The following is a 144,179-nucleotide window of genomic DNA, read 5'->3' as shown; positions in this document are numbered from 1 at the left end:
TGGGTTCTCTCTTTATTATATTAGTATAGATAGATGAGAGAGTTGATGATTTTGGTGTCCCCCTAACATAGGGGGAGGACCAAGCAGGTGCCTTCCACACAAAGAGCATATCATGCTCCATTATTGTGGTGGTCCCATCCTCCTAGGACCGCCCCAAGCAAAGTTATGGGCAAAAACACAATGCCAACTAGAGGCCCAGCAAAGCATTATGGGGGAATAGTCTAGAGTTTAGTGAATATTATAGTATTAGGTCTCAGCTGAGCCAGAGAGCCTGACCCTTGAGGAATGTTTTGATATTGGATACTATAATATTCATTGCGGCCTAAAATATTGTCCCATAATGCATTGCAGGGCCATTGGGTGGGATTGTATTTTTTTGCCTATAACTGTCCTTGGGGTGGTCCTAGGAAGATGGGACCACCACCAATCGTTCAGCATGATGTGCTCTTTGTGTTCAAGGCATCTGCTTGGTCCTCTCCCTAGGTTAGTGAGGACATTAACATATCACCTCTCTCACTGCTTGCTATATTTTAATGTTCCCTTTTATGAGATGATTATATGCATTTTAGCAGGAAATATTTGAGTTTCTTGTGGGGTGAGCTAAACGTCTTGATACATTAAGAATACAAGCCACAATGTTGTATATTGTTTCAAATAACTAATCAAAGCTCTGAGGTGAACCCAAAAGACGAGAGAGGTTTGAAACGTATGTATCTCACTTGATTTGGGAGTTTGTGTTAAAAAGATAACCTAGCATAGGCAACCCTACAATGAACATCAGAGGCTTACATATAGAGTGTGCTCTAATAATCCCCAGTAGTAGCTTTAAATAAGTTTCATCCTCTTTTTCAAGAGGAAGAGACTAAGAAAAGAAACTCAAGCACTTTACAACAATAATGTTTGCCCTTCTGTGATTTAAAAATGTTGTGCATCAGTTTCAAAAGGGCTAAAAATAATGTGAATTTTAATTGAATGTTGTTTGAGGAAGATGTTTAGTTCATTAGTTTAATGTTTCAAAGTATTAATAACACTTTAAATCAAAAACAAGGTTAAGATAATTAAATACTCAATCTCTTTGGAAAGCAGTGTTAATTAAATGATTATCAGTGTTGGTACTCTGTTGAAAACAACTTTCTAAATGTAGCATTTTCAAAGTTGTAATTTAAAATCCAACTTCACCATGAGTTAGGATTTTAAATTAGGATTCCAGAGACACAATACCTAGGGGTTTAATCTCTACCCGATTAGAAATGACACATAAAATGCAATAAAATAATCCCACTGTTATTCTTTGGAACAGGAAGGCCTTGCAGTAGTGAAAACGCTTTGGGGAGTTTTTCATCGTCAACACATGAAAAAAAACGTATAAGTACATGTCCTGGCTTTTTAAATACACTGCACCCTGACCTCTGGGTTATCCAGGACCTACTTTATGGGTGAATATATGTTTTAAAAGCAAAGGTTTGGGCATGGTAAAAAGATTATTTTGCCAAGGTCGACATCGCAGTGTAAACTGCACAAACAGGCTCATCAGTGGCAGGCCTGAGACATGGTTAAAGGGGCTACTTAAGTGGGTGGCACAATCAGTGCTGCAGGCCCACTAATAGCATTTAATTTACAGGCCTAAGGTACAGAGGGTGCCATTTTCCTGGGGACTGTACCCTGAGGCTGAACAGGAAACATGAGTAAGTTCTGCCTCACCGTGCCCCTCCATCTGGGGCCCTGTACCCTCCACTTGGGAGTTGTAGCTCTAGAAGACTGAACTGTCAGGGCACCCTTGGTGGTCGCCCCTCTCAGTTCTCCTGACACCAGGGGAACTCATTCCCCAGAATGCAGTCTATGGGCATCTGAAAACTAGCTATGAGCCTCCTTTGGGTCATCTGCCCACCTCACTCTGGGGATACCATGGCTATAGTGCAGAAGAAGGCCTGCTCATGGGCCTCAGTTACCCCACACATCAGGCCAGTGGGGTGACTAGCCTTTCCTCTACCATGTTCTGGCTAGTCCCGTTGTCCCTCAGAGCAGTGACTGGGACCCCAAAACTGTCACCTGGTGAACTGATGGCTCTGACCCTCAGAGATCACCAGCTCACCCTCTAAGTCTATCTCCCAACTAAGGGAGACCCTGGCATGGTCTACGATCTACCCCTCAGGATTACTTACCCATAAGGCCATATTGGCCACCCCATAGAGATCCCACAATTGAGTGGTATCTTTGGACAGAGAGAGTCTCCCTGCTTGTGTCCAAACTGAGAGCACTCAAAGCAGCGGGGTTAGAAAAGTGGTGCCCTGGGCCACTCTCTAGAACCATCCCCTGTTTCTCAGGTGGAGCATGGGAACACTCCCCTCCCCCATACTATGGGACTTGTCTGGGTCATCTTTAACCTCTCCCTCTTGTTGCTGGAGGGAACCTGAGTCACATTTCTTGGAGTCACTACCAGGTACCTTCTTGGACACCCTGATGCTAGCCCAGAAGTCAATCTCTTCAACAGGCTTCTTGGGGTCAGTCAGCTTACTGTCATCCAGGTGCTTGTGCAACTTTGTACAACAGATACCGAGCATGTGCACTCTCACGATTAAATAGTGCAACTGAGTTCCAGTTCTTTGAAGCTCCTCTCATGGGCGAACCTCTCCAAAGTAAGTTTCTCCTTAATTTTATATATAGCCATCTGCAGCTAAAATTTCCTCTCCTCCCCCTCTCTGCCATTTACGAGGGGGGAGAGGCCACAGGAAGATACATGTCTCCCAGCTCTGACAGGGAACTCCAATTTAGAGGTCGCCCCTTCTCGTTGGATGCAGGTGGTTCCTCAGTGGGGCCTTTTGCAGCTCCACCTTGTTAGTAATGCTTTAAGTAGGATGCCCAGCAGATATTTTTGAGCTGGGCCACAGTGTACACTTCCAGAATGCCCAGCTCACATTCCATGCTTGTGGTTGTGGATTCAGCAGCCAGAGACATGATTTTGAGGATAAATATACCAATTAGGAATAAGATAACATTTGAATTTGTCTTGGATGTGGAATAGTAGTGTACCCCCGCCACTTTATGGTTCTGCACGCGGAAACAGATGCGCTTACACTTTTAAATATAAGTAAAGGATAATCATTCCTGCTAATTTTTTACTTTAAAAAAAAACTATCACGGGGTTGATTGCTGCTCTGGATACTTGCTCCTATTGTAACTAGGGAGCATCTTACCGCTTCCAGTTTCTGGTCTGCCCCGGGTTCGCCTGATTGCACAGACAGAGTTGCTTTTGCTGTTTTCTTTGCTCCATTGCAGGCCACCATTTTGGGTGGGTGACAGTCCACCATTTATCTATTTCCTGAGCTGGGAGCCTCTAAAGCAGATGCCGGACCGGGCACACAGTGAACACTCCATTGACGCGCGCAAACAGCAAGCCCTTCTGCGCACGTCCTCACTCAGACCGCACTCAGCGCCAGCCCCCCTTTTTGTTTGGCCTCAGAAATTAAGGTACCAATGACTTATTCGCAGGATACCCTGTTTTTAATCAATGCCTCTGGTAAGCCTTGTCTGGCTCCTCAGTTAGACCCTCACTGCTGCAATGATGGGTCAAAATTATTGATCTGTGATTTCCTCTTTACTAACTCTCATTGTACCTCTTTGACTGCTACTAAATTGCTAGAAGCACCCCCAAAGGAATGAAAACAAGTTGTAGTTGTACCCTTATCAATGCCAGATCGCTTGTTAAGCTTGCACTAGATTTTGTTGTCTTTATGGAGAGGATCGATCTGGCCTTTATTATCGAAACCTGGGCAGATTCATCATCTGACCCAGACCTATTATCGGCATTTCCCATAGGGTTCAGGATATTTAGACATGATCGCCCACTAAAAAAGGGCGGAGGGCTTCATATTCAGAGATTATCTGAAAACTGTTTTTAATATCCTTCCTAACAGGCCACTTGGTGAATCTATACATTTCAAAATTGAACTTAACCGTGGAGGTTGATGGAGTTAAGGTTGAAGTAAGGTCTGATTTGTCAATGGTAACTGCTAATAGGCAATGGGAGTTGGGGAAAAGGATTGAGCAGTTAAGGAAAGTGGGTGCACATTATCAAGATGTGCGTTAAAAAACGCACATTGCGAGGAGCCAAGATGGCTACCGCGACGGCTGCTTAGACGCCCGGCTCCGGGGACCTACTCGCCCTGCTCCTGAATCCTGATGCCCATCTTGAGCTAGGACCGTACTTTTATTAACGCGACGCTCTCTGGTCGCTGGCGGTGGTGTCCGGGACTTCCCAAGTGCCCGAAGACTGAAGAACTCTCCTCCCGCAACACATGGCCTTATAAGTGCCGAGACAGGGGCGTTTCGTGCGGAGCGCAGCCGGACAACACCGTGTCCATATCGGCTGCTGGAGTCGGAAATTGACGGCCTGCTGGAAACTACGTGGTGATCGATCAGCGCCTAACTCCGCCCGGCCAGACTTAACTCCGGTATGCTCCAGGATTGATTTGAGCGCCGCAAGCCTGTCTGTTGTCCTTTGGCGTGTGGTTTGGCCAGGCTACTGTCCCATTTTCATCGTGAGAAGCCGCTCCCCTAGGAATTCAATGGACCTTGTCGCCATTTTGGGAGACCTCGGACAGTGGTGTTTTTGCACGTCGCACTGACCCAAGACGAGTACCCGGGGGTTTGGCGCTTCCCTGAGTGAGGTGTTACAATACGGGACTCGGAAACTGACCCTGACACACACTATGGAACCCACGCTCCGAGACCTCCTTGCTGCTCTCGGCTCTCTACATGCCGCCATAAGGGGTGGAGTCAGGGACCCCGAACAAAAGCTGGATGCCGTAACTGTCCCATCAGTTATTGGGAACCCCGATGGCCATCAGACGAGGGAGGCCATGTACTGCCCTATTCCAGCAACAAGGGTCGTTGCTGCACACCTACAACTGGCTACGCGGGGGGCCCCAGAGAGTATGAGCAACGGGCGCCACTTTGCCGACCATACGAGTACTGTGTGGGGGCTTGGAACTACGATACAGGCTGACCATTCCCAAGGGACAGTGCCTGTGTTCAACCGCTTGGTACCGCCTCTGTGTTCTGTAGCTGTGGCTCTTTATCCTTTACGGCCCTGTTTGTGTAGTGACTTGCTTGGAACTTTGTCACTAGACCTGGACATTCCCGAACTATGTTCTGTGGACTCCTTATGGCTGGAACTTTTTGGAGTATTGGATCTGCTTCGTTCGTCTGTTGCTTCGGGTCACATGGGTTTGTACTGTTTGGCGACTGATCAATTGACACACACCACTGGACGGGTTAGAGCGGGTCAGGGGTGAATTTCCCCCGGCTATTACGGGACGGATACCTAGCCAGCGACTAAGAGGGGTTTTGCTTTATTGTTCTTTTTATTCATGCTGCTATAACTGATTAACATTCCCCGGGTTTACTTACGATCGGTCCTGGGTTACTCAGTGCGAGCGGGGCGGGGATTGACCGGGTTCCAGTTTTTGATGGCTCCTCCCCGTTTTTTCCCTCTCTTGGCGGTTTCCTTTTGGGTGGGGCGATGGGCACTCTGGCAGGGGGGTAGGCCGTAGCCTCTTCAGATGTGCAGGGTGGGGGGCTGGGATAGGGGGGGTCTTTAGTTTCGTGTATTCTTTATTTCTATGGCCTTTCTCCCTTTTGTTGTGTTCTCTCTCTGTCCTTGCCCTTTGTGGGTTATCCCTTTCTTTAATCTACTAGCTCTCTTCTATATTTCGGGTACTCGTTTTATGGGCGACAGGCACGCTGCTGGGAGGGGGGGGTAGGCCGTGGCCTCTGCAGAGGTGCAGGGTGGGGGTTGGGAGAAGGGTTTTTTGTTTTGTCCTCTTTAGTTACCATGGGCCTTTTTTCTTTCCGTTTCTTTCTTTCTTATTTCCCTTTTCTGCTCTTTCTTCTTTTGGGTCAGTATGGTGGGTCAGTGTGGTGCCCCCTTGCGTTGTTAGCTCACAATTGTGTAGTAGGTGATACTTGTGTTCTTCTGCGTGCCTGGGGTGGGCGATTACCGGTGCGATGTGTGCTTATATCTCCCATTATCTCCCATTGTCCCTCCAATCACGCTCCCGCCTCCCAGCTGAGCCTGCCTCGCCCCTCCCCTTCAACTATCCACTTATGACAGTGGCTTCTGCGCGCAGCGTTCACGCGCAGCGATCGCGCCCCATTCGCGCCGAAGGTGCGCCAAAGGTAAGCCCGTCTACGCCCGTCCGCGCCTGGACCGCGCCCAGCGCCAGACCCCCTGGTCCCCGTAATGCCCACCCCTCCCGCATTACTTACGATGCCACCACCCTCCTAGCCCTTAACCCTGGCCGCTCCCCCATCTGCGTCCAAGCCGCTCCTGGACACACCCATGGACCCTTTTCCTGCTACTCCTGCAAGTTCGACGGCACCAAGAACAACTCCTCATCTACGAACACACAACAGATATCCGATCCCAACCACCTACAATGCTTCCTGCTCAACACCCGCTCGGTCCACAGACACGCCATTGACCTCTGGAATCTACTCGACACCATCTCTCCGGACGTCGCCTTCCTAACAGAAACATGGATGAATGCCTCTTCAGCCCCAGACATCACCATCGCCATCCCGGAAGGCTATAAGATCATTCGCAAGGACCGTACCGGCCACACAGGAGGAGGCATCGCTATTGTCCATAAGAAATCCATCCGCATCTCAACCAGCTCAGACGTCAATCTCGCCAACTCTGAACACCTTCACTTCCAGATCCACATCGACCCCAAGACCACACTCAGAGGCACCCTCCTTTACAGGCCACCAGGACCCCGCGCACAATTTAGTGAAGACATCACGGACTTCATCACTCCACACGCGCTCCCCTCCGAGGACTACATCCTTTTGGGAGACCTCAACTTTCACCTTGAAAAGAACAACGACCGCAACACCACCACCCTTTTGGACAACCTCGCAAACCTCGGACTTAAACAACTTGTCACTACCCCCACCCACATCGCAGGTCACACACTCGACCCTATCTTCACCTCCAGCAAGCATGTTTCCTTCAGCCACACCACAGCTCTCCTTTGGACTGACCACAGCTGCGTTCACTTCACCTACAACAAGCCCACATCCAACAACCACCCCCAACCCACTCTGCAAAGAAACTGGAACAAAATCACCATCGACCAGATCTCCTCATCGCTTCTTCAAAAGCCCCCCGCCCACTCCTCAAACCCAGACCAAGCAGCCACCAACCTCACCCAATGGTTATCCAACAGCGCCGACATCCTAGCACCACTGAAAAAACGACAAATCAAACTAGGCAGCAAGAAGGCCTCCTGGTTCAACGATGATCTTAAGAAATCCAAGAAACTCTGTCGCTCCCTCGAGAAGGCCTGGAAAAAAGACCCAACCACCAGCACCAAGGACGCCTTCAAAAACGCCACCCGCATACACCACCAACTAATCCGAAATGCCAAGAAAGCAGCCTTCAAGGACCGTCTAGATAACAACGCCCACAACAGCAAGGAATTATTCAACATCGTCAAGGAATTTACCAACCCCTCAGCCAACTCCAACGACATCACCCCCTCTCAAGCCCTCTGCGACTCCCTAGCCTCATTCTTCCACAACAAAATTGCAGACATCCACAACAGCTTCGACAACCAACCCGAAGACCAACCCACCCAATCCCCTGCAGGACCCCCACCCCCACTGAACATCCTCAATGACTGGAAGCCAATCTCCACTGAGGACACCATCCGTCTGATGAACTCTATCCACTCAGGATCCCCCACAGACCCTTGCCCTCACCACATCTTTAACAAAGCAGACTCCATTATTGCACCGCACCTCCGAGACGTCATCAACTGCTCCCTCAACTCCGCAACCTTCCCGGAAAGCTGGAAACATGCCGAACTCAGCGCCCTCCTGAAGAAACCCACAGCTGACCCCACCGAACTCAAAAACTATCGCCCTATCTCACTCCTTCCATTCCCGGCCAAAGTCATCGAGAAAGCTGTCAACAACCAGCTCGCCGCATTCCTCGAAACCAACAAATCCCTCGACTCCTCACAGTCCGGCTTCCGAGCCAAGCACAGCACCGAAACCGCCCTCATCGCAGCAACAGACGACATTCGAACTCTACTGGACAATGGAGACACAGTCGCCCTCATCCTCCTCGACCTCTCCACAGCCTTCGACACAGTCTGCCATAGCACCCTTCTACAGCGCCTCAAAAACATCGGAATCCAAGGAAAAGCACTGGAATGGATCACCTCGTTCCTCTCCGGAAGAACCCAGAGAGTCCGCCTTCCACCATTCAAGTCAGAGGCCACTGAAGTCATCTGCGGCGTACCTCAAGGGTCCTCACTCAGTCCCACCCTCTTCAACGTTTACATGAGCCCCCTCGCGGCCATCGCACGCCAACATAACCTCAACATCATCTCCTACGCCGACGACACTCAACTGATCCTATCACTCACCAGAGACCCTAACACGGCCAAAACCAACCTACACGAAGGAATGAAAGAAGTAGCCGAATGGATGAAGCACAGCCGTCTGAAACTGAACTCAGACAAAACAGAAGTCCTCATCTTAGGTACCTCCCCCTCCGCCTGGGAAGACTCTTGGTGGCCAGAGGCCCTTGGAAAAGCACCCATCCCGACGGACCACGCACGGAACCTGGGCGTCATCCTGGATTCCTCACTCTCGATGAACAGACAAGTCAACGCCGTTTCTTCATCTTGCTTCAACATTCTTCGCATGCTCAAAAAAACATTTCGCTGGATCCCTACCGAAACTAGAAAAACAGTCACCCACGCTCTGGTCACGAGCCGACTGGACTACGGAAACACCCTCTACGCCGGCACCACCGCAAAACTCCAGAAAAAACTACAATGCATCCAGAACGCCTCAGCCAGGCTCATATTAGACATCCCGCGTAAAGAACACATCTCTGATCACCTGAAAAACCTCCACTGGCTCCCCGTCAATAAGAGGATCACTTTCCGGCTCCTAACCCACGCACACAAAGCACTCTACGAAATCGGACCCGAATGCCTCAACACACGACTATCCTTCTACACTCCCTCCCGCCAGCTACGATCCTCCAACCAAGCCCTTGCCACTGTACCTCGCATCAACAAAACCACCATGGGAGGTAGATCCTTCTCCTACCTAGCAGCTAAAACTTGGAACTCACTTCCCACTCACCTTCGCCTTACTCAGAACCACCTAGCATTCAGAAAGCAACTCAAAACGTGGATATTCGACAAGTAACTCCCCACCCTTCTACAAGCGCCTTGAGACCCTCTGGGTATGTAGCGCGCTATATAAATCTTTTGACTTGACTTGACTTGACAACTTTCTTTTGGCACCGGTATCTGCCAGGACACCCCTTGGCTGGGGCATCTGTGCCCTATAAAAATATAATTAACATAACATAACATAACATGCCTCATGCTATCCTGATGTGATTTGCCCACTCGATTTCCTTGCTTGATTGAATTGCAGCTGATCCTTCATACCTTTAACTTTAAAAATGAACCTTCTTTACTCCTGCGTCTCAGTGGTCACGTCCACCTTATGTGCTATGAAAGATGATTGCTATCTTTGTATTGGTGGACTGTTGAGCGGTAATGTACTTTGCGTAAGTGCCGCAAATTGATGTCGAGGCCGGCCGGTAGGGTTGTAGGCCCGTAACTGTACGATAACATTGCACAATAAAGGTTTTCAAAAAATAAAAAAAATAAAAAAAAACGCACATTGCACATTTCCCTATCGCCGGCTATCGCCGGATTTTATCGCCGTGATAGCGTGTTATTATCAACGCGCAACATGTAGGCAATATTAAATCCGGAGATAGTCGGCAATAGGGAACATTAGCGCGTGAAAACAAGCATTGTTGTCATGCGCTAATGTGTGCCTTGATAATATGGGGGCGTGGATTCAGCTTTATAATCCACGCCCCCATGTTATCAATGCCTAGCACCTGATCAAAGCAGGCGTTGGGAGACCTGAGATAAACGAGTTTATCGCAGGTCTCCTTCTCCAAATGCCTGCCTTGATAATAGGGTGTTACCACCTCCAACCACATTCTACATGTGGTTGGACTGGGAACGCCCACCCTGCATCCCATTCACGTTATCTATTGCCCCCAGCGCGAGGGCAATAGATGAAGTCAAGAATGCGTCTCTAACTCCGGTTACAGACGTATTGAGAGTAGTGCGATAAAAAAGTGCGTTAGTGACTTTAAAAGTGATGTGGAACAATAAGATGTACTCCTTTCGTTTTGTGGAGGATGTGGACAAGTTTCTTGAACAGCAGCAGCCTGGTAATATATGAAGATTGTTGTCGCTTAAACTACCTCTGTGAGTTATTAAGGTAGTTAAGGTTGTTTTTGGGATATACTGCTTGTTTTACACTAGCGTGTTTAGGATGCTGCACTGCTCGTGGAGGGGTCACTCATAGTGCTCTTTGCCATGGGTAGTTGGGCAGGGTTTTCCAGGGAAAGCTGGGCGGGTTGTGGGTTTTTTGGGAAGGGGAAGGGGGTGGTAGGGGAAAAATGTAGAAAAATTCCTCAGATGTATTGTTGCTATGGTTGGAATGTCTGTTGCGCAGGATTTTCTATAGGACATGAGTGGGGTTTTATTGAATGAATTGAAAGTTCTGTCATGGAATGTAAATGGCCTCCGTGTGAAGAGAAGAAGAGATATGATAATGGAATATTTGAAGGATTCCCCGGCACAAGTTATTATGCTACAGGAGACTCATTTGATGGAGGAAGAGAGTAGGAAGCTGTTTTCAGCACAAAGATGGGTGGCTCATGCAGTCTATACACGGCAGACTGCAGCAACTAAAGGTGTTGCACTGCTGGTTAAGCAAGGGTTGAACATTTCAATGGAAGGTAAGGCTTCAAGTGTATCAGGGAGGTGGTTGATAGTTAAATTAAAAGTGTTTGGGCAGGTTCTTATTTTTGTGGGATATTATGGTCCTAACCAGGATGACATTGGCCCACTAGATGAATTAGCTAAAGAGATTTCGAGTTTTCTGGGTCAGATTATCATGGCAGGGGATTGCAACACAGTTCTGGACCATACATTAGATAGGTCTGAGAACAGCAGAGCGGTTGTGAACACCAAGATGTCAAATAGAGTTAGATTGCTGATGAATCAGTGGGGTCTGTGTGATATATGGAGATTTAAGTTTGGTCAGAAGATAGGTTTTACATTTTATAATAAAAAATAAAAGCACAAATCACGGATTGATTATTTTTTGGTGGACCGGAGGGTGAAGGATTCAGTATCACAGGTTGAACGTATTGGAGTGCACTTATCGGATCATTCAGCTATCTTTCTTCGATTGATAATAGCAGACAGCACAATGGGTATAATCTGGAGGTTGGATCGCACAATATTATTAGAAGAAGAGTCAGTGGAGGTATTAAAGGATGAAACAAGGGAATTTTTTGAAAGAAACCAGGGTTCAGCTAAGACTGGGATTGTCTGTGAAGTGGCAAGCCAGCCAGTTGGCGCAATTTGAAAATGGTGAAGGCTGCAGCAAACTAATAGCCTGGAAGGCTAAGAGTGACCAGTCTGGAATTTGATTAAAGAAATAAAAAGTGAAGAGACGGATATGGTGCTTACTGATAGCAAGGGTATCTCTGAAGCATATCATGATCATTTCGGGAAGGTCTATAAAGAAGATTTGGTCCTTAAAGAACAGGATGTGTTGAAATGGATGGAATATATGGACCCTTTATCTGATTATCTAAAGGATATTTTGAATCAAGAGATATCTACTGAGGAGGTTGAAGAGGCTATAAGAGTGGGAAAAAGGCAAAGCGCCAGGGCCAGATGGCCTCCCGGTTGAGGTTTATAAAACTCTACTCGAACTTATAACATCTATTTTGAGTCAGTTATTTAATGAGATCTTTTTGTCAGGTATTCCTTTGCCATCCTCTTGGAATGAGGCCAATATAACCTTGATACTCAAGCCAGGGAAGACACCAAAGAGTGTGGATTTGTACAGGCCTATCTCTTTATCAAATGCTAACTACAAGCTCTTAGCTAAAAGTATAGCAGTGAGGTTGAATAGTGTTATGTCACATTTGGTTCACGAGGACCAGAAGGGTTTTATTAAGGGTAGATTATTGAAAGAGCTGACTTTTTCCCTCGTTGCTTCCATAGATATGGCTACATCATACGATCTCCCCATGGCGGTTATCCCATTAGATGCTACCAAGGCGCTTGACCGTGTTAACTGGGTATACCTGCAGACGATGGCTAAATATCTCAATTTGGGCTTAAATGTTTGTAAAAAGTTGACAGCTATATAACTGGCACCCATAGCTAGGGTGCTGGTTAACGGGGTGTTGTCCCAACCAGTTCTGATCATGCAGGGTACTAGGCAAGGGTGCCCTCTGACTCCACTTCTTTTCGATTTATATATAGAGCCATTGGCGCGGAAAATAAGGATTGTTGAGGATATCGTACCTTTTGAATTTGAAGACTGGAGCAAAAAGATTGGCCTCTATGCAGATGATATTATAATTTATACACCCAGATTACAGCAAACCATGATTTGTCTCCTAGATATAACTAGTGAGTTTGGAAGTATTTCAGGCTATGAAATCAACAAGCAGAAGACAGAAGTTATGGCTTGGAATATGAGTACTGAGGGTATTCCCTGTAAAAATGATATGCGGTATCTTGGATTTAGGATTACCCAAAGTCTAGCCGATTTTACCAAGATTAATTTCGACAGGCTTAAAAAGGAGATTATTGCCAGTCTATGGGGTTGGATGCACTTACAGCTCACACTATTTGGCCGGGTAAACCTGGTGAAAATGATGATCCTTCCAAAGCTAACATTTTTATTTAAATCAATCCTCTTGACTTTCAAGAAGGAGTGGTTCACAAGATTGCAGGGTGAGATTAGTTTATTTCTCTGGGCATCAAAGGGCCACGTCTTTCTTGGAAGAAGCTTAGGAGGAAGCTAGTGAAGGAGGGACTAACGTTGCCAGATTTGCAGCTTTACTCTTGGGCATTTCTGTTAAAAAATGGCAGGATGCTTCTGGGCACACCTACTGAAACAGAAATAGGTAGAATGTTTAGGGAGATGCTGAAGAAGCAGAAACATGCTGAAAATGGGGTTATGTACAAATTTGCTGATACGAAATATTTTAATAAGGTTAGGCTAAAGGTTTTAAGGGTTATTGCGGAAATGTGGTATAGAATTAGAAGGGCTTTAAAAATTCCATATTTTAGCCAGATGGCTTTGATATGGGACGCAGCAGGGTCCCCACTTTGGACTAAAGATTTATTGGCTCGACCTTTAAAGGAGATGGGTCTTTTGATTTGGAAACAGTTATTTACGGACGGACAGCTAATTTCGTGGGGCCAGTGTGAGGAAGAGTGGGGCACCAGTTTTTCTAGATTTAAATTCCTCGAGATTCAAAGTTGGTTTGCGGTATCGGGCGATTTAATAGGGACCTCTTCTGTAGGGACCGCTAATGAACTGGAAGAGAACCGCTTTTTTCTAATTGCTTTTAAAAAAAAGAAATATCCTTATGTATTGGCTGATGCGCGAGATGGAGGATGGTCCTTTCATGTTACCTAAGAGCCTGTGGGGACCTTGCTTGCCAGAGATCGCGACGGAAGACCAATGGCAAGTAACAGTGTCTATGCTTTATAGAATAGTAAAACCTGCATATTTAAGGAGAAATCATTTATTTACAGGGCCTATTGGACTCCACAAAGACTTTCTAAATTCGGCTCAGGTGGAGTGGTGGTGTGCCCCAAGTGTGTAAGCCCGAACAAAGATGACTTGCACATGTTTCTGCAGTACCCGAAGATTCAGACTTTCTGGGAGGCCGTGAGTAGCTGCTTGTCAAGTGTCCTAGGTGTGCAAGTCAAGGTAAGCGCTGAGCTGGTCATATCTGGAAGATCCGATTTGCAAGGTAGGAGCACGAGGGACAATGCAAAGCTTGTATTTTATGCTGTGCTTTTGGCTCAAAGAAAGCTGTGTAAGGTCTGGGTCTCCCCGGTTACCCCTACAGAGGGTAGCTGGCTACATTCAATGAGATTTGTTGCTAAGTTGAATATTTCGGATCAGATGAGAAAAAGATACCATTTCTGGAAGCCTTTTTTAGTGCGATATGGGTGAAGGTAGGGGTTTTGGGTTTTGTGATAACAGTCCAATGATTAAGCCTTTAACTGCCTTGGCTGGTAGAAATCTTCTCTGTGTGCAGAAAGATAAGGGAAGGGTTTGTTTGAGTGGCTGGGGGAGGAGGTCTTCCAGTGTTTTTTCCCAGGGTGCCTGGTAGTGGGGGGCCTCTGTTTCCCTAAGCTTTTATCTACCCCCCCCTGCATCCAGTAAATGAGATTGTACACCCAGGGCGGTTTCGTTAGAAGAAGGGTGGCACCAAGGCAAATGAGGATTAAAAGAAAACAAAAAATAAACACTCATTATTCTTTTAATAGACTTCTCATTTATCGACTGCCTGTTTCGGGAACAGCTTTTACCCAATATATTGGTAGTCTCATAGAACTAAAAGCTGACATCATATATTTTACTATTTTAGGTGATTTTAAACTCCATTTGGAAAAGTTGCTTGAACCAGAGTCTATGAATTTTATGTATTGTATTGACAGCGAAGGTCTTACACAAATTATCCAGCGCTCCTCACACAAAGCTGGTCCTCTTCTTGGTGGCAATTTTACGGACAATCCACAGTTTATCTGGACATCCTCGCTTCCCTTGACATAGTCAGACCATAAGGCGATCATGTTTGAGATAAATGGCCTATCCGAGGCAAAGAAATAATTCCCACACATTGAAAGCACAACTTGACGCCAATGGAGCACTATTGATGCCGGTCAGTTTAGTACATCTCCTATTCATTCAACTCCATTGACCTGCCCCGATTTGGACACAGCTGCTCATAACTACCATCAATGGTTGGACATATCTCTAACTCAGTTAGTTCCAGCAAAAAACGTTTGCAGCTATGAGACTAATCCCTCTGAACCCTGGATTAATGATTATCTTAGACGTAAAAGCAGAAATGTACATGATCAGAATGTACATGGAGACTTGAGTATAAGCCAGAAGAAAAAGAGGCTTAGAAAATCAATTTACAGTCTTTTAAAAAATTCTAATTGAGAAAAATAAATACTTTGTGCTAAAAATTGAAGGCGCTGCAAACTTCTCCAAGGAATTGTTCGCAACAGTTACAAACTGTCAAAACTTCCAGACCCAAAGATTCCCAATATTAATCAACAATTCTCAAACAAACTAGCACTTCACCTCCAAGATAAAGTTAAATCAGTCTATGAAACGTTTCTAGATCGTAGGCAAACAGTCGACTTATACAACAGATCGGCGAAGGAAATGCATAACTTCCGTACTCTATCCCATTTTGGGCCTTTGACGGTGGATCAGACGCAAAAGACACTGATGCAGATTAAATCGTGCTCACCCATGTGGGTCCAGAAAAACTCACTTGGCCCCAGAGGTGATAGCCACACAACTTACCGCCATATTCAATAATCTATTTGAAGAAGGATATTTTCCATTAGACTAGAAGATAGGGTCTATTCTTCCATTATTACAGAAAACAACTTAGATACGGCCGATCCCAACAATTATTGGCCAATTACTCGATTACCATATCCTGCCAATTTAGTTTAACAAATCGTTCACCAGGAATTAAATACCTTTTTAGATAAAACAAAGTGTCTTGATTCCACACAGTTCTGATTTCGTAGCCATCATAGTACCGAACTAGTGTTGATCACAGCTACAGAAGAAATCAGGCATATGATAGATAGTGGAGGAAATGTGGCTTCGATCATTTTTGATCTTTCGGCCGCATTAGATATGGTTAATCACGCTCTTTTAATTGATCGCCTTGAATCAATTGGGATCAAATACAATGCACTCAAGTTTATCACCTCTTTTCTGGCTGATCGTATCTAGACAGTCTCTCTTGAAATGTTACCTCACCAGCCTTTTCTTTGCCCTGCGGGGTCCCTCAGGGCTGATCCCTGAGCCCCACTTTATTTAATATTTATTTTACCCCACTTGTGGCTTAGATCAGATCATTTGGCTTCTCTCTGGTTTATATGCGGATGGCACGCAGATTGTTGCATCTTTCACTGATAATCCTGAAGCCATGGCAGCACAGTTTCAGGACTGTATGCATCATATTGGGAAGTGGAGGAGCAGCAACTGTTTAAAACTAAGGGGCATATTATCAAGGACCAGTGTTAAAATTATCGCCGTATTATCGGCAGGAAGCTGCCGATAAAACAGCGATAATGGGCTTGATAATATGCCCTTGTTAATTCCCGTAGAAGCCCATGCTCACACCAGAACCTGGGCTTCTATGGGAATTAACAAGGGCGTATTATCAAGCCCATTATCGCCGTTTTATTGGCAGATTCCTGCCGATAAAATGGTGATAATTTTAACACCGGTCCTTGATAATATGCCCCTAAATTCCTCAAAGACTTGGATCCTGTTGTTTGGCAATAACCCCTCTTTATGGTCGAACAACTGGTGGCCCCAGAAACTGGGGACTCTACTGATCCCTAGAGAGAAAGAAAAAAACCTTGGAGAAATTATTGATACCAAGCTATCTTTTGAGCGACTTATAAATCACATCACCTCCTCGTGTTTTTTCATTTTGAAAACTCTACAGAAAGTGTTGCTTTTTATCCCATTGAGCCTGCAGAAGATGGTAGTTACGACTCTCATTTCATCGAAAGGATGTAACACACTTTGTATTATTATTCAAAAGGGTTTTCTACACAAGTTACAAATGCTGCAGAATGCCACAGTATGGTTACTGCTAGGCATCCTGAAATATAAATCCATATCTCAGCCTTTGATTCGACTACACTGGCTTCCCATAGGTAAACGCATCCACTTTAAGGCACTCTTTATTGCCTTAAGGGCAAAACAAGGTATTGGACCTGAATATTTGATACAGCATTTTCAAAGCTATATCCCAGCTCGCTCCCTGCAATCATCCGCCAGTAGATACCTTGCAATCTCCAGATTTAAAAAAAGCCAATTGGGGTGGTATGGTAGAGGATTCATCTCATGCACAACAAGACTGTAGAACTTACTCTTGACAGTTCTAAAACTTAAGACAGATCTTCTGGAATTCAGGATGAATTTAAAAACTTGGCTATTTAGTAAATAATAACTTGATATCTTCTAGATTCTCAGCTTGTCTGTTAGCGTATAGATACCCCGGGTGATTGTCACACTTTATAAATTCATTTTTCATTTAATTTCATGCACAAACAGAAGTAGTATCCTCATGGCTGATTACCAATGTTAGATGTTGGGGTCCTGGTCGACTGGGGTATAATTCCTGGCCAAGAGGTAGCCTCCCTCCTAGTTAGTGTAAGGCGCAAGCAACCCCTAAATTAACCTGTTGTCACTCTCTGGTAGTTTGGCACAGAGCAGTCGGGCTTAACATTTGAGGCAATATAAAAATATTTTGTGCAAAACTTCAAACAGTAAAGCTCTGAAAAATGAACACAAAAAGATTCCACTCCAGCTTACAAAAGACCCAAATGACAAAAATCCGATCAGTAGAACAGGAGTTATGATTTTTTAAAGAATAAACTGTAAAATAGTGCCTAGAAGCATAAAGCACCAACCGGGGATATCTGGGTGCTCTGGAACGGGTCAAATCCAAACGTCCAGGCTGACTGCGGGTTTGGATACATAACCAAATTGTCCCACTGAAGTTTTGTGCAAAGACTCCTGTTTCCAGGAGAGAAGGTCACTGGAAACAAGGAGAGCTTCACCAGCGATGGTTGGCAGAGGGCAAAGAGCAGGCTGGGCTTCGCATACGGATGGAGAGGCTGGTGAACCGAGATATTCATGTCGTGACTGATTGAATACTGAAGACGCATGGTTCCGGAACCCTTCTTGAGACCGAATCCACGGCTTGGTTTATATTGCTAAATATACATTCTGAATCTTCCCTCACCACACTGGCACAAGAATCTAACTTGATAAGATGGGGGGTGATGTGTCTAGGGGTCGGGGTGGTGAGAGGGAAGGGTTCACGGATTGTGTGAGGGATTGGGATATGGAGCTAAAGTGGTGTTCAAAGATATAGAGGTGTTTCTCAGACGCTTGGATGAGAATGTTTCCAGATTTGAAGATGGAGATGTCTACTTCTCTCGGAAAGGAAGGAGATGGTGTGGTGGAGAGTTTGAGACCGTATGGTATATTGCGTGAATTAGAGATAGGGAGGTGACGTAGAAATAGGCTTTTCCATTTAGATGTGCATTTGGTGAAGAATATGAAGTTGGTGATAAGTGAGGAGTTAAGGCTGTTATGGTGATCCGCAAATAAGGTTTCTGGGTGGAGACAGAGAAGTTTGTGTTAGAAGTTTTTCTTCCCATGTTTGGTGAGATGGGAGGGGTAGTGGATGGATCAGGAGTTAGGGCCGAGTTTCATGATTTGGGATGTTGAGATCGAGGGGGGAAGAGTGAGGGGTGGCATGATTCGGAGAATAGGGAGAGAAAGAAGATGAAGTTAAGATGTACTGGTCTTAGCAAACACAAGGAGATGATGGACAGAGCACTGAAGCTTTTCAGACACAAAGTAATAGCCAACACTTACAGAGCAATTCTTCATCTCCCAAACTATCTTTCAACCAACCCAAATACGCTTAGAATTTGGGCTTCAAAAACAATCAGTGTAAAGGAGGGGCGTATATGTCAAAAGCTGGCACACGATCTGAAGAGCCGAGCCAGGATCCCTAAACTCACACCTCTGGACCTCTTGCCATGAAAAAAAGACCTGCTAGGGAGTACTTGTTTGACTTCCTAAAGCTACAGGGACTGTCTGATCTTTGGGGAACCTCCACAGACCACCTGAACTTCAAGAAGACTGTGACAAAGGTAAGAAAAAGTGTATCCGTTTTAGAAGACAAGGACACAGGGCTCGATTCACAGAACTAACTTAAGACAAAATCCTAGCTTCTGTGAATACCAAAAGTAGTAAGTTTAGGATTTTATCTTAAGTTAGTTCTGTGAATCAGCCCCACACTGGCTAAAGGGGCTCATGGTTGGACAGTGCTCAGTGACTGCGAAGCCCTCAAACCACAATCTTACCTGATAGTGGGAGTCAAAACGAGGATAAAAGAAAAATTCCTAAAGTTGAGGCTGGGTATTCTACTGATCCTCCCACACCTTCCACCATGGGAAAGGAGATCAGGACCGCAGTCCTGCCGTCTATGCGAAAGCGTAAAGAGGATCTTGTGCACGTCGTCTGCTTCTACCCAAACCTAAAGGACATAGGACAAAGGACACCCTACTTCACTTCGATCAATATTAAAGCAGAACGGCACTAGGGGCCCGATTCACAGAACTAACTTAAGACAAAAATTTCTACTTTTGGTATTCACCGAAGTTAGGTTTTTGTCTTAAGACAAACTTAAGACAGACTTAAGTTAGGATTCTGTCTTAAGTTTGTCTTAAGACAAAATCCTAACTTCTGTGAATACCAAAAGTAGTAAGTTTAGGATTTTGTCCTCAGTTAGTTCTGTGAATCGGGCCCTAGGACTTGTAGGCAGGCAGAAAAACTGTGCTTCATTCCGGTCGAAACAGAGCTAAACTGCCGGCTTATAATTTTTTTGACATAGTAACTGAGAGACTCAAACATGCATCGCAAGTGCACATTATATAAATAAAAATAGCCGGGCCAGGCTGCTATTGTTGCTTGACTTGGCAAACTTTCACTATTGCACCTTATCGACGCACAAGCACTTTAGATTCGACAAAGACTGTAAGTGCTGAAACACGCATCTTAATAGGATGTATAATGATGGCTGCTTACCTTGGCAAATCGCTCACTAGCTCAGCTTTCCTTGACGTACATGCACTTTAGAACTGGTGAAGCACGCAATGCCTAAATGTGAATTTTTACACAATGCACAATGATGGCTTTTAACTCTGTTTTTATCCACTGAATTACGTATATGGAATGTTACTGTCATGCGTATGCAACAGTTTTAATTAATCTTGCATAATAAAACTTACCTTACCTTACCTGTTTTGTGTGGGAGAGGGCTGCAGTTCTGTGTCTTGCGTTGTACCTGTTTTGTGTGGGAGAGGCCTGCAGTCCCTTTTCTTGTGCTGTACCTGTTTTGTGTGGGGGAGGCCTGTAGTCCTGTGTTTTGTGTTGTCCTGTGTGAGAGAGGTTCTCAGTCCTGTGTCTTATGTTGTCCCGGGTTTGTGTGGGAGAGGCCTACAGTCCTGTGTCTTATGCTGTCCCTGTTTTGTGTGGGAGAGGCCTGCAGTCTTGTGTCTTGTGCTGTACCTGTTTTGTGTGGGAGAGGTCTGCAGGCCCTTGTATTGTGCTGTACCCTTTTTGTGTGGGAGACGCAAGGAGTCTTGTGTTTTGTGCTGTACCTGTTTTGTGTGGGAGAGGCCTGCAGACCTGTGTCTTGTGCTGTACCTGCTTTGTGTTTGTTTGGGGGAGGCCTGCAGTCCTGTGTCTTGTGATGTTCCTGTTTAGTGTGGGAGAGGCCTGTAGTCCTGTGTATTGGGTTGTTCCGGTTTTGTGTGGGAGAGGCTTAGAGTCCTGTGTCTTGTGCAGTCCCTGTTTTGAGTGGGAGAGGCCTGCAGTCCTGTGTCTTGGGTTGTTCCGGTTTTGAGTGGGAGAGGCTTAGAGTCCTGTGTATTGTGCTGTCCCTGTTTTGAGTGGGAGAGGCCTGCAGTCCTGTGTCTTGGGTTGTTCCGGTTTTGTGTGGGAGAGGTTTAGAGTACTTTGTCTTGCGCTGTCCCTGTTTTGTATGGGAGAGGCCTGCAGTCCTGTGTTTTGTGCTCTTCCTGTTTTGAGTGGGAGAGGCTCAGGGCCCGATTCACTGAATGAATTTAAGACTCAATCCTAATCTTACTACTATTTTGGTATTCACAGAATGCACTTACTACTTTTGGCATTCACAGAATGAACTTACTACTATTGGTATTCACAGAAGTTAGGATTTTGTCTTAAGTCTGTCTTAAGTCTGTCTTAAGTTAGACTTAAGACAAAATCCTAACTTCTGTGAATACCAAAATAGTAGTAAGTTTAGGATTGAGTCTTAAGTTCATTCTGTGAATCGGGCCCTCGAGTCCTGTGTCTTGTGCTGTACCTGTTTTGTGTGGGAGAGGCCTGCAGTCCTGTGTCTTGGGTTGTTCCGGTTTTGTGTGGGAGAGGCTTAGAGTCCTGTGTCTTGTGCTGTCCCTGTTTTTTTTGGGAGAGGCCTGTTATCCTGTGTCTTGGGTTGTTCCTGTTTAGTGTGGAAGAAGCCTGCAGTCCTGTGTCTTGTGATGTTCCTGTTTAGTGTGGGAGAGGCCTGCAGTCCTGTGTCTTTTGCTGTACCTGTTTTGTGAGGAAGACTCTGCTGTGGTCTATTCTGTACCTGCATTGTGCATGGATTTTAACTATGCCGACGACTTACAGATTATCTTTCCCCTCAACTCCCCCGATGCTGTCAACAGCTTTCAAGCAGCAATGCTCCACATACAGCAGTGGATGAACCACAACCAACTAAAGCTAAACCCAGGAAAAACGGAGCTTATCCTACCTGGAAACAGCCCTGCACACTGGGGCACCCAGTTCTGGCCAAGGGAGCTGGGCCATCCCCCTGCCCCAGCAAGCACGGTGAAGAGCCTCAGGTGGTCATCGATGCGGAGCTCTCTCTCAAGGCTCATGTGGGGGCCATTATTTAATCCAGCATGTTTCAGCTGCGCAAAATCCGCAAAATTGCCCATCTACTCTTGCACGCGGCGTTGGTACAGGTCGTGATCTCCCTGGTACTATCCCGCCTAGACTTTTCGAACTCCCTTCACTATGGACTACCACAGTTACTGCTCCACCGTCTTCAAATCGTACAAAATCAGGCTGCCAGACTTATCTATAAAACCCCGAAATGGCAATCTGCCAAACCCTTGCTGCGCAAACTGCACTGGTTGCCAATCGAACAAAGGGCAGCCTTTAAGATCGGCTGTCTGACCTTCAAAGCTCTCCACTGCACCAGTCCCTACTTCCTCAAAACCTTGATCGCGCAGCACCGTCCGGTGCGTAATCTCCGGTCGGCTCACCTTCACCTGCTGGTCGCCCCCACCATTAAACTCAAAAAGCTAGGCGGTCGCAGGTTTGCCCATCTGGCCCCTAAACTGTGGAACTCCCTCCCCCTGTCAGTCAAGTCTAGCTGCTCCCTACTGAACTTCAGGAAGCTCCTAAAAACCCATCTTTTTACTCAAACCAGTTAGCCCGACTCTCTGCAATCTCCACACCTCTCAGCGCCAGGAAACTTATGGTGTCAGTGCGCTATAGAAATCTCGCTTAACATAACATAAGATAACATAACATAACATGGAATGCCTGCACTGCTGCTTGATGCAGTACCTGTTTTAGGAGGTTAGGCCTGCTTTGATGTATCTACTACTTCTGCTCTTTATGCTGTGCCTGGTTTGTGATGTAGATCTACTCAGCTACTACACATACTGCACCTGTATTATTAGAGGGAGACCTCCAATTCAGTTTTCCATGATGTACCTTTCTGTGAGATAGAGGCCGGCAATGATGCTTTCGAAGATGTTCCAGTTTTATGTAAAATAACATTTATAGTTTTGGTCCAAACTGTATCTTTCCTGCATGCATCAGGAAAGCTATCAGTGCAGCTTTCTGTGCCTTTGTCAAAAATGTACCCAAGCCTAAAACCTGTCTGCTTGCAAAACATCCTATGACTGCCCTCTGCCCCGGACAAGCCCACCCACCCACCAACGAAAATAGTCATTCCAAGTGTATCCTACCAGTACCACAGCTCTGCTGTGTTGGTAACATGTGCAGAGACAGCCTGTACAGTGCCCACTTCTGCCTGGAAAGTTTACAATGTGGGTTTGTGTTCTATGTGAATGAAACCTGCAAAACTGCTCCAGAAATACTGTGTGTGGGGAACTATTGTACTGGTGCATTCTGTGCTGTATGCACTGTGTCGATGAGAGAAGTTAGAACCACTTATATGGATGGGTGACCTGCTGTCTGTGTGAGCCAACCCTTTACACGTGGCTATGCTGTAACTGCACCGTGTCTATGAGAGAAGCTTGCACCACTGATGCAGATGGGTGACCTGCTGTCTGTGTGAGCCAACCCTTTACACGTGGCTGTCCCTGCACCGTCTCTGTGAGAGAAGCTTGCACCACTGATGCAGATGGGTGACCTGCTGTCTGTGTGAGCCAACCCTTTACACGTGGCTGTCCCTGCACCGTCTCTGTGAGAGAAGCTTGCACCACTGATGCAGATGGGTGACCTGCTGTCTGTGTGAGACAACCCTTTACACATGGCTGTCCCTGCACTTCGTCTATGAGAGAAGCTTGCACCACTGATGCAGATGAGTGACCTGCTGTCTGTGTGACACAAACCTTTACACGTGGCCGTGCCTGCAACGTCTCTGTGAGAGAAGCTTGCATCACTGATGCAGACGGGTGACCTGCTGTCTGTGTGACACAACCCTTTACATGGTGCTGTGCCTGCACCGTGTCTATGAGAGAAGCTTGCGCTAGTGATCCGGATGGGTGACCTGCATGAGCCAACCCTATACACGTTGCTGTGCTGTACCTGCACTGTGTCTTTCAGAGAAGCTTGCACCATTGATTCAGATGTGTGATTTGCTGTCTGTGTGGGACAACTCTTCACACCTGGCTTTGTTGTACCTGCACCATGTATATTAGAGAAGTTTGCACCACTGATGCAGATGGATGACCTGGTGTCTGTGTGACACAAACCTTTACACGTGGCTGTGCTGTAACTGTACATGACTGTGAGGGAAGCTTGCACCACTGATGCAAATGCGTGACCTGCTTTCTGTGTGAGCCAACCCTTTACACAAGGCTGTGCTGTACCTGCACTGTGTCAGATGGGTGACCACTTGTCTGTGTGAGACAACCCTTTAAACCTGGCTGTCCCTGCACTGTCTCTATGAGAGAAGCTTGTGCCACTGATAGGGATGGGTGACTTGCTATCTGTGTGAGACAACCCTTTACACATGGCTGTGCTGTAACTTCGCTGTGTCTACGAGAGAAGCTTGCACCACTGATGCAGATGGGTGACCTGCTGTCTGTGTGAAAAAACCCTTTACAAGTGGCTGTCCCTGCACCGTCTCTGTGAGAGAAGCTTGCACCACTGATGCAGATGGGTGACCTGCTGTCTGTGTGACACAACCCTTTACACATGGCTGTGCTCTAACTGGAGAGTGTCTGTGAGAGAAGCTTGCACCACTGATGCAGATGGGTGACCTGCTTTCTGTGTGAGCCAACCCTTTACATGTGGCTATGTTGTACCTGCACAATGTATATTAGAGAAGCTAGCACCACAGATGCAGATGGGTGACCTGCTGTCTGTGTGAGCCAACCCTTTACACGTGGCTGTGCTGTAACTGCAGCGTGTCTATGAGAGAAGCTTGCACCACTGATGCAGATGGGTGACCTGCTGTCTGTGTGACACAACCCTTTACATGGGGCTGTCACTGTACCGTTTCTGTGAGAGAAGCTTGCACCACTGATTCAGATGGGTGACCTGCTATCTGTGTGACACAACCCTTTACACGTGGCTGTCCCTGCACTTCGTCTATAAGAGAAGCTTACCTGACTGATACAGATGGGTGACCAGCTGTCTGTGTGACATAACCCTTTACTATGACTGTGCTGTACCTGCACTGTGTCTATGAGAGAAACTTGCACCATTGATGCAGATGTGTGCCTTGCTATCTGTGTGACACAACCCTTCACATGTGGCTGTGCTGTAACTGCACCGTGTCAATGAGAGAAACTTGCATCACTGATGCTGATGGGTGCCCTACTGCCTTTGTGAGACAACCCTTTTCTAATGGCTGTCTCTGCACTGTGTGTACTAGAGAAGCTTGCACCATTGATGCAGATGGGAGACTTGCTATCTGTGTGAGACAACCCTTTCCACATGACTGTGCTGCACCTGCATTGTGTCTATGAAAATAGCTTGCACTATTGATGCAGATGGGTGACCTGCTGCTTGTGTCGGCAGCCCTTTACATGTGGCGGTGGTATACCTGCACCGTGTCTATTAGAGAAGCTTGCACCACTGATGGAGATGGGTGACCTGCTATCTCTGTGAGACAACCTTTTACACGTGGCTGTGCTGTACCTGCACTGTGTCTATGAGAGAAGCTTGCACCACTGATGCCGATGGGTGACCTGTTGTCTGTGTGACACAACCCTTTACACGTGGCTGCCCCCACACTTCGTCTATGATAGAAGCTTGTCCGACTGATGCAGAAGGGTGACCTGCTGTCTGTTTGACATATCCCTTTGCACGTGACTGTGCTGTACCTGCACTGTGTCTATGAGAGAAGTTTGCACCACTGATGACGATGGGTGACTTGTTGTCTGTGTGACACAACCCTTTACACGTGGCTGTCCCCACACTTTGTCTATGAGAGAAGCTTGTCCGACTGATGCAGATGGGTGACCTGCTGTCTGTTTGACATATCCCTTTACACGTGACTGTGCTGTACCTGCACTGTGTCTATGAGAGAAGCTTGCACCATTGATGCAGATGTGTGCCTTGCTGTCTGTGTGACACAACCCTTTACACGTGGATGTGCTGTACCTGCACCATGTCTATGAGAGAAGCTTGCAACAAACCTTTACACGTGGCTGTGCCTGCACCATCTCTATGAAAGAATATTACACCCCTGATGCGGATAGGTGACCCGCTGTCTGTGTGAGACAACTCTTTACATATGGCTGTGCTGTACCTGCACTGTGCCTATGAGAGAAGCTTGCACCACTGATGCAGATGTGTGACCGGTGTGAGACAACCCTTTACATGTGGCGGTGCTGTGCCTGCACTGTGCGTATGAGAGAAGCTTGCACCACTGATGGGGATGGGTGACCTGCTGTCTGTGTGAGACAACCTTTTACACATGGCTGTACCTGCCTGGTGTCTAGGAGAGAAGCTTGCACATGTGACAACTCTTTACATGTGGCAGTGCCTGCACCATATCTAGGAGAGAAGCTTGCACCACTGATGCAGATGGGTGACCCGTTGTCTCTGTGAGACAACCCTTCACATGTGGCTGTGCTGTAACTGCACTGTGTGAATGAGAGGAACTTGCATTACTGATGCAGATGTGTGTCCTGCTGCCTTTGTGAGACAACCCTTTTCTAATGGCTGTGCCTGCACTGTTTGTACGAGAAAAGCTTGCACCACTGATGCGGATAGGTGACCTGCGTGAGCCAACACTTTACACGTGGCTTTGCTGTGCTTGCACTGTGTCTATTAGAGATGCTTGCACCACTGATGAGGATGGGTGACCTGCGTGAGACACCAATTTACACTAAGGGTGGGCGTAGTTGGCGGAGTACTACGAAGTGGAATTCCACAAAATTGATCAAAAATTCTGTGAATTCCACAACTTGGTTCCGTCTCACAGCCGGCGTAAGACTGAAGCAAGCCGTTTCACATGGGGCTTGTCCCATGTGAAAGGACACATTGCTGGAGTTGCGTCACTTTTGTGACACACTCCAGCAATGCGTCACTTTTGCGCCTACAGATACATCAGAAATACTGACGTATCTGTAACTTCTTGCGACATGATGCGTCATACTGTAAATATGACGCATCATTGGTGTCGCAAGGAGGGCGCAATGAAAAGTGACACATCGCTGTTTTCACGCAGCGATGCGTCACTTTTCATAAATGAGGCCCGATGGATTTAGGCCCAGATCTCTGTACTGGGGTGAATGTATGATATTGTTCTGCATTCTGTCCAGCAACCGTTGTTTTTGCATTTGTCACCCCGAGTGGGAAGGGTATGCTCAGACGTGAGTCCCGTGCTCTCCACACCAATGGAGTCAAGCTATCCTGGCTGATGACGGCTGATAGCCAGAAACCGGTCCTAGGATGCTTGATTCCAGTCCAGGGAAGACATGGCTTGGCAGTTCGGGCTGGACTGTTCCCATGAGGCACAGGGTCAAGGCTGTTTTGCATATGGCCATGTCTGAACTGGGTTGGTGTGGTGCCCAGATCTCTGTACTGGGGTGAATGTATGACATTGTTCTGCATTCTGACCATCAACTGTTGTTTTTGCATGTGCAGCATACCAGCACAGTTTTACACATGTTTAAAAGCATTACCAAGGAACACTCTTCCCTTGATTACACAGATCTTGTGGCAAACACACAATACAGCATGCTTACATTGGGGCTGTCTGATGTACAGGACACTGGTGGGGTTGCTGAGTATTCTGTTCTAGATTATTTTGTTGCGATGATTCCTCTTGTGTTGCTTCCTGTGTTGCCTCTTGTATGCTTCATATAGCGTTGTGTCATTGTTGTCTGTGCTAGTGAGACTTGGGACTCCTTCTCACCCTCTGGACTCATTAAAGATGTCATCTTCTGCTTGCTTGACCAGTTGTGGAACTCAATAGGCAAGTGGAAAAGTCCCCAACTCTGGGTTGGTTTTGGTTTATGGGTACGATTCCCATTAACAGTTGTTCGTTAGGTAACCCTTATGCAGGGTATGTTTTGGGGATTTCTCCAATCAATATTATATGTAACCCTTATACTGGGTTGGTTTTGGTTTATGGGTATGGTTCCCCTTAACTGTGTGTTTTTTCAAGGTTTAAGGTCCCATATATATGGTTAAAGTCTTAGACCCTTACAGGAGGGTGGACTTTATGGGTCGCAATCACAAATGTTGTACCTCATATGAGGGGTGAAAGATTGTTTTTTAGCTCCATCTTCACAACAGGCCCAATAGACAGACCTAACTTAAGACAAAATCCTAAACTTACTACTTTTGGTATTCACAGAAGTTAGGATTTTGTCCTAAGTTTGTCTTAAGACAGACTTAAGACAGACTTAAGACAAAATCCTAACTTAAGTCTGTCTTAAGACAAACTTAAGACAAAATCCTAACTTCTGTGAATACCAAAAGTAGTAAGTTTAGGACTTTGTCTTAAGTTTGTTCTGTGAATCGGGCCCAACGTACGTAGGTTGTCTTACCTGTGGAATCTTGTCCACTCATTTGTTCCCTTTTAGTAGGGATCGGAGTTGCAGGGTGTTCTGTTGCCCTTTGCAATTCGCAACAAAGTTCTCTGATTATATTTATTGGGAGAGGATCGGTTGTTTTATGCTATTTATTGGTTGTAAGCTATCCATTCTTTCTGTTTCTAATGGCTATGACCCTCTCCTGATGTTTACATAATTGCACATCCCTGGGTTTTGAACTGTTTATTGCATTTGTAATTTTTCTTTTGTATAGTTTTTCTCTTAATTTGTACCTGTATTTGCAACTTTAGTGTTTCATTTTAAAAGGAGGGGATGTGTTATGCCCTGCATAATTTACTTATATCTTGTAATTCATCAATCTTCCTGCTGCTCAGCCAGTGTGTAGGTTTACGGCAGAATGTTTGGAATTCAGTGATGCACGGAATGTTGGGTGTCTGTGTTAGTGAGGAATGGCAGTTAGAGATGGGCTGAGCAGCAGGCAGGCTGCTCCTGGTGGGGTTTGCTACTACATGGAACTAAGGGCTTGACTACTGGCTCACCTACATCACCATCACCTGTCTACCTGGACTACCTGTCAGATGGACTTGTATACCTATTTGATGTACTTGGACCAGCTACTGAATAAAGGTACATATAAACTCTACTTGGCTACCAGCGTCTACTTGTGTCACAGTGCACAACACCTTCGGTTATGTATATAGCTCTGGGAGTATGTTCAAAGGTACTAAAGACGTTCTTCTGTTCTCTTATAGCTTTGTAGGCACACACAAAACTACTACAGTAGTCCTTCTGTTTTGGGTATAGTTCTGGGTATATTTTCAAAAGTACGAGAGTAGTCCTTATGTTATGTTTATAGCTCTGTGTGTATGTTCACAGTACCGCAGTAGTCTTTCTGTTATGTTTATAGTTCTGTTGGTATACATATCAGTACTGCAGTAGTCCTATTCCTTTGTCTGTTGGGCTACAAACCTGGCTTTATAGTGCTCCAGACTTAACAGAAAAGATTTTGACTATGAAGTGGGACTGTAGAAATGTGTGGGGCAAACTTAATCCAAAAGCATTTGAAGGCCACACTGATTTGTGGGTGGTCATCCACAATGTTTCCAAGCTTAGTATCTATATGCTGAGAATGAGGTTAAATTAATCAAGACAGATGTATTGAATACAAAATGCTGATTGAGAATATGTTTGATAGGAATTCACTGAAGTTAGAAGATTATTAGTAACTCAGAGCCTGCAAAGTGTCTGTGCATAGCATAGCAGCTAAATCAACAACATACTCAAATATTACCAATTCACAAAAGTGAACTTTTCCTATGAAAACTTTAGGCAATGAGAGAGCTGATGATTTTGGGGTCCCCCCTAACCTATGGGGAGGACCAAGCAGATGCATTGAACACAAAGAGCATAAACAAAAAGCACATCCTCTTAGGACCACCCCAAGCACAGTTATTGCAAAAAAACAATCCCAACCAAAGGCCCGCAAAGCATTATGGGACGAGATTAGCAGTGGACAGTGAATATTATAGTATCCAATATCAAAACAATTCTACATAGAGCTGCAGTTCACCCAGTCGTTACTAGATGTCCCTCACAAGTCAAATGCAAAACCATTGAAAACCCTTTCATAAAGCATTTGCATTTGACTTGTGAGGGACATCTAGGGGCAGATTTACAATTACTGGCGCATCCCTGCATATCAGCAAGGATGCACCAGTAATTGTCCGCAGCAGCTCCGCCACCCACGATGCGCCGCATTTACAATGCGGCGCACCATGGGGCAAAAACGGCACAGATGCGTCATGCATCTGTGCTGTAAAAGCGGTGCATTGCTGGAGTTGTGTCGCAAGCGCGACGCAGATCCAGCAATGATCAGGGAGGCCCTATGGGTACAATGCTGCATCAATCCTTACACCTGCTTCAAGCAGGCGCAGGGTTTTGACGCAGCATGGGCCCAAAAGTGAGTGAGTGAAATCTTGTAGATTTCACTCAGCCACTTTTGGGAGGCGTTCCTGCGCATGAACGCCTCCCCCTGCGATGGTACGCCTCTTCTGGCGCAGGGCTTTACAACGTGACGCATCTGGGAGATGCGCCACGTTGTAAATACCCCGCACTATGATGCATCTTTTGCGCCGCCGCTGCGTCACAAAAGTGACACAACGGCGGCGTAAAAGTGACACAAGGGGCTTGTAAATCTGCCTCCTAGTACCCACCAGTTGAACTGCAGCTCTTTGTAGAATTATTTTGATATTGGATACTATATAATATTCACTGCCCACTGCTAATCTCATCCCATAATGCTTTGCAGGGCCTTTGGTTGGGAATGTTTTTTTATCAATAACTGTGTTTGGGGTGGTCCTAAGAGGATGGGACCACCACCAAATCGTTCAATAAGATGTGATTTTTTTGTTTTCAAGGCATCTGTTTGGTACTCCCCCTAGGTTAGGAAGGATCCCAAAATCATCACCTCTCTCACTGCTTGCTAATTTTTCAGTTTCACTATTGTGGAAGTTTATATGCACTTTAGCATTTAAAGATAGAGATACTTATTTTATCATAAATGGTAAAGTTCAGGATGTTATTTGCAATTAGTTTGCAATTTTTCCCCAGTGCAGACAAGTACAGAGTGTTATCAGCTATACTATGCAGACTATGTCTACTATGTGAAGTTCAAAGTATACTATGTGAAGGTACATGCAGTACTGCTACATAAACTACTCCCAGGCCTACTTATGAGGAGGATATCATGGTGTGGTTGTGCACAGTTCTTATCAATTGAACTTAGCACACATCCAACCATCTGATGGTATGCCTTACTAGGTCTGAAGGTCTCAGTTGTTGGTCTTATAATTGTCTGAACTGCTATGTTCTCCACAATTGCTTGAAGATGACGTTTTTTTCCCATGATGGGAAGGAGAACCTTCTACAGATTTTGACCCTTCACTCTTAAGGATCTGCTTTGTATTTTAGGACAACATTTACATTTTGGCAGATTGGGAGAAGCAACACAATCAGCGGTGATCTGCTCTGTTTAGAGTTGAAAGAAGCTCTAGGTTCACATTGGCAAATCCTCACTGGATCTGCAGGTATAAATGTCTTCCTTGGCTGCCTGTCCACCAAAGGCGACCTCAAGTCACAAGAGCTCGCTGGGGAGAAAGAGCCCTAGGATTATAGCTGACTTGACGATGAAGCCTGCCACACACATATGGATGAAAGTGCACTGCCCTCTCAATATAGGACTTACTTAAAAAGGAAAAGGGTCTACTGATTATTGGCATCATTAATAACAATCCAAATAAAATGTAATCTGATTAAAGATTATTTAGACTAAAATGTCCTTGGTATATTAAATTTACATATAGTGTCCATTTGGAAAATCTTCAGATGTTTCTGTAATGGCCTTTGTCCCACTGGCAGACTGACAGACTATCCACTTTGGTCTTTATGAGGCCCTAGTTTCTTGAACTTTGGTTAACGGACCCCATTGCAATGGTCCCACCTTAAATAATGACCTAAAAATGAACTTGTCTCTACACTGTTGTTGCTGGAGCGACACTGCCTTCTGGAAAATGGCTCCTTCTTTCAAACATGTGTTTAGCCAGGAGCTACAATGCAGCTGCTGCATATTATACATGCTCTGCCAGAGGTTGTAACCTTGCAACACGGGTAGATGGATTTCAGGATTGGCTGCATTGGAGACATATAGTAGATTGCAGTGTGTGTGGGCCGTAAGTGTTGTTCAGCTCTTCGATGCAGCGTGAGCAGTTAGTGAAGCACAACTCTTGAATGCAGTGTGGGTAATCCGTGGAGTTCAGCTCTTGAATGCAATGTGGCCAGTTAGTGAAGCTCAGCTCTTGAATGAAGCATGAGCAGACAGTGGAATTCAGCTCTTGCATGCAGCGTGAGCAGTCAGTGGAGTTCAGCTCTTGCGTGCAGCGTGAGCAGTCAGTGGAGCTCAGCTCTTGCGTGCAGCGTGAGCAGTCAGTGGAGCTCAGCTCTTGAATGCAGCCTGGGCAGTCAGTGAAGTTAAGCTTTTGAATGCAGTTTGTGTAGTTAGTAGTGTTCAGCTCTTAAATGAAGCATGAGCAGTCAGTGGAGGTCAGTTCTTGAATGCAGAGTGAGCAGTCAGTGGAGTTCAGCTTTTGAAAGCAGCGTTTGCAGTCAGTGGAGTTCAGCTTTTGAAAGCAGCGTTTGCAGTCAGTGGAGTTCAGCTTTTGAAAGCAGCGTTTGCAGTCAGTGGAGTTCAGCTCTTGAAAGCAGCGTGCGCAGTCAGTGAAGTTAAGCTTTTGAATGCATTGTGTGTAGTCAGTGGTGTTCAGCTCTTGAATGCAGTGTAGGCTGCAGGGCCGGACTGGAAACCAAAACCGGCCCTGGCAAAGTGCTCGACCACCGATCTTTTTGCGGGCCGTTTTTCGGCCGATTTGGTTACAGGGCCGATTTTGCAGCTATGCTGCCAAAACGGCCCTCGAACAAAAACGGCCCCAAGGGGCTCCAAACCGGCCCCCACCTGTGCGCCGCACCCTGGGATTGCCCGGTGCCTGCTATGGCCAGTCCGGCCCTGGTAGGCCGTCAGCGAAGTTCAGTTCATAAATGCAGTGTGGGTAGTCAGTAGAGTTCAACTCTTCAATGCAGCATGGGTAGCCAGCGGAGTTCAGCTCTTGAGTGCAGCGTGAGCAGTCAGTGGAGCTCAGCTCCTGATTGCAGCGTGAGCAGTCAGTGGAGCTCAGCTCTTGAATGCAGCGTAGGCAGTCAGTGGAGCTCAGCTCCTGATTGCAGCGTGGGCAGTCAGTGGAGCTCAGCTCCTGATTGCAGCGTGGGCAGTCAGTGGAGCTCAGCTGCTGATTGCAGCATGGGCAGTCAGTGGCGCTCAGCTCCTGATTGCAGCGTGGGCAGTCAGTGGAGCTCAGCTCCTGATTGCAGCGTGAGCAGTCAGTGGAGCTCAGCTCTTGAATGCAGCGTGGGCAGTCAGTGGAGCTCAGCTCCTGATTGCAGCGTGAGCAGTCAGTGGAGCTCAGCTCCTGATTGCAGCGTGAGCAGTCAGTGGAGTTCAGCTCTTGAATGCAGCGTGAGCAGTCAGTGGAGTTCAGCTCTTGAATGCAGCTTGAGCAGTCAGTGGAGCTCAGCTGTTGAATGCAGCGTGAGCAGTCAGTGGAGTTCAGCTCCTGATTGCAGCGTGAGCAGTCAGTGGAGCTCAGCTCTTGAATGCAGCGTGGGCAGTCAGTGGAGCTCAGCTCTTGATTGCTGCTTGGGCAGTCAGTGGAGCTCAGCTCCGGATTGCAGCGTGGGCAGTCAGTGGAGCTCAGCTCCTGATTGCAGTGTGGGCAGTCAGTGGAGCTCAGCTCCTGATTGCAGCTTGGGCAGTCAGTGGAGCTCAGCTCCTGATAGCAGCGTGGGCAGTCAGTGGAGCTCAGCTCCTGAATGCAGAGTGGGCAGTCAGTGGAGCCCAGCTCCTGAATGCAGAGTGGGCAGTCAGTGGAGCCCAGCTCCTGAATGCAGCGTGGGCAGTCTGTGGAGCTCAGCTCCTGAATGCAGCATGGGCAGTCAGTGGAGCTCAGCTCCTGATTGCAGCGTGGGCAGTCAGTGGAGCTCAGCTCCTGATTGCAGTGTGGGCAGTCAGTGGAGCTCAGCTCCTGATTGCAGCTTGGGCAGTCAGTGGAGCTCAGCAACTGACTGCAGCGTGGGCAGTCAGTGGAGCTCAGATGCTGATTGCAGCATGGGCAGTCAGTGGAGCTCAGATCCTGAATGCAGCGTCTGCAGTCATTTGAGCTCAGCTCCTGAATGCAGAGTGGGCAGTCAGTGGAGCCCAGCTCCTGAATGCAGCGTGGGCAGTCAGTGGAGCTCAGCTCTTGAATGCAGCATGAGCAGTCTGTGGAGCTCAGCTCCTGAATGCAGAATGGGCAGTCAGTGGAGCTCAGCTCTTGAATGCAGCATGAGCAGTCTGTGGAGCTCAGCTCCTGAATGCAGCATGGGCAGTCTGTGGAGCTCAGCTCCTGAATGCAGCTTAGGCCGTCAGTGGAGCTCAGATCCTGAATGCAGCGTGGGCAGTCGGTGGAGCTCAGCTCTTGAATGTAGCATCGGCAGTCAGTGGAGCTCAGCTCCTGATTGCAGCTTGGGCAGTCAGTGGAGCTCAGCTCCTAATTGCAGCGTGGGCAGTCAGTGGAGCTCAGCTGCTGATTACAGCATGGGCAGTCCGTGGAGCTCAGCTCCTGATTGCAGCGTGGGCAGTCAGTGGAGCTCAGCTCCTGAATGCAGCTTAGGCCATCAGTGGAGCTCAGATCCTGAATGCAGCCTGGGCAGTCAGTGGAGCTTAGCTTCTGATTGCAGCGTGGGCAGTCAGTGGAGCTCAGCTCCTGAATGCAGCGTGGGCAGTCAGCAGAGCTCTGCTCTTGAATGCAGCGTCGGCAGTCAGTGGAGTCCAGCTCTTCAAATACAGTGTGGAATATCAGTGGCCCTCAGCTCATTAATACAGTGTGGGCAGTCAGTGGAGCTCAGCTCCAGATTGCAGCGTGGGCAGTCAGTGGAGCTCAGCTCTTGATTGCTGCTTGGGCAGTCAGTGGAGCTCAGCTCCTGATTGCAGCGTGGGCAGTCAGTGGATCTCAGCTCCTGATTGCAGTGTGGGCAGTCAGTGGAGCTCAGCTCCTGATTGCAGCGTGGGCAGTCAGTGGAGCTCAGATGCTGATTGCAGCATGGGCAGTCAGTGGAGCTCAGATCCTGAATGCAGTCTGGGCAGTCAGTGGAGCTCAGCTTCTGAATGCAGCGAGGGCAGTCAGTGGAGCTCAGCTCCTGAATGCAGCGTGGGCAGTCAGTGGAGCGCAGCTCTTGAATGCAGCGTCGGCAGTCAGTGGAGCTCAGCTCCTGAATGCAGCGTCGGCAGTCATTTGAGCTCAGATCCTGAATGCAGCGTGGGAAGTCAGTGGAGCCCAGCTCCTGAATGCAGCGTGAGCAGTCAGTGGAGCTCAGCTCTTGAATGCAGCCTGAGCAGTCTGTGGAGCTTAGCTCCTGAATGCAGCTTAGGCCGTCAGTGGAGCTCAGATCCTGAATGCAGCGTGGGCAGTCGGTGGAGCTCAGCTCCTGAATGCAGCTTAGGCTGTCAGTGGAGCTCAGATCCTGAATGCAGCGTGGGAAGTCGGTGGAGCTCAGCTCTTGAATGTAGCATTGGCAGTCAGTGGAGCTCAGCTCCTGATTGCAGCTTGCGCAGTCAGTGGAGCTCAGCTCCTGATTGCCGGGTGGGCAGTCAGTAGAGCTCAGCTGCTGATTGCAGCATGGGCAGTCAGTGGAGCTCAGCTCCTGATTGCAGCTTGGGCAGTCAGTGGAGCTCAGCTGCTGATTGCAGCATGGGCAGTCAGTGGAGCTCAGCTCCTGATTGCAGCGTGGGCAGTCAGTGGAGCTCAGCTCCTGATTGCAGCGTGGGCAGTCAGTGGAGCTCAGCTGCTGATTGCAGCATGGGCAGTCAGTGGAGCTCAGCTCCTGATTGCAGCGTGGGCAGTCTGTGGAGCTCAGCTCCTGAATGCAGCTTAGGCAGTCAGTGGAGCTCAGCTCTTGAATGCAGCATGAGCAGTCTGTGGAGCTCGGCTCCTGAATGCAGCATGGGCCGTCAGTGGAGCTCAGATCCTGAATGCAGCGTGGGCAGTCGGTGGAGCTCAGCTCTTGAATGTAGCGTCGGCAGTCTGCGGAGCTCAGCTCCTGATTGCAGCTTGGGCAGTCAGTGGAGCTCAGCTCCTGATTGCAGCGTGGGCAGTCAGTAGAGCTCAGCTGCTGATTGCAGCATAGGCAGTCAGTGGAGCTCAGCTCCTGATTGCAGCTTGGGCAGTCAGTGGAGCTCAGCTCCTGATTGCAGCATGGGCAGTCAGTGGAGCTCAGCTCCTGATTGCAGCGTGGGCAGTCAGTGGAGCTCAGCTCCTGATTGCAGCGTGGGCAGTCAGTGGAGCTCAGCTGCTGATTGCAGCATGGGCAGTCAGTGGAGCTCAGCTCCTGATTGCAGCGAGGCAGTCTGTGGAGCTCAGCTCCTGAATGCAGCTTAGGCCGTCAGTGGAGCTCAGATCCTGAATGCAGCCTGGGCAGTCAGTGGAGCTCAGCTTCTGATTGCAGCGTGGGCAGTCAGTGGAGCTCAGCTCCTGAATGCAGCGTGGGCAGTCAGTGGAGCTCAGCTCCTGATTGCAGCGTGGGCAGTCAGTGGAGCTCAGATGCTGATTGCAGCATGGGCAGTCAGTGGAGCTCAGATCCTGAATGCAGCCTGGGCAGTCAGTGGAGCTCAGCTTCTGATTGCAGCGAGGGCAGTCAGTGGAGCTCAGCTCCTGAATGCAGCGTGGGCAGTCAGTGGAGCTCAGCTCTTGAATGCAGCGTCGGCAGTCAGTGGAGCTCAGCTCCTGAATGCAGCGTGGGCAATCAGTGGAGCCCAGCTCCTGAATGCAGCGTGGGCAGTCGGTGGAGCTCAGCTCCTGAATGCAGTGTCGGCAGTCATTTGAGCTCAGATCCTGAATGCAGCGTGGGCAGCCAGTGGAGCCCAGCTCCTGAATGCAGCGTGGGCAGTCAGCAGAGCTCAGCTCTTGAATGCAGCATGAGCAGTCTGTGGAGCTCAGCTCCTGAATGCAGCTTAGGCCGTCAGTGGAGCTCAGATCCTGATTGCAGCGTGGGCAGTCGGTGGAGCTCAGCTCCTGAATGCAGCTTAGGCCGTCAGTGGAGCTCAGATCCTGAATGCAGCGTGGGCAGTCGGTGGAGCTCAGCTCTTGAATGTAGCATCGGCAGTCAGTGGAGCTCAGCTCCTGATTGCAGCTTGGGCAGTCAGTGGAGCTCAGCTCCTGATTGCAGCGTGGGCAGTCAGTAGAGCTCAGCTGCTGATTGCAGCATGGGCAGTCAGTGGAGCTCAGCTCCTGGTTGCAGCTTGGGCAGTCAGTGGAGCTCAGCTGCTGATTGCAGCATGGGCAGTCAGTGGAGCTCAGCTCCTGATTACAGCGTGGGCAGTCAGTGGAGCTCAGCTCCTGATTGCAGCGTGGGCAGTCAGTGGAGCTCAGCTGCTGATTGCAGCATGGGCAGTCAGTGGCGCTCAGCTCCTGATTGCAGTGTGGGCAGTCTGTGGAGCTCAGCTCCTGAATGCAGCTTAGGCAGTCAGTGGAGCTCAGCTCTTGAATGCAGCATGAGCAGTCTGTGGAGCTCAGCTCCTGAATGCAGCATGGGCAGTCTGTGGAGCTCAGCTCCTGAATGCAGCTTAGGCCATCAGTGGAGCTCAGATCCTGAATGCAGCGTGGGTAGTCGGTGGAGCTCAGCTCCTGAATGCAGCTTAGGCCGTCAGTGGAGCTCAGATCCTGAATGCAGCCTGGGCAGTCAGTGGAGCTCAGCTTCTGATTGCAGCATGGGCAGTCAGTGGAGCTCAGCTCCTGAATGCAGCGTGGGCAGTCAGTGGAGCTCAGCTCTTGAATGCAGCGTCGGAAGTCAGTGGAGCCCAGCTCCTAAATAGAGGGTGGGCAGTCAGTAGAGCCCAGCTCCTGAATGCAGAGTGGGCAGTCAGTGGAGCTCAGCTCCTGAATGCAGCTTAGGCCGTCAGTGGAGCTCAGATCCTGAATGCAGCGTGGGCAGTCTTGTGAAGCTCAGCTCCTGATTGCAGCGTGGGCCGTCGGTGGAGCTCAGCTCCAGATTGTAGCCTGGGCAGTCAGTGGAGCTCAGCTCTTGAATGCAGCGTTGGTGGTCAGTGAAGCTCAGCTCCTGATTGCAGCGTAGGCAGTCTGTGGAGCTCAGCTCCTGAATGCAGCTTAGGCCGTCAGTGGAGCTCAGATCCTGAATGCAGCGTGGGCAGTCGGTGGAGCTCAGCTCCTGAATGCAGCTTAGGCTGTCAGTGGAGCTCAGATCCTGAATGCAGCGTGGGAAGTAGGTGGAGCTCAGCTCTTGAATGTAGCATCGGCAGTCAGTGGAGCTCAGCTCCTGATTGCAGCTTGCGCAGTCAGTGGAGCTCAGCTCCTGATTGCAGCGTGGGCAGTCAGTAGAGCTCAGCTGCTGATTGCAGCATGGGCAGTCAGTGGAGCTCAGCTCCTGATTGCAGCTTGGGCAGTCAGTGGAGCTCAGCTGCTGATTGCAGCATGGGCAGTCAGTGGAGCTCAGCTCCTGATTGCAGCGTGGGCAGTCAGTGGAGCTCAGCTCCTGATTGCAGCGTGGGCAGTCAGTGGAGCTCAGCTGCTGATTGCAGCATGGGCAGTCAGTGGAGCTCAGCTCCTGATTGCAGTGTGGGCAGTCTGTGGAGCTCAGCTCCTGAATGCAGCTTAGGCAGTCAGTGGAGCTCAGCTCTTGAATGCAGCATGAGCAGTCTGTGGAGCTCGGCTCCTGAATGCAGCATGGGCAGTCTGTGGAGCTCAGCTCCTGAATGCAGCTTAGGCCGTCAGTGGAGCTCAGATCCTGAATGCAGCGTGGGCAGTTGGTGGAGCTCAGCTCCTGAATGCAGCTTAGGCCGTCAATGGAGCTCAGATCCTGAATGCAGCGTGGGCAGTCGGTGGAGCTCAGCTCTTGAATGTAGCGTTGGCAGTCTGCGGAGCTCAGCTCCTGATTGCAGCTTGGGCAGTCAGTGGAGCTCATCTCCTGATTGCAGCGTGGGCAGTCAGTAGAGCTCAGCTGCTGATTGCAGCATGGGCAGTCAGTGGAGCTCAGCTCCTGATTGCAGCTTGGGCAGTCAGTGGAGCTCAGCTCCTGATTGCAGCATGGGCAGTCAGTGGAGCTCAGCTCCTGATTGCAGCGTGGGCAGTCAGTGGAGCTCAGCTCCTGATTGCAGCATGGGCAGCCAGTGGAGCTCAGCTGCTGATTGCAGCATGGGCAGTCAGTGGAGCTCAGCTCCTGATTGCAGCGAGGCAGTCTGTGGAGCTCAGCTCCTGAATGCAGCTTAGGCCGTCAGTGGAGCTCAGATCCTGAATGCAGCCTGGGCAGTCAGTGGAGCTCAGCTTCTGATTGCAGCGTGGGCAGTCAGTGGAGCTCAGCTCCTGAATGCAGCGTGGGCAGTCAGTGGAGCTCAGCTCCTGATTGCAGCGTGGGCAGTCAGTGGAGCTCAGATGCTGATTGCAGCATGGGCAGTCAGTGGAGCTCAGATCCTGAATGCAGCCTGGGCAGTCAGTGGAGCTCAGCTTCTGATTGCAGCGAGGGCAGTCAGTGGAGCTCAGCTCCTGAATGCAGCGTGGGCAGTCAGTGGAGCTCAGCTCCTGAATGCAGCGTGGGCAGTCAGTGGAGCTCAGCTCTTGAATGCAGCGTCGGCAGTCAGTGGATCTCAGCTCCTGAATGCAGCGTGGGCAATCAGTGGAGCTCAGCTCCTGAATGCAGCGTGGGCAGTCAGTGGAGCTCAGCTCTTGAATGCAGCGTCGGAAGTCAGTGGAGCCCAGCTCCTAAATAGAGGGTGGGCAGTCAGTAGAGCCCAGCTCCTGAATGCAGAGTGGGCAGTCAGTGGAGCTCAGCTCCTGAATGCAGCTTAGGCCGTCAGTGGAGCTCAGATCCTGAATGCAGCGTGGGCAGTCAGTGAAGCTCAGCTCCTGATTGCAGCGTGGGCCGTCGGTGGAGCTCAGCTCCAGATTGTAGCCTGGGCAGTCAGTGGAGCTCAGCTCTTGAATGCAGCGTTGGTGGTCAGTGAAGCTCAGCTCCTGATTGCAGCGTAGGCAGTCTGTAGAGCTCAGCTCCTGAATGCAGCTTAGGCCGTCAGTGGAGCTCAGCTCTTGAATGTAGCGTCGGCAGTCAGTGAAGCTCAGCTCTTGCCTCCAGACTGACGGCAGGTGCTCACTGTCTTTGTCAGATAAGAGATTCCTATAGAGTTCCCTGTCACCCACACAGTGGCAGATTCTAACACTATGGGACCGCTGGATGAACAGGGTTTTCTTTTGCCTGATGCAAACAGAGCAAATTGATCTGCACTCACAGGACTGTCTCTTTTTATCTCTTAAGGTATTTTTATCACTCACTCAATACAAGCCTTTAGAACTAATTTTTCACTTGTTTCGATTAATTCTGCAGACTTGTCAAATATTTAAATTGTATGAATCGTTAATCCTGCACATTTTCCCTTGAAGCAAGTATCCATAGAATGGGTCGCTCCTGTCTCATCCTGTTGACATCCTTCAGGTGCTGTCAATGTATATCTATATAGTGAACTCTAACACCTCATATGTATGTTCTTCTGTAGTCACCTGCCCGGAAACAAGTCTCCTGCATTAACCTGTGTTGGATTTCAGGAGTTTTGTTATTTAAACATTGCGCTTTAGCTGAAATTTTCACCTCTCTATAGCGTCCCTTAACCTTTGGTTTCTTCAGTCATATTTCTTATTGTTAAATTATTCTATGTCTTTAACATTTGTATAAGTGACTGCATAAATAAGTAAGTCTTGTATAACTATGTACAATTGCTTCACTGTTGAATTACAAAAAATAAAAATACATTAATTCATTTAAAGTACAATAACACTTGAAAGCCAGAGTTTATTAAATGCATCTTTAATCTACATATATTACCTTCCTTATTCATATATACACCTTCCTTGTGCTTATGTATCTATATATTTATAACTTATCTTCAAATTCAGCATATCCAATGCAGTATCCTATGTCTCATCCAATGCCGCTTTCAATATATCCTCTACCAAAAACTCTCTGACTCATCTCAAACATCATTCTACTACTCTTTCCAATCCACTACCCTATTTCACACCCTATACCTCTTTTACTAATCTGATCCCCCAAATAAGCTTTTCTAAACCCTTTCCTCTGACTCTTGCCGCTCCACCTCCCCTTCACTCATCCGAACCCCCTCATGCTGCTATGAACTCTAAAAAAAGAAAACATTTAAACCCTTCCCTCTTCCATCCCTCCTTCCTTTTTCTATCCCTCCACTATTCCTTTTCAATTCAAATAACAGACTACCATACCCACCCCTCACATTAATTTCATATTTCCCTATACTAACATCACTCCACCTCCCCATTACTCATCCCAAAGCCCCTCTTATGGCTAGAAATCCCCCCACCCAAAATAAAAGACATTTTCTATACCCATCCTTCTTTTATCCCTCCACTATTCCTTTTCAATACAAGTAACAGGCTAACATTTCCACAACTCAAATTAATTGCATATTCTCCTATACTAATTCCCGCTAATCCTATTTGGCTTCCAGAGTACTGTGCTACTCACCGAAAAGCGCTTCAACACCTCATCAGGGGTAGCAAGCACTATATAAATACAAACCTTTTACCTCCACTATCCTTCTCAATCCAAATAACAGACTAACATATCCGCCACTCAAATTACTTTCATATTTCACTAAACTAATTCACCATTCGTCCTTTATGGGTTCCCAAGTAACGTGCTACTCGCTGAAAAAGTGCTTCAACACCTCATCAGAGGTAGCAAGCATTATATAAATGCAAACCTTTTTCTCCTCTTCTATCCCTACACAATCCTTCTCATTCCAATTGACTGACTAACATACCCACCACTCAAATCACTTTCATATTTAACCATTCTAATTCACCACTAATCCTTTATGGGTTCTGGAGTAGCGTGCTACTTGCCGAAGAAGCACTTTGACGCCTTGTCAGGGGTAGGAAGTGCTATACAAGCGCAATTACAATACAATACATTAATCTTTTGTCTTTTCAAGGGAATTAATACTGTAATGAGAGAAATTGGGATATTGTGATTAAAAATTGAATAATTTGAATTTAGAAAGTATAACATTTTTTCCCCAGTCTCATTTTTAAATGCCATCAATTCACTAGACCAATTATCTATTTCATTTTAAGGCATTCATTGCAGATGGAGGTTGCCCCCTGTCGCTGGGAACCAGTGACCCAGGCGAGGAAGCGCGCTGAGCTAATGCGCCTGCAGCTCAGTCAGGGAATGAGCATTTCCCGCCACACCAGCAGCCGTGGAGGCACTGAACAAAAAGATTGCTCCAGGTTCAGCGGGCAGATGTCCCCCTTAAAAGCCCACATCTGTTGTCACCTGCCCCTAGCACGCCTTCTGCGATCACAGCAGGGAGCTTTAGCATGGGCTGCTTTATTTTTAGTTTTATATCATATTAGACAAATAAATCAGAATATTGCAGTTGATCTCTCCATGGTAAAAGAACTCAAGGACACACACATATCTATACATACATATATAGTGATCAAGGTCACTTGGTGACCAAAACGCGTAACGGCATAAGGATATATGAGGAATAAACACGAGTTGCAAGATAAGAGGAGTTGGTGCTTGTTTGTGGACCTGAAGGAAAAACGGCGGAGCGAATTTGCAAATGTAATATATACTAGCAGCCCGTCCCGACGTTGTCTGGGTATGAATTGCTGCCGGCCAGTAGTATATTGTTTTGTAGGATTTCGTTTTGATAGCATTTCTTATCTGTGACAGGCCTGTGAAACGCTCCGATTCACAGTGCACTGCTGATGCACTTAAGAGTGTGCGTTCAGTAGTGTGTGAACTCGAGTTTAGCTACTTTATTTTCCTTGCAATATTATATAGCGCGAACTCGACAACATGGCATGAGCACATTTACATTACAGAACACATTGATTTGTGGTAGGCACGGGGAGACAAAGCGATTTGCCTGGAATCACAGGATGTTGAGCTGATGCCGAGATTCTAACGTAGCTCCCCTTCTCTAAAGTTCGCAATTCTAGAACTTGTGGTGGGAGGTGTGTCTAAAAGTGTATGTCGGTGCTGGGCATCAATGAGAGAGACCTGTGCATTTTTCCAATTGGTGGTGAAAAAATATGAGTATGTTGCTGGAGATGTGGGCCGCCGTGCCACCAATGTACTTACGGGGGAGGGTAAACACCCATTATTCCGCAAATTTCTTTCCGCATACCATCACTTTTCATACTTTCATTACGAAAGTACCATGACTCCGCAATGCCATTATAACGCATGGCATTACATTTTATATGCTTTTACCACGCATACATTTACACGAAATTGGTTGTAAATGCATGAATGGTAAAAACATGTTTTAAAAAAATGTTTGGATAAGGCAAGTATGGGTATAGGGGTATATGTTTTGGGGTACTGAGGTATATGTTTTGGGGTGTTTGGGTATTTTAATGGTTCAGATATAGTTTTGGGTTATGGGGTACAGGGGTATTTTAAGGGTTCAGGGCTAGGTTTGGGTTTTGGGGTACAGGGGTAGTTTTTAGGGTTCAGGGGTAGGTTTGGGTTTTGGGATACAGGGGTATTTTAGGGTTCTGGGCCAGGTTTGGGTTTTGGGGTACAGGGGTATTTTTAGGGTTCAGGTGTAGGTTAGGTTTTGGGGTACAGGGGTATTTTAAGGGTTATGGGCTAGGTTTGGGTTTTGGGGTACAGGGGTATTTTAGGGTTCAGGGGTAGGTTTGGGTTTTGGGGTACAGGGGTACTTTTAGGGTTCAGGAGTATGTTTGGGTTTTGAGGTACAGGGGTATTTATAGGGTTCAGGGCTAGGTTTTGGTTTTGGGGTACAGGGGTATTTTTAGGGTTTAGGGATAGGTTTGGGTTTTGGGGTACAGGGTAGATTTATAGGGTTAAGATGGGTTAGTGTTTAAGGGTGTTGGGGTATTTTATAGAGTAAGGGTGGGTTATGATTATGGGGTGCAGGGGTATTTAAAGTAGGGGAGGGCGGAATTGCCGCGAACTTGGTACAATAAATCCACAATATTTCATTCCGTCAGATTTCCAATTATTAAAACAGAAACCTCATACATTCAAGGTAAAATAACAATTATTTCTAAATGCTAAAATGCATATATTCATTTCACAAAAGTGAAATTAGCTTCCAGCAAGCAGTGAGAGAGGTGATGATTTTGAGATCAAGCCCCTGCAAACCATTATGGGACAAGATTAGCAGTGGGAAGTGAATATTGTAGTATCCAAATAATTCTACAAAGAGCTGTAGTTCACCTAGTTCTCCCCAGTTGTCCCCAAGAGGCAAATGCAATAGCATTTAAAATATTATGCATCAAGCTGCAGTTCACCTCATCGTCCCTAGATGTCCCTGATGAGGCAAATGCAATAGCATTTAAAATATTACACATCAAGCTGCAGTTCACCTCATGGTCCCTATATGTCCCTGATGAGGCAAATTCAATAGCATTTAAAATATTACTCATCAAGCTGCAGTTCACCTCGCCGTCCCTGGATCTCCCTGATGAGGCAAATGCAATAGCATTTAAAATATTATACGTCAAGCTGCAGTTCACCTCGTCGTCCCAAGATGTCCCTGATGAGTAAAATTCAAAAACATTGAAACCCTTTCATGAATGCTAAAAATTATGCTAAGCTTATCCCATAATGCTTTGCAGGGCCTTTTAGTTGTATTTTTGCCCATAACTGTGCTTGGGGTGGTTCTAAGAGAATGGGACCTCCACTGAATTACTATTTAAAGGGAGCAGGAATGTATAGAACCTGGGAAGAGAAAACAACACTCGTGACGGAATGCCCCCAGCGATTGTCACGCCCCCCAGCACACACCCACAGCACAATGCACACACGCCCACAAGGGACTACTTTGCTGGCACGGTTCTTTTACATTTTAAATGTATATGGTGGGCGTCTGCATAGCCCATGTCCTTCTGCTGCAACTGCCCTTTCCAACGCAGTATTGGGTGTTGTGATTGGTGCTGTGGTTCCCGAGTTTACCTGGCCAAAAGGTGCAAGTTCTCTCTTTATAATAGTAGTATAGATATATATATATATATATATAGATATATATATATATATATATATATATCTATATATATATATATATATATATATATATATATATAGAGAGAGAGAGAGAGAGAGAGAGAGATAGATAGATAGATAGATAGATAGATAGATAGATAGATAGATAGATAGATAGATACACACACATATATACATATATATTATATATATTAATGCATATATCTATACATATACACACACACATATATATATACATACACACACACACACACACACACATATATATATACATACACACACACACACACACACACATATATATATATATATATATATATATTTATTTATATATTCCATTGACCTCAGAAATACACAATCAATCGTTGACAAAATTCTATTTTTTTTACTCCACTCTAATATTTAATTGGCAGTCGTGTGATACAAACCTGGCTTTATATGTTTGTCATTTCAATTTGAAAACTTCAATTTTGCGGTATTGCCCTCTGTGCATGGCATAAGCAGTGAATAATGGCCCCAGCAAAGGGTATTAACCCCTGTTTATTGCCCACCCTACAATTAATTGCCCTATGGGAAGGGCAATTAATAGCTGGTAATGCCTTAAAGTATGTATCCAATAAGACTCATAGTATCCTTCATCCTGATCTCTCACAAAACAGGCAGATATACACACTCACTGTTGTGTTTGCTTCCTTTACCTGCTACTGAACCTAGAATGCCTTCACCGAAGAGTAGCTGGTTCCAGGTTTTAAACATTCTAATCAGGCAAGCCAATCACAGCTTTCATACAGGGTGCTAATTCAAACATCTTCTCTTCATTGCTGAAGAAACCCAAGACGGACCCCAACGACCTCAAGAACGTCCGGCCCATCTCCCTGCTCCCTTTCCCGGTGAAAGTCACGGAGAAGATCGTAAACAGACAGCTGACCCGCTACCTCGAAGACAACAACATCCTGGACCCATCCCAGTCTGGCTTTCACAGCAACCACAGCACAGAGACCGCACTCATCGCCGCCACCGACGACATCAGCATCCTTATTGGCAAAGGAGAAACAGCCGTCCTCATCCTTCTGGACCAATCAGCAGCCTTCGACACGGTCTGCCACTGCACCCTAACAGCACGCCTCTATGACGCCGGAATCCAAGAGAAGGCCCTGGCCTGGACCACATCCTTCCTTTCTGGCAGAACCCAGAGCGTCTGCCTCCCACCATTCCGCTCCAAAACCACTGATATCATCTGCGGAGTTCCACAGGGATCATCCCTCAGCCCGACACTGTTCAATATCTACATGGCAACACTCGCCCACGTCCCACGACAACACAGCCTCAAAATCATCTCCTACGCCGACGACACCCAGCTGATCATATCCCTCACCGAAGATCCCCACACCGCCAAAGCCAACCTCCACAGAGGAATGAAGGCCATCGCCAAGTGGATGAAGGACAGCAGGCTGAAGCTGAATTCAGACAAGACGGAGGTCCTCATTCTCAGACCCACCCCCTCAGCCTGGGACGACTCCTGGTGGCCAACATCACTGGGATCAGACCCAGAACCCACTGACCACGCACGCAACCTGGGGGTCATCCTCGACTCCGCCCTTTCCATGACCAAGCAGGTCAACGCTGTCTTCGCTTCCTGCTTCAACACCCTTCAAATGGATCCCCTCCGTCGCGAGGAAAACCGTCACCCAGGCTCTCGTCACCAGCAGACTGGACTACGGGAACGCCCTCTACGCAGGAACAACAACCAAGCTCCTGAGACGGCTGCAACGCATCCAGAACTCCTCAGCACGACTGATCCTCAACGTCCCCCAACGCAGCCACATCACACCCCACCTGAAAGGCCTGCACTGGCTCCCCGTCAACAGGAGGATCACCTTCAAACTCCTCATCCACGCACACAAAGCTCTACACAACGCGGTACCAGGATACCTCAACGACCGACTCAGCTTCTACACCCCTACCCGCAGCCTCCGCTCTGGCAACCTCGCCCTCGCCACAGTTCCACGCATCCGGAAAACAACCGCCGGTGGCATATCCTTCTCCTACCTCGCCGCCAAGACCTGGAACACTCTCCCTACCGGCCTACGACAGACCCAGGACCTGCTGGCCTTCCGGTCATCGGGAGAGACACCACCTCATCTCATACAGAGCCTCATTTATGGGGCCCCATGCGGCAACGAAATGTCACTTATTTTTACATTCCGGTGGCGCAATATGCCTCAGCATATTAACAAGGCCACATTATACCACTTTAAGTGGCTTTTCATGTCCTTGTAAATGTGTACCCCTTTTATGCAGAACACTGCGTAAAAAGGGCAGTTCCATGGTTGTTGCTGTCGGTGTTCTCATGCAACACAATCAAAACAAAATGTCTCTGCCTGCGTCACTAATCCAAAGTGCTAATCGTCAAGACCTGGCTCTTCGATCAGTAGCAGCCCCCCTCCTCCCCCCCAGCGCCTTGAGACCCTCACGGGTATGTAGCGCGCTTCACAAATTTAATGATTGATTGATTGAAAGCAAATAGAAAACGAAGGATTTGATCACAGCAAACATTGCTCAGGAGGTATCATACTTCTCTCAATCATCCTCCACCACACATTCCTTCCCCTCCCTTTTCCTCCATCCATCACACAGAAAGGATTTCAAAGGCAAAACCGTGCATTCACAAAGGTGTGTTTTCAATGTCCGTATTTCAATCACTAAAGTACAAATTAACTTTGACCAAACTTTTCATGACCACATAATCTACTTTGCCTGCCAATGTGAACATGAAAAATGATGAAAACAGACACAGCTATTTCAGGAAATCGATTTAAATGTTCCCACAATGTACCTATTGTCTGGATGTTCAGAGAAAGAACAGTCCTCTCAGTGAATATCTGAACAAACATGATGTGTGTAGTTCTCCTCAAAGCCATTACCAGTGCAAGTTCTCTACCTTTGGTTACTATCCTGTCAGCATGAAATGTTATGTTATCAGCATTTGTACAATTGCTTTTACCATTAGTATGCTGCTGGAGTCTTTCTTTACATGCACCTTTTTTAATGGTTTCCAAGAGGTTGCTGCCACTGACAGTGAATTGCTGGTGTCTACTGCTTACCACCTCGACGTCACTTTCTCATTTCTACTGATGAAGAGGCCTCCACTGAGCAACTCAGAATTATAGCTTCCTTTCTCAATATGACCTGGGCCGGATGTACACAGCTTTTTTCAGCACAAAAACGGCCCATTTGCGGATTGAAAAAAACATGTTTTTAAAGTACAAAGCCCTATTTGCGACTCGGTAAGCTATTACCAAATTACAAATTGGGTTTGTGAGTTGCTATTAGGAAGGGGCATGCCTTCATAATAGCGAGTCATATTAGTATGTAGGAATTTTTTGCGACCAGAATGTGGTTGCAAAACATTTGCAGTTACCACCAACTTCAAGTTGGTTCCTAACTCGTTCGCAAACGGGAAGGGGTCCCCAAGGGACCCCTTCCCGTTTGTGAATGTAGGAGCTACCATTTTTTAAGCGATTTAAGTGGTCCCATAGGCCATTGCCTACTCATACAAAATAAAATGGAAACTTTTTTCTTAAATGCATCCAGAAAACGGGTTTCATTTCAAAATAAAAAACTACTTTAATTAAAAAGCAGTCACATACATGGTGGTCTGTTGAACCCAGCAGGACACCATTGCCGTGAGTGCAAGCCATTCCCAATGGGTCTTAAATTGTGACCTGTCTCTTTAATATTAATGAGACAGGTCCCTTGTGACACATTGGGAAGTGCAAAACAGCGTAAAACACACTGTTGTACATAGCTGTTTGCGATTTCCTAATAGGGAATCTCAAAAACTCACTATTAGGAAATTGCAAACAGAAGCCCATTTACATCTGGCCCCAGAACCTGCAACTACTACTGCAAGGTGAGAGACTACAAAATATAGGTTAAATTGAAAAACACAAATTTAAAAAAGTACGATCCGTCCAGTTAAACTTGGCGTCTATCAGCTTCTTGCAAGTCACTTCTGGACTATCCTGAATAATCTATCCTGAATTTTTTTACCTCTGTAATTCAACAGAGGTAAAAAAATTCAGGATAGATTATTTTCTCCAGGAGGATACTTCTGATCATCTGGAGAGACACCACCTAATCTCATACAGAGCCTCATTTATGGGTCCCCTTGCGGCAACGAAACGTCACTTATTTTTACATTCCAGTGGCGCAATATGCCCCAGCATATTTACAAGGCCACATAAAGCCACTTTAAGTGGCTTTTCATGTCCTTGTAAATGTGTACCCCTTTTATGCAAAACACTGCATAAAAAGGGCAGTTCCAAGGTTGTTGCTGTGGGTGTTCTCATGCAACACAATCAAAACAAAATGTCTCTGCCTGCGTAACTAATCCAAAGTGCTAATCGTCACTGATATAAATGCTACACACAAGCAACACTGGCATACCAAAATATAATACACAATTACATTAGGTATAAAAAGTATCACATTTATTCAATAATTATAGCATTGCAATTTTATGAAGACAAGATATGTAGTACCCCATAAAGTACTCAAGCGCATCCTACACCACACACACACAATCGTTCATACACACAAGTGCATACCCACACATACTCATACATCCTACACAATAAGGGTTCACAACTTTCAGAGTATTAATATATACATGGAGACAACAAACCCCTCCCTTCCTTTTACATGCAACAATAAATAACTGTGTCAAAACCACAAATTAACTTTGACCAAACTTTTCATGACCACATAATCTACTTTGCCTGCCAATGTGAACATGAAAAATGATGAAAACAGACACAGCTATTTCAGGAAATCGATTTAAATGTTCCCACAATGTACCTATTGTCTGGATGTTCAGAGAAAGAACAGTCCTCTCAGTGAATATCTGAACAAACATGATGTGTGTAGTTCTCCTCAAAGCCATTACCAGTGCAAGTTCTCTACCTTTGGTTACTATCCTGTCAGCATGAAATGTTATGTTATCAGCATTTGTACAATTGCTTTTACCATTAGTATGCTGCTGGAGTCTTTCTTTACATGCACCTTTTTTAATGGTTTCCAAGAGGTTGCTGCCACTGACAGTGAATTGCTGGTGTCTACTGCTTACCACCTCGACGTCACTTTCTCATTTCTACTGATGAAGAGGCCTCCACTGAGCAACTCAGAATTATAGCTTCCTTTCTCAATATGACCTGGGCCGGATGTACACAGCTTTTTTCAGCACAAAAACGGCCCATTTGCGGATTGAAAAAAACATGTTTTTAAAGTACAAAGCCCTATTTGCGACTCGGTAAGCTATTACCAAATTACAAATTGGGTTTGTGAGTTGCTATTAGGAAGGGGCATGCCTTCATAATAGCGAGTCATATTAGTATGTAGGAATTTTTTGCGACCAGAATGTGGTTGCAAAACATTTGCAGTTACCACCAACTTCAAGTTGGTTCCTAACTCGTTCGCAAACGGGAAGGGGTCCCCAAGGGACCCCTTCCCGTTTGTGAATGTAGGAGCTACCATTTTTTAAGCGATTTAAGTGGTCCCATAGGCCATTGCCTACTCATACAAAATAAAATGGAAACTTTTTTCTTAAATGCATCCAGAAAACGGGTTTCATTTCAAAATAAAAAACTACTTTAATTAAAAAGCAGTCACATACATGGTGGTCTGTTGAACCCAGCAGGACACCATTGCCGTGAGTGCAAGCCATTCCCAATGGGTCTTAAATTGTGACCTGTCTCTTTAATATTAATGAGACAGGTCCCTTGTGACACATTGGGAAGTGCAAAACAGCGTAAAACACACTGTTGTACATAGCTGTTTGCGATTTCCTAATAGGGAATCTCAAAAACTCACTATTAGGAAATTGCAAACAGAAGCCCATTTACATCTGGCCCCAGAACCTGCAACTACTACTGCAAGGTGAGAGACTACAAAATATAGGTTAAATTGAAAAACACAAATTTAAAAAAGTACGATCCGTCCAGTTAAACTTGGCGTCTATCAGCTTCTTGCAAGTCACTTCTGGACTATCCTGAATAATCTATCCTGAATTTTTTTACCTCTGTAATTCAACAGAGGTAAAAAAATTCAGGATAGATTATTTTCTCCAGGAGGATACTTCTGATCATCTGGAGAGACACCACCTAATCTCATACAGAGCCTCATTTATGGGTCCCCTTGCGGCAACGAAACGTCACTTATTTTTACATTCCAGTGGCGCAATATGCCCCAGCATATTTACAAGGCCACATAAAGCCACTTTAAGTGGCTTTTCATGTCCTTGTAAATGTGTACCCCTTTTATGCAAAACACTGCATAAAAAGGGCAGTTCCAAGGTTGTTGCTGTGGGTGTTCTCATGCAACACAATCAAAACAAAATGTCTCTGCCTGCGTAACTAATCCAAAGTGCTAATCGTCACTGATATAAATGCTACACACAAGCAACACTGGCATACCAAAATATAATACACAATTACATTAGGTATAAAAAGTATCACATTTATTCAATAATTATAGCATTGCAATTTTATGAAGACAAGATATGTAGTACCCCATAAAGTACTCAAGCGCATCCTACACCACACACACACAATCGTTCATACACACAAGTGCATACCCACACATACTCATACATCCTACACAATAAGGGTTCACAACTTTCAGAGTATTAATATATACATGGAGACAACAAACCCCTCCCTTCCTTTTACATGCAACAATAAATAACTGTGTCAAAACCACAAATATGGAACAATGCAGTCAATTCCAGAATTAATCAATAGATGAGAGGCAGAAGATGATACAATTCATAGTTTAATTTGTTATTGGCATAGAGGTGGATATTGGGGGAGAAAGAAAACACAGATTAAGAAAAAAGCACCAGCGCCGATGAGAGTTTCGGTGGTTGACCCCAATGTGGGTCTTCACCTTCTTCAGGGCGCAATGGTCAGAGGCTTGTGATCAGAGCCTCAAAGATTCGTTGGCAGAATAACTCGGTCGGGTAGGATTTGTGGCAATATGCTCTAGAGCAAAACACCAGTAAAAACATAAGAAGGTCTGGGAACACGAGTGATGCCACAGCTACTTTACGTTCTATTGAGCGGGCGGGCCCATGACGGAACCGTTCCGTCACAAGCACAGCTCACCCGAAGGGCGTGACGGAGCGGTTCCATCACCAGCGTCGGAGCGCCGCGCGGCCCACCCGCCCCTTAGCACTGCGGCGGAATAGCCGCCGCAGCGAAAGGGTTAAGGGCTGCACCCTCCTAAAAAGTCTTGCAGATTTTGGAGTAGAAGAAACCATCCTAGATTGAACCTTATCCTACCTCTCTCATACACATAAAGCATCATCTTGCTCTTTGGTCCACTGGGCTTTGCTCCCATCCAGCCCAGGTTAGCCCGCCAACAGATTCCTCCCTTTCGGTGCCACTTGAACTTTGCGATCATGTCCGCCGCCCTGCTGGCAGTGCCTCATATTATATCAAAAAGTGCTTCCAATAGATATTGGAAGCATCCCCTGGCGCTCCACTCTTAGAGATTTTTAAGTAATTCAGAAAGAAAGTTCATGCAAATTCTTTGGATGAAAACTTATTTAATTTTCATAAGTTCAAGTTCTGAAATAGTATCCGTTCGATCATGATAATTGATTGAGATTCAAAATTCACTACAACACATTTGTAGGTCCAATGCATTTCGGGCTGAACGCCCTTCATCTGGGACAACAGTTAATACATAAGGAGTCCACCTTCCGCTACTAGCGGAGACAATCCGTAAAATCAGCCCAACTTCCGTTGTCCATCTTTGATATTTTACAAATGTGTTGTAGTGAATTTTGAATCTCAATGAATTTTCATGATCGAACGGATACTATTTCAGAACTTGAACTTATGAAAATTAAATACGGTTTCATCCAAAGAATTTGCATGAACTTTCTTTCTGAATCACTTAAAAATCTCTAAGAGTGGAGCGCCAGGGGATGCTTCCAATATCTATTGGAAGCACTTTTTGATGTTTTACTGGAAGTCCTTGACAAGAGCCTTCTCCCGGGCAGCAAACCTCACGAACTGTTGAAAATTAAATTCGAATATATCGACCTTTCAAATCAAACCATAGCTGTGCAACTTTCCATTAACATTGAGTGCCTCATATTAAGCATGCGAGGAGAGGAGGTAAAGCATTTTTGATTTTAGCAGACAAAGCTTAGCATCGGCCACCTCTGGACCTCCAAATGCTTCCATGGAGGGTTCTTTTGTGTATCGGTGTGTACCAAGGGCCTCCTTTATGAGAAATGACGCATCGCTGTATGAAAGCAGCAATGCGTCACTTCTCAGTGTGCACTCCTTGCTAAATACCTGATGCGTCATATTTAATGTATGACGCATCATGTCGCAAGGAGTTACAGATACGTCAGTATTTCTTACGTAAGCCCAAAAGTGATGCATTGCTGGAGTGTGTCACAAAAGTGACGCAACTCCAGCAATGCGTCCTTTCACATGGGGCAAGCCCCATGTGAAAGGGCCTGCGTCAGTCTTACGCCTGCTGTGAGGCAGGCGCATGATTTCGACGCAACGGCGTCCTAGAAGTGATGAAGTGAAATCTCATAGATTTCACTGCGTCACTTCTACGAGGCTTTTTGCGGGGGAAGTCCCCCCTGCATACATTATACCTTACGCAGGTCTAATTTAGTGCAGAGGTTTACAAAGTGACACATCTGCTTAGATGCATCACTTTGTAAATAGTGCGCAAAAGGAGGCATGTTTCACGCCACTGAGGCGTCACAAAAAGTGACGCATAGGAAGCGTAAAACTGGCGCAAGGCCTCATAAATGAGGCCCCAAATCTTTAGCGTCAGGTCATACTTTGAGTAGCAGTATGTTCTACAAAACCCTGAGCTCGTTCATTCATTCGCCTGCATCATCCTCAGGCCATGGGCCAATGAATGTTAATCACCCACCCAAAGATCGACTCATCCAAAACCGAGATCCACGCAGGTGGAACATGTCTACTGAGGAACGTACAAAGGATGCATCATTGAGCAAATTACTCCAACTATGCCTAGGTGACAACATTCCACCAGCTCTTAAGATACTACACTGGCTACCCATAACAGTCGCTCCTCATTCAAAGCATTTTTCATTGCTAGGCAAAAGCATAAGAGAATGAGTATCTCACTCCACTTGGCTCCACTTCAACCGTATGCACACCTGTGATAGTGCTTCGACACTGTGGGCCCGATTCACAGAACTAACTTAAGACAAAATCCTAAACTTACTACTTTTGGTATCACAGAAGTTAGGATTTTGTCTTAAGTTTGTCTTAAGACAGACTTAAGACAAAATCCTAACTTCTGTGAATACCAAAAGTAGTAAATTTAGGATCTTGTCTTAAGTTAGTTCTGTGAATCGGGCCCAGTATGTGCATCCCTACGGTCATCAGGTCTCACAGCATAATACCTTCCATCTTTATCCAAACTCTAAACCCTCTGTGTAGGAAGCAAATAGAATGATGAGGGGCCCGATTCACAGAACTAACTTAAGACAAAATCCTAAACTTACTACCATTTTGGTATTCACAGAAGGCACTTACTCATTTTGGTATTCACCAAAGACACTTACTCATTTCGGTATTCACAGAAGTTAGGACTCCTAACTTTAGGACTGCTAAATACCTTCTGTGAATACCAAAAGTCCTAAAAATTGGATTTTTCTCAGTTTAGGAGTAGTAAAGTTAGGAGTCCTAACTTTAGGAGTCCTAAACTGAGAAAAATCCTAACTTTAAGACTTTTGGTATTCACAGAAGGCATTTAGGAGTCCTAAAGTTAGGAGTTCTAACTTTACTACTCCTAAACTGAGAAAAATCAAATTTTTAAGACTTTCTGTATTCACAGGAGGCATTTTGGAGTCCTAAAGTTAGGAGTCCTAACTTCTGTGAATACCAAAATGAGTAAGTGTCTTCTGTGAATACCAAAATGAGTAAGTGCCTTCTGTGAAAATGGTAGTAAGTTAAGTATTTTGTCTTAAGTTAGTTCTGTGAATCGGGGCCGGTATCAATAAATATAGGGCCTCATTTATGAAAAGTGACGCATCGCTGAGTGAAAACAGCGATGCTTCACTTTTCACTGCGCCCTCCTTGCGACACCAATGATGCGTCATATTTACAGTATGATGCATCATGGCGCAAGGAGTTACAGATACGTCAGTATTTCTGACGTATCTGTATGGCGCAAAAGGGACACATTGCTAGACTGTGTCACAAAACAGACGCAACTCCAGCAATGTGTCCTTACACATGGGGCAAGCCCCATGTGAAAGGGCCTGCGTCAGTCTTACGCCTGCTGTGAGGCAGGTGTAAGAAAGTGACGCATTTGTGTCCTAGAAGTGGCGTAGTGAAATCTTATAGATTGCACAGCGTCACTTTTATGACCCTTTCTTGCGTCAGAACGTCCCCCTGCATACATTATACCTGGCGTAGGTATAATGTAGCGCAGGGGTTTACAAAGTGACGCATCTACCTAGATGCGTCACTTTGTAAATATGATGCAACAAGGCACATTTTTTACGCTGGTGGTGCGTCACAAAAAGTGACGCACCGGCGGCGTAAAAGTGAAGCATGACCTCATAAATGAGGCCGATTGTCTTTATATTTGAACATTTGCACTCCATTATGCATTATTCAGAAAGAGTTAAGGTATTCATTAAGGGTCATAATATTAAAAAAGCAACTTAGGTGGTGCATTTCAGTACTTTTCATTCTGTTGTATAAATATGTTAAATGCATTTTTTGTTCTGCATATTACTTGCTACTGGAGATTTCACATGTTTGCAGCACTGAAAATATTCTCTGATGATGCCTTTTTTATCAATCGCAGGAGGGTGAAAGTCTGAGATGCAACTTCTGGAATTCCAACCCATGCTCTGCAGGTTTTAGATTCCTGTTGGAAGCATGTGTGCCAATTTAATACAGACACATATTTTTATTACCATTTTTGCAATTATATTGTCCTTCACAATTGATGATGGAAAAAAAACCCAGCTACTTGTAATATTGGTGTTGTAATGTCATGCACATTTAGAATTGTATGTCCCTTTCCTTTGGAAGACAAAATACTTACAAGCACGTCCCTGCCTCTGTGTTGTAACTGCCCTGCCATGGTAGCTGATTGCCTGGCTTTGATTGCAGAAGGAGTGTTGCAGTCTACCTGTGCTGAGCATCTGTGGCTTCAGAGTAAGGTGAAAATCGCAGCTTTTACGCCTGGTAAAGAACATGTGCAAGTTGAAGTTGACATTATTGCCACAATAGCGTTGCTCTTAAAAACTTCGTATTTTTCTAATTTGGCAGGCGAGCATGCTCAACAGAAACTTAGGGACAGATTTACTAATGGTTTGGGTCAAGGCAAAGTCACACAAAGTGATGCAAAACAGTGCAAACCTTGGCAAAGATATTTACTTCCAGTGCAAAATTATTTAGCGCTGGAAAGGAGACCTTTTCTCAGGTCCAATATTGACTTGCACTGTTTTGCACTACTTTGAGTCAAGGAGGCGTTACTTGGCTTTAAATTGAGAGGATTAGTCGAAGAACCAATACTTTGTGATGCAAAGTCTGATAATCTAAGATAACCAGGCTGGGATTTGCATTAAAAAACACCTCCTTGAAGTAGGCACTAACATGAAGAAATATTTTTTTTTCTCCAAGAATAGTACACATTGCATGTCTGTTGTTTTGTACATTCACCATGTGTTGAATGTTTAAGAATGGCCTAGCCATAGGATTTTGTACTAGATGAGTAGGCTTCCCATGTAAATCCTATGCTAGGCAGCACGCTGGTGGACAGGTTGTTCATGGCGCTAGGCAGCATGTTTGTGTGCCAGAGCGAGGGAAGTGAGCAGCAACAGGCCTTTTTTAGATTGAGCCTATAGCAGCAGCGCGCATGCGTTGCTCGCTTTGCGAGGAACGCAGTATTCAGTATGGAGTGGAAGCTCAGTGAAAGCTCCGCCCACTCTCCGCCCATCTTTGTCATTGGCTTGTGTCTTTATCCTTTCTAAATGCTGCCTTCCGATTGGTATATAGGCTGTTAGTTCCTCCTTATGACGGCCATGTCGTCATGTGTATCCTTACATGGCTACTGGCCCCTTTAAGTGGGACGTCCTCTAGCCATGCCTTCTCATTGCTTACCAAGAAGTCCCTAGGGTTCAGCCCATTTGAACTTCTCTATAGACAGCTGGTAAGAGGACCTCTGAATTTGGCAAAGAAAGTCTGGGAGGAAGCTCCTAGGAAACCTCCCCAGGATGTATATAGCTACATGGTGGCCTTCAGACACCAAACTCGGCGTTTCAGGCAACTCGCTCAGGCGAATCTGGAAGCCAGCCAGGAGGAGATGAAGCGGAGGTATGATTAGAATGGCACTCTGATTGAGCTTCAGCCTGGTCAGAAAGTATGGGTCATGGCTCCAGAGGAGCGCTGTGCACTCCAAGATAAGTGGAACGGACCCTTTGAGGTGGTGGAGTGCAAGAGTGATGACACCTACTTGGTGGGCTTGCGGTCTCCCAGGAACCCTTTGCGGGTCCTGCATGTTATTCGCCTGAAGCCCCTTGGAGTGGTCCGAAGTAGTCATGCTCCTAGCCACAGATGCTGGACGGGAAGAGGAGACTAAGCCTCTTCCTGACCTCCTGTGTGTCAAGGAGCAAGATGGGTCAGTGGAGGGTATGAACCTCTCTAACTCCCTGACCCCTGAGCAGCAGGAGGATTGCCGCCATCTGATAGGACCGTTTCCTGACCTGTTCTCCCTGACCCCTGATTGGTCACTGATTGGTGTGTCCATGATGTGGACACTGGGGACAGTCCTCCTGTTAAGTACAAAGACTAGAGTGACTGACAGGGTGAGAGCTTGCATCAAGGAGGAGGTCTCCAAGATATTTGCATTGGGGGTGATTAAGTCCTCTAACAGCCCTTGGGCCAGCCCAGTGGTCTTGATCCCAAAGGCTGCTGCACCTGGTGCCACTCCCAAACTCCGATTCTGTGTGGGCTACCGAGGACTCAATTCAGTCACCAGGACTGACACTCATCCCATCCCCAGAGCTGATGAGCTCATTGATCGGTTAGGGGCTGCCCGGTACCTCAGCACGTTTGATTTGACATCTGGGTACTGGCAGATCGCCTTGACTGATGGCGCAAAGGAGAGGTCAGCATTCTCCACACCAGATGGACACTACCAATTCTGGGTTATGCCCTTTGGAATGAAGAATGCCCCTGCCGCCTTTCCGAGGTTGGAAAACCAGGTGTTGGCTGGACTGGAAGATTTCAGTGCCACCTACCTGGATGATATAGCAGTGTTCAGCGCCAGTTGGAATAAACATCTACTTCACCTCTTGGAAGTGTTGATGGTACTGCGGAGATCAGGCCTCACGATCAAGGCGAGTAAGAGCCAGATAGGGCAGAGCTCCATCGTGTACTTGGGACACCACGTTGGGAGCGGCCAGGTGGCATCCCTACAGCCCAAGATTGAGACCATTCTGGTTCGGTAACCCCCAACACCCAGACAGAGGGGAGAGCGTACTTAGGACTCACTGGGTACTACAGCAGGTTTGTCAAGGGGTATGGCAGCATTGTTGCACTCTTGACAGAGCAGACTTCCAGGAAGCAGCCCAATAAAGTGAACTCGACTGACACCTGATAGAAAGCTTTTGATGCCCTGAAGACTGCCATGTGCACTGCGCCCGTGCTCCTGGCGCCCAACTTCTCAAAAGAGTTTATTGTCCAAACAGACGCTTCACAGCATGTTGTAGGAGCTGTTCTTTTACAGATAAACGAGGAGGGCCTGGACCAACCTGTAGCCTTCATCAGTAGGAGGTTACTTCCACGGAACAGGGGTGGAGTGCTATTGAGCGTGAGGCATTTGCTGTGGTCTTGGCACTGAAGAAGCTGAGACCATACTTGTCTGGGACTCACTTCCGGGTTCAGACAGACCACAGGCCCATGAGATGGTTGATGCAGATGAGGGACAAGAATCCAAAGCTGTTGAGGTGGCCCATTTCCCTACAGGGGATGGACTTTAGGGTGGAACACCGCCCTGGTACAGAACACGCCAATGTTGATGGTGTGTCCAGATTTTTCCGCCTCAGAGATGAGAACTCCCAAGGGGAAGGGTAGTTCTCCCCACATTTCAGCTGGAGAGGACACTTGATAGACCTGGCACCATTGCCGTGAGTCTGCCTTCCATTTTTTCCACTGTTGCCTCCTGTGTTTTGCTATGTTTTTTCTGGTCTAGATGCTTTGGGCATTTGGCCACTGCTAATCAGTGCCAAAGTGCAAGTGCTCCCCACTGTAAAGTATTGTAATGGATTAGTGACTCCATGATTGGCTTATTTGGTTTACTTGCCAGACCCTAGTACAGTGCACCTCCTGTGCCCAGTACCTGTAAATCAAATGCTGCTGGTGGGCTTACAGCACCGATTGTGTCACCTACCGGAGCAGCTTGTAAACTATGGCTCAGGCCTCCCATTGCAGAGCCTGTGAGCAGTCTTTGAATGCCATGTCAACTAGGCAACTGCACACAATTGCCAGTCCCTAAACCTTCCCTTTTCTACATCTTATTCACCCCTAAGGTAGGCCCAAGGTACCCCACGGGCAGGGTGCATTGCATGTAAAAGGTAGAACATGCCCTGATGTGTGTTGCATGTCCTGATAGTAAATTACAGCCAATTTATTTTTTCACTATTGCAAGGATACCTGTTCCCTTAGGAAAATGGGCAGTTTGATTATAACATCTTATAATCCTAACTGACCCAGGGAAAATGTTAGAAAAACAAATTTAGTATGCCTGAAGTCAGAAGGATAAAACACATCTTTTCGTGAAGTTGATTTTAACATTCTATGTTTGAAAATACCACTTTTAGAAAGTAGGTATTTTATTGCCTGACCATCCAGCCTGCCTCTGCTAGGTTTGTGTATTCATGTCTGGCTTGTGAGTGACAGGGGCTAGGGTGGCTCCAAGAGTCAGGGTGAGTCAGCACTAGGCTGAACAGATATAGCTGCATTGGGAGTGGTGAGAGGAGTAGTACCTGGGCCTGAATAGAGCTGTGTCTGCATTCCACAATGCTGGCTCCACCTCCTGGGGAAAGTGTCTGATGGACCTGGCCGACAAAGACAAAAGAAGAAGTTGTGCACTGGCAGAATACACCCAGAACTGGTTTGGACTAGGTACAGACACTCTCTGTCTTCAGAAACAAAGGATTTGTGTGTATAAAAAGGGGGACCCAGACCCCAGAACTTTAGATCACTTCTGGGAATCAAAACAAACCTTCACTGAGGAGAAGACCCAGGAAAATGAAGGAGGAGACTACCCCTGTGTTGTGTGCTGTTTGGAGGTAGGCCTGCAGTGGTTGCTTCATTGCCAAAGAAAAGAGAAAAAGGACTGAGGGTGCTTTCATCCTCTTGAAGAAGAATCTCCAAGGGCTTGAACGGTGCTTGCCTCCTGCCTGAAGTCTCAGGGATACAAGACTTCACCACCAGCTCCCCCCGGAATTCCCTTGCTGGGAACTGAAGTGCCTGCTGTTGTTCTGGGCCTTCTAAGAGTCTGCGTGTCCCTGGGAGCCAGAAGCTGGAAGCGTGATTCAACGAAGAAGAAGCGCGTTGCAGCAGTTGTCGTCGCATCGCCAAGTAAGTGTGCCGCCACTGCCACTGTCACCATCTCATCGACGAAGTGCATCGCATCACCGGAGAAGCGCGCCCCTGCCGCAGAGGCCTTCATCGCATAACCGAAGAAGCGTGTCACAGGGCCTGTTGAGGCTCAGAAGTTCACCGAGTCACCGCACGGCTATTGGGCGTGCACGCATCACCTCTACGTTGTCACACCGTAACCAAGACACCATTTTGGTCGCATCGCACTGGAGCGTCATTGCATTGGACCGCAGAAAGAAACTAGCTCTTCAACTCCCCACGCAGTAAGGAATTGAGCCTCAACTCCCCTGCGCCGCAGTAAGGCACATACTTATCCACTCCCCTGAGTGTAAGGAACGGCGCATTACCTTCCCTGCAACCCTTTTGTTTGTTTTGCGTTACGCATCCCAGATACTTTGAGAGTAAAGTGCAGCATTTACAATCAAAAGTGAACCAAGCTATTTCTACCATTTTAAAGTCTATTTTTGATTACAGTATTGTGGTCTTTTCGTTGTTTGGTCTTGTGTTAAGTCTAGTAAAGATTGCTTATTTTTCTAAACTGGTGTGGCGTCCATTTGTAGTGTTTTCACTGTGTTACTGTATGTGTTCACAAATGCTTTACACAATGCCTCTGAGATAAGCCTGCCTGCTCGTGCCAAGCTACCAAGGGGGTGACCAGTGGTTATTTTAGAAGTGTAGCCCCTTACCCTGACTAGAAGCAAGGGTCCCTATTTGGTCAAAGGTACCTAGCTCTGCCAACTTGAGATTCCCCGTTCTAACAATTTGCATAATGCATTATTTGGCTATATTAAACAAATTTAAAAGCTGTCTACCCCTCAAGAGGTTTAAACTTCCACTGTTTGGTTCTCCAATGGGTTTCATCATATAACATTTTTTGTTTCTTTAGCTCAAATGTCCAAACCTTAAATAATATACTTACTTAATGGAAATGTAGTTTAAGAAAATAGCAGACAGTAGGATCAACCTATTCACATTGTGCTTTTAACAACATGATTATTTGGATACTATTAAGGAGGTAAACATGCTCCTATTGCTCATTTCTATAAAAATGGAAGCAGCTTTAAGTTGCACGCTCTTAGCTTTAAGTGCTTTCTTTTTGGTTTCAATCGTTGGTGAAATAAAATTAATATCAAGGAATGCCTCCTCGTGCTCTCCAAACATGGCATGTAACGTGAGGTTGCGTAACAATATATGCTACAGGTAGACTGTGCAACACCACCTCAGCACCACCACAGCATCACCTCAGCATCAATGCAGCATCTCCTCAAAATCCGAACAGCACCATCTCAGCCGCTGCACAGCACCACTACCAGTGCAGCACCAATTCAGCATCAGCACAGCCCCACCTCAGCAGCAATTCAGCACCAACTCAGCACCACTTCAGCAGCAGCACAGCTTGAGCACCAGTGCAGCAGCACCACCACCTCAGCATAAGCCAGCACCACCTCCGCACCAGCACACCACCACCTCAGCATCACTCAGCACCACCTAAGTCTGCCCTCGGAATCTGGCATCTGTTGATTCTCCCCTGGTGTCTGTCCGCTGCTTGGGCTGAAATTCAGGTACTGTTTCCCAACCTCCACCCTCCCACTGTTTATGTCCCCTCCCCATGACAAAAAAAGCTATAACAAACAAGCAACAAAACAGGCGGAAAGAAGTTGCCAGCATTGCAAGGACAAAAATAATAGTAAATATTTTTTTTTATGTTCATTCTTTTTTTAATAGGGTTCTTCAGTTGTACATAATGTCTTCTTGGTTATATATAAGGTAACAAAAATGCTATGACACTTCTTTTATTATAACATTTCAACATGCTGCACAGCAGCTCTAGCTAAACACTTTTAAGTTCCCAAAGGTGAGACCTATTGGCTATGCCAATGCTTGTTTAATGAATGCGGCTAACTAAGCTGGTGCTTTATTCCCTTTGCGTATGTAGCCACTTTGGTTACTGAGCTAAAAAATAATACATCTTCTCCTTAGTATGCATGCCTGGCCTGCCCATTAACCATTACAGTCTCAGGCACTTGATGGCAATTAAATTGATAAATAATCCTTCTGTGCCATTTCTCTCTCCTTACTTCACCCCACCTCATCTGCCTTAACCCTCTCTCTTAACCTGTCTTTCTCCTTCTCTATGTACCTTGATCCTATCTATTTATCTCCGCTCTCTCTACCTAATCTTTGTGCGCCGTGGCCTCTCTCTAAATATTCCCAGTATACTTCACTAAACCGCATCTCTCTATCACTCTGTGTGTGTGTATGTCCATCTATCACCCAAGATCCTCTCTCTTACTCTCCCTCTCTCTGTCTCTCTCTCTCTCTCTCTCTACCTCTTCCCTCTCTCTCTCTCTCTTTCTCTATCTCTTCTCTCTCTCTCTCTTTCTCTACCTCTGCCCTCTCTCCCTCTCTCTCTCTGTCCCTCTCTCTCTTTTTCTCTACCTCTTCCCTCTTTCTCTCGATCTCTCTCTTTCTCTACCTCTTCTCTCTCTCTCTCTCTCTCTCTGCCTCTCTCTCTGCCTCTCTCTCGCTCTCGCTCTCTCTCTCTCTCTATTTCTCTTTCTCTACCTCTTCCCTCTTTCTCTCTCTCTTTCCCCCTCTCTCTGCCTCTTTTTATTTATTTATGTGAGTTTTATATAGCGCTGACTAGACCCGGAGGTATCCGAGTACTTTACATGAGGATCAGAGTTTCAGGTAAATATGTTACATTTGTTCAAGCACAATCAAAACATAGAAGACAAGGAAAAAACAGAGTTACAGAAATTCGACTAGGGGGGAATGGGCGAGACAGGGAGACCGGGAAAAACTGTGCACAAAGTCCGGATGGGTAGGTGACGGTCAAGTGGATGAACCAAGGCCGATCTCCTCATTAGCTGAGCGGAGCAGCTGCACCGGGTGTCAGAAATAATGCAGTACAGAGAGTACACCTGACGCACCTCTCTCTCTCTCGTTCTCTATACATCTCTTCCCTCTCTCTCTCTTTCTCTCTCTCTCTCTCTCTCTTTCTCTGCCTCAACTCTCTCTGCCTCTTCCCTCTCTCTGTAGTTCACTGATGTTTTCCAGCCGACCACCATGTTTCTCTCCTTCACTTGTCAAACATCATCTCTATCATTACCTCCTCTCTCAATCTTTCTCTCCATATCTCTATTACCTAGGCTCTCTCGCAGAACTTTCTCTACCTCCCTTCTGCCCCTCACCACCCCATTGCATTTTTCTATCCACCGTACATATCCTTCACTACCTTACCCTCTGTACGCCACTTATCCCTCTCTCACTACTTAACTGCCCAGGTTTCCTCCCCATTAGTACCTCACCTCACCAGCTCCTTTTTCTCTACTTCCACCTCTGCTTCTTTTTCCCTAACCTAACATCTTTCCAGCTACATCTTTCCCTTTGTCCCCAGCATCAACTACTTTCACACAGACACATCTCTCACTGGACTCCTCATTCCAACTAAACCCTTCCACCTCAAATATCTCTTTAAATCTCTTTCCTTATAGATCTCTCTACCTCACCCTCTCTTCCTCTATCAACTCTTTACCTCTGTATTAACCTCATTCCTCATTCTCTATTTCATGTAAATCCCTCAACTTCCTCTGTTTGCTCCATGCCTCACTTCTCTTTCTAGCCTGCACCTCTGACTCTCTACATTTATCTCTTCCCACAACTCTCTTAACCAGACCAGTTTTTCTCAAACTCTTCTAATTTTTCTCTCCCTCTACTTTGCTTCTTTGTTTTTTTCCTCAAGATTCTCTATCTACCTAATTCTTGTCCCTAATTCGCCTCTTTTCTACATTACCTCTCGCTCTCTCTACCTCACCCCTTGGAGTGCTGTCCTCCTCTGCCTCTTTCTACATTGCCTTCTTTCTATCTCTTTCTCCACCACTTTACTGCACTCTAAAACTTTACTCTTCCTCTCTTTCTCTGCCTACATGTTTATCTTTCTACCTCTCTTTGGGCCATAAGTATCAAAAAAGAGTTCTGCGATTCTCAAATTGCGATTTAGAGAATCGTGAAATGCAATGTATGTAGGATTCGCTAAAAAAGTTGCGAATCCTACATATTCCTTATTTGGGAATCGCAAATTGACATTCGCAGTTAATGAATACCTTCCCATTTAGTCAGTCAAATGTACTTCGGTTCATATTAAAACCATAAAAGCATACTAAACACTTCATATAATCAGACTAAAAAGAACCAAGAATTACAATAAAACTATACAAGCATTAGACACATTCAATACAAATAATCAATTCATTTTTAAATAACTTTTAAAAGACAACATTTCCAGATTGAAGCATCCTTAAATTCAGTTAAATCAGGCTAGTTCATAAGAATGGGCAATACAAGTCTTGTTTTCCCTCTTTAATCTGACCGCCGCAGTGAGAAACCTGACGATATAAAAAATCTCCCACACATTCGAAAGCAGCTGCAGATAAAGGAGGGCTGGCTTAACTTGCAAAAAGCCCTTGTTTTTTAAAATTGGGAGGATAAAACGCTTCCGAATTTGAAGAAAGTGATCACAGAAAAAAATAAAGTGCATAGTGTCTTGAACAGAAAAAACATCACAAGGACATATACCCAAATCTTCCTCCCTTTTCCAACCCGGAGGTTCAGCGAGGAAGGACATGAAATGTATTCAGCCTAAATCTGACCAATAAAAACGGTGATTTGGGTTGGTGACAATGTTCAAGTATGGCTCAATTGCATGAGATGTTTTTAGCAATTGGTGAGCTCTTACAGTCGGTTTAACCAACTCGCTTCCTTCTCTAGCCATAGCAGCCATTAATAAATATGAATCCTTTACCCATTTAAAATCCCCTTTCACCAGCTTTTCAGGCGAGTTATATACCTCCGGTCGGCCCAATTTTACTGTCAATTTGTGAACATAGCTCAGCCAGGGGATGTGATTTCCAAGGTCAAGAGCTAGACAATCTCTTAGGATTTCATGGTTCAGCTCTAATTCAGTTTTTAACCAGGTTAAAATCCATTTTATAAGAGGCTTTTATATTTTATAGATTTTATATGAATGGCTATTAAATCATCCACGAAACCAACTTCACACTTCTGATGGACAATATAACCAGATGTAGATTGTGGGACAGATAAGAGATTTCTTAAAAACGTGTTATGAACTACTTGGATTGCCTTCACATTCCTAATACCCCAAATATCTGCACCATACATGGCGAGGGATATGCATTTTGATCCGTATATGTTTTTAGAAGGGCTGGTATTGGTTTGGCCCCCAGTTTACGTGCAAAGCCTAAGACAGCTGATGTAGATCTGGCCAGAACATTTCTTTTCGCTTGTATTTGTGGTGACCATGTGCCTCGATCGTCAAATATAATTCCTAGATACGGAAAGGTAGAAACCCTAAACAACACATTCCCCTCGCACTGAAAGGTTTTGACCCCTTTTACTTTACAGCCAGTAATCATAACATGGGAATTAGAAAAATTAACACTAAGGTCTAAAGACTTCAGAAAGGCAGAAAATGAATTTAAAAGGAGTTGCCACCCTACCGCGGTTCGTGACAAAAGAGCGGCATCATCCGCGTAAAGCAGTGCCGGGATCAGGCGTTTCCCTGCCTGCGGGATGTCTTTGCACACTTCACATAAAACTGGGGCCAGGTTTTTTATGTAAAGGGTGAAAAGTAAAGGGGCCAAAATTCAACCCTGCCGAACACCACTGGCAATGCGTATTCCGCCTGTGGAACAGCCTATATGGTCATATCTCACGGTGGCAGATAGATCCCTATGCAGATCAGCAAGGAAGTGCACAATGTTTTTATCAACACCTAGTTGGAGAAGCATCACCCATAATTTGGACCTATTCACTCAGCCAAAGGCCGAGGAAAGGTCCATAAATGCTAAATAAAGTGTGCCCTTCTTGGCGACTGTATAGTTCCCAATTAAAAGGTGTAAGGTGAGACATTAATCAGTTGTGCCCCTACCTTTTCTAAATCCAAATTGCAGATCTGAGCGGGTATTCGTTTCAGCCAGCCATCCCGCGAGTTTACTAAGTAACACCCTTCCAAGCACCTTAACTGCAGAATCGATAAAGAAAATGGGTCGGTAACAACTAGGATCCCCTCTATTTCCCTTTTTGAAAATAGGTACTATTACTGACTCAGACCAAGTGCTAGGCAATCCCGATTTACAAGACTTATTAAAAACATTATACAAAAGTTTGGTCCACGTCTTAACATCAGATTTAAAAAGATCAGCAGGAACGCCATCTGGTCCCGGGGCCTTATTGCACGTCATCTGGTTTATAGCCTCTGAAACTTCTGGATCTGTGAAGGATAAAATGTACGACTCAATCTTAAATATAGTGTTAACATGACATTGAGTGTCTTCACCTTCATACACTGATTTAAAATGATTACACCAGGCCTGCTCCTGGATACCACAATCAAGGTGGTTATTGAAGGAATCCAGTTAAAAGGGATATTGACCACTTCCCAAAATTTGCAGCTGTTTTTAAAAACATCAATAGATAATAGCTCATTCCAAGCCTCATTTCTAATCTCCTTTTTCCTATTTTCTAAAGCCACTTTGTAGGTTTGCCTTAATGCTGCTATAGTGGACTTGTCCGGTGGAATTTGCTTCAAGGCCACCAGCAGCTTCCGATGGGCTAACGAGCAATTATGGACAAACCATCTCTCCCCTGGTTTATCCTGCGCTCTACACGGCCGTTTAAGATCTAGGGCAATCTGGGCACAAATTTTGGTATAAACCACAAGAAAATCCTTATCCTCTGCTCTGTCATTCATACAGATAAACCTCTCACAGCCAACCTTAATCAATAGATTGAAATGAAAATCCTGTGGCACCACCCGGCACCATTTAATTCTGCGAGCTTGATCTGTAGGCCGTATATCTAGTTTACCCACTGTTCTGACGGATTTCTTAGGTTTACTAAAATCATCCGCCAAAGTCAAATCAACTGGATTATGGTCACTAAACGTAGACCAAATTGCAGTATAGCCACTAACCCTGTTGCTCAGAGCTGCACTGATAAAATTGTAATCAATTATTGAATGGGTACCATTGCCTTTAAAAGTTGGGACAGCTATATCCCCATTAGATATACTTGGGTATATAAAGCCATTTTCTGCCACCAACTCCTCCAGATAAACTCCCTGCGATGAATGTTCAAAATGGGTTTCTGCTTGATCTACTGGGCCTAGGCTATCCCAAACATAACAATTCTCATTACAACAGTGCACATTAAAATCAGCTACAACAATAACCGAATAAGAATTAGTATTTTTCTCCTTATTAAGGGTGGGCGTAGTTTGCAAAGTAGTGCTACGCGAAGCTACGCTTCGCAATACGCAAACTTCAAGTAGTACTAAGCGATGCATTTTCAATGATTGCACAGTGCGAACAAGAATCCGGCACTGTGCAATCATTGAAAACGGAATCTTGCACAGTGCGAGCTGTAGTTTTCTGCTGCTCGAGTAGATTTTTACTCGAGCGGCAGCTTTCTCAACGCGAACTGGTAGTTTCTCATCACGAGCGGTTGCGAGCATGCGCAATGAGAAACCTGACCTCCCTGCATTGAGACTCTCGCCGGGATGTTATTTTGCTTGCTCGCGGTCGCGAACATGACGTTGAGGACCGCGAACAAGCAAAAAATGACCGCTGCACTACGCTACGCTGCACTACACATGCTCGCACTGTGCTACATGCAGCTCGTGTAGTGCGAAGTTGCGCAAACTTTGCAAACTACCCGAGCGTAGCATAGTGCTTCACCCAGGGTTACTCCTTATACAATTCAAGAAAATGATTCAGACTGACCAAATGTTCATTAGAAAATGCTCTATCAAAAGAGTTATACAAATTTACAATAAGAATAGTACAAGCATGAGTAGATACAATTTGTACTAGGAGGCCCATAGGAATGAATGGGAAGACATTCTCAATTTGTGATTGCCAATTAGAGAATCGCAAATTGAGAATGCAATTTCAAGGTTGCAAGGGTGCCAAAAAGACACCCTGTTGCACCCCTGAAATATGCATGTGTGTACATTTTGCGCACATACATACTAAGTGCATGTATGTGCGACATATGGCACTTTTAAAAAATCATAAAAGTGCTTTTTGAAAGAAAATCGCAAATTACCACCAAACTTGAAGTCGGAGGCAATTTGCAACTCCTTAAGGCCAAATAGCAAATTGCTGGTGCTTCCTGAATTGCATTTAAGGAATCACAATTTTTAATTCCTTAATTGCATTCGCAAAACAGATAATCGCACATTTTGCAATTCTCTATTTTGCGATGACCTTTTGGGATGATACATCCCAAAAGGCCTTTTCCAATTCGCAAATAGGCCGATTCTGAGAATCTGACTATTTGCAAATCGGAAAAAGGCTTGACATATATGGCCCGTTATATTTCCTTCTGGCTTCCTTACCTTACTCTATTTAATGTACTTCTCCCTCTAATTCACATGTCTTTCTACGTCAACTGTGTCTCTACCCCTTCTCTACGTCATTTCTCTCTTTCTACTGTTTTATTTATCTCTTTGTCTATCTCCTTTATCCTGTGTCAATCCATTTCTCATACTTATGGGAGACATAGGTAACTCTCTAGCCAGAGAAGGGCATGCATATAAAAAGAGAAAAGTGACATGGCAGGGGAAGAGAAATTAGGAAAAAGTTATTACATTTTGGCCAATGGAATGGTGAAATTCCCCAGAGTAGCATGTTGGTTTGCACTGTTGCCCCAAGCGGGGCAATAGTGAAGGGAGTTATATTTGGGATTACAAATGTTCTGCAACTAAAGCTGCAATTTGAAGCGCAATGTGCTTAAGTAGTAACAAGCTGGTTAGGTACTAAATTCCACGTAACATTGTCTTGTTGCGAGTAAAAAGAAAAAGTATAAATCCAAAGTCTAAAAGAAATGGCTTTATGAAGGCAAGTGCAAGGTTTCTTTTGGTACTGTTTGGCTCACGCTCAGCACCAGGCAGCTCGAGCCATTGGTGTTTTTGCATATACTTGTTTCTGAAGGCTTAACATTCAGGGCCCGATTCACAGAACTAACTTAAGACAAAATCCTAAACTTACTACCATTTTGGTATTCACAGAAGGCACTTTCTCATTTTGGTATTCACAGAAGTTAGGAGTCCTAGCTTTACTACTCCTAAACTGAGAAAAACCCTAATTTTAAGACTTTCGGTATTCACCGAAGGCATTTTGGAGGCCTAAAGTTAGGACTCCTAACTTCTGTGAATACCAAAATAAGTAAGTGCCTTCTGTGAATATCAAAATGAGTAAGTGCCTTCTGTGAATACCAAAATGGTAGTAAGTTTAGGATTTTGTCTTAAGTTAGTTCTGTGAATCGGGCCCTTAATTCAGTATTGTTAGGCAACTTGATGACTTAAAAGTCGGAACAAGGGGCCCTTAAATAGACCAGGTATTATATACTATAGGATTCATATTTCAGCGATAAGTAAGCCATCCACCAAGATCTAAATCCGGCCCCAAGTGTTCCTGATTTTTCAGAAATTTTTGGGCCAGAAAGTGAGGTGAGACCTCGCCCATGATATCTGCAGAATTCCAAAATATGTTGTGCTTTCGAAGGAGGTTTGTTTTTCAATACCACCAATATTGTTGTTAATACCTGCCCTGGAACATGGCTCTCTGGCTATTAGTAAACCAGTCAAAGAGCTAAATAAAAGTGGCAAGAATCTCATCAAAGGACTCAATCAAACTAATAGCACTTTTTCTACTAGAGTAAAATGTAAAGCGCTTTTGATTGGACCTGGAGCGATGTTGATCCCCTAAGAATTTTGTTTCACCCCAACTGGAATGATGTCAATGTAAATTACAATGTAAATAGTAAAGTATGTCAGGCTTAGTAATGAAAATGAGACATATATTAAAATAAAAAATGAAGGGTAATTTAAGGTTTCAAATCACTACAGAATGCAAAATTAACGGTTAGAATCAGTCATTTAAATCAAGAAGTAGCAATTATCTCAAAATAAAATGCAAAAAATAAACTAGCAGAAAAAAATATAGTCCAGCAGAAACAAAATAAGTCATAAATCAGAAGTCAGACCGACATAGTGTGGCCTTCTAAGGATCTGGAGAGAAAGAGCCCTCAGGAAAGAGCTTCTTTTATCATTAACACTTATGAGATAATGCATTCAATACAACTGTTCAAGAGCCACAAAGTCTGAACCAATCAGGTTAAAGAAAAAACACTTCAGTAACTGAAATAGCATTATTCAGCACTATCCTTCTGATTTATTCAAGGAAGTTCCAATTCCTGTTGCTCTTCTGACGCCTACATTGTTAATACAAATGTCACTACTTAATGTACAGTGGCAAGTTCTGCTGAAAAGCCACAATGGCTCTAAAAGGTAAGGCCTTGGGAGCATTCTCTCTCAGTGAAGCAGTGTGCTGCAGAACTCTAAAAAGAAGAATCCTTCTGTACCTGGGAAAGTGGCATTACATTTCAAAACATTGTTTACAAACTTGCTTGTGCATGAATAGTCCGAGTGCAGGAATGAGACAGGGGAAAAAGAATTACATGCTGAAAGATGGTTGCAGATGGCCTACTTTAGCTATGGTTCGCATAAGCGCAGTTTCCTCAACATAAGGTCATTATTTCAACTACATGCTAATTTTAATATATTGTGTTGCTGCTATTGTGCAAATAGTTATAAAACTTGTTAGACCTGGCACCATTGGCGTGGGTCTACCTTTAATTTTTGCTGTTGCCTCATGTGTTTTTGCTGGTGTTAGATGTTTGGGCACTGTGCCACTGCTGTCCAGTACCACAGTGTGAGTGCTCCCTACTGTAAATTGATGTCTTGATTAGTGGTTCCATGATGGGGTATTTGGTTTACTTGTCAGACCCTAGGACAGTGCACTGAGTGTGCCCAAGGTGTGTAAATCCAAATGATGCTAGTGGGCTTGCAGCATTGGTTGTGCCACTCACAGAAGCGGCCTTGCAAAATGTGTCCAAGGTCTGCCATTGCAGAGCCTGCGTGCAGTCTGGTACTGTCATGCTGACTGGGCAAATGCACCCACTTGCCAGTCCCTAAACCTTCCCATTTCTTCATATCAAACACCCCTATGGTAGGCCGAAGGGTGGGGTGTATTGTAAGTACAAGGCAGGACAAGCCCTGATGTGTGTGGCATATCCTAATAGTGAATTTCAGCCATTTTCGTTTTTCACTATTGTAAGGCTACCAGTTCTCCATAGGCCAGATTGGGCTTGTAGATTATTACATGTTTATAATCCTAGCAGACTCAGAGAACATGGTAGAAGTTTGAGTTTAGTGTGCCTAGACTCAGAATAATTATATACATCTTTTAGTGAAGTTTTTTTTTAATATTCTGTGTTTGCAAATACCACTTTTAGAAAGTAGGTATTTGCTTGCCTAACCATTTAAGCCTGCCTCTGTGAGGTTGTGTATTCCTTTGTGTGGGTTTGTGAGTGACAGGCCTGGGGGATTCCAGGAGACAGGCTGGGTCAGCCCAGTGGTGAATAGAGCGATCTGCATCTAGATGGGAGGGAGGAGTTAAACCTGGGACCTAAATAGGGCTGGGCCTTCCCTCTACAATGCTGGCTCTCCCTCCTGTGGTGAGTCTGATGTCTCTGCCCTGCACACTGAAAGAAGAGAAGGAAGACTGTCAACAAAGTGCTCCAGGACTGTATTAGCCTTCCACAATGCTGGCTCCACCTCCTGTGGGGCGTATGATGTGCCTGCCCTGCGCTGTAAAAGGAAAGGAGAAGTCTGGTAAACAGAGTGCTTCAGAACTGGTTTGAACTGGGCACACACCCCTCTCCCCTCAGAAAACAAAGGATTTTGGGGTATAAATATTGGGACCCTGATCCCAAAAATTAGATCACTTCTGGACTTACAAGACAAAACCTCTGCTGAGGAGAGGAACCTGAAGAAACTGAGGAGAGACTATTCCCAAGCTGAAGTGCTGCTTGGGGGATTGGCCTGCAGCAGTTGCCTTACTGCCAAAGAGAGGAGAAATAACTTTGTGGACTTTACTTTCAACTTGTGCAAAAGATCTCCAAGGGCTTGGAAGAGAGCTTGCCCCTGACCGAAGTCTCAGGACGAGTGGACTTCACCAGCCTTTGTGAATTGCTGCTGGAAACGCTGTTTCAGTGGCTACAGAGGCAGGGAGCTGTGTCTGCTCTCATGATGGGCCTGGTGTCATGCAGACACCGCATCAAGCAACGTCCGCCTCGAACAACGCAGGCTCTGCGCTCACTGACTCTGTCCTGACGCCATCACTGAGCCATAGCCTGCACCGCGACTGGTGGACACCGCGATTTGCAACGCCTCGCTACGCCGACTCGTACTGGTCTGACTGACGCGGTCACTGCTGCTGACTTCGAGTCCTGTGAATGCACTGGAGTTGGGCACCACCTTGCATGCTTCACGACGCACCGCCCGCCTCGCACCGCTGTCGATGCCAGCTCCCGAACTCCGGCTCTGTCGCCGCACCACAAGCTGCAAGCACTGCATCGAAGCACCGTCTCGCCCTGCAACACATGCCTTGGATCCACCGACTCTGTCAACGGGCTGCTGCCTGCACGGCATCATGGGACAACGCGTCCTGCAACGCTTCCTTTCTGCACCACGATGAACACCGGAACCAGCTCGCACATCCGTGCCGGCCGCCCCAAGTGAAAGATACTGTGACTGAGTCTGTCGACATTTGAGTGGGCCCGTACCGACGCAGTCTGCTGGATTTACTAGACTCTGTGTTATTTCAACAACGCTGTAGCCGGACCAGGCTACTGACTCGCCCAGAACCTTGATGTAAGCCTTTTAACCAGAACTCTTGAAATCTAATAGTACTGTGGATTCTTTTTGTCCTTTATTGGCATTGTGGTAACTCTATATAAAAGCATACTTATTTTTTATATAGAACCTTGTGTGGTGTCCATTTGTAGTGTTGTCACTGGGTTACTGTATGTGGTCACAAAGGCTTAACTTACAACGCCTCTGAGATAAAGCCTTGCTGCTTGTGTCACGCTACCAAAGGGGTGAGCAGGGGTTATTTTAGGAGTGTAATCCCCTTATCCTGACTAGAGGAGAGGGTCCCTATTTGTCACAAGTACCTACCTGTGCCAACTAGAGAGCCTACTTCTAACAAAACTTTTCAGCAAAACCATAGACCAGGGGAGTCCACCGAAGGTCCAGGAGAGTAGAAGCCCTACCTGGCTTTCATGTTAACCACCCATCATGGACATTAGATTCTTATGTTGGACATCCCTGTCCTTCATGGTCCAAGTTAGAAAAAATGCAAAAATAGGACCCCACGTGGAGGAGGTGTGCAAATGCGTGAGTGTAATGAGCAGTTCCTCCACATTCATGTATAAATCTTCTTTATTGGCAACTCCGCTCCCAGATATCATATTACAACGTTCACATAACATGGATTCCCTTCAACTGTCCCCCCAAGAATATCCTGTACATTCCTTATTCTATTAATGATGCCTGTAGCATTCCAAACACAGAATGCTCCAACATAACACTTTTTCCTCCTTACAAAAAAAGAAATAACAAAATAAATAAAAAAAACAAAAAACTATATACTATTTAAGATATAAGAAAATAATTTTACTCTAACATATAATCTCTAAATGTGTGAGGAGTATTAATAACTCTTCCAAATCTTCCCAATCTCTTTGAATCTACACAAATTTGTTGTTCACACGAATCACCATTTCCTAGATCATCCCCATATCCACTTCCTGGACAACTCTCCTCTTCTATTCCTATTTCATCCTCCACCTCATCCTCCCACACCCATTCATTAAACACAGCCATAGTTCCTCCAAGATCCTCCTCCTGTGTTTTTTTAATATTCCTACATTTCGCTATACGCCTCAAATGCCAAACCCGACCCTGATCACTAAGTCTGGCCGAATTCCTCAGACACTCCACTACCCTACATGGTTTTGAAAATACACTTTCTCCTTTTGCTACTTTTACCCACTTCTTAGTTTTTACCCAATCACCCACAACAAGTTCATCCTTGTGACATGCTTTTTATCAAAATTCCTTTTGTATACTTGTTGTGCCTTAATAATGTTCTCTTTGACATTCCTTGGTGACCATTGAATGTATTTCGTACTCTCCATTCACCAAATATTATCTTTTGTAAAGGGCTCTCTACCTCTCATCATCACAAACGGATTCAACCCCATGAGAGAAGGTGTGAGACGATAATCCCATAACATCTTTTTAAGTTCTACCTCCCAATTCTTCTTATTCTCACACGCATTCTGGATTGTACCCTTTATAACACGATTAAATCTCTCTACTGCACCATTTCCCGCTGGATGATAAACAGACATCAAAACATGTGTTATTCCATTTCTTTTTAAAAATTCCTCAACTTTCACAGCTGTAAAATGCATTCCATTATCACTAATTACTCTTTTAGGCAAACCTTCTCTCAAAAATACTCCATTGAGAAAGATTACCACTGTTTCTGCATCAGCTTTCTCCACAACTTCCAAATCAACCCACTTACTAAAATAGTCTATTAAAACTATAATAAACCTACTTTCACCATTCTTGCTCCGTATCGGACCAACAAAATCAATAGCAATCAAATCCCAAACAATTTCTGGGCACTGCACTGGCGACAATTGTGGTCTCATTGTCGTCAAACTTTTGTCAGAATCAGCACATTCTTCACACTCCCTCACAACTCTCTCCACTTCTATGTCTACACCTGGCCACCAATTTGAACCTTAAACCCTCTTCTTTGTCCTGACAATGCCAAAATGCCCTTCATGACATAGATCCACTGTCCTTTTCCTCAAACTCTTTGGTGGTATCATTTTTCCTCCCCTGAATATACACTCAACTCACTTCTTACCTCCCAAAAACTCCTCTCTTCTGCTACATCAGGTTTCTTTTCATCCCAACCATTCAACACTCTATCTTCGATTTTCTCCATCAATTCATCCTTTCTATAATGCAAAAGCCATTCCTTCTTATCAATAGATTCGACAGTCTCTTCCTCCACAACAGCAATTTGATAATCATCCCACTCACTCTTAGGTGCCTCCTTAACAGGTAAAGGCATCCTACTTAAACAGTCTGCAATTTTATTTTGCACACCCGGAACATATTTGATCCTGTAGTTATAATACTGTAATCTCATTGAGAGTCTTGCAATTCTTGCCAAAGCTCTTATCATACCACTAGTAGTCAGTAAATTCACCATAGGCTTATGATCAGTTTTCACATCAAACTCATTCCCCCACAAACATGCTCTAAAATGTTCCATGCCCCACACACAACCTAAAGTCTCTATTTCTATCACAGAATAAAGTTCTTCAGCTGGTGTTAAACTCCTTGACCCAAATCCAATGATTACTTCCTTTCCACTTCCCTCATTCTGTGTCAACACTGCACCCAAACCTTTCCCGCTGGCATCCACTGTTAATACACTCCTCAAATTTGGATCGAACCCCTAAATAGGTGTGGCATTGCATACTTCCTTTTTCAAAATCATAAAACTTTCCTTACATTTGTCACTCCAAACAAATGTACTCCTTTGTTTCAACAGTTGCCTCAAATCATAAGATTTTTCTGAAAAATTTCTTACAAATTTGGAGTAATACTCCAGAAATGAAAGAAGTTCATCCTTATTTCCTGGATCTGGTGCTTTCCTCACTGCCTCTAACAATTCTTCCTTTGGTGATATACCATCAACACCAATATTATGTCCTAAATAGGCCACCTTTTGTTTTGCAAACTTGCATTTATCATACTCTGCTGTTAGTACTCTTTTTATCAAAACATTGAAGATCTCCCTCACTCTTTTATCACGTGACTTCCTGTTCTCCCCCATGACCAATATATCATTCTGAAAATATAAAACACCTTGAATACCCCACAAAATCTCACTCATAATCCTTTGGAATACAGCTGCCGCAGAGGCTAACCCAAAAGGCATCCTAACATACTGGAAACATCCAAAAGGTGTAATAAATGATGTTATTCTCCTGCTTCCCTTATGTAGTTCAACCTGATGGTATGCTGATGACATATCAACCGTTGAAAACCATCTCATATCTTTCGTTCTCGCCAGCAACTCATTAATCTTTGGTAAGGGGTACTTATCCACCTGAATTTCTCTGTTCACACCCCTCAAATCAACACACAACCTGATCTTTCCATTCGATTTCCTGGCCACAACAATCGGAGACATCCACACAGACGACTCAATCCTCTCAATTATTCCTGATGTTTCTAATCTGTTCAACTCTTTCTCCAAATCACCCCTTACTGCAAACAGAACATTCCTCACTTTATAATTCACAGGAACTGCATTTTCTTTCAACTTTATCTCATGTTTAAATCCTTTGAGTACCCCAATTTTTCCTGAAAAGAGATCACTATACTCCTCTTTAATTTGATTCTGCAAATAATCACTCTCACCTATAACCATAACTTGCTTTCTAGCGTTCGGATTCAGTATTATATCTAAACTTGCCTGATCTTTCCATCCTAAAACACTCGGTCCATATTCAGCAACATACATTCTTCCCTTCGCCACTCTCCCTTTGAATTCAAATCTCACATCTCTACACCCCACCATAGGATTGCTTTGCCCAGTGTAACTTCTCGGATTGATATCACATTCCATTAACTCAACTCCAATTTGCTTCTCAAATTTTTCCTTCCACATGTCTAAATTCACAATAGTATATGGTGATCCCGAATCGGATTACTTTTACCCCTGCAACATCAATCTCACATTTTGGCTTACTTATTCCCTTACACTTAACATCCAAAATGAAGTCTCTTATCATAAAAAACATCATCATCTTCCTCTGAATCTTCTTCTTTATCTCTTCCGATCCTCTCTCTTCCTTCTTCCGTCACATATTTTATCCTTGTAGTTTTATCTCTCCTGTAACAAACTCTTGCGTAATGTACAATTAAACCGCATACCGTGCACTTCTGATCTCTCGCCCTACAAGCCTTACTATCAGCTAAATGTGTGTAGCTTCCACATCTGTAGCATGCCGAATTGGTTTGGCTTCCTCTCCTGTAGTCACTTCTAATTGGCTGGAAATTCCTCTTCTCCATCCTCTTTTCATTACTCTTATCTTTTTTCTCTGCACCAACACTGCTTGCCCTTATAGTCTTCCTTACAACTCATACTTCTTCTTTACTTTTTCCGTTCTCATCATCCAAAGCTTCCTTCGCACACCTGACAGATATTTCAGCTTTCCTTACTACAGCCAGTACTTTATTCAATGTTCCATCTCCCATAGTCCATAACCTTTCTTGCACTCTTTTGTTGCTAGTGAGCATGATAATCTGATCTCTTATCAATTCTTCTTCAATTTGCCCAAATTTACACTTCTCCGCCATTTTCTTTAAAACACTTAATTAATCATCTATCTTTTCAATCTGCTCTTGTTTCCTGCTGAAAAACTTGTATCTGTCGATAGCTTCACATACTGTCGGTGCGTAATGTCTTTCCAAGTTATCCAATGCGTTTTCATATTTATTTGTTTCATCTTCACTTCTTTCTTTCTTTTGCATTTGCTCATACTGTCTGATTCCTTCTGGCCCCAAAGAATGTAGCAAAATTCCTTTTTTTACTTCGGGTGTCATATCATCATTCTTTATAGTAAACATGTAGTTCTTGAAATACACCTTCCACTCCTGCCATCTAATTTTCGGTTCCCCTGGTTCTGCTAGGAATGGTATTGGTGGTGTTAAGGTGAAGGTTTGTGCCGCACACATCTTCTTACTTAAGAGTACTCCTCAACTGCAAACTTTTTATACTTAAATAAAATAAATTTCCTTTCTCCTTTTTATTCTCTCATCAAACATCATTTTTTTTTTAAATATATATTTTTTTTCAATTGGAAATCTGTAAATTCAACATATATTTTAATTAGTCCCTTCATTATAACCAAAAAAAGACCTCCTCCTTCCGTTCAACACACTTGCCGTGTTCTTCCTCCTTAACAGCGTTTTTTCCGATCCACCAGACGCTTTTCTAAACTTGTATTCCTTTAAAGTCAATGTCGATCCTCCCAACTACTCTAAATGGCTGCCAAGCATGATGACGTCACACGCTACACTTCTCGCGTTATCTGAGTCTTGACGCAATATCTTCTTATTCCAATCTCGTGCTTGCGAGCGACAAATCCTCCTCCACTACGTCAGCATAGACGCCGCTCGAGACATTTCTCCTCTTCCTCGTGAAGCATTCAAATCACGCTCCACGTGCCGGCATGCTCGCACAAGGTACTGCAACTTCCTTTTCTCTTCTTATGCCGCTCTCGACTGGCTTGCCACTCATTACTCGCTCTATGCGCATAGACACTTAAAATCTCCCCGTCCTCCTCACCTCTGTACTTTCCTCAATTCAGCCTTCTAACGTATTACTTCTCCTTAACACTCATGAACTCCTCTTCAAAATGTTCCTCACTTGGTCCACGCAGAGTTGCCTATCCTCTGTTGCCAATTTGTAATGATCAGTTCCTCCACATTCATGTATAAATCTTCTTTATTGGCAACTCCGCTCCCAGATATCATATTATAACGTTCAGATAACATGGATTCCCTCGAACTGTACCCCCAAGAATATCCTGTACATTCCTTATTCTATTAATGATGCCTGTAGCATTCCAAACACAGAATGCTCCAACATAACAGTGGGCCAATAGCAAAGGTGGCCACCATTGTGTATTTGATTTCAATAGACCCATCTGAATAATGCTGTTCCTTAATTCTGATCTCAGTGTCCTGTACTTAAACTTTAACTTCCAGTAAAGTGGGATGTGAGAGGTTTGAGGTTATGTAAGAGGTGCCATCCACTAAAAAGAACAGAGGACACTATGGACCATGTTTATCGTAATGTAACTCAGCACAACGCAGCAAGTCACCTTTACGCGCTGTGCTGCGGTACAGGAAAAGCAGTACAAAAGGGGGTGGTGATGGACGGAGCATTTGAACCAATCAAACACTCACACCCAGTCCACAGATCTGGGTTTAATCCATCACTGTTCTTTAGCCCACTCTGCCACACCAGTTCAGACATGGCCATATGCAAATCAGTCTGACCCTGTGCCTCATGGGAACAGTCCAGCCCGAACTGCCAAGCCATGCCTACCTTGGACCGGAAACAAGCTTCCGAGGACTGGTTTCTGGCATTTCAGCCGTCTTCAGCCCGGCTTGCTTGAATCCAGTGGCAAAGTGAACAAGGGAGTCACGTCTGAGCATACCCTGCCAACATATGGCAAACAAAGCGGTACAAATGGGGGTGGTGATGGACGGAGCATCTGAACCAATCAAACACTCACACCCAGTCCACAGATCTGGGTTTAATCCATCACCGTTCTTTAGCCCACTCTGCCACCCCAGTTCAGAGATGGCCATATGCAAATCAGTCTGACCCTGTGCCTCATGGGAACAGTCCAACCCGAACTGCCAAGCCATGCCTACCCTGGACCGGAAACAAGTTTCCGAGGACCGGTTTCTGGCATTTCAGCCGTCTTCAGCTCGGCTTGCTTGAATCCAGTGGCAAAGAGAGCAAGGGACTCACGTCTGAACATACCCTACCAACTTACGGCGAACAAAGTGGTACAAAAGGGGGTGGTGATGGACGGAGCATCTGAACCAATCAAACACTCACACCCAGTCCACAGATCTGGGTTTAATCCATCACCGTTCTTCAGCCCACTCTGCCACCCCAGTTCAGACATGGCCATATGCAAATCAGTCTGACCCTGTGCCTCATGGGAACAGTCCAGCCCGAACTGCCAAGCCGTGCCGACCCTGGACCAGAAACAAGCTTCCGAGGACCGGTTTCTGGCATTTCAGCCGTCTTCAGCCCAGCTTGCTTTAATCCAGTGGCAAGGTGAGCAAGGGACTCACGTCTGAGCATACCTGCCAACTTATGGCGAACAAAGCGGTACAAAAGGGGGTGGTGATGGACGGAGCATCTGAACCAATCAAACTGTCGCGTCCTACGGAGTAGGGCAGTCTCGAACACTGCCTTGAGACATTTCTGAGTCCCGTAAAAACTACATTTCCCATGATTCCAGGTTCGCGTGCGACGCCTCTAGCCGATGACGTCACACGCGGAAACCTCAAGACGGAGCGGAGAAGGAGAGACCTTGCCGTTGATTCTGGTGATTGAAGAGAAGACACGGTAGGATTATTCCCCCAGGTATCCAGCGTATCCTTTGGTGTGTTCTTCTCTGGTTTTGGTTTCCTCGCGAGTGCTCGGGTTGAGCATTTCCGATCTTGGCCACGGAGCTTGTTTGAGCTCAAGGAGCCCTCGGCTGAGGCTCCGTTTGCTAGTCTCCTCGGAGGCTTTCTTCTGTGACTGTTTTCTTTTGCTGGCAGCTCCCGTGCACTCCCGCTGTGAGTGCGAACTCCTCTAGGTGGTGGATACTTCCTGGATTGTCATTTGAGACTTGTACTAAGCGCATGGTATTCTTTACGTACATTTTTGAGTCTGTTGCCGAATATCCCCCAGTCAGAGGGAGCCTTGACACTTTGGAATCTGTTTTGATATTAATTTCATTGCTATCGTTTTCGGAGTAATTCTGATTTCAAGGGTTGCTCACATCCTGGACAATGGTGTCATTCCAGTAATGCTGAAGAAGTATTCAGCATTCTATGTTCTTTGGGCTAAGGTACAAATACAGAATTGGTCCTCGGGTGAAGTTCAACCAGAGGTCTACTTGTGGATATTGAAGAATAACTATTGTTTTCTATTTTGTGATATTACAACAGGGGTTTATGAGCTTCGCCTGGCTGGCTATTTACCATTTGCCCTCTGTTGAAGCCTTAACAGTAATAACATTTGGTACGTGTATATTCTACAAATGTTTAATAAGCAATGTGATTCCGATTCAAAAGATAACGTCAAGGTTCTTGTGTTATAGATCAGAACTACATGTTCTACACTTCCGATTGCCAGGCAAAGCCAACCCTTTCCCTATTTCCAGGTAAATGCGCCTTCAGAGGACTGTAAATGATAGGCTGTACACTGTGTTATTTGCTTGTATATATATATTATCGGTTTATATGTGTGCTTGACTCATAGTGCCTTGTTCTCATTTCAGCATCCTCTCCCTGCTGCCCCCTTCCTACCCTTCCTGATATCCCTCGCTTGACCACTTCTGTGAGTCTGTTCTCATTCAGACCCAGGGGCTGTCGAGAGGTGGACCCCTTTATAGCATCGCACGATCCTGAGGACACCGGGACCTGACAGAATCAACGGCCCAAGAAATTTTAGTCCTCCCGATCGTGCGATACAATGTCCACCACAGACGATATCCTGGCAGCCCTGGCGCTGGTGCAAACTGAGTTACAGGCTTCTAGGGCTGGGACAGCTGCTCTGCAGGCACAGGTAGATAGAATGAATCGCAATCCCTTTGATGCAGGTACTCCACAGGCCACTTCCCTGGTTGTGGAAGTACCCGCTCCAATACCCCTGGCTTCCCCTGAAAGATTCCATGGAGATAGTAGTAAGGTGCAAGTATTTCTCACACAGGTGTTGTTACATTTCTCATGTAAACCCAAGATTTTTAACACAAATCATGCCAGGGTGGCATTTCTCATTTCATACCTAGCTGGGGATGCAGCTCAATGGGCTGTACCAGTAGTAAAACGAGATGACCCCATATTAAGGGATTGGGAGGCCTTTAGAACAGATTTTGAGAAAACCTTCAACCGCAGATCAGCCACCATCTCTGCAGACAGGAGTTGTTAGGTTTAAAACAGGGAAATAGAGATTTAATTGCGTATCTTAATGACTTCAGACGGCTCATAGCTGAAACTGATTGGCCAGAAGAGAAAAGACATGCCATATTCTACACGGGACTGACAGAGGAGATGAAGGACGTACTGGCTCAGATTGATCCTCAACCCAGTACTTGTGAGGATATGATTAGCCTGGTTCTAAGACTGGATCATCGTCTTAGTGACAGAAGGGGAGAAAACAGGCGGAAGGACAGGCTAACTCCACGTTATGAACATCCCAAAGTCCCAGAAGGGGCAACCGCTTCTAAGCCAGAACCTATGGAAATTGGGGCAGTACGATCTCCTTTGACCACGGAAGAAAGGGAATACCGAAGAAAGAGAGGCCTATGTTTGTACTGTGGGCGGAAAGGGCATTTTATCAGGGAATGTCCTACGAGAACAAGACCAAGGAACGAACACAAGAAGGTGTCAGTGGTGGCTTCCGAACAGGGGTCGGGAAACGAGAAGGCTTGAAGGTGGATGAAGGGATCCCTTCAAGTAAGTTCTTCATCCCTTCATTGGACGGAGATGGGAGAAAAGAAGGTCTACATTTCTATGTGGATATTGGGTTGGAAACAGACAAGAAGTGGTTGTGGATTAGAGCAATGTTGGATTCAGGGGCCACGGGTTGCTTTATGGACCATACCAAGGCGATCAGCTTAGGACTTGCTCTACAGGAAAAGGAGACTCCAGAAGCAGTGTTTGCAGTGGATGGCAGAAAGTTGGATTCGGGTCCTATCAGGCTACAGACCAGGGATCTCGGTATGCTTATGGGTTTGGAACATCAGGAAACGTTGTGTTTCAATATCATACATGCACCACAGTACGGAGTGATCCTGGGATTGCCCTGATTGCGAAAACATAACCCAGTAGTGGATTGGGAAGGACAGACTCTCCAATTCACCTCGGAGTTTTGTCAACAGAACTGCTATCCTGTGGGACCTAGTCCTGCTTCTGGTCTAGCTTGTATCCATCATATTGCCACAGCCATTGAACATGATGTGGAACTCCCATTCGAGTATCGGGACTTGGCTGAGGTATTCAGTGAAAGTAAGGCAGAAGTATTACCGCCGCACAGAACATATGATTGTCAAATCGATTTGATTCCGGGGCAAAGATTCCGGCGGGACGTGTTTACGCGCTCACTGAACCAGAAACCTTACATCTCCGAGCATACCTGGATAAGCTATCGAAGCTTGGGTTTATTAGAGAATCGAAATCCCCGGCTGCCTCTCCGCTGTTCTTCATTCCCAAGGCTAATGGGGAACTCCGAGCCTGTGCGGATTATAGAGCTCTAAACGCCATTACAGTTAAAAATAAATATCCTCTCCCTCTCATCAATGTACTGTTGGAGCAAGTGAAAGAAGCGGTGATTTTCACAAGGCTGGACCTAAAGGGCGCGTATCACCTAGTCCGAATGGGATCAGGGGACGAGTGGAAGACTGCCATCAAAACCCGTTTTGGTCTCTATGAGTATCTAGTAATGCCCTTCGGGCTCTGTAACGCACCTGCCGCCTTCCAGTTCTTTCTGGACGATGTACTCAAGAAATATTTGGAGCGGTTCGTCGTGGTTTACATAGATGACATCTTGATCTATTCATCTACCACTGAACAACATGTGGAGCATGTGAAGACTGTTCTAAGTACATTATTGGAACATCGCCTATATTGCAAGCTCAGCAAGTGTGAGTTCAACACTACCTCGGTGGAATTTTTAGGCGTGATGCTCTCGCCTAAAAGACAGGAAATGTCTGAAAGAAAGATATTGGCTGTGGAGAATTGGCCCAGACCCAAAACAGTGAGGGACATCCAGTGTTTTATTGGGTTTGCGAACTTTTATCGCCGGTTTATTGAGAACTTTTCTGCTATGGCATCCCCTATGACGAGATTACTGAAAAAGAAGGTGCCTTTTGTTTGGACGGAGGAGGCACAAAGAGGTTTTGAAGAATTGAAGAATGCTTTTGTTTCGGCACCTGTGTTGGTGCATGCAGATCCCAACAAGCCGTTCATAGTGGAAGCAGACGCTTCTGATTCTGCGGTAGGGGCTGTCCTGTCTCAAAGACACTCCGATACAGGCCAATTACATCCAGTGGCATACCTCTCCCGTACTCTGAACCAGGCTGAACAGAACTATGTAATAGCCGAAAAGGAGTTGTTGGCGATAAGAACAGCATTTTTGGAATGGAGGCATCATCTCATGGGAGCGCGTCATGTAGTAACAGTATATACGGATCACCGTAATCTACAATATATGGCAGCCGCTCGGCATTTAACTCCTAGACAGATACGGTGGATGATGCATTTTGCGGACTTTGATTTATCGTGACATACCGACCAGGAAAGGATAATAGAAAGGCGGATGCTTTATCCCGGCAGTTCGTCAAAACGGAGCCAACTGAGGTGCGGGAGGAATCCATCATCAACCCACAGAAGGTTATCGGAGTTACTTGTACCCAGATGTTTCTACAGAGTGTCATACGAAATGTGCAGACAGAAGAGTGGAAGAAATGGATAAACAAACATAAAGAGTGGAAGATGGTTCAGGGTCTACCAATGAGACAGAAACAGCTTTTGTTACCCATCCAGGCATTGAGGAAGCAAGTGTTCCAGTGGTGTCACAGTGCATCGTGTGCAGGCCACAACGGAACCGGAAAGACACTTGAAAGAATACAAAGACAATTCTGGTGGCCTAAAATAAAGACGGATGTTGTTGCCTGGGTAGCGGAGTGCCCGGTGTGTAATCAAACGAAAACGTTGCACTCCAAACGATCCGGACTATTACAGCCTCTTCCCACTCCTGATTTACCCTGGGAGAACATTTCTATGGACTTCGTAGTGGGTATGCCGATTGACCAGAGATGCACTGCCATTCTGGTAGTAGTAGACTACTTAACGAAAATGGCTCATTTCATCGCCTGTAAGAGGGTTCCTTCTGCTAGTTTGTTAGCTAGGCTGATTCTCATCAACATAGTGAGATTACATGGATTACCCAGGGTGATAGTCTCAGACAGAGGCAGTCAGTTTACTGCTAGATTCTGGAAAACATGGTGTAAGGCCCTGGGAATAATATCTAGTACATCCACTAGCTTCCATCCCCAAACCGATGGGCAAACTGAAAGGGTTAACCAAACCTTAAAGCAATATCTACGCTGCTACGTGGATGTCACCAAGGAGGATTGGGTAGATAGATTATGGCTAGCTGAAATAGCATATAATAGCGCTGTACATGGTTCCACTAAACATGCCCCTTTTTTCAGCACGTATGGTTTTCATCCCAATTTCACACCCTTCCAACATCCTGCTTCAGCCTCCCTAGTTCCAGAAGCACAGGAAAGAGTACACAATATCCAGGAGACATGGCAGAGAGTCATGGGTCAGTTAAAACAGGCCAAAATGAGATACAAGGCCTATGAGGACAGGCACAGACAAACCGGGCCAGTGTATAAAAAAGGGGATTACGTATGGTTATCCACCAAGAACATACGTTTTAAACTATATAGCATTTTTAATCCAAAATACATTGGTCCTTACAAAGTGGTCAAGTTGATCAATCCTGTGGTTGTTAAGTTGGCTCTACCTTCCTCTTTGTGAATTCATCCTGCATTTCATGTGTCTTTAGTTAAACCCACGCAGTCTGTCAAAAGGACCATCCCTGCAGCTGTTGCGGTGGATGAGGAGGAGGAATACGAGGTGAGAGGTATTGTGGATTCCAAAATATATCGCACCAGGTTGTGGTATTTGGTGGCATGGAAGGGATATGGTACTGAGGAGAATTCTTGGGAACCAGCCTCAGGTGTTCATGCTCCTAGATTTGTCAAACTATTCCATAAACGATTCCCAGACAAACCATGTCTCTGTCAGTGTTCTTCGGGAGAGGGATGTACTGTCGCGTCCCACGGAGTAGGGCAGTCTCGAACACTGCCTTGAGACATTTCTGAGTGCCGTAAAAACTACATTTCCCATGATTCCAGGTTCGCGTGCGACGCCTCTAGCCGATGACGTCACACGCGGAAACCTCAAGACTGAGCGGAGAAGGAGAGACCTTGCCGTTGATTCTGGTGATCGAAGAGAAGACACGGTAGGATTATTCCCCCAGGTATCCAGCGTATCCTTTGGTGTGTTCTTCTCTGGTTTTGGTTTCCTCGCGAGTGCTCGGGTTGAGCATTTCCGATCTTGGCCACGGAGCTTGTTTGAGCTCAAGGAGCCCTCGGCTGAGGCTCCGTTTGCTAGTCTCCTCGGAGGCTTTCTTCTGTGACTGTTTTCTTTTGCTGGCAGCTCCCGTGCACTCCCGCTGTGAGTGCGAACTCCTCTAGGTGGTGGATACTTCCTGGATTGTCATTTGAGACTTGTACTAAGCGCATGGTATTCTTTACGTACATTTTTGAGTCTGTTGCCGAATATCCCCCAGTCAGAGGGAGCCTTGACACTTTGGAATCTGTTTTGATATTAATTTCATTGCTATCGTTTTCGGAGTAATTCTGATTTCAAGGGTTGCTCACATCCATGGTGTCATTCCAGTAATGCTGAAGAAGTATTCAGCATTCTATGTTCTTTGGGCTAAGGTACAAATACAGAATTGGTCCTCGGGTGAAGTTCAACCAGAGGTCTACTTGTGGATATTGAAGAATAACTATTGTTTTCTATTTTGTGATATTACAACAGGGGTTTATGAGCTTCGCCTGGCTGGCTATTTACCATTTGCCCTCTGTTGAAGCCTTAACAGTAATAACATTTGGTACGTGTATATTCTACAAATGTTTAATAAGCAATGTGATTCCGATTCAAAAGATAACGTCAAGGTTCTTGTGTTATAGATCAGAACTACATGTTCTACACTTCCGATTGCCAGGCAAAGCCAACCCTTTCCCTATTTCCAGGTAAATGCGCCTTCAGAGGACTGTAAATGATAGGCTGTACACTGTGTTATTTGCTTGTATATATATATTATCGGTTTAGGTGTGTGCTTGACTCATAGTGCCTTGTTCTCATTTCAGCATCCTCACCCTGCTGCCCCCTTCCTACCCTTCCTGATATCCCTCGCTTGACCACTTCTGTGAGTCTGTTCTCATTCAGACCCAGGGGCTGTCAAGAGGTGGACCCCTTTATAGCATATTACCTAGCAATAGTGATATTTATCGCTAAGCAGGGTTGGCGGGAATGATTTTATTGCCGAGCTCCGCCGATTTTTATCGCAGATAAACCTTGCTATTATCAAAGTTTATCTCCTAAGCGATAAAAATCGGCCGAAATGCATGAATATCGCTGAAAAGTCCGCGAAATTCAGGCATTACCGTGACAATGCTCTTAGCCATGTTATCCACCTACCATTGGATAACATGGCTAAGAACTGCTCTTGGAGCAGCTATTTTTACCTGGAACAGTAAATAAATTGGATTTCCTGCTTCAGCGGTCTGATTGTTCTAAACTGAAATAGGACGGCCCCACTTCGTCCCTTCCCCCACTGCACCTGTCCTGATGAAGACCCCGGTAAAGGACTTAATTTAGCCTACGTGTAGGGGTCGAAACGTCGACGACTTCTCTCCTTTGGGACTTCCGGCACATTCCCTGGATTATATTGAACTCTATATGTGACCGTAAAATGTCCCCATGTTATTTGTGTTTACAATGCATGCCATAACTTGTGTTGGCCTTTTGTTTTTGGGAACAATTCCAATTACAATTTGAAGACTGTAAATATTTACTTCTTTAGAGTCTGTGTACTTTTCTTGACTTTCTCACCGCTTTTGAGCACAACTCTCCTCCCCTTTTCCCTCTCCCGTTTTGGGGCTACTTACTTTTAAATTGAATGTAATGCCTCTCTGATTTATACGCAGTGTTGTTGAATAAATGACAACATTTTTTATGAGTAACTTTTGATTATTCTTGATCAATTGCTTCATAATTGTATTAGTGTGTGTGTTTCACCCAACACGTTCTCCTAGCGGGGACCCCTCTTTTACATTTACCACATAACGCCCAGGTCCCCGCGACTGCATGGGTTCAACCCCCCTCCTTTGTAATGTAAGAACTGCTCTGGGCAGGCGTTAGCTTTTGGAGATATTCGCCTTTGTAGATAATAGGAGCTAGCGATGTTAGCGACTGTTTACAGTCGCTAAAATCTTGGCACGCGCACTTTGCATGTCATTAGCGATAAATATCGCTGACATGCAAAGTGGGCCCCCAGATGATCGCTATCTGCTACTAGCTGTCGCTAACTGGTGTTAGCGACAGCTAGGTAATAGGGCGATAAAATTATCGCCGCTTTAGCGGGAAAAATTTCCACTAAAGCGTCGATAAGGCCCTTGGTAATATGCCCCTAAATAACTAGCGAGCTAATCGCTGTCACAGATTCCTCTGTCTTTGCACACAAACAATGACCATGGAGCAAACATCATATGTTGCTGATTAGACAGTTTTGTGTCTCAACAAACAGGAGGCAAGGAGCCGCAGAGTTAAACTGATTTACCTGGCTACACTCACCAACAAAAGCAGAGACTTCAAGTGAGTGAAAGAAAGAGAGAGGAAAGCAAAAGCCCCTACTTTGCATAAATAACCACACGTAGATCCCGACAGCTCAAAAAACTTAATTTCATTTTCTCTCATTAAAATTGTATATCAATTTCACAAAGCCCGGAGCAAAACAAAGCAATGCATTAACATGAAAAGCAAAAAGCATCAATCGGAGAAGAGATGAGCTTGAAGTAAAAGACAGAAGGTATTCTGTTAGAAAAGAGTGGAATGCAGGAGCTGAGCAGATAGAAAGAGACAGGGACTTCCAGAGCATGGAGCAAGAAGTGAGAAGGGATGAAACGGAGACGGAGAACATGGTGTTGACAGTGGTTAATTTGTCAAAAAAAATGCCAGGGCTCTGGACAGAAGGCATCTTTCAATAGCCCTAAAACAGACCCCAACTACTGACCATGAAAGTTGGGAAAGGATGTGGCATAATGCCCAGAGCTGCTGACTTTGGAACTGGGGATCGAGGTTTGAGTCTCGGCTCAACATTCTGTGATTCTAGGCACATCACTTAATCTCCCCATACATGAATGTGACCTCAATTGGTGCTCATGAAAAGCGTGGGCGTTTATGCTTAAGTGCCGGTGCTGAACACTGGAAACCACCAGTTCATATTAAGCATTGATTGTGGGAGGTGAGAAACAAACCACAGATTTGAATTGGGGGTGTAGATAAGAAGGAGGGTGTCAGTGAGGAAAACACTCACCGGAAAACTGTGGAGTGTTTCGCCTTGGGGGGTCAGATGTGGGACTCCCTATGCCCCCTCGCCTGCTCAATTCATAGCCAATCAGAATGTCCTTCTGATCACATGAATGGGCGAAAGGGGAATCTGAATGAGAGAATAAACTGGATCAGGTCATAAACTTCAGGGGCCTCATTTATGAAAAATGACGCAACGCTGCGTTAAAGCAGCAGTACGTCACTTCTCAGTGTGTACTCCTTGCGACTTACCTGATTCGTCATTTTTAATGTATGACCCATCATGTCGCAAGGAGTTACAGATACGTCAGTATTTCTGACGTATCTGTAAGCGCAAAAGTGACGCATTGCTGGAGTGTGTCACAAGAGTGACGCAACTCCAGCAATGCGTCCTTTCACATGAGGCAAGCCCCATGTGAAAGGGCCTGCGTCAGTCTTACGCCTGCTGTGAGGCAGGCGCAAGATTTTCGCGCAACGGCATCCTAAAAGTGACGCAGTGAAATCTCATAGATTTCACTGCGTCACTTCTACGACCCTTCCTTGCGTCAATACGCCCCCCTTGCATACATTATACCTGTTGCAGGTATAATGTGGCGCAGGGGTTTACAAAGTGACGCATCTACCTAGATGCGTCACTTTGTAAATATGGCGCAACGAGGCGCATTTTTTATGCCACTGGTGCGTCACAAAAAGTGACGCACCGGTAGTGTAAAAGTGACGCACAGCCTCATAAATGAGGCCCCCAGGTATTGCTATACATTTAAGATTGCTTCAAAGAGCTGGCACCTCAGCACCAAATGAAGTCATACATAATGTGTGTTGTGTTTGTCAGGGGTACTGGGGTCCAACCATGATGCTTGAGGCCGCTTGTCACTCATGTCATGGGGTCCCTCCCTCCATGGCTCTGCAAGCTGGGCCAAGTACAGCCCTTTCTGCCCATGACTCTCAGGGTAGCAAGGGTGTGCTTTCCAGAGCTCTGCATGGATGCAATGTGATGGGGCAAGAAGTTAGATCTCCACAGCCATCAAACAGATACAATAATGAATGTTTCAGCCAAGTTCTTAACTTTCAGTTAAGAGAAAATATTGAATTTCACAACAAAACTGGTTCAATAGGAAAGCAAGAACAGGATTATTGTCTCAGTTACAAACTTCTGCAAGGTGCTATCCCCTCCTTGGACTCTCTCTCACCCTGCTAAAGGAATTATCAAATGCTTACCATACTTTGGACATAGGCATTGATGAGGCCCAGGTGCAAATCAATTCAAAACCCCCTGACACAACACATACCTCAAGTTAACAATTTGCTTAACTTGCAACTTCACCTCTGCAGGGGCCATGGCGGCAACCTCGCACTTGAATAGGACCCACTGAAAGAAGTCAGGGTGGCCGGTCTGTGCAGAGGCACTCATCTCCAGCAGGTGTGGTCACACAGCAGCTCTTGAATTACTCTGCAGGATACTCTCTTCCTTGGTCATGAAGAACTTGCTACCAGAACTTTGTGGGGTTGTTTGGATTCCACTTGTGTACACCTAGTACACTAGCGTGATGTGGCTCCACTCTTGAAGGCTGGTTTAGGATGATTGTCTTTAACATTTCATTTTTGGGATGCTCGTGAGACACAGCCTTTGTGCAAAGTTTTGGCTCTCATAGCAGGTAACAACAGTGTGGCTCCAAGCTTGGGTATCCAAAATAATGTGTAAATTATATGCACCTAGCTGCAATCGGCCTTCCTGAAGCAGTAAGGAGAGATAGGCAGGTTCTGCCTAGAAACATTCTCCACCTGAACAACTGAAACTACAGTTCCACCCTCAACCCTAACATCTGTACCATCTATCGAATGGCAGTGAAAACACAGCCAGTGATTGTTAATGTTTTGTTAATGTTACTGCCATTTGTAAAGCGCACTGTTACCCAACAGGTGTCCAGGCGCTGAAAGATAAAGTGTTCTACCGAGGTCTAAGCAGAAGAGAGGGCCGAATTAACTGAACTGGAACAGCCATGTCTTAAGGGCTTTCCTAAACTCCAGATGATTAATTATGTCTAAGGTGAAAAGGCAAGTCATTCCATGCCTTAGCTGCTCAGACCATAAAACGTCTACCTCCCCAGTTGGATTTTCTAACCAAGGGCACCCAAACCAGTTTCGCTTCGGATGAGCGCAGGGTTCTCCTCAGCAGATACCACAGGAAATTCTGTCTAAGATGCAGGGGGCCGAGTCCATAGAGAGATTTGTGGACTATGCACAGAGCCTTGAAGCTAAACCGCTTTTTTATGGGCAACCAGTGCAGTTTCTTTAGCTCCACTGATATTGAAGCATATTTAGATGTTTTAGTCAGTAATCTGGCCGCCACGTTCTGCAAAAGCTGAAGCTTTTTCAAAAAACCTTCCAGTATGTTTAAGTAAAGACTGTTACAATAGTCCAATTTGGACATGACTAGGGCAGTGATAACGGTTTTCTTACTATCCGTTAGAAGGAGAGGGAGAATTTGTTTGCAGGATCTTAAAATAGAGGATGTGGATGAAACCACTGCATTAACCTGGTCCTTCAGACTGAGTTTATTATCAATATAAACTCCCAAGTTCTTTACCTTCCTCACGGGTTGAGGGAGAGGGCCCATTTTGTCCGGTCACCAACTAGGCGACCAGAAATTCGCATTGTTGCCAAACATAACCACCTCCATCTTACTCAAATTGAGCTTAAGACAATTTTGATTCATCCAGCAACCTACAGCTGTTAAACAGCCCTGGAACCGGGTGGCCGTATCCTGTAACCTCTCTGGGAGCAGTGACACAACGATTTGTGTGTCATCTGCGTAAGCTGTTAAATTAAACCCAAAGGATTCAATCAAAGGCGCCAGTTGAGTGACATAAGTGTTAAAAAGAGTGGGACTAATAGAAGATTCCTGGGGGACCCCACATGGTAAGGAGAAAGGTTTGGAGGTAAACCTCCCCAAGACAACAGCCTGAACCCTGTCCGAAAGAAAGGATGTCCGAAAGAAAGGATTTGAGCAGCATCAAGGCCGCCCGTTCTACCCCGATCTTTTGCAGCCTGTACATCAGTAGACTGTGATAGACAGTATCAAAGGCCGCAGAGAGATCCAACATAATCAGAGCAGTGTATCCTCCCTGATCTAAACTGGTTCTGATTTCATCGGTGGATTTGAGGAGGGGGGATTCCGTACTGTGCCCACCCCGGAAACCATATTGAGTAGGGTCTAGACTCTGAGAGGCTTCTAGGAATGCACTAAGTTGTGCGTTCATAATCTGTTCAATTATGTTAGCCGGTAAAGGAAGTCTAGAGATTGGTCTGCAACTATTGGAATCCTTGGGATCGAGATTGGATTTCTTCAGTAGGGGCATTATAGATGCACTTTTCCAGATCTTGGGAAAATAGCCTTATTCAAACATTGCGTTGAAAATAGGTGTTAAATGGAGGGCAACTGGTTCCGCCACTTGTTTAAGAGTAGATAGTGGGAAAGGGTCAGTTGGTGAGCCCGATTTGGCCAACATGATCATTTTAAAAATCTCCTGGACTGAGAATGGAAGGAACTTATCAAGTTGGACGGAAGCGTGAGCTGTTAAAGACAAATCTGAATTGCTGTAGGGTGGAACTTAGTCGTGGGACCTGACAGCGAGATAAAAATAGTATCCACCTTGTTTTAAAAAAATTCGGCTATGGAATCACACAGCTCTTGGCTGGCTTCAATCGGAGGGGGGCAGGATGAGCCAAGTCAGTGACAGTTCTAAATAATTCCTTTGTCGAATTCATCGCCTGGTTGAATTTATTTACTAAAAAATCCTGTTTTGTTTTTGCTAACAAGTGTCCAGCTTTATGAGTGGCCCCCTAACTTGCTGTGTGAGACCTATACTATTCATAAGATCCAGCAGGCCAGATGTATCTGGGTCACCATCGCTTTCCAGATGAAAGTTAAAATCGCCTAACAAGGTATATGAGTCGGAGCATAATTTGTTTAACAGCAGATTACATGCTTGAGTCAAAAACCTGTTTCTTGGACCTGGCGGCCTATAGATGAAGGTCCCTTTAAAAGAATACTGATGCAAGAGCTGGAAACAAAATTCCAGCGCTTCACAGTCCTCCATGGTGGAATTAGCAAAGGATACACTTAGCGACCTTAAATAAATGACTGCTAGCCCGCCACCCTTTTTATGGGGTTTATTTAAGGTATGCAATATATAATTAGGTGGGGCCGCTTTTACCAGATCCGGACCTGATGCTTGATCTGTCCAGGACTCTGTAATAAAAGCAATACTAATTTGTTCTTCCTCAATTAAGGTGGCACAGTCGATACTATGTTTTACCAAGGATCTAGCATTTACCCAGACACATTTAAACACCTTAGTATCCACCTGATTCTGTGCTCTATAGTTGTTGGCAATGTCCATCCTACTATGAAAGAGGACTTCCGGGAATTGGATATTACAGCCCTGACAGACTAAAGCGCCCTGAGGTGCCTCTGTACTGGGGGTAATCCAAATACAGTTCTGTTCAGGAAACAAAGTATTAAGAACCCTGGGCGAAGCACTACGCTATGCTCGCGTAGTTAGCGAAGTTTGCGCAACTTCGCACTACGCGAGCTGCACGAAGCACAGTGCGAACACGCGTAGTGCAGCGTAGCGTAGTTCAGCGGTCTTTTTTTGCTTGTTCGCGGTCCTCAACGTCATGTTCGCGACAGGGAGCAAGCAAAATGACATCCCGGCGAGATTCTCAAAGCGGGGAGGTCAGAATCTCATTGCGAGTGTTTGCACATGCTCGCAACCGCTCGCGATGAGAAACTACCAGTTCGCGTTGAGAAAGCTGCCGCTCGAGTAAAAATCTACTCGAGCAGCAGAAAACTACAGCTCGCACTGTGCAAGATGCCGTTTTCAATTATTGCACAGTGCCGGATGCTTGTCCGCACTGTGCAATCATTGAAAACGCATCTTGCACAGTGCGAACATGCTACTACGCAGCTCGCGTAGTGCTACGTGAAGTTCGCGTAGAGCACTTCGCATAGCTTCGCGAACTACGCCCACCCTACCCCTCAAATAAGGCTCCAGTCTGACAAGCTCTTTATCCAAACGGGCAGGGGGCAGCCCACCAGGCAAGACACAAGTCTCAATCAAATGGCAGTGCTCAGGGAGACCTAGTCAGCAGGCTTTTTTAGCACAGTGCTACACAGTCACTACACTCTCTCTGTCTCTCTCTCTCTCTCTCTTCTGGCAGTTCATATAACAGAGGAACATTTCAAGTGAAAGGGTCAGTAGAACTCACTCTCTTTAGCATGAAGTAAACAGGTTGGTCACACCAAAGAGTCACAAAATACAGTAAACGATCACCACTGATTATGTGTGTTGTCTCAAGTCAGTGCAGTACTTCTATCTCTACCATGAGGGCACAGAACAGATTTTAGGACCTCTCCTTCCCAAGGACAGGCTTAGGTCCCTGTACACTGTAATGATGTATAAATTACATCACAATGTTAGATGAAATGGAATGTCAAAGCTAAGGGAATGTTCAAGGAACATTCAAGAGATGCACTGGGATGAATGTGGAGGGAAACGGCCACTACAACGAGGCCGTTTCCACGAAAACATTAACCACGCATGCATTACACCGCATGCGTGGTTACAACGAAAGCCTTTACCACGCATACGTTTACTACGAGGTACGTAGTAAAGGTATGTGTGGTAAAGGGTACAATTAAAAAAAGGGGGGGTTAGGGGGGGATTCCCCCCTTAAAAAAAAAAACTAACCTCAAGTCGAGATGGCCTGGCAATCGGCGTTGTAGAAGAGAAAACGGAAAAAGAAACCGCTTCCTCTTTACGACGTATGACGTCACCACGGAAAAATACGTGGAGAAGGATTAGCGTGGAACTACCATTCCGTTGTAACGCATGCGTGGTAAAGGCATGCGTTACAACGGAGATCGTTGAAAGAACATACAACCGAATGTGGAGGCTGACTTACAAGCTCCATTAAAGGAATATCTTGGATTACATTTATTGTCTCTGGATAATATTTTACATACACATGCTAGATTAACATGACTCTATGGCCATACAAAAAGTCAGGATAGCAATTTCACATGCAGTCGGGCACTCGTTACACCCACCCTTTTACCACGCAGGCAGGGGGCATTTCCATCTCAACAGGGATGAAAGCCCTCCCTTGAAAATAGTGGAGTGCTTGGTCTTGAAGAAATTAAATGGATCTCCAGGATGTGGTTCCCAATGCCCCCCTCACCTGCAAAAAAGATTGTCAAGTTCAAACACGTGAATGAGAAAAGGGGAATTGGAGGTAAAACTGGATCACTTCTTTAACACAAGATATTGGCCCAAATTTACGATTTCAAGAACTTAAAGTTCAGCATCAAATGAAACCAAACACCATTCAAGATTACCAATTTACATTTTGATTCCATTTGTTTTCCGAATTCCCGGCAAAGTATTTCTTAAATCTGTCTAGGCAATGTTGGTTGTCCTAGAAACTAAAAGAAAAGAGGTTATGTTAATTAGACTTTTTACAGGGTAATCAATATCATAAGCATATTTTAATGAAAGGTTCAGTACCTATCATTGCATTTATTGGGATTAGAATACTAGACATGCATCAACATAATGTCTTATCATTCATGACTTTTCCACCAAAAAAATTATGCTCTAAAATAAAAGTTGTCCATTTAATACAAATTTCTTAGTTCATCTTAAGAATTAGGTATTAGGTCAGAGTTAAAGTCAGACTCAGATATAAAGGTCCACAGCCTTTTTTAATATTTTCCAAAAGGAATGTTCGCAAACCTCTATCACAGGGAGGCCACAATAAAGAGCCACAAAAGAAAAGTTACTAAAATCTATTAAATCCAAAATTGAAAATTCTGTGAGAAACTTGATCCAAAGTCACAGTAGCACGGTGGAGATAAAACCATTCAACAACTTCAAGAAAATCTAAGCATGCGCACTTGTTAGAACACCACTTAAATTTGCCTGAACTGAAGATTGCATCAGATCTTGCAAGCTATCTCAGACAGGAAATCCTGATTCATATGTTTGGCATTATAGCTACCTGTAACCACCACATCACATTCCCTGTCCTCCACGCTGCATAAAGCTTTCACAGCAGCATTCTCTAGTGCACTGTGCCTACACAGGTACATATCTTAGTAAAGCATATCTTAGTAACTGCAGGGATTTCTCATGTCAGCCTGAGCCCATAAATCGATGACACAAATAAATCACAAAAGAGTAAAAGGGAGGAGGTGTGTCTTTGGAAGAACTGGTAGAGAAGACAAATAGAAGAGTTCAAAAAAGACTGTAGATGTTCTAACGTGTAAGCAGAAAGTGTAACCAAGATACAAGTATACAAATAAATGTAAGAAAGGACCATGGTGGAACTGAGTAACCTAGTAGCTTGGAAAGTCAAGTGTGGGGGACATTGATAGATTTTATATATTTGAAAAACACAGTCATGAGAGACACCAGAAAATGAGACGTTGTCCTAAAGCAAGAGCAATAAGGCAGACAGGATATCCATCATGTTTGTGAGAGTAACTGTCCATTAAACTGTAAGGGCCTCGTTTATGAGGCTGTGCGTCACTTTTATTCCGCCAGTGCGCCACTTTTTGTGACGCACCAGTGGCTTAAAAAATGCGCCCTGTTGCGCCATAATTACAAAGTGACGCATCTAGGTAGATGCGTCACTTTGTAAACCCCTGCGCCACATTATACCTGCGTCAGGTATAATGTATGCAAGGTGGGCGTATTGAAGCAAGGAAGGGTCGTAGAAGGACACAGTGAAATCTATGAGATTTCACTGCATCATTTCTAGGACACAAATGCGTCAATTTCTTACGCCTGCCTCACAGCAGGCGTAAGACTGACTCAGGCCCTTTCACATGGGGTGCCCCATGTGAAATGACACATTGCATGAGTTGCGTCACTTTTGTGAGACACTCCAGCAATGCGTCACTTTTGCGCCATACAGATACGTCAGAAATACTGATGCATCTGTAACTCCTTGCGACATGATGTGTCATATTATAAATATGACGCATCAATCATGTCGCAAGGAGGGCGCACTGAGAAGTGACGCATCGCTGCTTTCACGCACCGATGCGTCACTTCTCGTAAATGAGGCCCTAAATTGGGCCCATGGACTGCAGGCAGATGTATGGAGGTATGCCTCTGGGCGTTATTGACATGGCCGTGGACGGAGCTGGAAGATCCCCATTCAACTGGGGGCGAGGCAGGCAAATTTGGACAATGTAGGAGTGGCAGGGGCGGATGGTGTTAATGGACGCCTGGGGGAAAGTGGGGGGGGGGGCAAGAGGATGAGAATGAACACCAAGCAGCTGCACATAAATTGCGGTTGCTGCAGAGTAACAAATTAATATAAATTTGTATTTATTTTAGGGGGAGGGGATGGTGTCTGGGCCTGGTAATGTGTTAGCTGGCCCTGGGTAATGACATCACACTAGTGGGAGCGGCATGTTTCATTTGGAGGAATATATTTTCATTTTGGGTGTTAGTTACATGGCCCTGGGCTTGGGTCTGAAGACCTCCATTAATCTTGGTTTGGGACAATGTAGGCGTGGGGGTGCCTGTGACCTCTGCCTTCGTCACTACCACCCTGCAACTCCTGCTGATTATCTACCTGATAGGTGGTCTGGGGTCTAGGAAGGAGTTCAGCAGCTTCCTTTGAGGTTAAGAAAGGAGGTGAAGCATGGGTTTATAGTTTGCTTCCTTTTTGCCTCTGTAAAGCACCATGAAGAAAAATTAGGTATGTCTTCATCTGCAGCCTTTTTTACAATGAACCTGAGTATTTTGAAATACTTTTCATTCGTGGAAGAACTCAACTACCTGTTCATTCTAGTGGGCTCTGGGTTCTGTGACTCAGGAAGAGTCTATTTCTCTCTTTCTCTCTATCTCCTATTTCTGTCTCTCACTCTCTCTCCTATTTCTCTCTGCCTCCCACTCACCTGCATCCCCAGAATCACACTCATTAGTTCGTTCGCTGTACGGAAGTTGGTGAATTTTCTGGCCTGTCATGTCTCTTCGACAAGGCAGTAGGTAGAAAATGTAAATACCCGCTTCCACTTTGAAACAAAGTTCTTACGGCACCAAGCTAGTCAGTGCGACCCTCCCCAGAAGCGCTTGCTTGTTTCTTCCATCCACGCATCTACCCATCCATCCGCTGATATCAACATTTCACCTTCACATTCTGTCATCCATTCTTTCTCTTATCCACCCCCTTTCATGCATCCCTCCATCCATCCATCCTTTAAATCATCCATCCTTTTGCTCATCCATTCACCCTTTCACTCCATCCATTAACCCTTTGCCTCCATCCATCCTCCTTTTCACTCAACCATCCATCCATACACCCTTTTATTCAGCCATCCATCATTCACTCATTCATCCATCCACACTTTGATCCATCCATCTAGCCACTAACCAACCTAACCAAATGATGCTAGGTCCAATTCGAGGGAAATATATAAAATAGTAAAAAGTCTTACTGTACTTCCCCAGCCTCCGATAAACAGCGAGGATCTACAAGCTCGCCGTAATGAGCTGGCAGATTACTTTTTTAATAAAATAGACTGTATCTATTCTGCTTTCCCAACTATTCAATCACAGAATCAGGTAGCTATTGCTGGCACCCCCAACTGTGGGGTAGCAGAAAACAAATCTCCAGTATTGGAGAATTTTCCACTGCTGCAGTCAGACTTATTAGCCAGCCTAATGACCCAGGTGAAATCGGGCTCTCCCAGCGACTCGGCCCCTCCTAGATTTTTAAGGACCGTTAGTCAGACCATTCTACCGGTCATGCTAAAGGTACTCAATGCCTCTATTTCTACCAATATAGTCCCCCCTAAGTGGAAAGAAGCCAGAGTGAAAGCACTTGCTAAGAAGCCTAAAATGAGCATCACCAATCTTAGTAAATATCGTCCAATCTCCTTGCTCCCCTGGGCCAGTAAGCTACTGGAAAAATACATCAACAGTCTCCTGACCAAATTCCTAGAGGAAAATAATCTCCTGGATCCTTCGCAGACCGGTTTCCGCCCCAAGCATGGGACGGAGTCGGCTTTGTTGGCGGTCCTGGAGGAAACAAGGGGCATCTTGGATCGGGGAGAATCGGTGGCAGTCATCCTCCTCGATCTCAGTGCCACTTTTGACACTGTAAATCACACCATCTTGTTGCAGCGCCTCGGGGAAATTGGGATTCAAGGAGGAGCGCTGGAGTGGATCCGTTCATTCCTATCTAGTAGGCAATTTCAGGTCTTTGAGGGAGCAACCATCTTCACAAGTAAGCCCTTGGACTGCGGAGTCCCGCAGGGCTCCTCATTAAGCCCGACGTTGTTTAACGTCTATATGAGACCGCTAGCTGGGGCTGTCCGTCCGTACGGTATTAAGATCGTTACCTACGTGGACGATACCCAGCTGGTGATCTCCCTCACGGGGGCTGGAGACCCTGTAGGCACAGTGGACCTGGTGGGATGTCTGAGCAAGGTCAGTAGATGGATGACCCTGTCTTGTCTCAAACTTAATGGGGACAAGACAGAGGTTATGACGCTGGGACATCTAGCACCATGCACGATCAATCAGATCTGGCCAGCATGCCTAGGTACCCCCCCAGCCCCCAGGGATGCCATCAAGAGCCTGGGAGTCTGGTTGGACAAGTCTCTGACGTTCAACCATCAGGCTGTTGTACTATCTGCCACCTGTTTTGGCCTCATTAGAATATTGAAGAAGATTCTTCGATTTCTACCATTTGAGGCCAGACAAATTGTGGTCCAGGGACTGATACTTGCAAGGCTGGACTTTGGAAATGCGCTCTACCTTGGTGCCTCTGACTCCACAGTAAAAAAGTTGCAGGTAATTCAGAATTGCGCGGCTCGGACCCTGCTTCAGCTTCCCCATAGGACCTCTGTGAAGGCCGGACTAACAAGACTACATTGGCTTCCGGTGAAAGAGAGGATCAGCTTCAAATCCCTCTGTGTCGCTCATCAATCTTTCTGGGAAACTGGGCCACTGATCAGTCGCCCTTTAATCACTCCCTACCTTCCCACTAGACAGCTCCGGTCTACCAATGCCTTACTAGCTGTTGTACCAAAGGTTAAAAGGTCCAGATCAGGAGGTCGCTCCTTCTCTTTGAACGCGGCTAAATTGTGGAACAGTCTATCTTTTCATCTCAGGTCTGACTTGGACCTTACCTCTTTTAGGAACAACCTAAAAACTTTTCTGTTCAACAAATAGTCTGTCTTTCTGTATTCAGCCCTATTGAGAACACTTGTTAGCTTTCAGCGCTGGGACGCCTCCGGGCAGCTATTCTGCGCTTTACAAAACTCATTTTCATTTCATTTCATTACTTACATTTAATATAGTGCACAAGTCACTTTTGGGCATCTTGGCACTGCCTACAGAAGCTGGCAAGCAAGCATCCACAAGAAAAGCGATCCCTTTAAAATAGGGGCGCTTTCAACAGTTTCCTAAATTGGCAGCAGTTCGTTCATCCATCTATCCACCCTTTCACCCCAGTCACCCATTCTTTCACATCCACCCCCTTCTTTCATCCATTCATCCATCTATCCTTTCATTCCTCCATTCATTTGTTCATCCATCCTCCTTTTCACTCATCCATCCATCCACCTTTTCACTCAGCCATCCATCCGTTCACTCACCCATCCACCCTTCAACCCCTCCTTCTATCACTCATCCATTCATTTACCGTTTTGAAGGAAATTGGGTTTTTATTGCAGTACCCCCGCCCCATTCTTTTTGTCAGTTTCTTTTATTCAACTTTGACTGGGGTGTACTGAGTCCCTGCTAACCAGGTTTCAAGTACCAGTGTTCATTCCATAAAATGGTTCCCCATAAAATGGTACCCTTAGTACCTAGTGCATTGGGATTGAAGAAGATTCATTTGGGGGTCTAGCATGAATTGTGCCACCCCAGGAAGCCCTCATTAAGACCAGGCAAACTGCCATTGCGGACTGAGTGCCCTGGTGCAGAGAAAACCATAGAGACGACATGGCACACATCCTTGTGTGGCATGCCCACAGATACTTCATGAGGTATAGATAAATCACCACTACTGCAGGACTTCGAGCCATAAGGTAGTGTGCATTATATCCCTTGTGTGGACAAATCTGCATAAGCAGACATGACCCTACAATATCTCAGTTCATCCTTAGATATTGTAAGAGCACAAGTAAGCCATAGAGATTACACAAGCTGGATGAGATCATGATTTTCCTAACTCCATGATGACTGTACCGTAAGATGTTTGCAACCAAACATCTCCTCTTGATGCCAGTGTTGGAATTATTAATAAATGCACATAGGAGACACCTCCGAGGGTCCCCAAAAAACCTCACAAGCACTGGTAAGATCTCTAACTAGTCTTAGCCAGTGTGCCACCACCAGACATGTTTCTGACCTCATGGGGTGCGAGCCAGTGCTCTCAGAGGCCAGGGACGAAGTCTGCTCTTGACGAAGGTCTGTCATACCTCCCCCAGGCCACGATGACCTTCCGAGGTCGGAAGCCTCAAAGGCAATGCCACATTTGAAATGTGACCCAGGAATCTCCAGATAGTGGAGGATGCCAAACCCCTTGTCCTGCTTCACATTTGGCAAGAGAATGTGTGGGATTTTGTTTTTAAATTAGGAGGTGGATCCCCATACAGCCAGCATCACCCCTAAGATGAGTCAGGTGATGTACAGAGCACTTTTTATTTCCCTCCAACTTAGTTTGAGAGGGATGTAGCCAATTAGGGTCAGGATAGGGCCTCTTCCAACAGGAAGTGGTCATTAAGAGGATGTAGACACCCTAAAGGTAAGTAGCCTATTGGCTACTGCCTGTCACCCCCTTTAACGCCTCTAAAATTAACATTTATGTGGCATCCCTAGACCCTGAGCTTTAGATTTGACGGACACAAAGAAGATAAGGACAAGCAAGAGCTGCTGACTGAATCCCTGCTGCAGAGATTTGGCACCAATCCCTGCCTGCTGCCTTTAGGACTGGACAATCATGGTGTGCTGTCTCGTCCTGCAACTGTGGGGCCTCCAAGACCCAAGAGCACCTCCAGCCTTTGTCAACACACCAAAGAACTCCGTTGGAATAGAAGCACTACTTCCCTGCAGTCTACAGGCTCCGAACCAGCAGAACCAGGTTTCCCATCTAGCTTCTCCCTCTGATTCCAACGCAGCCCTCAAACCAAAAGTGGTACAGCAGCCCAGGAGGATCAAACCTGTCTTCCCTCCAAGTTAAGACACATTAGGATCTACTGGAGCTGTGCTCCATAAATATCCTCCTGTAACACATCAATATCAGGGGCACCAGACCCTCTGCACCATTCATGAATATGAAGAGTCCAATCCGGACTCCAACTGCCCAGGAAGCAAACACCCATTCAGGTATGTCGAGACCCCTGGGTCCCACTTCGTGGGTGGCCCAGCTGTCCCTGAATCGCCTCTCCAAGCTGCCTGCTACTAACCGCGAGGAAGTTTTGACGCGCGCTGTCCGGCTGACCTATCTGGTCTGCACCCAGTCCGCCCGACCTACTGGTCCGCCCAGCAGGACCAGCTGCAGTCCTGTGGTCCTGAGGCCATTGTGACCTGCTCCCTTGAGTGGGATCCCTCGGACCTACCTTTAAGTCTTCTTGTGCAGAGTGATTTCAGGTCCCCCCTTCTTTGTAGTGCACTAGGTACCAATGACTTCAGCACCCTGCTCCTGGCCGAATCCAAGACACTCCAGAGAATTCCCTGGTGGAACACTGCATCTATCCTTGCTATTTACTTAAATCCTGAAGGTGAACCTCGACAGTTGCAAATGGGAAGGGGTCCCAGGGGACCCTTTTTCCTATGTGAATGTATGCGTAAATATTTTTTAAGAGCAGGCAGTGGTCCCGTGGACCACTGCTTGCCCTTAACAAATTAAAAGTAAACTTTAAATTTTTTTTTTTTTAAAGCAGCCAATTTTCCTTTGAGGAATACAGGCTGCATTTGATTTTTTAAAAACTGCTTTATTTAAAAAGCAAACACAGACATGGTGGTCTGCTGTCAACAGCAGGCCACCATCCCTGTGTTTTGCCCATTCCCAATGGGTCACAATTTGCTACTTGTCTCATTAATATTGATGAGGCAGGTCATTTGCAACCCCATTGGTCATCGCTAAATTTGTCTAAGACACATTGGTACATTCTGTTTTGTGAGTCGCAAATAGTGAGTCACAAAAAAATTACAATTTGCGGCCCGCAAAACGGAATGGTTGTACTTTTGGCCCAAGCGATGTAAAGCAGGACAAACACTTGCAAAGGTATTTACTTCCTAGCAAAAAAAATGAATTTGCACTTAAAAGATGCTGTTTTCTTAGCTCAAATGTCTCTTTGCTGTTTTGCATTGCTTTGAGTACAGGTAGTGGTACTTGGGTGTATCTTCAGAGGATATCACAAGCACCCATACTTTGTGACGCAAACCCCAGTCTAATAATATACTCAGGATGCATTTTTTTGCAAATAAAGTACTGCTTCTTGAAGCAGACACAAACATAAAGAAATGTTTTCACTTCTACAAATATTCCACACATTGCATGTGTACTGTGTTGTACAGGCATACATACATTGTGTGGAATGTTTAAGAGTAGTCTATGTACAGGATTTTTTACTGGAAAAATATGCATGCACTACAAATCCTATGCCAGACAGCACCGTACTGCAAAGGTGGTTCATGAAGCCAGGCAGCCTGTTTGTGTTCCAGCACAAAAAAAAAGTAGGCATGAAGGTGCCATTTCCAATGCATATGACTGGGAGATGTTTCTCCAGTGCTCTCTTTATGGTATATGGTAATTAGGTGTAATTACAATTGGCACTGACAGCCTACCTGTAAGTCCCTAATAAATGGTAGGGTATGTAGATTTAGAGGCCCAGAAGCTTTGAAGTACTTAAGTGTGCACTGATGTGTTGCCTGCTAACATTTTCAAAGGTAGCCCTGCTTTGCAAGCTGCTTTTAAGTTGAAAATACATGCATATTCAACTTTGGATTTAAAAGTAATACATTCTGTGGCGGCTTTCATAGGGTGTGCTGCGGGCGGTGGGGAGGGGCGGGGGAGCAGCAGGGTGGGGGGCAGTAAACTCAGACATACGACAGAACGGAGCAACTTTCTGCAGTTCTGCCGAGTTTAATATCTCCCCACCCTGTCCAATTTATTGAGTCCTTGACAAGACCTCATATTGTGTTGCTGGCATTATTGCTAGTAGGAGGTGCATTCTTACCCTTGCCAATAATACATTTTCTAACACTGACTGTTTCTTCCTTTTACAACTCTTTGTATCAGTTCAAACATCACTCCTCCTTCTCGATTTTAGGTATGTTTCACAACTTCCTCTCTTCGCACCACACCAAATTTCTCTTTATACCTGTCACTCCTCTGTCTACGCTTTTCTTGTTCCACTAATCTCTCTACCAGACCTGCTTTTTCTTCCTCTTCTAATTGTTCTCCCTGTCTACTTTGCATCACTTTGTTTTTCTTTAGGCTCTCTGTCTACCTCTACCTGTAGCTGGCTTTGCAGCTAAATCACATCTTAATTTACATTACCTCTCCCTCTATCTCATTTCTTGCAGTACTCTATAACTCTACCTATCTCTAATAGGCGCTAGGAAATGAAATGTTTGTAGTGTGATTTATGCACCTTGATTTATGCTTATAGATGTGCTTTTATGCTTACTAGGTTTTACATACTGTCTTATGTTTTCTACTGTGGTCTAGGTTTGATTTATTCCCTACTGCAGGTATATGCTACTAAGTTTAAGTTTATTTCCTAATGCAAATAATGTTTAAGAGTTGTGGTCTACCAGATTTAGGCTTATGAGGTTGGTGCAGAATAGAGTTCTCACTTTATGTGCTACTGTGCCGGTTCTTTGATGTAATTATGTACGCGAGGAGCTTGTATGCTTGATTGGGCTGCAGAACGGGAGGGCTCCCTGATTATTGCAGAATGACACGCCACGCCAGACCTGCCACTCACCCCCTCTGAAGACATTCGGACACTGGCCCTGTCCTTCTGCCGCTTCACGGCATAGATTACACCCACTACGCTTTGGGAATTTTGGGGACCGACTGAACTTAACACCAAGGTCTCAACCTCCCAGCCTGATCTCAATTTGGCAGCCTCAGTCGGTCTCTCCACAATGCTCTAATGCTCCCAGACAATAGAACTGGTCAGCGTCCGGAGCTTAACCAAATCCCTCACCTGACCTTGATCCTGCTCTCCTTCCTGGACATGTACTCTGAACCTTCCCTCGACCGTAGAGACCCTGCTATTTGTACAATGTTCGGTGGAGCTACCTGTTAGCTGAAGAGGAGATGTGTTGTGGATTCCCCCTCGGCCGTCACCTACCCAGCCGGATTTTGGGCAGACTTTCCTTTGTCTCTCTGTTGTTTCCCCCTCCTACCCTTTCACCCCACCCCCTTTCCCCTCCACACTCCCTTCCTCTGGCCCTCTTCCCCTTTAATGTTTTTCTGTTGAGACCTAGCCATTTGACCGATGCCCGGTGGACCTACCTGATAGCTGAAGAGGAGATGGACTGAGGATTCCCCCTCGGCCGTCACCTACCCAGCCGGACCGTGGACAAACTTTCCCTTCGTCTCTCCACGGTACCTATACACTACCCCTTTTGCCCTCGCCCCCTTTCCATTCCTCACCCCATTTTCCTTTTCTTCTATGCTCCTAAAAAAAAATTCTGGTATCTTTTGTAACTATTTTCCCCTTGTCTCTACATCCTGTCTTCCTCCTACCCCTTTACCCTATCCCCTTACCCTTCCTGCTCCATTCACCTTGTTCCCCTATGTTCTTTAAATACTTTTGTTGATACTTATGTAACTTTTAACTGATGTAATTTGCAACATTATTGTCCCTCACGTAAAGCGCTCTGATTCCTTCGGGTCTAGCCAGCGCTATGTAATAAATAATTAAATAAACTTGTTCCCATTTAGTACTCTTTCTCCCTTTGTCTACATCCCTAGCTCGTATCCTCTCTCCCCTGAGTCTCTCACCTTACCTGCTAGTCTGCCTAGCTCCCTGTCCTTTGTGCGTGCCTTTGACTAAGCACTCCGTCTCCCCTTGTTGGGGAAAGATCCAATATTTATACTCTGGAGTCTCAGCGAACCCGCTGAGAGAGTCCACTGCGCCAAGGGAGCCACTCACAGCTGAGGTATGGTATGGCACCCCTTGCCAAAGCACTCCCTCTCCCCTTTTTGGGGAAGGATCCAGTATGTAGGCCTGGAGTCTCAGAGACCCCTCTGAGAGAGTCCACTCCGTAAAGGGAGCCTCCCGCAACAGAGATAGGGAAGTGATACCACTTCCCCTGGGATCACAGCTTACTGGACTTTGGACGTTGCTTTGACTCGTCTACCGGTTTGTGTCCCCGTCGCCCTTCCCCTCCTCTTTCCTTGTGATGTCCTTCACCCTCCCCTCCTCTTTCCCGCCTTCATTACCTATCTTCTTCCCCAGCTCCTTCCCCCTCCCCTAAATCTTTCCCCTTGCCTGCTTTTCCCCTTTCGTATTTGTGCTTATTGTTTATCTTGACCTTACAAGTAACTATGTTGCCATGCTCTAATAACTGTGTAACCTTTGTAACGATGTAGCCTGTAACTACGATCTGATGTTCATGTAAAGCGCTCTGATACCTCCGGGTCTAGCCAGCGCTATATAAAACCTTTAAAATAAATAAATAAAAAATTAAACTCACATATCTTTCTACGTCAGCTCTATCTCCCCTGCCTTCTCCTCTACTTCATGTCTCTGGTTATACTGTTTTCTTCATGCCTCTATCCATCTCCTGTACCTTGCCCCATCCCTTTCTCTTACTCAGCAGGTTCACAGGTTACTGTCTAGCCAGAAAAGTACTCGGATGCTTGATTCCGTTCTGGGAAGGACATGGCTTTTGTAGTTCGGACTGGACTGTTCCCATGGGGCAACAGGGTCAGAGCTGATTTGCATATCGCCATTGTCTAACCCAGGGTGGTGTGGAGTGCAAAAAAACAATGGATTTGGGCCCAGATCTTTTGACTGGGGGAGTGTGTGACATTGATCCACATTCAGTCCATCACTTGTTGTTTTTGGGAATAGCCCAAAGGTAGCCAAATCTATGAGGTAAGCAGCCCAAGCATTATATAATGGGGGTTCCGCTTCCTCCCAGCCACCATTTTAGGTATTGAAACCTGGTGGCTGGGAGCGATAGCTAGCTTGTGTTTGTGGTCTTGCGTGGCAGTTTTTTGCAATTTAATGGCGGTTTCGAAGGATTTCAGGGTGTTGGAGGCGGGCGGATGGACCTCTTAGTTGGGCCACAGGCGGTGCGGCCGGTGCGCCAGGCCTCCTTTGGCGTGGCGGCGGCAGTGATGGCCTGCTCACCGCCGCGGAAGGCAGCGAGGTTGCAGGTGAGTCTCCGGGGCGGCACCGATGCCAGGAGCACGGCCCCGGGGGACGAGGGAGAGCGGTCTGGTGGAGAGCGGGCGAGGCGCGTTACCAGGGGCGCCTCGCCGCGCTTCTCTGTAGTGGCTGGGGGCGGGCAGAAGGGCGGGACGGCGGGCGGGAGGCAGAGTACCGGAGCCGAGCGGCTGCGCGTGGAGCCGCGCAGCCGCTCGGGCATTGTGGATGTCGGTGGGGGGGCACGGCTCGGGAACGAGGCATCGGGTGCGCCGGAGAGGCGGGGAGGGAAGGGAGCACAGGATCAGGGTAGGAGCGAGGCGGGGGGGAATGCCATGGGAGCAATATCTGGGTGGGGTGGAGGGCTTTCTGTGGGGAAAGGAAAAGGGGGGAATACAAGAGGGGGACAGGCCTTGAGGAGGCAGTATGAAAGCCCCTCGCCGGCCCGGCAGGGGGCCGAGGAGATGAAGGGGAGGGGTAGGAGCACAAGGAAGAAGGGGGTGAAGGGGGGCAAAGGGGGGGCACGGGGAGGGGTGGGGGCAGCAGGCAAGGGGTGAGGAGGGGAGGGATGACTATGGGGGAGCGGGTGGGGAGCCGGACATTAAGGTGGAGCTGGGGCGGGTAGGGGAGGGGTCCCCTCTATTGTTCGAATCAGAGGGCAGTGAGAGAGAGAGTGGGAGGGGTTGGATGTGTTCACGTCATGGGAGGAGGGTCTCCGGGAGGCGCGAATGGCGGCGGCAGATGGGGCGGAGCAGGAGGGGGACAGGCTGGTCCATCGGGGTGGGGGGGAAGGGGCCGGACATGGTGGCGGCGGGGAGCTGGGAGGGTCGGGGTGGGCCGGGGTGGGGCTGGGATTGGCGGTGGATGTGGGTGCGGGGGTAGGGGGCTTAGCTGGAGTGAGGAGGAGGACGAGGGTGGTGCGTGGGACAGCTGATGGGATTGGGATCGGCCGGATGGTGGCGCGCAGCTGCAGGGACCCGGCACACCAGCAGTACCTTTTTTCTTGCAGGGTAAGGCCGGCGCGGGGTAGCGGACTTGGTAAGGCTTGGGGCGGCCCAGCGTCACCAAGGAGAAGGGAGGGCGGAGCATCCCACGGCGAGCCTGGAGGCCACGAGGGATCACGGCGCGGCTGGCTCAAGAAGGCCCCTGGCGGGCTCGCCGGCCTCCACACCCACAGGGCTCCAGCGGCTTGGGGACCAGCAGAGATCCTGGAGCACCGGCGCCGAGGACTGTTATATTTTGAGTGGGGGTAGAGGTGAAAGGAGGGCCTCTGGCTGGTTTCAGTCGGCGCCACCACCGGCGCGCCAGAAGTATTGGTGGGGAGGTGTTGAGTTGACGGAAGGAGAGGAGGACAGTCCGGAGGAAGGGTAATTGAGGGATGGGTCGGGCGGACGGGGGTCCGGTAATGGTGTCAGTTCTTTTTTGCAGGTGTCACGGGGCCTGGGTACTTCGGCGGGCCGGACACAGTTGGGAGACAGGTCGGTGCCGGAAATGAGAGGCGAGGATCGGCGAGGGGATGTCTTGGTTGCAGGTAAAGACAAGGAGGTGCCGCGGATGGTGTCGGTAGGGGTGGGGGGGTGACCGGCTATGCAAAGGGAGGTATGTGGTGGATTGGGGTGTGGGGACGGATGCGAATGCGCTGGGGCCTGGAGGGAAGGATGCAGGGGGCGCTGGGGGCCTAGGCCCGGAGGAGGTGTCGACGGCAGGCAAGGTGGCGAAGCCAGAGGCCGAGGGGAGTGCGGGCAGTGCAGCCGCGGGTGAGGGTGGTGTGGCGAAGCCTAATAGCAAGGAGCTGAAGTTTAAGCGGCTCCCGTACATGGGGGTCACGAAGCCGCTGGGGGAGCATTTGATGGCGGGTACTAAGAAGAGGATATGGAAGGGAGAGTATGTGGAGTTGTTGAAGTTGTTGCACCGCAAGGTTCGGTCGAAGGAAGGGTCGAAAGAAGAGGAATATGAACTGCAGAAGCACCCGAGGTTGCCTCTGACAATAGAAAACTGGACGGCGGCATTTTTGATTTTCGCGAGTGTGTCTTGTGAGAAATTCCCAGATAGATCGGTGTCCCTTTTTAAATACATGGACATCATACGGAAGGCGCAGATCACGGGGGGGGGGGTTTGCGTGGGCGCAATACGATGAGGAGTTCAGGGCAAGGATGGCGTGGGACCCGGAGGCGAAGTGGGGCGAGCTGGATTGCGATCTCTGGCAGCACACGATGGGCTTGGCGGGGTCGGGCAAGACTATTTTTACCACCAGCAGACTCCCGATCATATCTCAGCCCTTTCAGGGTCACCCCACCCGAGGGGGGTTGGGTGCCGGAGCGAAGAGACAGGCCGGAACCGTGGGGCCATGCTGGGATTTCAATAAGGGGGCATGCGCCAGGGAGCATTGTCATTTTAGACATGAGTGCTCTGGGTGCGGCGGATATGGGCACCCAGTGCTGCGCTGTTGGGGTCCTACAGGGCAGCAGCATGGGGGGGCCGCATGCGACGGCTGGAGCAGTGTGCCCAGGGGCAGCCAATCATCAGGCAGCGGCAAGGGGCCTGGGCCAAAGGGCTCGTACACCAGTTGGACTGGACAGGTTGACAGTGGCCCTGCAACAATTACCCGGATGCGGGGGCTGCGGATCGGTTGCAGTCCGGGTTTCGGGATGGGTTTCGGTTGGGATAAGAGGGTCTCCGGGTGCGGCGTTGGGCAGACAACTTGCGGTCGGTGCGGGAGCACCTGGACGTGGTCCAGAGCAAGCTGGACAAGGAGGTGCAGGAAGGCCGCATGGCGGGGCCTTTTGGGGACTGGCCGATGGCCGAACTGATATTGTCCCCCATAGGCGTGGTGCTTAAGAAGGAGGAGGGGCAGTTCCGCCTCATACAGCATTTGTCATGGCCGGACGGTGGGTCGGTGAACGACTATATCAATGAGAGCGAGGCCACGGTGGCGTACTCCTCGGTGGAGGCGGCAATGGCTTTGGTGGTGGCGGAGGGACAAGGTGCGGTCATGGCCAAGTATGACATCAAGTCGGCTTTCCAGTTGCTGCCGGTGCACCCAGACGACTGGGGCCTGCTGGGGATCCAGTTTCACGGCCGCTGGTATGTGGACAAGGCGCTGCCGAAGGGATGCTCGATGTCCTGCGCGCTTTTTGAATGCTTTAGTACGTTCCTGCAGTGGTTTTTCATGGAACGCACGGGTCACCAAGGAGTCACACACTACCTGGATGACTTTTTCTTGGTCGGGGCCCCGGACTCCACGAACTGCCAGGTGGCGCTGGACAGGTTTCAGGAGATCATGAAGGACCTTGGGGTGCCGTTGGCACCAGAAAAGACAGTGGGGCCAGGCACGGCGCTGTCCTTTTTGGGTATTGAGCTTGACTCACAGTTGATGGAGGCACGGTTGCCGGCGGACAAGCAGCAACAGATACTGGGGCTACTGGAGGTGATGGTGGCCAGACAGACGGTGACAGTGTTGGAAGTGCAGGTGCTATTGGGACACCATAACTTTGCGTGCAGGGTGGTGCGGGTTGGGAGGATGTTTTGTAGGCGGTTGGGCCGGGCATTGGCTGGGCGGAGGCCTCCGCACCATCATGTGCGCGTGTTCGGGAGGATTTGCGCATGTGGCGGTTTTTCCTGAACCAATTCAACAGAGTGCCCTTACAGCGGGACAAGGACTTGGTTTGGGATGTGCAGATCTTCTCAGATGCGGCGGGCAGCGAGGGGTTCAGTCTCTAGGGGAACGGGAAGTGGTGCGCTGAGCGGTGGCCCCCAGAATGGTCAGGGGGCGGGAGGAGCATTGCCTTCCTAGAGCTTTTTCCATTGGTGGTGACGATCTGGCTGTGGGGCGAAGTGCTGGCCCACCGAAGGGTGACTTTCAATGTGGACAACATGGCGGTGGTACAGGTGGTGAATCGCCAGTCCGCCAGAGATGAGCAAGTGTTGAAGCTGTTGATAATGTTTGTGTTGGGCTGTTTGCGCCATCACATTGCTTTTCGCGCGGTGCATGTCCCAGGAATTGACAAAGGCATTGCGGACGCTCTATCTTGTTCGCAGTGGGGGAGATTCCGTGGGTTAGCCGAGGACGCGGAACGGGACCCAACACCAATGCCGGCGCGAATGTGGGACATAGGCAACACCTGATGTTGCAGCTGGTTTTAGGATCCTAGGCAGAGTCAACCAGAACAGCGTATGTGGCGGCCTGGGGGGAGTTTGTGGCGGCTGGGGCATGTTGGCGGCCGCCGGGCAGGGACAGGCAGGAGGATGTGGTGCAGTTCCTGCTGGACCTGATAGGTAGGGGTCTGTAAAGAGTGGCAATAGCGGGTAAGCTGGCAGGGATAAGTTTCATGGGGAAGATGTTTTGGGGATACGCCCCGTCCGCAGGTGAGCTTGGGACCAGGATGTTGGAGGGTTGGGCACGGGAGGGCGGGCGGGGGAGCGGTGCGGCGGCCGGTGTCAAAGGAGCTGTTGGGCAGAGTGGTGGAGATGCTGCCGCGAGTGTGCAGGGATGGAAGGGAGGCGTGCCTGTTCTCGACTCTGATGGTCTGGATGTTTGCGGGGGCATTCCGAGTGTCTGAGCTGTTGGGCTCTAAGGCCGGCCTGGGTGCGGTGTGGTCGGATATGCAAGTGGATTGGACGGAGGTGCGCCTGTGGTTGCGTGAGTCCAAGACAGATCAGAGGGGTGTCAGGGTATGGGTGATCCTGCAGAGGGGAGAGGACGGAGGGGAGTGCCCGGTGCATTGGGGTAGAAAATGGAGGAGTGAACAGAGGGCGAGTGGTTTGGTGTTTCAGCATGCGAATGGAAAAGGGGCAACAGGGTCACAGCTGTTGGGAGTGTTGCAGAACACCTTGGCCAGACTGGGGGTGGATGGAAGCCAATTTGGCACGCACTCTTTCCGGATAGGGGCGGCGTCCAAGGCGCATCGACGGGGGTGCGGGAGAAGGGCCATTATGCGTTTGGTAAGGAGGTCCTCCGATTGTTATCGCCGTTATGTGCGCAGCGCAGACCCAGCAGGAGCGCGCGAGTTGGGGTTTGGGGGACAGTGTTGATTGACATTTGTTTTTCATTTCAGGTTCGGTGGCGGGCCCCACGTCCCGGGACATGTTGGTTTGGATTGTGGGACATTCCTTTGTGAAGAGGACCAAGTTACAGGCCCAGGATAGTTATTTTGGGGACAACCTGGTTTTCAATCCGGCTTTGTTTCAGGTGGTTTGGTCTGGGAGGGGGGGCATGAGATGGAAGGAATTGGTCATGACATTAAATGAATTGGTGCGCAGGGGCGTTGTCTGGACGTGTTGGTACTCCACCTGGGGGAGAACCACATGGTGCAGGAGTCGGGTCTGGTATTGATGAGAGCAATGCGGAGGGATTTGGCTGAGCTGCGCAGGTGTTGGGCTGGTTGTGCGGTGGTATGGACCGAGCTGGTGCCGCGTAGAGTACGGCATGGGGCGGTGAAGCCGCAGGCAGTGGGCAAGGCAAGGCGGAAATTGAATGTGGAGATGGTGCGCTTCTGTCGGCATTTGGGCTTTACGCGCATATGGCACAGGGACATCAAGTACGATGCGCCGGAGAATTGGTATGGATTTATATCTGTTGGAGCTTCGGGAAGTGTTGGCAAAGTTGTTGGGTGTTCGCCGGGAGTAAAGGGTCTTCATGGACGATCGGTTGTGCCAGGGCTGGGGTGGAGTGGGGGGTTAGGGAAAGGGGGGAGGCGGTGTAATCACCTACCCCGCTTCCCCTGGGTGGCAGAGTTGTTTTGATGTTGGCCAAGTTTGGCTGGAGTTCGGTTCTTTATCCTTATGTTTTGGGACTTGGGGAACGGGAGTTACATTAGAGGGTACTTAGTTACAGTTGCAAGAATGCAGATAGGTCTGTAAGTCTTGGCAGGTTTTGGAGTTAGGATGTAGGGGAGAAAATTGGATACTAAGAGGATGTAATTGAATTGTATATTTTTATATTGCAGGGTGGGGGGATTGTATCATGTGGGGATTGTAGGGGTGGGGGAGAGAAAAACCCAAGGGGTCAGGTAACTCGATGTTTTGAGAGGTTTTAGTTTTGTGAGGCGGTTGCCAGTTTTAATGTATGTGATGTGCACCTGTTTCAAATAAAGCGGCCTTTTACACACACAAAATGGTAGTCGGTCGTGATTGCCCCCTTCCTCCCTCCCAAAGACCCAGGTTACCACAGATGAAGGGATCAGCCGAAATATCTGGAGCAGTATCTTCAGGTGAGGAGCAGAATCGAGGCGACAAGGCCGCGGCAGGGGCCCGATGATGTTGAGGCCCCACACCTTGTGGTAAGCCATAGGGCTCGAGTAGGCACAGCGGCCGAGCCAGGGCTCCAGCAGGCATGTCCTCCGCAACCCCCTCAGGCCGCACCTTGTCACAGCAGTAGAAAGGAAGCCTCGGGAGCCGCAATCCTTGCCCTGAATGTAGCGGAGTACTCAAGGACCAATTAGGCAGCAGCAGATATTATGCCGCCATGGTAGAAGTACGGATAAATTGCGGATACGTTCACCAAGCTTCCCAAGCCTCATCTTGGATGTGTGCCAACTAGCGCCCCCCCTCCCCCCATTGCTTACCTTGGCTTTGTATTTTGTAACTCACGGTTGTTTGCTTTCTAAATGCTGACTTTATTTGTATTAAGCTGCCCAGCTTGAGTTAGTCCCTCCCATTCAGTATAGCCAGTTTACTGTATTCTTCAGGCGTGCTGGAGACGGGGTAAGTCACTGCAAGAATGTCGCCAGAATGGCCATGCTGCAAATCAGCCTGCATTTCTAGTCGCACTCGAGGAGGCATACACGTAACCCTAATTGGATCAGTTTTATTTGGCTATAAAGGTTAGCCTAATCAGGTTCCTATGGTTTATTATCAAGGACACTTTACTACTTGGATCACGTGCTCTACACTCATGGTTCCAAGCATTGTACAGATTAGAGTACCCTTTTTCTTTGGCCCTAAAGAATTTCCTCTTGATTCTAAAAAGCCACCATAGCTCATTGTCTCTATTGGTGGCACCCACGATTTTAACCAGACAAGCATACTCACTGAATAAAAAATATTTAGTCTACAGCACTTTACTCTATGCCACTTCACTCTACGACACTCTATGCACTTAAACTGTAACAACTCCACTCTACGACATTCCACTGTATGACACTCCATTCTATGACACTCAACGGCACTCCACTCTATGACATGCCATTCTGTAACACATTATGCTACACTACAACACTCCACTCTACAACACTGTATGCCAATTTGCCACCCCACTCTACTACACCCCATGAAACTACATTCCCTTTTATGACACTCCAATCTACACCACTCTACGACAGCCCAAACTAAACTCTATGCCACTCCATTCTACCTTACTCAACGATGCTCCACTCCATGACACTCTAGGCCACTCTCCCCAACTCCAATCTACACCACTCCACGACAGCCCATTCGACAACACGAACTTCTGTGCCACTCCATTCTACATTACTCTACAATGCTCCACTCCATGACACTCTATGCCACTCTCCAGCACTCCACTCTATGACACTCTGTACTACTTGACTCTACTCTACGACACTTTACAACACTCTACTCCACTCTATGGCACTCCACTTTTCAACACTCTATGCCACTCTATTACACTCCATGTCACTTCACTCCACTGCATAACACTCCACCCTATGCCACACCACTCTATGACACTTTACTCCACTCTACACTATGCCATTCCTCTCTATTCCACTTCACTCTACGCCACTTTACTCCACTCTACAACACATTACTCAACTTTACGCTGACGCTATGCCACTCTACAACACTCCACTCTACACTCCTCCACTCTATAACACTCTATTCCATTCCACTCTAACAACTCAATCCTATAACATTCCACTCTAACAACTCCACTCTATGACATTCCACTCTACTATGACACCCCATTCTATGACACTCTATGCCACTCTATGCCACTCCACTCTATCACACACCAATTTATGACACTCCATTATATGACACACTATGACACTCCACTCTACGACATCTTATGCTACTCCACTTTACTGTACTCCATGACACTTTTTTCCACTCTATGACACCCCACACCACTCAACTCTACACCACCCTACGACACTCAACTCTACGACACTCCACTCTGCGTCACTCCATTCTATGCCCCTCTATGACACTCAACTATACCCTATGCCACTCTGTAACACTCCATTCTACAACGCTACCCACTCCAGTCTATGCTACTCCACTCTACAACACTCCACTCTTCAACACTCTATGCCACTCCTCCACTCTATTATACTCCAGGACACTTTTTTCCACTCTATGACACTCCACACCACTCAACTCTAAGGCACTCAACTCTACAACACTTTACTCTGCATCACTCCATTCTACGCCGCTCTGTGACACTCAACTATACGCCATGCCACTCTACAACACTCCACTCTACACTCCTCCACTCTACAACACTCTATTCCATTCCACTCTAACAACTCCATCCTATGACATTCCACACTACTATGACACAACATTCTTTGTCACTCTATGCCACTCAACAACACTCCACTCTATCACACACAATATGACACTCCATTCTATGACACACTATGACACTCCACTATATGACATCTTATGCCACTTTGCCACTCCACTCTACTATACTTCATCTCACATTTTCCACTCTATGACATGCCACACCACTCAACTCTACACCACTCTACGGCACTCAACTCTATAACACTCCACTTTGCATCACTCCATTCTATGCCACTCTACGACACCCAACTATACTCTATGTCACTCTGCAGCACTCCATTCTACATCACTGCCCACTCCACTCTATGCCACTCTATGCTCTACAATACTCCACTCTTCAACACTCTATGCCACGCTATTACAATTCACATCCGTTCACTCCAATCTATAACACTTTGCTCCACTCTACGCCACTCCACTTTACAACCCTCCACACCACTACATTTCAGTCTGTGACACTCAATGATACTCTATTCCCCTCCATTCTATCCCTTTCACTCCACTTTACAATACTCCACTCTATAAGACTCCACTCCACAACACTAAGCACCACTCTACTCCACTCTACGTGAATCCAGTCCAGTCTGCACCTTTCTACTCCAGTCTAGGCCACTGTACTCCAGTCTGCGTCAGTCCAGTCATGTCTGTGCCACTCTACTTCACTCTGCACCACTCCACTCCAGTCTAAGCAACTCCACTTTACAACATTCTACTCATCTCTGTTCCACTGTGTGCCAATTCACTCTACGACACTCTATGCCACTTTATGCTCCTCCACTCTATGACACTCTACTCCACTCCCTGCTACTCTACTTGATGACACTCTACTCTACTCCACTCTGTGCAACTCCCTCTATGCCACTCCACACCACTTTACTCCACTCTAATATACAACACACTACTACACTCTACTGCACCACTTCACTGTAAGCCACTCTATGCCACCCACTCCACTGTACACCCCTCCACTCTATGCCTCTCTACGGTATAAAGACAAAATATTGAGTACAAAATATCGAATTATACAAATATCGACTTCAAAATATAGAATGGACAAAATATCGAATGGACAGAATATAGTCATCAAAAATATAGTTTTTAAGGTAAGTAATGTAATATCGATTTTAAAAATATAGAAAGTCAAAATATCGAAGTATATAATATAGGTTATTAAAATTATCTAATTTTTAATAATATCGAATTTTTTAAAGTGTTTTGTATGTTAGTATATGTGTGAAAAGTGTATATTTTTTTGTAATTTATTTTAGGTAATTAATTTTATGTTATTTAATTTATTTAATGGTATTTATTTTGAATACATTGTTAATTAATATTTAATTGGTAATTGATTAATTCTTAATTGGTAATTAATTTTTATTAATTTATTAATTGATAATTATGGGAATTATGCTGACAGGAGGAGCAAGATGGCGGATTGAAGCTGCCGCCACGGAGCACAGCCGATAGTGGATCTGACTGCACACATGTCGGAAAACTAAAATAGAATATCGTACCCATTATTCCACTCTTGCCAGTCCGTTCTCCTGCTCCCGCTTCTGTTTGAAGACTTGCTTTACGGTGCTAGGGGCCGAGCATGGATGTGGTGGACGCTCGGGAACCGCTTCGGGAGGCTGCTTCACTCTGTGCGGCTACCTGTTCTGGGTCCGGTCGGCTGGTCAGCAATCGGCTGGTCGAGCCTGGCAATTATCCATGGGATTACTCCTACAGCAGCAGCAACACCGAGCTCTGGCGTTCTGGGGGAGATGGCACCTAAGAATTTACAGAGGAACACTCGTGCTGGCAGGCTTGCTGGTGCCGGTACGAGTGAAGCAAATGCTACCGATGGAGGCGAAACAACTGTGGAGAGGTCATCAATGAAAGTGGCTGAGAAAACTGGTTCACTGGTTGGTAATCCTCTCTTACGCCTACCATTGCTTGGGAAAGTCTCTTGTTGGCAGTGCTGGCATTGTGGGGAATGCGGCAGGAGAGAGCTCTGGAAACAAAATGACATTAGGGGCTACTTTAGACTTGTCCTGCAACATTGTCACCACTGCTAGTGGGAGTGATAATGAGGCTGCCAGTACTCCCAACAGATATCACGAGAAACGTGGGGAGAGAAACAGCTGTTATAGTTGACAGACGGAACTCAGATCCTGGGGTCCGGACAAGCATCGAAGGACTAGTGACTTCACATTCTGAAACCCCGAAAACACTGAGGGGGAAAGCGCGAGAGGAAAGGGCTCCTGGGGAAAGCTCAACTGCCTCACCAATGGAGAGCTCACCGACCGCACCAAACTCAGGCTTTGATATCTCAGCCACTACCACTATGGCTAAGACTCTAAATTGTGATACAGTGGCAGAATTGGGTGCTAAGACGCCTCTGATCATAGATGAAGTAATAGTGGAGACGGATGCAACAGAGGATTCAGATTCTGATGAAGACTATGTTGAAACAATGAATGGACAGAATCATACACCTACGGGTGCAAAAAAACCTGCCGGCATCAAGAAAGGAAGAGGCAAACCTAAAAGCTAAGAAAATAACTAGCAAACACAAAACTACAGCATCAATGGAAAAAGTGATTGCAGAAAATAGTCCTCTGTGGAAATGGGCACAGGCGAAATGGGGCGTTAAGTCTATGGCACTGTGACTTTCGGGTATCAGCCCTACGGATGTAACTCCAATAACCGATAAGGTGGATAAGCTAGACAAGCTTGATAAATTTAATCCAAAGCCTAAACCGAGCTTATTGGAGGGGGACCAACCAGCAATATTGGCATTAATATCAGCCCCAACATCAAAGGCAATATCAACACCTCCGTCAATAGCAGCTCGAGCAGCCCCCTTGGTGCCCACTGCGCAGGTTCTCGCTACTGAAGTCACTAACTCGCTTCCAGCAATGTTAATGTTAATGTTAATGTTAACTCGCTTCCAGCGACCCTACGGCCAAGAGAAAAGACTCTGATGTTGGCTGCAGATAACCAGGAAGAATCACCATTGTCACTCAGTTTGATACTACGAATGCTACATGAACAAAGGCAGGAAGCACAAGAACATTACCAACAGATGTGTGAGGATAACAGCAAGACGCAATTCTCACTACAGGAGATGGCAGGCAAACTGGGTTGCGTATCCCAAGAAGTCGAAGAATTGCAACAAAGGGTCGTGAACACGGAAAAAAATCAACACATACAGAAGCTATTGTAAACAGACATGAGGCTCAGATAGCAAGTATGCAGACTAAACTTGAGGACATGGAAAATCAGCAACCCCGACAGAATCTTAGACTTTTCAGGATTGTAGAAGGTGTCGAAGGAGCTGATGCGAGGGCTTATGTGGTACAACTACTCCAGAAGGCATTCCCTGACCTTTCCGATTTGAATTGGGATTCACTGATACAGCGCGCTCACAGACTGCCCCTGATACAAAGAAACAAGGAGGGTCAATACCCTCGGCCAATTCTGATCAATTCAGTAAACCTTTTTTATTTCGACAGGCTATCTCATTAAAAGCCAGACCTAACTCTCCCGTCTCAACAGGCTCTGTCACATTTTTTGTGAGATCGGATCTGAGTAGAGCCACAATGGAGAGGCGCCGGAAACTCTGTCAATTCATTGATCCAATAAAGACACTTGGCGGGCAAGTTTACCAGCAGGAACCAGCACGGTTAAAAGTATTCAAGAGCGGCCACACATATTTTTTCTCAGACGAAAAAGAAGCTGAGCAATTCGTAACTAAATGGCAAACTGAAGCTACTGATAAAATGTGAGACAAGTTCATAAAACTATTGCAATGCCATGAAGACTCTGGAAATTGGATCACTATAAATTCTGAAAGAAAGATGACCGGACTCTCGACTTTGATGTTTGACCCGCCAAATTGAGCGCAGGGATGTCAAAGTCTCCGCTCTGCGATACTTATTTTTCTCTCTTTTTTTTTTCTCCCTTCTTTTTTCAAGGAGTGGGAATAATGAAACTGATCTGTATATATGTTTGTGCAGGTCTGATCCCCATGGCTGTGATCCTGTATGGCTGCCCAAGACAGCGGCAGCTGTATCAAAATAGGAGGTCTCCTCTGGGGGTAAAGGGGTGGTTGGGGGTGGGTGGGGCAAGGAGGGCAGTGTGTGGGTTATGGGGAGGGGGGAAAAACTGGGGGAAAAAAACAACATGAGGATAACTAGCATAAAGAAAATGATTAGCAAGGTTATTTTGACTGAATCATGGAAGGAAGGGAGTAGAAATCGTTTAAGATGTATCGGCTGAGATGTTTGACATGGAATGTGGCGGGTTTGAATAGCAGGAACAAAAGAAGATTAGTTTCGAAATAATTAAAGATGTATAATCCCCAAATAGCTCTGATATCGGAGACTCACATTTCATACAGAGACCAAAATTTGCTTAAGCAATTGGGTTATGAGGTACTTCTTTGTACAGATTTAAATGCCTCAATTCGAGGAGTAGCCATTCTTAAACAAAGGCAACTCAGAGCAGAAATGGGTAAAACGTTTGCAGATAAGGCGGGTAGATGGGCTATAGTTCAGCTGATACTCGAAGGCTGCAAACATACGTTCTGTTTTATATACAGCTCAAATATAGATGAACCATCAATCTTCGACCACGTTAATATGGAGCTGCTGGACTGGGAGGGAGAATGTATAATAATGGGGGATTTTAATTGTATTATGAGTTATGATATTGACACTACTAGGCGAGGTACGTTTCAGAGAATGCGAAAGACACACGCTGCTATCATAGATCTGGGCTGTATACATGCTATAAAAGATGCATGGCAGATACTACACCCAAAAGTACCCGGCTATACTCATTATTCAGCCGCACATAAATTATGCTCTCGCATAGACATGGCCTGGGTATCAGATAGGATCCTAGAATCTAGCATTATGGAAATTTGTCCAAGAGTCACTTCCGACCACAACCCTATTCTCCTGTTGTTTAACATCACAGCAGCAAGACAAGGCCCCAGATCCTTTTCGTTTCCTAGATACATATTTTTAAATACAGACTTCTTAAGACAATTAAAGGAGCATCTGAAGGAATTTATCGATATAAATATCAATTCGGCCTCACCAATAGTTGTATGGGACGCTTGCAAGGCCAGTATACGGGGCTTTGCACAACAATGTATATGGAGACAGAATAAGGAACGCAAAAGAGCAAATGAGGAAACTATCACTAATATAATCTTAATTGAGAACCAACTAGCTGAGGCATTACTTTTAGGATCAGTAGAGACAGGAGAATTGGGTCATAGTTTGATCAATCTCAAATCCGCTCTGAAAAACACCTTTAGGGAAAAACGTATTGCTAAACCGAAGAAGTATCAACTGTCTCAGTATGAAAGCGGAGAAAATATAGGCAAGATACCGGCAGATAAAGTTGCAGAGGACAGGGCCAAAACTGGTATAAAAATAATTAAGGGACCTAATAATCTGGTTTACAACAACCCTAGGCAGATTTTGCAACAATTTGTTAATTTTTATCAGGAACGATATACCCCAGAAAATCATATAGATGAAGATGAGATACTTAGATACATTGATAGAAGTATAATAAAAAATATGGGGGATGAACAGTCAGACTTGTTAACAGGTGATATCACAAAAATAGAAATCAGACGTGCTATTAATGCTCTGCCATCTGGCAAAGCAACCGGTGAGGATTCGATACCTCTGGAATTATATAAGTTGGAAGAGCTGATTACACTCTTCAGTCAGGTTATCCGCTTTATAGGGGTAGGGAAAAAGGCCCCTAATTCCTGGAATTCCACACAAATTGTTTTTTTCCTGAAGAAAAATAAACCGGCTGATGAGTGTGGGTCTTACAGACCCATCTCGCTTATTAATAATGACGCTAAAATATTTTCTAAAATCCTAGCAACTCGATTGGCACCAAAAATGCCTAGCATGGTCTCACCCCAACAACATGGGTTCATCCCAAAAAGGGTTACCACGTCTCATATCAACATGGCCGTGACCGCCTTTGATGTCGCTCAGATCAAGTCGACCCCACTCAGTTTGATATTATTGGACGCTGAAAAAGCGTTCGACCAAATGGGGTGGGACTTTCTCTGGGCTACGCTATCAGCATTTGGCTTCAAAGGTCAATTCTTGAATTGGATACAGGCCTTATATGACAATCTGATTGCTAAAATCAGTTACACAGGTAAGCATTTGTCTACATTTTCAATACTTCGTGGCAACCAACAAGGGTGTCCCCTTTCACCTCTGCTTTTTGCGCTAACAATGGAGCCATTTTTATCAGCTTTACAGAATCAACCCCGGATAGCCCCTTTTGTATCTGGCTCAAACCCCCCTAAAATTACAGCATAAGCGGATGACATTGCAATATTTTCAACAGATGTGTCTGAAGCTATGAAGGAAATCATACAAGAGACAAATAGATATAGGGCTGTCTCTGGATATAGACTGAATACTAACAAGACCCAAGTCTTAAAGAATTATACATCTTCGGACCCAATACAGGGAGCCTGTATTATTATTATTAAAAAAATTTATAGAGCGCGTAGTCACCCGGAGGTATCCCAGCGCTAGGAACCCTACCTCTACAGGTCAGTGGGCCGGGAAAAGAGGGGGGTAGGGGGGGCTGGAAATCAGGGTTCCGGTCGGGCGAGTGCGCTGCTACTTATTTAGGGGTCAGAATTTCCGCAAAACTTAATGAAATAGTTGCATTAATCTATGAGGCACTTCTAAAAGAAACAGTTACCTCACTTAAAAAATGGCATAAGGTGCCGCTAAGTATTAGCGGTCGGATAAATTTAATAAAAATGAAGATCCTGCCTAAATATCTTTACCTATTCCGGTCTATCCCTTTACGGTTAGATAATTCTTATTTTAAACGGTTAGATGGGATCCTCAGTAGCTTTATTTGGGGGCATAAAAAAGCTCGCCGAGCAATTACCTTACTAAAACTTTGATTCAATCAGGGAGGTCTCGATTTTCCAGATTTAAATTATATTTTTGGTCAGCTTTTCTTAGTCGTTAACGTAGCTTATTAAATCCTTTTAATAGTCTTTTTTTTCATTAATTTATGTTAGGTCAAGACTTCAATATGTCCATTTTTAGACTAAACAATCCAAACTACTTTAAGAGGGTCAAATTTAAGACTGCACGGGATGCTGTAATTATTTGGCGGGCATTCCTCATCAAATGTAAGGCGTCGCTATATCATAGTAAATCTCCCTTGTGGGGCAATCCAGGTCTCCCGCAAATCTTCCACGATAAAGCTGGCAAACATCTATTTAGCGTGGGCATAAAAACTCTGGGGGACTTGTATGGCCATAATGGATTCATGACATTTCAAGCACTGAAGGCTGTATATAATCTCACAGAAGGGGCGCGGTTCAAGTATTATCAGATACGCGATTACTTTACACATAGATTAAACCTTATGTCAGAAAAGGATAAATCACTAATTAGCACTGGATATAAAAGCTTAAACAGCCTCAGGATTGATGATTGTGTGAAATTAGCGGAGAAATGGAGCAAAAAATGAGATACTGCTGTTACAGCTACTACTATCTCAACCACTCTCAGTAGCATAAGTAGATCAGTCCATTCTTCTAATCTCAGGCGGCAACAATATAGGACAATCTGTCAGCTATACTATACTCCAGGAAGAATAACAAAATGGTCATCTAATCATATCAATAGCAATCGCACAAGATGCCCAAAATGTGACCTTAGGGCAGCTGATTTAAAACACATGTTTTTCCTCTGTCCTGAACTTACAGAATTCTGGGAAGGAGTGACCAAAGCTCTCTCTCAGAAATTTGGGTGACCTTTCTCACTCACAGTTTTAGAAGAAGTAGTGGGTGGGCATAACTGGAATATATGCCAAAGAGATCTAATACCTATTTTAAATGCCTGCGCTAGATTGACAATAGCTCGGGTCTGGATATAGCAGAGCCCACCGACAGTCCTGGATTGGTGAAGTCTGGTCAAGGATACATATGGTATGGAATATGCCTTGGCCAAAACAAGGGGGATTCGTTCAATGCGGAAATTGGAGAAAATCTGGGGATCGATGATATGACTCTAATCTCTCTTTTCTTATTCTTTAATTCTCAAACCTTGCTTTTTGATTCTAATGGAAAATTATTATTCATTTATTTTATTATCTTTTTTTCTTATATTGGACGATCATGTGTATGTAACCTGCTATTTCACATGTTGTCAATACATTTAAAAAAAAAAAAAGATAATTGTATGCATTATATTCATTTATTTTCTGCAGCGGGTTGTGGGTTTATAGGGGAATAGGGTGGGAAGTAATTTATTTATAATAATTAAATATGTTAATTTATTTATTGGTATTTATTTTGAATACATTGTTAATTAATTTTTAATTGGTAATTAATTTGTATTCATAGTTAATGAATTGTAATAAATAATATTTATTTTAAATTAATTCATCATTATATTGTATTAAATTGGTATTTACTCTTAATTAATATTTTATTGGTATTGATATTTAATTGATATTTATTAATATATTAAATATTTACTTTCTCTACTGTTAAGCTCACTAGAGTGGGAATAGTAATTTTTACCCCTACGCTATCCAACGCTTTCCCTACTGTTGCACTCTCTGGAGTGGTGGGAATAGTACATTTTACCCCTACGCTATCCAACGCTTTCCCTACTGTTGCACTCACTGGAATGGGATAGTAATGTTTACCCCTACGCTATCCAACACTTTCCCTACTGTTGCACTCTCTGGAGTGAAAATAGTATTTTTTCCCCCTTCACTATCCAACGCTTTCCCTACTGTTGCACTCTTTGGAGTGGGAATAGTAATTTTTACCCCTACGCTATCCATCATTTTCCCTACTGTTGCACTCTCTGGAGTGGGAATAGTAAATTTTACCCCTACGCTATCCAACGTTTAAACCTCATTGACAAAACAAATAGGTCTTGCACAGGTTAGACCTATAGATTTTTCCAATGCTTGTTTTATGTATTGCACAGCAGCCTTGGCTTGGGAAAGGAGTGTACCTAATACCCACTCCAGAGCGGGCGGGCCTTTTGATGCTCTGAAAATAGCAGCCCAGTGGTGGATGGGCAGCTGCAGAGAGTGTCTGATGGTGGAGCTGGCTCGGGCTCCCCCAGGGGAAATCTGTTACTTCGCTCACCTCTACATGTGACAGAGGACCTGCAGCTTTAGTGGGGGGAGAGACACACCGGGTTATGGTAGTTCTGTCCCATCAAACTTAACAACACTAATCTAGTCTATCTAGTGGTCAAACTGATCCCATGCATCAAAGAACCCCCGCATGAACTAGGGACGCGATTTGTTTGTCGGTCCCCAGCACAAGGCAGATCATTAGAAGATCAATCATTTGGAGAGGTCATTTTATAATCTGGAGTCCACTTGTTCCTAAAGAACTAAAAAACTCTGGAATATAAACCACCACACAAAAGATCTTGAGATAGATGTTTATTGCACACGGCGTGTTTAAGGATGCGGACATCACCACAGAAACCTCACTACTACTCACGAGGCTCTCTATCAGCAGTCAGCCCCATCAGTTACACTTCTCACCTGCCTCCATGGACCTCTTCTCTAGTGCCGGCTTCTACCCTGCCAACCCTCTGAGGCCACCTATATGCTGCCTCCTTACTCCAGGACATATTCCTCTGTGACGCCCTTAAACGCCCTCGAGGGTCTTTGTAGCGCTAGGTACAGTTTAACACCAGGGCTTTAAGTGGGATGAAAAAACTGGGGGGGTCTCTCAAAGGGGCGTGGCCAATATAATTAAGGGTGTGGTTTAAACACACATAAGCTAAAAATCTGTGCTTAGCATAGTGTGCCGCCCGACTTGTATTTTGCTGTTTCTGTCATTGCATCCAGATATATGATACAACAAGTAACACCATACCTACAACAATTCAGGACTATTGGCTTTGTCAATGGTTGTTAATTGCATAGGATAAATAAGCAACAACTATGGCTTGTATATAATATTGAAAAAGCTTGGACTTTAAAGCCCTGGTGACGCCACGACAATGTTGCTGCGCCTGAATTTCAAAAAGAGAAGGGAAATCCAGAGAGAAAATGTCTCTTAAAAGGATTTCCCTTCCCCTACAACACTCACCTGGCATGATGTCATGCCGTAAATTCTCCACTAGTGAGAAGTGAGCAGTGTGAGCACCCGCGCATCTATGTGCCTGCTGTCACTGCAGTATAGAAGAAAAGGACAGCCTGTGCCAGAGCACAAAACAGAGCCCGATAGAGACCCGTTTCGAGGCCCCCTTTAAAAAACTGCCGGTGCTCAGCACCAGTGAGACCCGGCACACTTAAAGCCCTGTGTAACACCATAAATATCACAGTAACCATGCCAGCTGGAAGCCCCACACTGTCTTGACTCTGCTATTCCCTGATTTTACTGACTGGTTCGTCCCGTTTCTGGTGCACCTGTCTGTCCCGCGTATGTGCTCTGCATGTGCTAACGTAGAAGTGAGGTAAATCGAATTTTATATGACCAGGTATGTCCCCTATCGTGTACCCCAACGTCCCATGTCTATGCATGACCTCCGTGCATTTTCCCTCCATAGCCGAAAATGAAGACGCAAATGCATTTGCGTCCAACGTTAACATGTTATCTACCAAGTTCTCCAAGAAAGCAACATTATTCTGGTTTCTAAACCTATGTTGCCAACGTCTTTACATGATGCACTTTTAACGCGAAGCCATGTTTTCCTGGCTCTGCCGAGCTAGGCCCTGAATTGAGGCTCCAAAGTCTTTTCTGTTTCTGAAAGCTGCCGTTCTGGTATGCATCCCTGACCTCTGCCTTACTTCCTGCTCAGTGAAGCGGTGCCCGGCCTGGCCTGCCTGCCTGCCAAGACCGTATTTTGCCTACAAGTTATCTGCTCAGCCTCCTCGAAAACACATTCCAGTCTAGTGAAATAGGTAAACATATTCCCGGCTGCAGAGCAAAGGGCCCTGCCTTCCTGTCTCCATGCAAGTAAATTACTGCTCCCGTTACCATGGTAGGCCCATGGCCCCCGCACTCTACATGAAGATTCATATGCACGCACTAGCATTCAGTATTGAACGGCCTCTGCCCGAGAGACCTTTTACTTCAGACACTACATCCTCCAAACATGAGATACCAGATATGCTATAAGTGCAGGTCGTTCTGACACCCTAGACATTAGTCTTCTCCACTAGTGCTAAAGTCAAAGCCCCAGTTCTCCCCAGTTACACGTCATGCTCAGTTGCGCACGCATCTAGGTCAGAAGTTTCTGTCGACTCTGCAAACTTTCACTAAGCATCCACCCACTTGTGACGTTTCCTGTGACGTTTCTCTGACATGTCAAGTGCACGCCCATGTGTACGCCTTCTTACACGCCTTCTGTTACGCACATGTGTTCTTATCTCTCTCTTTTCACCTGTTACGCCTACTGCATTTGATTCAAGTATACTGTTTTACTATATATAATGTGTGATGTTGATAAAACGTTGAAGGTCCCTTCCTGAACCTTAGTGGTGATGGAACATGATATCCAATCCTCGAGGATTTTCCATTAAAGCCCGTATGACTCAGATCCCACGGACTCTGCCTCTCATTTGAATGAGCTGTCTTTTATTAATAATTATATGGAAAAATGATACGGTAAAATTAATTTACCACATAATTTGGCGCCCGAACAGGTACCCCCCCTTCCCCACTCGCCGGCGATGTTACGCAGGCTTTGACCCCTTCTACAGCCGCGACGGAAACCGTGCACGTTTGCGGGTTTTCCTGCTATCTTCCCTCGGGCCCACGGGGGAGACGGAGACTGCGGTCCGGCGTCCAGACGAGGCGGTGAGGAATGCGGAGGATCCCGACCAGAGCCCTAGTTGAGAGAGCAAGGTCCGAGGTATCCGGAGGCCCACCTGTTCCGAAGCGCATGCGTGGTAGCGTGATGCGTAGCAGTCAGATGTCGTAGCAGTCCAGTCCAGTCCAGTTTCCGAGGCCTTCAGTTTCTTGCTTCCCGGTGAGTACCGTTGTTGGGAACGCATCTAGACGGGTTCATTAATTTGTGCCCGGTCAAGACAGGTCTGGGTACACAGACCTGGTCCAGACGTGTTCACTTAGGTGGATACGGTCCGACGTGTCTCTTTATGGGACCGGTATTGTCTGTACTGTTCTAGCAGTGCATCTAGTAATCCAGTATTCTAGTATTGTATCTCGAGATTTTCAGAATATGTGTTTTTCTGTGTACCAGGTAAATTCAGTCCGAAATGTTTCAATGTCTTTTAATGTAGTGGTGTGAATGATTGTTTGCTGTTTATTACTGTGTTTATTGTGTTCACGTCCGATTCATTCCAATCATGCCACTGTTCTCGAAATTACGTCAGATAGGAACTAGGAAAGGGATACTCGAAGAAGCAGTTCCCGTCCCTCCTAGGGACACTCCAGGATATTTTATGTACCATAAGCATGGCTTAGATGCCGTGCTGTATCTAGATTTATGGGTGGACTACACCAAAGACCTGGAAGAGAAGTATAGATGACCTGTCTCAGGGACATGGGATGTTGAGTGCATCATGAGAGTAGAAGAAGCACTGTGGAAAAAGAAAGCCAGACAATCCCAGAAAGATGCCATAGAATTGTGAGGTAAATAAGCATGGGCGGAAAATCCGTTTCGCTCGCGGATTTTGCGGATTTTCGGTAAATTCGCAATCCGCGAGATTCGCGAATCTCCCGCAAAATCCGCAAATCCGCGAGCAGCGGATTTTGCTCGCACTGTTCGCGTGAGTTTGCGGCTTCCCAGTACAACTTCGCGCCCCGCGAATAAGTGCAAAATTGCAGAAATACGATCTTAGCAAAACTGAAACTACTTACCAGGTTCAAAAGTTCAGGCTCATCATTAGTAGCCATTTCCTGTAGTGCTTCCTGAGGGGCCCCTCCAGAGTTCAGTTGCCAGTTGCAACTATTATGTGACCCTGCTCTGAACCTCAGAATAGTTACACATATGCCACAAAGGTCCTGAATTACAGCTAAGGGAGACAAGCAGGAGCCAGGCTGGAAGTTCAAATCCATTAATCAGCCCCTAATTCATTATTGTCAGTTGGGGCAGGGCAGGTGTTGTAACTAATTTTGCAACAATGAAAGCACTTAGCAAGTGCAAAAGATCACTAATCAAGGAGCACTAAGGAAGCAGGTGCCAGCTAAAAAAATATTCTGTGACACATTAATCAGCCCCAAATTAATTCAGGTCACTTGAGGCAGGGAAGGTGTGCTTGCGTTGCCACAATAATGTACACTGACTGGACAACCAGAGGGTGCTGTGATGAAACAGAGGGTGGCATGGGTGGGCCAGAGGGTGGCATGAGTAGTCAGAGAGTGGCAGTGGTGACAGAGAGTGGCAGTGATGAAGAAGAGTGTCCCAAACAGGCTGGACACGTAGAAACAACAAGTTCGCGAAACTTGCGACCCGACAGGTAAGTTCGCAATTTGCGAAATTGTACAAAACCCTCGCGAACTGGCAGAAACCCGCGCAAACACAAAAAAAAAAAATTCGCGAACGCGAGATTCGCAAAATTCGCCCATGCTTAGGCGTAAAGAATCGCATAGAAGGACAGAGAAAGAAATCAGGAAAGCAGAGAGAAGTAGAGTAGAATCTGAAAAAGCCAGAGAAAAAGAGTTACTAGAAGAAGGAGAACAAGTCAGATTAGAACAATTAGACCGTCAAAGAAATGCTCTCATTACAGACATGTATCCAGTTCTTGCCGAGGGCCTGCCCAAGGCTACCCCGGAAGTACCCCGTAACTTGCCACCATCATTGGTTCCGACTAAACTCTGTCACAAACAGACTGCAGCAGACATTTTCCTTTCTTCCTACTTAGATGAAGTAGCTCCAGCATATACTAATATACCCGTACCACCTGCTAATAATGTGCAGCAGACTACTCAGCCTGTTCAGTTTGCTCATGACTCGTTACCCCCACCTGCTCAAGACTCGACTTCTGCATCCGTTGTCACTTCCCATCCTGTCACTACTGTCCCGGTCACAACTATTCCTGTCACTACTACTACTACTGCTGTTCTTCCTACTACTAGTCCTCACAATCCTTTTGCTATACCGACAACCCAGAGTCAGCCTACCTTACTTGCACCCACTTTTCAATTTATGACACCAACAGCACAGTTAGTTGATAGTTCCGCTTCCGCTTCAGGAGGCGCCGTAGGAGGTCAGCCTATCACCCCGCCTCAAGTAAAACGAATGACATACAGAAAAGCAGCATTACAACGCACACCGAAAGCTGCGACTTTCGCGAACCTTAGACAGTACATTACAGATTGCAGATATGACCCAGTACCTGGCAGCGAGGGAGACATGATGTTAATCTCGTTACGTTTGCGTCGCGTTGCAAATTATTTGATGCTATTACCAGAAATGACAAACCATCTAGACAATATATATCACTTTATTAGAACGAGGGAGAGACCAGAATGTATACGCGAGGCCATGGCACATCAGAAGGTTGAGACACAAAGTATGATCTTACGATTCCTGATTAATTGTTTGATAAGGGAACGAGATCGGCCAGGTGCTGTAAAAGGAGAGATGGATGCACTGATGAAATGGAGTAATAATATAGCAGATTGTAAACATGATAAACAAAATTGCATAGATGTCATGTACAGAAAGATCCGTAAAGAAATCGTAAAGATGCATGACAGAAAGAAGGCTGAAAGGGAAGCCGAGTCCGACAAGAATGAATCCTCAGAGGAGGAGAATTTAGATGATACAGTAGAAAATCAAGGCACAATAGCGTACGTAGGTAGAGTGAAGCTTCCTAAACAGTATTCTTTTGACAGACCTTTTGACAGACCCGTTCGTCTAGAAAACAAGAAACGTTTCCTTTCTCCCATACCCGAACAATGTTCTCTTGAACATGTATTCCAAGACACTGATAAAATACTGAAAGAAAGAATAGGTTACCATGAACTTAGTTCGATGCGTGATCAGGAACTAGCCCGGTCAGCAGTCCAATGGGCTGGGAATGATAGTATATATAAAGATGATTCAGTAGCGCAAACGTTTTTGAGCCTTACCCCAGACTAACAGCGACTAGCTGGTATGTATATGATCCAACATCTCATTACACTATATGAAAGTCACCATTCTGATCCAGGACCCCTATATAATATATTGGAAGACTTACTCCTAAAAAGATGGAGAGGCCTAGGTACTGATTTAATTAATACCATTCTATAACAACGACACAAATACAGAACTTTCCTGACTCCACATTTTGTCCTGAGAAGTTCATCCCGTCCAGATTCCAGGGGGTACGCTTCAACGCGTATTCGTATACACTCCTTTGACCAAAATGGAATTATTGGAAATGAAGAAAATAGTGTCCAGTCATGATAAAGATCCTGCAGGATTTCACCGTGAATTAAAAGACATGTTACTCATGGGAGACTATACGTATCCCGACATTCTTAAAATGTTAAAGGTATTGTTGCCAGCAGGAATTTACGAAAAACTGAAAGAAAAAGAATGGGAGGTGGGAGATAAAAAGATTATCTGGACTGAATTAGAGGACGAAGAAAATACACGTATTCCAGGTACAGGTCTCGGGTCCAAAACTAAAGCATTACCAGGATTATTAGTACAAGTGTTGCCTAGATTATTGACAGTTAAAAAGGAAAACTGGGATGCAATCTCAGCCTGCAAACAGAAACAAGACGAAGACACTAGTGATTTTTATTCCAGATTCGAGAAATGTTTCATTATTAATAGTGGCCTGAAAACAAGTAGCGAGTCATATCCACATCTTTTTGTGACCAAATTAGTCGAGAATTCCTTACCACAAGTTAAAAATAGAGTCCTGAAAGTCGAAAGCACATGGCAAGCAAATACGCCTTCCCAAATGTTACAAATGTTACAGTACCACCAGAACAGAATTAGAGAGGAACACGATCATGAACAGAGACTTATGAAAGATACGAAAATAAAAGTACTAGTTGCCCAGTCCGTTCCAGCAGATGGTCAGAAGAGGGGTAACACACAGACTAATCATTCTGCAGCTCCTGTTAAAGGGAATTGCAATTATTGTAAACAGCCAGGTCACTTCATAAATGAGTGTGCCGTTCTAAGACACAATATTGCTACAGGCAAAACGAAAGAAAGACCGCGTCCGCCTAGACCAGAACACGTCCCACAGAATATTTCACAGAATACGCAACCACCACCGAATGCACAGCAACAGACAGTAGCTGTACCCCAACCCCAAGCCATTGCCGCAACACAACATGTCACACAGCAAATGTACCAGTATGCACAGTCCGATTACCCCGATTATCAGCAGTATACATGAAACAGCCTAGAGAGGGAGGTTGGCTTGCCCCTTATCGAGGTTCCTGTAGATCAAGATGGTCCCTATGTACATAGTCAGGTATTAGGGAAAGACAGAAAATTTTTGATCGACACAGGGGCAAGTAGAACTACCATCAGTCATGACGAGGTTCCAGGGGCACCCCTCTCAGGCTCACACTTTCCCTGGGTTTTTCAGGAAAGCCTATTGTTAACGAAGTATCAAAGCCAGTTCCCCTTGCAGTTGGTCCATTGTCTCGTACTACAGATCTGTTACTTACGAAATCATGTCCTGAAAACTTGCTTGGTATTAAAAAGCTGAAAGCTTTAGGAGCTGTAATATGTTGTTCTCCGGAAGGAGTGAGATTATTCTTACGTGACTTCAAAGGTCACTATGTGTTACGAGATTTTGATGCAAGATTGAAAAATGTTCCACAGCATTTATGGGCGCAAGGTCCAACTGATGTAGGTTGTATGCACATTACTCCCTATCGTGTCACACTCAAGCAAGGTGTTGTACTGCCCCTAATCCGACAATACAAATTACCCCCCGAGGCTGTAGCAGCCTTACTGAAAATTATTGACGAACTCATTGCCCAAGGAGTAGTCGTAGAAACCGACTCCAATGTATGTAATTCTCCAATCATTCCGATTCTTAAACGAACTGACCCAAATGCACCTCCAGTCTACAGATTGGTGATTGATCTTCGAGAACTTAATAAATGTATTATACCACAGTACCCAGTAGTCCCAGATATTTCGTCACTATTGACTGCCATTGATTCCGAAGCTGCGTTCTTTACTGTAATCGATCTCAAGAACGCCTTCTTTAGTGTCCCGATTCATCCTGAAAGCCAATACCTTTTCGGGTTCTGTTTAAATGGCCGAAGTTTCAAATTTGCACGTGCACCTCAAGGGTTCACAGAGAGTCCTAGTATTTACAGCCAAGCACTGAAAAGACAACTAGACAGTATTCACATGCCTACTGACACTGCTCTACTGCAATATGTTGACGACTTGTTAATCACCGCACGGACCGAACGTGATTGCGAGCGCGCGTCACTGACGGTCTTGTATTTCCTGGCCGAAAAGGGGCATAAAGTGTCCCCTTCGAAGCTCCAATTCTGTGCCCAGCAAGTGGTATACCTTGGACACTTGCTGTCCAAGAGGGGTAGACAGTTGACTCCAGATCGTATCCAGTTAATTGTACATCTGCCACAACCCAAGACACAAAAGGAAGTACGGGCCTTTATTGGCCTCACTTCTTACTGCAGACAATGGATTCCCCAGTATGCATTTCTAGCCAAACCACTCATACAGTTGACAACACAGGAGGCAGCGACTTCGACTGTCCTCCCTTGGACTCAGGAACATACACAAGCTTTTAATGACTTGAAGAAAGCTTTATGTCAAGCACCAGTTTTAGCGACACCATGTTACTGTAAACCTTTTACACTTTTTGTCACAGAACGCGATGGCACAGCATTATCTGTTCTCACACAAGATCAAGCAGGACACCATAAGTCTTGTGCTTATTTTTCTAGTACATTGGATCCAGTAGCTCAGGCTCTGCCTGCGTGCCTGAAATCAGTTGCAGCAACAGCTTTAGCTATCAGACAAAGCGATTCAATAGTGTTAGGGCATCCTTTGACAGTACATGTTCCACACTCCGTGGAAGTTCTTCTGAACCGAACCCAGACTCAACACTTGACCATAGCACGACTGACAGGTTATGAACTGACACTGTTCCAGCCACACATAGAAATCAGACGCTGCAACATACTTAACCCTGCCACATTGTTACCCTCGAGCCCAATTGACCCGACACCACATGACTGTGTAGAAGTCATTAATACAGTGACAAAGCCCCGACAAGACTTGACAGACGTTGCATTACCCGACCCAGACCTGACACTTTACGTGGATGGTTCATGTATGAGAACAAGCACAGGAGAGTTAGTGGCCGCATACGCAGTGACCACTGAAACTGAAGTAATAGAAACACATCGTATTGACACACTATCTGCTCAAGCTGCAGAGCTCATTGCTCTGACCCAAGCCTGTATACTAGCCAAGAACAAGAAAGTAAACATATACACAGATTCACAGTACGCATTCGGAGTCGTTCATGACTTCGGCGTTCTTTGGGAAGAGAGAGGGTTTTTAACTTCTCACGGTACCAAGATCCAGCACGGTCCCCTCATTCAAGCCCTGTTAGAAGCAATACACTTGCCTACAGCCATAGCCATTATGAAGTGCAAAGCACATATGAAAGTCACTGACAATATTTCCCAGGGTAACGACCTGGCAGATCGAACAGCCAAACTCACAGCTCAGACAGACATACCGACTGACATGACAAAGACTGAAGTAACTTCACTGACACAGTGCCTGACAGTTAAGGATCCCACTCTAGATGTACTCGACATACAGACACATGCAACCCCAGATGAAATCAAGAAATGGACTGAACAGGGAGGATCCATACAGATCAGGGATGGATGACGAAGGGAAGAGCCACATGGTTCCTCCCCGACTCTATGGTTCAAATCATCATTAACACAGCACATAGTCCAGCACATTTAGGAGAGAAAGCCATGTTAGACAGTTTACAGAATCTCTGGTTCAACAAACATTTACGAGCAGCAGCAAAACAGAAAGTGCGTACTTGCATGATCTGTTGTCAGTTCAATCCAGGCAAAGGCATTCCCGTGGAACAAGGTGGATTTCATCCTCCTGACCATCCTTTTGAAGTTCTCCAGATGGATTATATCCAGATGGACAGATGCCGAGGATTCAAGTATGTCCTCGTAGTCGTATGTGCTCTTTCCCGATGGACAGAAGCATATCCAGTCCCCGATTACACTGCTGTAACCACTGTCAAACAGCTGGTCCGTGAGTTTTTCCCACGATATGGTTTGCCCCGTGTCGTGTACTCTGATAATGGACAGCCATTCTCGTCCGAGCTTATGAAACAGGTATCACTCCTGTTAGGTTACCAGTGGAAGTTCCACTGCGTCCGACATCCTGAAGCCGCAGGTCTCGTAGAGAGACATAATCAAACCCTGAAAACACGCCTAGCAAAAATCTGTGCAGAAAAAGGTGTAGATTGGATAGTTGCCTTGACAGTTGCACTCTTTTACATGCGAATGGTAGCCCATTCTAGGACAGGATTGTCCCCGTATGAGATTGTTTTTGGTCGTTCCCCGAATATGTGGGGTACGCCTATGCCCAGACGAATTACAGATTTTGATAGTACTATGCTGACAGATTACTTGGCCTCCTTGATGTCTGCACTACAATCTTGTCGTTCACAGGTCGCGGCTGCCTTCCCAGACAACACCCAAGTAAAACCGCATGAAGTCGTCCCCGGCGAGTTCGTCTACGTGAGAAATTTCAACAGGAAAAGTCCGCTGGAACCCAGATGGAAACAGCCAAAGTTGGTGTTGATGTCAACGAGGACCGCAGTCAAGCTGGAAGGTCGCAAGGGATGGCTACACTCCAGCCACATTAAGAAATTTCACGGACTGTGTCCAGAGATTCCGTTAAAGGACTGCCCACTTTTGGATACTGACTCTAAACTCCTCCTTCTAGAAAAAACTCCACAACAGGAGTATAGTTCCAAGTTGAGGTCTAGTAAGTCAGACAGCGTTTAATTGTTTAAGTCCCCCTCGGGTGAAGCGGTTAGACAGGTTTTTGACATGTATAAGATAGACCCAAGTAGTCAAAGAGATAGGCGTAGCGAAAAGAGAAAACAGTACTGTAAAGTTTTGCACAGCAGATGCATTATCGCATTAATTTCCATGTTTCTTCTGAGTCTTACGATCATATGCATAAGTTTAATGCTACATGTTTTCTTTCCCCTTGATTCTCATGTACATGCTTCCTCTAATGACACTGTAGAGCACACTTTTAGTGACCTGCCTCCCCACGAATTATCCTATCGTTTAGCAATGCGCAACAATACATTCATCCGTATGTTACACCATTCCCACCAGACCAGCAATGCCACCAATTGCTGGGTATGTGGCCGACTCCCTCCCTATCAGAAATAAAAGGGAGCTCTGCCCCTCTTTCCTTATCCGTTCACACATAATGGTTCGTGTGGTGCATGGTTTACTTTAATATCTTCCCTAGATAGTAATTCCAAGGTTTCCCAAGGCAATTGGATTTGGGGGAACCTGAATACAGTCATGAATAAAATATGTTTCCCAGACCAAGAAGGTCTTCCCCAAAGGACAGGGACCGATCTAGAAAACGAAGTATATGCATTAGGTAACTTTTCCCTCAATCTCATGATCCTGAATGTGCAGTCTGAGACTAATTCGAACTTACCGTCTATTTCAGTTTTGCCAGTAAAAGGTGAATTATGCGTCAGAAAGAATGGTTCAGTACATCTAGGACACAGTGATTGTAATACTGTGGTCAAATTCAGCGATAAAGGAAAGTCTACTTTCAAAGCTTCCCGCCATTCTTATTTCATTTGTGGTCAGACAGCTTATGTACGTCTGCCATTAGATTGGGATGGGACGTGTTATATTGCATTCCTATTGCCACCTGTTTTTCTAGCCCCTCCTGATTATCATAGAAATCCACATCTTGTGCATTTAAGACATAGAAGGGAGATCAAGACCCCGATTGTCGACCAAACTGAAACAACATTGGAGCAATATACTGATTTCAATAAAGGATTCTTCTTCTTTATAGGACCTGTCCAGAACAGTAAATTAATACGTAGATTAACACGAACTTTGGAAGCAGTAGTGAATGAGACTACTTCTGCTTTAGGTAACCTGACCGAGGAGCAGTCTGCTATAAGACTTGTTGTTCTTCAAAATCGCCTTGTCCTTGACGTCATCCTGGCCGATAGGGGCGGGGCTTGTAGAGTCATCGGATCCAGTTGTTGCGTGTTTATTCCTAATAACGCACCGCCAGTATACAAAGCCATCACAAGGCTTCATGAGATCGCCCACCTGATACACCAGAATCCAGGCACCTGGACTTGGTCCGGTTGGTTCTGGAGTGTAATTTCCGCCTGGGGATGGAAAGTATTTTCATTCCTAGGAATAATATTGGTCATAGTATTCAGTTGTTGTCTCTGTCTGCAATGTGGGCCAGCGATTTGCGGCTTGTGCGCCACATCATGTATTCCCCATCCAAGTCCACGATTCCGAGCTCGAATGAGAAAGGACGAGCAAATTATGTTATATGAACAGATAGACGGTCTCATGAACATAGATATATCCTGAAGGGAACGTAGGGGACAAGGAGGGAATGAGGTAAATCGAATTTTATATGACCAGGTATGTCCCCTATCGTGTACCCCAACGTCCCATGTCTATGCATGACCTCCGTGCATTTTCCCTCCATGGCCGAAAATGAAGACGCAAATGCATTTGCGTCCAACGTTAACATGTTATCTACCAAGTTCTCCAAGAAAGCAACATTATTCTGGTTTCTAAACCTATGTTGCCAACGTCTTTACATGATGCACTTTTAACGCAAAGCCATGTTTTCCTGGCTCTGCCGAGCTAGGCCCTGAATTGAGACTCCGAAGTCTTTTCTGTTTCTGAAAGCTGCCGTTCTGGTATGCATCCCTGACCTCTGCCTTACTTCCTGCTCAGCGAAGCGGTGCCCGGCCTGGCCTGCCTGCCTGCCAAGACCGTATTTTGCCTACAAGTTATCTGCTCAGCCTCCTCGAAAACACATTCCAGTCTAGTGAAATAGGTAAACATATTCCCGGCTGCAGAGCAAAGGGCCCTGCCTTCCTGTCTCCATGCAAGTAAATTACTGCTCCCGTTACCATGGTAGGCCCATGGCCCCCGCACTCTACATGAAGATTCATATGCACGCACTAGCATTCAGTATTGAACGGCCTCTGCCCGAGAGACCTTTTACTTCAGACACTACATCCTCCAAACATGAGATACCAGATATGCTATAAGTGCAGGTCGTTCTGACACCCCAGACATTAGTCTCCTCCACTAGTGCTAAAGTCAAAGCCCCAGTTCTCCCCAGTTACACGTCATGCTCAGTTGCGCACGCATCTAGGTCAGAAGTTTCTGTCGACTCTGCAAACTTTCACTAAGCATCCACCCACTTGTGACGTTTCCTGTGACGTTTCTCTGACATGTCAAGTGCACGCCCATCTGTACGCCTTCTTACACGCCTTCTGTTACGCACATGTGTTCTTATCTCTCTCTTTTCACCTGTTACGCCTACTGCATTTGATTCAAGTATACTGTTTTACTATATATAATGTGTGATGTTAATAAAACGTTGAAGGTCCCTTCCTGAACCTTAGTGGTGATGGAACATGATATCCAATCCTCGAGGATTTTCCATTAAAGCCCGTATGACTCAGATCCCACGGACTCTGCCTCTCATTTGAATGAGCTGTCTTTTATTAATAATTATATGGAAAAATGATACGGTAAAATTAATGTCTCTTAAAAGGATTTCCCTTCCCCTACAACACTCACCTGGCATGATGTCATGCCCTAAATTCTCCACTAGTGAGAAGTGAGCAGTGTGAGCACCCGCACATCTATGTGCCTGCTGTCACTGCAGTATAGAAGAAAAGGACCGCCTGTGCCAGAGCACAAAACAGAGCCCGATAGAGATCCGTTTCGAGGCCCCCTTTAAAAAACTGCCGGTGCTCAGCACCAGTGAGACCCGGCACACTTAAAGCCCTGTGTAACACCATACATATCACAGTAACCATGCCAGCTGGAAGCCCCACACTGTCTTGACTCTGCTATTCCCTGATTTTACTTACTGGTTCGTCCCGTTTCTGGTGCACCTGTCTGTCCCGCGTATGTGCTCTGCATGTGCTAACGTAGAAGGAGCCTGTTTGCGCTCTGTGGTACACCTGCGTAGCCCAAAGCAGCAGGGTACAGGCTTGGAGAAACTCCAGGTGTCAGGTTGGTACCTAAGAATGTGAGTGCCAAAATCCATCAGCCATCTCTGGCTGGGAAAGGGATACAGGGACAGGACCTTCACAGGATGAACACGTTTACTTGTCCTTCCATAGCTGAGGGGTCCTGGAATGACGTATCCTGGGCCCCTTGTTGCCTCCCCCGATGTGTAGTGGTAGTAGTGTAGGTAAAAGGGGTTTTCAATGGGGAAATCTTTTCCAAACAGAGTCAAACGCGTCAGTGCTCTTGCACACATATAAGGTCATGTTCAACTCTGGAAGTCTTCATTGTGTACAATTGCACTTGTGAATACATCTGAGGCTGCAGGCAAAAAACACTTCAAAATGTTTTCCAGGAGTAACTCTGCCAAGCTGCAGCTGTTGCAGCTCTGCAAAAAAATGCTTGGAAAGAATATTGAATTTCCGAAAAGTCATTATCTACAATTAAAAGCAGGTACACCCTACAAGTGTAGATGTTTCAATTCCTTTGACAATCAAACTGGTAGGCCCTCCTTACGACTTCAGGGTTTCAGTCCGTGAGGCACAGGGATCGAAATTAGGAATTGTGTGATAATTATCACTTTCTCATAACTTCGTCTGATGAATTCCAAAAGGTCAAACCTGCCCAAATTTGTAACGGAAACATTTCCATTATTGATCAGGACATGCTACTGCAAGCACCAAAATCTGCACGTTATTCCCCAAAAACGTGTAATCAGGTGATATGCATGAGATGAATCATGAATCCGCAAAGTCGGATTTTATCAAGTGCGATAAAAATAAAACTATCGTTGGGCGGCTCATAATGAGGGCCTCAGACCCTAATTACAATTACTAATTACTAAAGTCCGATTTCTGTGCAAACACGTGTACTGTTTGCACAAGTAGCGGAGTCACGGCTTGTGTGATGATTCTCACACCCTCACTGTTTCCCTGTCATGGATTTCGGCAGGTCAAACCAAGCCAAATTTACAGGGTAAAAAGGCAACAAATTGCAAATGTTACGCCTCATTTACAAGTTAAAACGATGGAATAGGAGGCATTTACCACCATCAGGTAATGGTATTTACCTCCTATGGTACATACCTCGACATGTTCTGCACAGCTTGTAATGACGCTTTTAGTGCACTTGTTACACGCAGAGATGTATGTGCAGAAGGAAGATTACTCCAACCCTGGTATATCTCTCCCAGCACCTTCCCTCTTTTGAGATGGATAAGAGGAGGTCAGTTCTGTTATGAAAACTAGCAATTACAGTGATTTCCTACCTTGCTGGCTTTTAGAGCTACATGGAAAGAAATTGTTATTAATGTGGTTAGACTTACCTTCAAATAAATTACATCTAGCGCTGTACATCTCCAGTAAAATAAATGTAAAGTAGACACTACCTTAAGCAAAAGAGAAAAGAAAGTGGGTCCAGTGAGGGAGGGAGAGTGGAGAGCGGTCGGCTCGCGGGCACGCGCCGGTTCGTATTATACTCAGATTCTAAGGTACGCGGATGGTCAAACCCTAATGAGCCCCAATGTCCACTTGTATCATTCTCAAATATGGACTCTTGGTAGAACTACTGTAGAGAACGTAGAATGGCCTCTTGATCACTACTGTACATGAGATTCAATGTTGTGCGCGACTTCACTGTGCTCAGCTAAGTACATTAGGTAGGTCGAAGGACTGAGCAATTTAATGCGTTTTAGCAAGCCTGTATTGGCTTTGATCTAAGGTGTCTGAAATTAGGGCAGTACCACCTGGGTCTCTAAGATTTGTCACATCAATCGGAAGTCTCGATGAAATTTTCTTGCGGCCAAGCCACCATGTTTGCAAATGCCTGTCCTCAGTAGCCCCCCTTTGTCACCCCATGTACTCTGATTGTAGGCAATCCTAGTCATCAACCAGATGATTCTTCCAAATAAGAGGGTGTAAAAGGATTGACTTTAGGCTCCATGGGTGCTGCCAGGCTCTTTCACCCACCAAAAGCAACCTCCCATACCCAGGGTGGGGAACAGCAGGCCAAGGAAAGGACCCCCAGATACTCCAGGGTCCCATGCAGAGGTGTGGCAGATCCAGTTGTCATGTTGCTCAGATAGGCCCAGTAAGAAACACTGTCATTTTAACATGCACACATTTCTTAAGTTGCCTTCTCTTTCACACGATGACTTTTGACACACATTTGCCTGCGTGACAGTGCAGGGTTAGATTCTTCAAAACCACTTTGCTTACAAAAAATCTTTGCAATTACACTATCACAACACCTTAAACATTTCGTACAAGACCCAACACACATTATGGAAATGTTGTTATTTGCTATTTCGTACATGAGGCTACTTTGCTATCAGAGAGACAATAAGCAATACCAGCTCAGCTGGGGCATCAACATGGACGCAAGGATGCCAAGGTTATAAACACACACACACTTCTTTGCTCTGAAGGGGAGCACTCAGCTGTCACTCGTGAGATGGTCCCTGTGTTGGCGTTTCAGCTCGGGTGGCTGCTGTTTATCCCTCTGTGAGGGATGTCCAACCTGTGACTAAGACAGGGACCTAAACACATTGCATCCAGGTAAAGGGGAGTTGGGTCATCCTATAGACTATAGGCATCCCATTGGCAGAGCACACACACACTAGACACTTAGATTAGGGAATGCATAGTAGGACTACACTATACTCAGTACTTACATGCGAGCATATATACACTTTTTTAGCACAATGGTGAAATTGTTCTTTCTTTTCACCTTCCTTATAAATCTAATCACTTTTATCTGATTTTGTCTATTGATCACTGGAGCACATATATTGTATACAAGAATCATGATGGTTCAATAAAGATTGAAAATGCCTCTTTGTGTCTTTCTTGTGTATCTCTCTGAGAGCACACGAGTGACTGAGCAAAAAGGTGCCAGATCATCAGCTACCACAGTTCCTGGGAGGGATCAGGGTTGTCATGTTCTGAGGTTGTCCAAACCATTCACCATCTGTCTAGCTTAGGGGGCTTTATGGGGGCACTGTGAGCTAGCTGGCCTTTAGGACAACATATGTGTGAAGAAGTGTGGCTCACTGGTTAGAGCGGCAGACTCTGAAGCAGAGATCAGGCCTGGGACCAGGGTTCAAGTCCCGACGCGGCAGGGTCTTGGGCTCAATGTCCGCGGACTTGATAATTCTCGCCTCGGCGCCTACTCTAAACATGGGTCCCACGCTGCAACTCTGGTCTCCACAACGGCCCGTATAACACTGGGATGCCTGGTTTCACCTTGGGGTGCCCAGGAGGGGCATCTCACAGGGAGAGCCAGGAAGGATTCCACAGCGTTATACAGCGCCGGGACGCCCCGTTGGGGCAGCTGTGCGCTTTAAAAAATACACTACATTTGCATATCCGGAGAGGGTGCACCAGTATGGCACCAATTTTAAAGGTTATGTTTCCCAAAAAACTTGCAGTTCCTACTGGAATAGTGGAAACTGTACAACACAGGCATGCGCCATGCACGGGGGCTCTAAGTATCAACCATTGATGCCCCATGCCATGGAAATTGGTCATAGGCCGCTTCTCTTTCACCATCCGGGTTGAAAGCGCCAGCTGGGTCTCCTATAGGGGCTTCAGGATGGGGGAGATGTGGTACAATGGGCCTCCACTTAATTTGCTGGCTGATGGTGTCAGACATGCCTGGGATGTGGTTCCACTGGCTCTTGGAACACTCCCCTACTTTAACCAGGTGGAAAGCTTTGATTTGCGTCCAAGCTCCAGCATTCCAGAGGTGCAGGCTGCTCGGTCAAGGTTTTTTTCACAGGCTCGTGGTGTCATAAAGTGCCCCAGATAAGGTTCTGCAGACCCTGCAAGGGTTACCCTGCTTTAGCGGGGTTGACACCTCTGAATGGGCACCCCCTCATCTGAACTCCAGAAGGTACCAGATCTGGGCTCTCTTTGTTGGTATGTAATATTGCAAAGTACACAGGATGGGGTTCTGCTGGCACAGTGGGGCCTCCCCTGCTTCTGCAAGCCCCCATCGGAGCTCCAGCAGTCAGAGGTGTCTTGGCAACTGGACCTGGACTCCATTTGCTGGCCCATGGTGCTACAAAGTGCTAAGGACAGTGTTCTGCAGGCCCGGCAGGACTCCCCTGCTTTGGTAGGGTGCAAAGCTGCCAGACATCAAGCAAGCAATCAGATGTCTCCCCTGCCTTACCAGAGTAAAAAGCTCTGATTTGGCTCTCCTCAGGTCTCTGGGAGGAACACATGCCTCTTCATGACCTGAGCCCATGCCTGGGTTCCAGCCACCAAATATATGCTGTTCTGGCCCGCTGGTGCCCCTCAAATGGCAAGCGTCATCTTATATTGGAAGGCATGGTATGACTAGATGGCCATTCTCTGATTCCAGTCATCCATTGCACACGCCACAGGAAAGCCTGGTGTGACTAGATGGGTGAGCTGACCATGGAATCCAAATGTCTAATTTGTTGTTTGAGCTCCATCAAGGGCTCCAGGAGGTCACACACATTTGTTTGAACAACCACCCTGCCCCACCCAGTGTGCAGAGATTACAAGGCTAGTGGCCTTCCTCCTCCAAATTAGTATGGAGACGTTAC

Source organism: Lissotriton vulgaris, chromosome 1_2 (assembly GCF_964263255.1).
Source record: "Lissotriton vulgaris chromosome 1_2, aLisVul1.2, whole genome shotgun sequence".
Classification (NCBI taxonomy): Eukaryota; Metazoa; Chordata; class Amphibia; order Caudata; family Salamandridae; genus Lissotriton; species Lissotriton vulgaris.
This window is presented reverse-complemented; position numbering follows the sequence as displayed.